Source organism: Myxine glutinosa, chromosome 4, assembly GCF_964187855.1.
Source record: "Myxine glutinosa chromosome 4, kmMyxGlut1.1, whole genome shotgun sequence".
NCBI lineage: Eukaryota > Metazoa > Chordata > Myxini > Myxiniformes > Myxinidae > Myxine > Myxine glutinosa.
In genome coordinates, this window is record NC_136264.1 from 31,517,176 (window position 1) to 31,661,354 (window position 144,179).

Genomic DNA, 144,179 nt, shown 5'->3' on the forward strand with positions numbered 1-144,179 from the left:
GGCTGACACACAAGGGAATTCTTTTAACAATTAGTGTGGCACGTAGATGTAGTTACCCTCTACTGTTAACCTCACCCTGAGTGCGACAGTTTTAACACTAAATATGTCCCACCTGCTGCGTTGCATTCTACCTAACAGACTCATTCCCACAGACTAACCGAAATTGCGGAATGGTCTTGAAACTAAACATTTAACCGGTGGGGACAATGTTATTTACAAAGACACTACTATTTTGATTATTTACAACTACACCCAGGACCTGTCTTTGGTGGGAACAAAAGCAGAAACTTTTGAAAAGAGGACAAAATACCACACTGCACTGAACTGATACACCATACCACATGCACCAATGTGCACCAATAATAAAAATGCACCAAAAAGCACCCTAAATGAAAATACCCAGCAAAGCACCATCAAGAAAAGCACAAAACACATTTCAAAGAAAAACTAGTAAATGGCGTCTTGTGATGTCTTCTCCGCTGGGCCGCTGGTTCTGGTCGTCTTGCTCTTCTCACTTGCTGCCTATTTAATAAAACGGATTGCACCGATCGTGTCCGCTCTTTATTTATGGCCAGCAGGCCCAACTTCAGTGGTCCACCTGCATGGCATAGGTGCCACTTAAAACTGTGGTCCTCAACCAATATGCTGCTGGCAGCAATGACCGGTCCCCAGCAGAGGTCCCAGGCCCCAGAACGTGGGGTCCATAAGGTGGTGCTAGGCCACAGAACATGTGGTCCATAAGTGGTGTACCAGTGCAGGCCGGAGGCAGCGGAGGTGCGGGCACACAACTGCAGTCACCTGCGCACTCCCCCTGGGCCCAAAAGAAACAAGTCCATGAGTGGGGGAAGGAGGACAAGCAAAGCAGCGGGGCAAGGTCGCAAGAGTACACGTTAAAAACAAGGCAATGCAAGGGGAAGGGCGCTGGAGAGCGAGCGGAGAAACCCCGTCCCTAGCGTACGTCCCCCCCCCCCCCCCTCCCATCACCTAACCTACCCCTGCCCCTACCCCGTATTTACACAGTCTACACATTTACAAATTCCGTCTCTACCCGTCTTGTCCTTCCCATTCCCTCTAATCCAAATTCGTCATCAATCCCCCCTAAGGAGGAAGAGATGGAATAACAAACAATGTCACCCTCACGTCGAGATGCGTCTTTCATTCCCAAATGTCTACCAAAATATGGTGTGGTGTTTTATCACCTTGGTGAGTGGACGTAGATGGTGCGAAGAGACTTTCTCCTATCTATACTCTAAATGACATGCACACACTTTAAACTACCCTGGGTCTTGCACTGCCATACCATTGGCCACTTTACTCTATGCGGTTCTAAAAACCAATTACATACTGTGGCGCTCTCCAATTTGGGGTCTAACTCCCCCAATTCTGCTCCCTGTGCCCTCACACAATTTCGGGGCTGGGTCGTGTGGCTCACCAGCAGGTCCGCTCACCTGCACACCTCCGCCGCTGTACATCGCCACCCGAGCTTACCTGCTCCTCACCCTAACCTGGGGAAGGCCCTCTGGCTCTCTCACCCCACTACCGCCCTCACTGGCGTCGGGCTACCCGGGTCCTCTCCATAGGATCCTCGGGCCCCATTGAACACTAACTGGCTCCCAGAGCCTACCTGCGGCCTCACCTGGCCGACAGACTAACAGTGGCGGAGTGCCCAACCAACCATTCTCACTAACAGGCCACACGCCCAGCCATTCCATTTCACTTACGCACCAACCAAGCAGTACTCTGCTACTTTCAGCACCAGATGTCAATTCCAAACCACAATTTACCTACTCCCTCTACCTACTTTTAAACTACCCTCCCCGGGTACTCGTGAAGGGTCCATCCTTCCCCCATCCACTCCTTCGCACCATACACTCCACTGCACATATTCCACAATACTCACTCCACACCATTCATTCCACACTCCATTTACTCCAGACCATCTATTCCATCCAACCATTCTCCATACACCTGTATTTCACTTGCACACCTTGCAAGTCAATCACTCAATGCACAATCACACACATCCTCGATACTCTGCTCAATACACTTTCACTTCTCCAAACCATTGCCTCATTTCATCACTAGCACTACCGGGAACTTACATTCGCAATTCCTCATTTCATCACCCTCACTACAAACACACTGCATCATCGAATCTAACTATTGCCCTTCTAAGGTTAGTGCTTCCCTGTCACCCCATTAAACTTTGCACATCCCACGTCATTAACATCCATCTAACCTATTCTACGTCCCCACTACTTGTACAATGTCACGACTTAAATCTTGGTCACCTGTTGTCATCTCTTGGTCCCTAATGATTATCCAAGCCCTCCCTGGCTTGGTTTTCACCGCCATACCCCATAAAACTATAGATCATGTGCCCAAAGTAATGATGTGAGGGATGGTAGGGTTACCATCCCTCTGCATCACTATCGCCATCACAGTCCACTACACTCGAGCCTCTCGGTGCGTCATTACATCATCAAAGCTCGGCTTCGCAAAGCCGAGCAACGAATTCGGGTGGTTTGTCTCCTACAGGTTGGGTCCGTCCGGCATTCGGATTCAGGGGAGGAGGTTTTGTCAGGCCAAGACTCCAGGCACCATCTCGGCGCAATGCCTTGCGCTCCCAAGCGCGACTGCCCAGCTTTGCCCGGCCGGAGCGCCGCCACCACAAGGGGGCGCTGCTCCGACCCCTCCTACCTCCCCTCGAACCGGGCCGGTCGCCTTGCCTGGCAAAGCGCGGAATCGACTGTGCAGGGCGGAGCCCGGCCCGAATCGTGCACGGCGCCCCGTGCAGGAGCGACGCGGCCACGACCCCGGCCGGCCCCCGCAGCACACAAAGCCCGTCACGGACTGAGAGCTCGTGTCGGCTAAACGTCGGCCTAACCGCTGTCCCGGTCAACATCGATGCTCCACTTGCATGCCCATATCCACTCGCGTTCCTTCCCATCCTCGCAAATTCTCGCGCGCCGCCTTTCGTACATCCCACGCATTCCTCTCGCGCATCCATTCTCCTCGCACGCTCTGTTATCACACACTCCTCTGTTACACACCTCGTAACACTCCCGGGTGTGCACTTCTGCATCCACCCACTCAGCGCACACCTACCCACGGGTGTGTAATCCCTCGTCGCACACCCAATCCCGCGCTCCGGTGTGCTCTCACGCACACGCTCCTCAACCAACCCAGGTGTGCATTCCGGCACACTCGCCACAACCAACTCAGGTGTGCATTCTCGCACACTCGCCACAACCAACTCACACTCCGTGTCACTCTCACCCTCACTATCACGCTCCGATGTGCATTCACGCTCGCATTCGGACTCTGCCGTGCACTCTTCCTCGCACTCGGTAACACACTCGCGCTCTGGCGCCATTCGCACATGCGCGCCATTTCCATTCACACAGCGCACCACGGACCTTCCACAACCGCCTGGGTTACGCTGGGCTCCCAAGCGCGCCAAAAACCCTCTCGCGGCAAACACTCTCCCGCAAAACCTTATTACCTAAGTACTACCACCGGCTGCACTCTCACCCTCACTATCACGCTCCGATGTGCATTCACGCTCGCATTCGGACTCTGCCGTGCACTCTTCCTCGCACTCGGTAACACACTCGCGCTCTGGCGCCATTCGCACACGCGCGCCATTTCCATTCACACAGCGCACCACGGACCTTCCACAACCGCCTGGGTTACGCTGGGCTCCCAAGCGCGCCAAAAACCCTCTCGCGGCAAACACTCTCCCGCAAAACCTTTTTGCACCATATACAGCCCGGCTCACCTTTGGGATCCTCCTCTCCACCCGCACCTGCAAATCTTTATAAGGATTAGCAAGCACGGCATCAGGATGCGAATACAGACTTTGAGCATATTCCATCTCTCCCTCCCAATTCATTTACTGCCTCTGTCATCCTTTCAGCCCCAATTTCGACTCTAATTAATTCATTTTCTTTTTCCGCCGGTGCATATGAATTTGCCTTGTTCAATTCGGCGGCCGTCGGGTTTTTCACACCCTGAGTCGCGATTTCTATCCCGGTCCACCCGGCTGTGCTTTGCTCCAACTCACTCAACCTGCGCTCCTCTAGCCGCGTTACCTCGTCGCGTACCCCCGCGACCTCTTCGCTCAATCTGCGGTCCACCTCTTTCTCAAATTCCTTTATTTCGTACCTGGCTTGCCCCCTCGCCAGCCCCTCGTTAATATCTTTCATTTGGTCATCTACGTCCTCCAATTGGCCCCCCAATTTGTGCTCTAATCCCCCCAATTTGCTGTTTAACCCCTCAAATTTGCTGTCTAACCCCCCAAATTTGCTGTCTAACCCCCCAATTTGGCTTCCCATTTGCTCTCCCATTCTGCTATCCATATTATTTATTTCCCGGGTGGTTTTATCAATGTTACGCCTTGCTTCGTCCCTTAATTCTCTCATTTCCTCCCTCCTTTTATCATTGTCGCACTTTGACTCTGCCATGTATTCGCTGAATCGTGCCATAAACTGCTGCAGGTCAAAGGCCGTGGGTACAGCGGGTTCAGCTCTCGCCGCCATGTGCGAGGCGCCGCCATTTTGTGTGCCTGCAACCCCCTCTACCGCACCTTCATTATTTTCCTCCTCCATTACTCCCACTTCCTCTCTGGGGTCCTGGGTTAACTCTACCTCCTCATTTCCCCCCACCGGCATCCGATCGCCTTCATCATCCATGGCACGACTCAATTTGGAAGTTAAATAAAAATTTTGGCCACTCAAAATTTTGACGAAATTTTTTTAAGATGGAATAAAAATTTGGTTCGGGTCCAATCCCACTCCCAGACACCAATTGTTGCGGATTCGTGGGTCGGCTCTCCCCTTATCAAGGGTGGGGGGGGGGGGTCGTCCCCTTGTCTTTTAAGCTGGCTGTCCCCCAATCCTGGAAATTATGACGTCACTTCCGGTCGGTGGTAAGTAGGGTTGTAAGCCCAATTAGTCTTATTACCTAAGTACTACCACCGGCTGCAAGCGAGGAGACAACTCCCACCCGAGCCACAGCGGTAATGGATACGCCGAGCGAAGCGAGCCGCGATTCAGGCCGTTAACCATAGACTAAACCCGATTAAAGCGGTTCCTATCGTGCCACAGGTACTAAATTGAAAGAAAGGACGCAAGCGATCGAATAAGAGCAAACGCAGAAAATAAGAAGAACAAAGAGTGGGTTTATTAATTATATACAAAAACCCAAAGAGGACACGAAAGGGAAGAATGTACAGGGAGAAGAAGAAGAAGCAGGACACAGGGCAGGCTTAACTACACAGTCTAAACTTAACAAACCCCGGACAAACAGACAGACTCACACGGGATGGTAGTGGTAGGAGGAGAAGGTCCAAGCAGATGGTTCCAGGCTCCGGGTCCACGGCGAAGAATGGCAGGCAGCTAGTGCGTATCGTTGGCGCGCGACCGGACCTTACATATGGCGGGGGGGGGGGGGCGGGGGGGAAGTCCTTCGCAAGTCCGTATGCGCAGTTCCTATGAATTCATATGAAATAGGAGTTCCCCAGCGCAGCTCGTTCCAATGCAGCTCTGTCCGTGCCCTCTCTGTTAGCGCGGCTCTCCCACTCACTCTGCTCGTGAACTCCTTACTCAGCTTCTCTCCCTCCTCTCTCTCCTCTCCTCTCTCTAGCAAGTCCTCCTCTCTGTGAAAAGGCATCGCGCTTGCGCTTATATAGTCCGCTTAGAAATCAATGCGCGCTTCATTGAGCCACGCCTATCAGTGAGCTTACCTCAGCCCCAATTGGTCAGCGAGGGCTCACCGGCCCCGCCCTCGACGGAATGTTGACAGGGCCACGCCTCGTTCTTAGCGCTCCGCCCCCTTCTTCTCCAGTTTGACCGCGTGCGTAATGGCGGCCGGGATGAGCGCTTAAGGCAGCGATGACGGCTCAATGCAGCGAACGCTGCTGGCAAGCGAAGGCATGTTATAGAATTGGGAGGGACAAGCCCCGACTGTAGGTGGGCATGATGGAGTAGCTTGGAGAGAGAGAGAGGTTCGAATGTGATGAATGGGGCCTACCTTATTTGATTAATGCAACGCAGATTCGACTATTGGGAACATGGCCTTATTTAAACACATACTAAAGAGATAACTAAAGTCCTATGGTGACCTACGTGTTGCATATGGCCTAACTATGGGTGCGACCTTTGACCTTTTAACAAATAGAATATTTACAAGAATTATTTACAAGTGAGGGTTCTAAAACTACAACACTGCACCCTCCATTTTTCCACCCCCGTCCCGGGCTGACACACAAGGGAATTCTTTTAACAATTAGTGTGGCACGTAGATGTAGTTACCCTCTACTGTTAACCTCACCCTGAGTGCGACAGTTTTAACACTAAATATGTCCCACCTGCTGCGTTGCATTCTACCTAACAGACTCATTCCCACAGACTAACCGAATTGCGGAATGGTCTTGAAACTAAACATTTAACCGGTGGGGACAATGTTATTTACAAAGACACTACTATTTTGATTATTTACAACTACACCCAGGACCTGTCTTTGGTGGGACCAAAAGCAGAAACTTTTGAAAAGAGGAAAAATACCACACTGCACTGCACTGATACACCATACCACATGCACCAATATGCACCAATAATAAAAATGCACCAAAAAGCACCCTAAATGAAAATACCCAGCAAAGCACCATCAAGAAAAGCACAAAACACATTTCAAAGAAAAACTAATAAATGGTGTCTTGTGATGTCTTCTCCGCTGGGCCTCTGGTTCTGGTCATCTTGCTCTTCTCACTTTCTGCCTATTTAATAAAACGGATTGCACCGATCGTGTCGGCTCTTTATTTATGGCCAGCAGGCCCAACTCCGGTGGTCCACCTGCATGGCATAGGTGCCACTTAAAACCATGGTCCTCAACCAAAATACTGCTGGCAGCAATGACCGGTCCCCAGCAGAGGTCCCAGGCCACAGAACGTGGGGTCCATAAGGTGGTGCTAGGCCACAGAACATGTAGTCCATAAGTGGTGTGCCAGTGCAGGCCGGAGGCAGCGGAGGTGCGGGCACACAACTGCAGTCACCTGCGCACTCCCCCCGGGCCCAAAAGAAACAAGTCCATGAGTGGGGGAAGGAGGACAAGCAAAGCAGCGGGGCAAGGCCGCAAGAGTACACATGAAAAACAAGGCAATGCAAGGTGAAGGGCGCTGGAGAGCGAGCGGAGAAAGCCCGTCCCTAGCGTACGTTCCCCCCCCCCCCCCCCCCCTCCTTGTCACCTAACCTACCCTTGCCCTTACCTCGTATTTACACAGTCTACACATTTACAAACTCCGTCTCTACCCGTCTTGTCCTTCCCATTCCCTCTAATCCAAATTCGTCATCAATCCCCCCTAAGGAGGAAAAGATGGAATAACAAACAATGTCACCCCCACGTCGAGATGCGTCTTTCATTCCCAAATGTCTGCCAAAATATGGTGTGGAGTTTTATCACCTTGGTGAGTGGACGTAGATGGTGCGAAGAGACTTTCTCCTATCTATATTCTAAATGACATTAACACACTTTAAACTACCCGGAGTCTTGCACTGCCAAACCATTGGCCACTTTACTCTATGCGGTTCTAAAAACCAATTCCCATTGAACATACTGTGGCGCTCTCCAATTTGGGGTCTCACTCCCCCGATTCTGCTCCCTGTGCCCTCGCACAATTTCGGGGCTGGGTCGTGTGGCTCACCAGCAGGTCCGCTCACCTGCACACCTCCGCCACTGTACATCGCCACCCGAGCTTACCTGCTCCTCACCCTAACCTGGGGAAGGCCCTCTGGCTCTCTCACCCCACTACCGCCCTCTCTGGCGTCGGGCTACCCGGGTCCTCTCCATAGGATCCTCAAGCCCCATTGAACACTAACTGGCTCCCAGAGCCTACCTGCGGCCTCACCTGGCCAACAGACTAACAGTGGCGGAGTGCCCAACCAACCATTCTCACTAACAGGCCACACGCCCAGCCATTCCATTTCACTTACGCACCAACCAAGCAGTACTCTGCTACTTTCAGCACCAGAGGTCAATATCCAACCACAATTTACCTACTCCCTCTACCTACTTTTAAACTACCCTCCCCGGGTACTCGTGAAGGGGTCCATCCTTCCCCCATCCACTCCTTCGCACCATACACTCCACTCCACATATTCCACAATACTCACTCCACACCATTCATTCCACACTCCATTTACTCCAGACCATCTATTCCATCCAACCATTCTCCATACACCTGTATTTCACTTGCACACCTTGCAAGTCAATCACTCAATGCACAATCACACACATCCTCGATACTCTGCTCAATACACTTTCACTTCTCCAAACCATTGCCTCATTTCATCACCAGCACAACCAGGAACTTACATTCGCAATTCCTCATTTCATCACCCTCAATACAAACACACTGCATCATCTAATCTAACTATTGCCCTTCTAAGGTTTGTGCTTCCCTGTCACCCCATTAAACTATGCACATCCCACGTCATTAACATCCATCTAACCTATTCTACGTCCCCACTACTTGTACAATGTCACTACTTAAATCTTGGTCACCTATTGTCATCTCTAGGTCCCTAATGATTATCCAAGCCCTCCCTGGCTAGGTTTTCACCGCCATACCCCATAAAACTATAGCTCATGTGCCCAAAGTAATGATGTGAGGGATGGTAGGGCTACCATCTCTCTGCATCACTATCACCATCACAGTCCACTACAATCGAGCCTCTCGGTGCGTCATTACATCATCAAAGCTCGGCTTCGCAAAGCCGAGCAATGAATTCGGGTGGTTTGTCTCCTACAGGTTGGGTCCGTCCGGCATTCGGATTCAGGGGAGGAGGTTTTGTCGGGCCAAGACTCCAGGCACCATCTCGGTGCAAGGCCTTGCGCTCCCAAGCGCGATTGCCCAGCCTTGCACGGCCGGAGCGCCGCCACCACAAGGGGGCGCTGCTCCGACCCCTCCTACCTCCCCTCGAACCGGGCCAGTCGCCTTGCCTGGCAAAGCGTGGAATCGACCGTGCAGGGCGGAGCCCGGCCAGAATCGTGCACGGCGCCCCGTGCAGGAGTGACGCGGCCACGACCCCGGCCGGCCCCCGCAGCACACAAAGCCCGTCACGGACTGAGAGCTCGCGTCGGCTAAACGTCGGCCTAACCGCTGTCCTGGTCAACGTCGATGCTCCACTTGCATGCTCATATCCACTCGCGTTCCTTGCCATACTCGCAAATTCTCGCGCGCCAACTCCTTTCGTACATCCCACGCATTCATTTCGCGCATCCATTCTCCTCGCACACTCTGTTATCACACACTCCTCTGTTACACACCATGTAACACTCCCGGGTGTGCACGTCTGCATCCACCCACTCAGCACACACCTACCCACAGGTGTGCAATCCCTCGTCGCACACCCAATCACACGATCCGGTGTGCTCTCATGCACACGCTCCTCAACCAACCCAGGTGTGCATTCCCGCACACTCGCCACAACCAACTCAGGTGTGCATTCTCGCACACTCGCCACAACCAACTCACACTCCGTGTCACTCTCACCCTCACTATCACGCTCTGATGTGCATTCACGCTCGCACTCGGACTCTGTCGTGCACTCTTCCTCGCACTCGGTAACACACTCGCGCTCGGGCGCCATTCGCACACGCACGCCATTTCCATTCACACAGCGCACCACGGACCTTCCACAACCGCCCGGGTTACGCTGGGCGCCCAAGCGCGCGAAAAACCCTCTCGCGCCAAACACTCTCCCGCAAAACCTTTTTGCACCATATACAGCCCGGCTCACCTTTGGGATCCTCCTCTCAACCCGCACCTGCAAATCTTTATAAGGATTAGCAAGCACGGCATCAGGATGCGAATACAGACTTTGAGCATATTCCATCTCTCCCTCCAATTCATTTACTGCCTCTGTCGTCCTGTCAGCCACAATTTCGACTATAATTAATTCATTTTCTTTTTCCGCCAGTGCATATGAATTTTCCCTGTTCAATTCGACGGCCGTCGGGTTTTTCACACCCTGAGTCGCGATTTCTATCCCGGTCCACCCGGCTGTGCTTTGCTCCAACTCACTCAACCTGCGCTCCTCTAGCCGCGTTACCTCGTCGCGTACCCCCGCGACCTCTTCGCTCAATATATATATACATACAGTGCGTATCAAAAAAAAGGTAATCCGAATTCAAGGGGTTAATATGCAAAGGTTATTTAGTTTGACAATTTACATGTGGTTTACCAATTATGAGGAGATCCTCAGCTTTCCATTGATGCCTTTCATGCATCATTGCTGTCACACATCACCGAGTACATGTTCATTGAAAATGACAAGTTCAAATCGCATTTTTACAAGTTTGGCTTATCGGTCCAAGACAGTTTAAAATGGACGCATTACTTGTCGACTGCCAAGTTGATTATGTAAAATTGTTAAGCTGGTCTGGTAATCGTCGGTTGCGTCATCCTTTGTTTAAGATGGGTATTTAAGATGGGCCTACAGTGTATGGGTTTAGAGACAGTCTGAGTCATTGAAAAGATGGTTCAACTTACGACTGAACAGCGGACCTTCATGGTTACAACCTTTCACCAAACTGGAAGTTTGCAGTGAACTCGTGATGCGTTCAGGGAATGTTTCCCAGAACGGGAGCCTCCAGTAGCCAAAACCATCTGGGCGAATGTTAGAAAATACCAAGAGCATGGCACTAGCCTCAACCGCAACAAGGAGAATTCTGGTAGGAGGCGCACTGGGCGATCGGAAATGAACGTTGCAGCAGTAAGGCAGCAAGTTTTGGAGCATTCTTGGGATACCAGCGCAAGACGAAATGGGACGGGATTGCCTTCGGCAACAATCAACCGAATCACAAGACTGGACCTCCACCAACATCCACATCGGATTCACATCCGGCATCAACTTATGCCAGGGGATTTTGCCAGGAGGCTGGTGCTTGCCAGATGGTTGATAGCACGTTGTGAAGCAGATGTCAATTTCCTGCGGTATCTCGTTATCGGTGACGAAGCTGCTTTCGCCATGGACGGCAAGGTCAATACCCATAATGTTCTTGAATATGCACCGATAGGGTAACCCCCGGAATTTAATTTTGACACCAACATGAATCGACAAAAGTGGACTGTTTGGTTGGGACATTGTGGAAGTGGTCAGGTGATCAGACCATTTTTCTTTCAAAGGAATGTCAATGGTATCAGGTATCTGCAGATGATCAATGATGAAGTTTTACCGCAGCTGGAGAAGAACTTTGAGCAACAGGTTCGTGGTGTCCAGATATCTTTGGTGGGCCCAAGACGGCGCCCCAGCACATCGTCTTATCGCTGTCTGAGATCGACTGAGGGAACTCTTTGGAGACCGAGTCATCACCCTCAACCATGCAGTGGAATGGCCGCCAAGATCACCTGACCTCACACCATGTGATTATTTCCTTTGGGGACATTTAAAGAACAAGGTGTTCGTAGCTCCTCCCGGTGATCTTGACGAATTGCAGGGCCGTATTCGACATGAAGTCGATGCTTTGCGCAATGACCCGGCTTTGGTGAGATGAGCAGTTCAGGGCATGCTCCGCTGCTGTGAGCTTTGTGTTGACAGGGGAGGTGGACATGTTGAAGGTGTGGGTGCATAAAGGCCAATCATTCCTGAGAAAAGTTCACATCTGACGTTCATTTTGCACCAATTACCCTGACTTGCATCGATTAGTCAAACTTGTAAAAATGTGATTTGAACTTGTCATTTTCAATGAACATGTACTCGGTCATGTGTGACAGAAATGATGCATGGAAGATATCAATGGAAAGCTGAGGATCTCCTCTCAATTCGTAAACCACATGTAAATTGTCAAAATAAATAACCATTGCATATTAACCCCTTGAATTCGGATTACCTTTTTTTTGATACGCACTGTATATATATATACACATATTGTATTTACAGCAGCCCTCACAGCTCCACTCCCTATTGCCACCTCCTTCCTCCTCCTCCCAATTTACTACATGATTTGTAGTAAATATCATCATTGTAAACTTACCTGTGCATGCACCAGCCCCAGATATGTCCTTCCCATCGGTGTTTAGAAGAACCTTGTCCAGATACACAGTCCATTCACCGGTAGTGATCCGTGGGAGGTTGGTGTAACACACATCTGCACTCGGGCCTTGCACCATGCCACCTGGTCAGAAGTTCGCAGTATGAGCAGGTGCCCTTTCGTCGAGCTGAGAAAATTATCCAAGTCTTTCGTTGTGCGGAACCCTTTCTTTCAGGTACGTTTCCAAGTAATTTCCGGCTTCTTTCAGAAGCTTGGTGAGCCATTCCAAGTCACGATCCTTATCCTGGACACACAATACATTCTGTTTCGCCCCAAGCACACTAGTTTCCTGGAATTTCTGCGCACCGAGAGCATTTTGGGGCGGGTTACATCATTTTGAACGTGCCAAATGACATTGGGGAAGCGCCGTCACTTCCCGGAGCACTTTGGGTACCAGCAAAAAGCCTTTATGACTGCACTAAGCGGAGCACTTCAACCTGAGGAGGAATCGCTTCCCCTTAGATACAAACTCCATCCTTTTAAATGTTGAACCTCAAGCAAGGAAGCAGCACGTACCATTTTTAAAGTCTTTGGTATGACTCGGCCTGGGTTTGAACCACCCAACTCCCAGGCTTGGAGCGAACGCTCTAACTGTTACACCCGAGCTTTGAACACCAACTTGTGCTGTGGGAGTGGAAGCTTTTGTACGCCTTCAGTGTATAATTATTTAGATTTTAGGACATTTACGTAGCCAGTGCAGGACACCATTCTTACTCTCCTCGATTGTCCTTTATTAAAGTCCTCGCCCCCAAGATGCCCTTTGATAAAGAATTATTTGACAGGCAATCATCCAATGACCTTAAAATTTCAACAAAGCCTACGGTGCATCCATTGACCTTCAATGTCCAATATGATTGTGGCTTCGGTATTGCTTACAATATTAGAAAAGACATTCTTTCCGACATTTATCGGTGTAAATCTATAATTTATCCATTTACTGTACCTTTTAGAAACATAAGTCATGGTCAAATTTGAACCTACCTTCATAAATATTAATGTCCTTCCTTCTTATTTCCCTACTTCCCCCAGCTTTTCAGTTCATGCACAATTAAACACGAGGATTTTGAGCATCACACTGTTGTCGGACGTATTATATCAACTTTCCCAACTCATTTTATCTTATTCATCTTCAAACACAAGTAAACCTGATTTTTTTTTTTTTGTATACAAGATCGAGGCTCGTGTAAGAGCTAACATTAATCACAAAAAGACAAACTGACACATAAAACATAAGATAAAGGGAGCGGGAGACAAGATGGGGAGAGGGAAGCACACAAGTACAACATTTGAGAGCAGGGACATCGGGAGATCTGTGGGAGGGGGAGGGCTTGGGGGGAGGAGGCTTGGGAATGTGGGAGGTGGGCGGGAGAGGTATAAAACACATGGACACTGCTAGGACTTCCAGGAAAGAAGTTGGAATTTCAAAAAAGTGGATCTGGGGTGAATTAACAGGGGACTCTGATGTAAAACTTCAGACGAATCAAAACTATCACTTCACTCAATGTTTGTCATCGTTTGTCCTTTACCAAGCGCAGGCTTCCTCGAGGATCCCATATATAGATCCTATCAATCTGTGAAACACCGGCCAAGCTCAACGATAACCTCGAGAGAGAAGGGAAGGAGAAAAAGGCTTAACGCGATATAGTAAAACAGAAGAGTGCAGGCAGCAAAGTCGGCCTCGGCTCGCTGCTTTTTATGGTCGGGGGAGAGTGAGAGCTGATACTTTGGCGTTAACCTTCACCCGACTGAATCTTATTACACCTGCCTCGGCTCTTTGCTTCGAAGGTCGCAAGATCTCTTGTACTTCGAAACACCCGGAGCAATTCCCTTCTTGCCTCCGCTACTTGTCAGCAGATTTGGATGCATTTGCCTTGATTGGGATCAAAAGGAATCCATTAATTTTTTTCCAAGGAAACCTCCACATTCAACACCGCAGATGCAACCTGGGCAAAATATCCTGTGAGGGTGATTTCTCGGGAGCATCGAGTTTTTTCCTTGCAAAAACAATAAATAAACATCAATTAATGATACTGCAGTGTGAAGTCGGGTTTCCCTTGAACAAGTGTTCAATAGGTTGTCCACCGCTGCAGAACACTTCTTCCTTGGTTCCAAAAAGAGTTGTCATCACTCTTGGAATCGTTTGAAAGTTGGTGCTATCTTTGGCTCGTGTTGATCTGCCTTCTTGTCAAGGTCAGCCATGCTGGTCTCCTACAGACTGGGCATTGTCGTTCTGATCATCGTTGATCAATATTGGCGTTCATGGTGAGTCTGCACCACTGCACATTTTTATGAACTATTCCCATAATGTTCGCCCACCGACATGTCCATTAGACCTTTTCGAGCATTAGGCCATCTGCTCATCTGAACTTTGGTCTGCATCTACTTCTGCACCATTGCACTTTCCTCTGACCTCTGCATCGTCATCTTTTAGAGGTTTTCACTTTCACAACTTGTCTCCAAAATGTGGTAATTTCCTGGGGCTCTTATGGGACACAGCTTAGGTCGTTCCTTAATTTCCTCCATTATGCACTTTCATTGGTTATTCTGGCTCTCGAGGGATATCCAGCAGCTTGTGTTGGCATCACAATCCGAATGCCTGGATTTTCCTTCAATCCTTTGCATTTATTGTCCATGTTTCACATGTGCATGTTGGAATCGGAAAAATTAGGATTTTTACTCATCAAATCTTCGTGGGTTCACTGATGCTTAGATATTTCCATAACATTGTCATCACACTCGTGGATTGTTTTCCCCATTACTTTTCTTTTTCATATCTACGTCGAATCGTTACCCTCGTTTGCTACAGTGGCTCCTAAATAATTGAACTGGTTTATAATCCCGACTTATTCTCCATCTGCTCGAATAATTGGATTTTTCTCCAATTGGTTCACGATCATTACCTTTGTCTTCGTGACATTCAGAAATACACCAAATCTTTCCCTTGCAATTCACGTACTATCTCTGACAGAATTTCTAATTCATTGGCACAACAAGCTGGCAAAGTGCCTACAGGAAGCATCAAATTTAAATTTCACAACCGTACAGTCACACAATGGCCTACTCTTTTTGAAACATACCTAAGGATTTTAACATCATTAAGTAAGCGTACGTGCTTCCAGATAGGACAGCCAACTTATTGTCGTGTGCCTGCCCTCTGGTGAACACCGCAGGGCGACACAGATGACCAAACGAGCTTTAACTCCGAGGCGTTCAATTCAATGGCTGACCTTCGTTATACGCGCGGGGAGAGAGGCCGAAGAACTTACCTTCACGAGTCCACCCGACGTCCTCGACCCTGCAATAAATGAACTCAAACCGACACGGAATTAAAATGTACAAAAATACCGGTTTTATTAAAGAAAATGCCGGTCACAAAATAATGCATGATAAAACTATATTCCTAATTGTCGTGCCCCCCCCCCCCCCACCCACCCCTCCACCCCTCACAGACTCAAATACAAACAATGGGGGAAATAACTGAAAATAAATATGTGTAGTTTGTGGCACTTAGCTCAAATCAGCTCTGGAATCTCGTCAGGAATCGTCAAAACCCCCTCAGATCCTTGGCGGGAAACTGCGCACGTTGGCGCGACCTAGGCCTCGCTGCGCATCCGCTCACTGCTGGCATCGTCGAGAGTGCAGCGAACAGGCTGCGCCCATCCACTTGTCATTCTTGCTTGGGAAACCGCAGTTCTCGGTCTGCAGTTCTTCCTCCTCACGATCACTATAAAGATGTCGGAACACGACCGTTCGTGATGAATCTTCCTTGCGCAAGAGCAATAGCGACCATTCGCTATGGGATCCAGAACGAGAAGGCCGAGAAGAGAAAATGTCCGCCGTTCCAATTCTTTTGTACTTGAGGCTCTGACGTCATCCCATGACGTCTCCATGTCCGCTCCTATCAGTGAGTCCCATCTTACCAGTCCTTGTGCCAATCAAATCCCAGACCAATCACTGCTCTTTGAGGTGCGGCCTTACAAACCGGCCTGTGACTGTGCTCACCAAGTCGGTGTTATCAGAGAAAGTGCTCAATGTCGTGTTTCCGGTTGGTTTTTATTTAGCGTTATTAATTATGGTATCGATTGCTTGGCTTGTCTATGGTGTGTAGTGCGGGGTCATAAGGAACACAGGAAAACATTACAGAGGCAATTACATACAGGGGATTAATTTACCCATAATCCCTCGCTATTTAACATACCCCACCCCTCTCATGGGGACGAAGATACAAGCTTACCCGACATACGGTCTTCACAAATTTCCTACTTATGATACATCGAGGTTTCTTCTTCTTCATGTGTCAGAAGGAGCATTGTAATCTATACACTCCACCTGGCGCTAAGGTAATCATTGTCTACCCCCTACAAACGTAACATTATCTACTACTACTACTACTACTACTACTACGACTAATCCGCATGCCCAGCTAAGGGGCGTAGCGATCCTCTTGGAGGTTGACCCTTTTTCACTTTGTTTCCTTAGGACAGGGGGAACACAAGGTTAGGGTAGGAATTTTGGAATTTTTTTTTGCAAGGGTGCCGCTGATAGTTTGCCTACTCTTCGCGAAGGACGCCATGGGATCTTTAACGTCTACCCAGTAATGGCAGCATGCGTGACAAATCCCCTGCATGTGAAACACCAGGAAGACAGTTCATAGCTGCTTTCTAGCCTGGGGTGGAATACCTACCCAGGTAGAGAGCTGAGAGGCGAATGTGCATATCTCTAGTTGAGGCCATCCTGCCAGCCTGTAGTGAACTTAAAGTCCCCAACAAAGAAACAGCACGCTTTTTATTGCAACTCGCATTCACATTCAGAATCATTGGAATCTCCTGCGATGAAGCTGATTCTGAGGGCCTTTCACTTGCTCACTGCTGGTGGTCTTTCTGTCTTCTACCGACTCCTCTCCGGCCAAGCTCCCCCGGCTCTATCTGTGCTCCGTCCCCCAAATATTCCTGCAGGTCGTACAAGATCTGCCAGCATCCCTCTCCTGGTGAAACTGACAAAATCACGACTCGCTGCTCACCTTCACTCTTTCATTCCTCTTTTCTCCCGCCTCTGGAACAAACTCCCTCACTCTCCTGAATCCCTCTCCCCCCTCCAGGTCTTTAAAACAGCTGTTCACCACCATCTCTTGTCTTCCCCCATCCAAAACCTTGATCTTTTCTACCCTCGTTAATACACCCCAAATCCACCTCTTTCAATCCCCACCATGTTTCCTGAAATTCCTAGTAGTGTTCATTTGCTTTATACCGTGTACCCCTCCCTCCTCCCAGCCCTCCCCCTTCCACAGATCTTCCGACGTCCCTGTTCTCTACTGTTGTTGTGCTTGTGTGCTTCCCTCTCCCTCCCCCTCTGGTCTCCCGCTCCCTTCATTGCATGTTTTATGTGTCTGTGCATGTTTTCATGTTCAATGTGTTCGCTCTTACACGAGCCTCGATTCTGCATACAAAAAAAAAAAAAAAAAAAAAAAAAAACACATTCATCAGGACAGGTATACACAGATATAAGGTATGTGTGCGCAACTATCAATTGGCCATTTGAAAACAACTGCGATGTCACCTGCCCACCGAAGATCAGGCTGAAATCCAGAAGGCCAGAAGTCTACTGGAAAGAGATGTTGATTAAGTACCAACATGCCACCAAAATTTCTGATTACCTGATTACACCTCGGGAGTGTTTAGTGGCAATCCGATGTTCGAGTACTGCAGCACACTCACTCAAGGCATACGACACATCCTAGGAGCAATCCCCCAAAAAATCCGTCGAGGGAGATTTGAAGAGCATTCACCACGCTGTGCCTGAGGCTGTGGAATGGTTATTATCTAAACTCGATATGAAGCTTTAGTTTGTTGTGGCCCACCGACACACACGAAACAATAAAAATAACGTATTAAATCAGATTCTATCAGGAATCGAATCAATCAGGTCAGACAATCGAAATATTCTGTTTGTCTCAATTGGAAGTGCATTCGGTGGCATACTCCAAGCAGGAGGCTCCATGCTGTTTATACCTTCGAATTCAAGTATCGAGAGTATTTAATTTCCTTCATCAGTCGGAGTGAATAATCTCATGTTGGTGGGCTCCATTTTATGCGAGCTCACATCTGGCAGTGTTCCTGACCTCTCCGAGCACTGCACTCCTCACATCGCACGAGTTCGTCTAGAAACCCTCACGTGCTCACACACCATGAGTGCAGTACAGACTGGGTGCCCACCTGCATCATTTGTGTTGGTGGTTAACACCCATTACTATGGTGAATCGTTCACATTGTAATACTAGCTTGAGACCTGGAAGTTAGGCTCTTATAATTGATACTCTTCAAATCCAGTTGATAACCCACCTCGAAAATTCAACATGGCGTCCATTTTTTTTCAAAAATTGCTAAAACATGCCATCATTTTTTAAATATTGAATTTAGGATGTAAGAGTATCAAAATCACAGAACTACATATTATCTATAAGACGTCGTTAAAATTTCCAATTTACCTAAAATAAGATAAATTTAAAATACTAGGGCATGCCCGTACTATATATATATCTAAAATTATATCCCCCCCCCTCTATTTACATGAAATGGTTTGGTCCAAAGCGAACGGCTTGCGAGTACGGTGACAACCCCCCCCCCCCCTCTATTTACATGAAATGGTTTGGTCCAAAGCGAACGGCTTGCGAGTACGGTGACAATCCCCCCCCTCTATTTACATGAAATGGTTTGGTCCAAAGCGAACGGCTTGTGGAGTTTGGTAAAGAAATCGCCATAGCGTGCACGTAATTAGTTTTAAAACATAGTTTAACGCCAACATAGTTTGCCAACGTGAAATAAATGAATACGCTCTCAAATGTGCCGTCCGAGGCAGAGTCTGTTCGGCACGTTCGGCACACGTGATAGCTCGCTGCTCTCTGATTGGTTGAATCGTTTTTTGGACATAGCTCGGTAACTACTTGTCCGATTAATATGAAACCTTGAAAAGGCACATCCTCGGGTCCCCAGCAATATACCTGGCAAGTTTAAAGTATATCGGACCCGTGGTTGTCGAGAAACAGCGGTCACAGACATACATACATACATACATACATACATACATACATACATACACACAGAGATTACTGGAATTATAGATAGATTATCAACCTCTTATAGATAATATGTAGTTCTGTGATTTGTATTGATATGCATACGTCCTAAATTCAATATTAAAATGTTTGTGGCAATTTTGGTAGCCATTATGAAAACAACTTTTTTTTTAAATGGCCGCAATGTTGAATTTTGGAGTTGGGAACCGACTTGATTGAAAGAGTATTGTTATGTTTGTGGGGGTAGAGATGAATCTCAGAGGAAAGGTAGGATGAGTTTAGCATGGACCGCGTGACGTGAAGAGGAAGCCCACCTCGATGTAAATAAGCAGGGTAAACGTCGAGCTTAAGAGTTGTTTACGTGTCATCACACAGAGGGTGGTTTTGTGTTAATTAGTTATAGGGTGTAAGATTAAAAATTCCCAGAATGTATTGCCTCCTGTGATTTTCCCTACGTTTTTATTTCAACTAAAAAGGGCCGCCATTACGAACGACAACAACATTCGGGGGATGATTTGTCAGGGAGATGGGATGAGTCAATGGGATGTCAGGGTTGTTCGTATGACGTCACAGAGCTGGAAGGTTTGAGAAGAGCAAGAATCCGTTATCTCTCTCTCTGTCCTGAGTTTGTAGCGAGCTGTCGCATTTTTGTCTCTCTCTGGCGGTCACATTTTGGTTCCCTCTCGCTTCGTTTGTTCTGGATTGGAAAAAGATGGTTGTGCTCCGTGTCGTGTGTGCCTGAGAGATTAATCGGAGCCTTGTGGTGCGTGGAACGACAGGAAGAGTACGGTGTTCCTGAGCGGTGGTGCTCTATGGACACGTTTTGCCGCCACTTCGCGGCTAAGGTGCCATTTGGAGATTCGCGCCATCTTGTGCGTTTCCCGCGCAGTGGTTCGAGGCGTCCCCACCAAGTGCTCGTCGAGACCAGAGTTGAGTGGAGGGTCCCTCACCTTAGCCTTATAGTTTCCTCAACTTTCATTTTTATTGCTTCACGTATATTTTCATTAAATCATTATTTGTTGCATTTTACTTTTGTGTCGTGTTAGTTTACTCGTTTGTGGGTTGGAGGGAAAACCCCGTGGCGGCCGTCCGATCAGGTAAGGCTTCGGGCCTTTCCTGCGCACGCGAAAAGATAATCCCGCCAAGTTCGGGTATACGCCTCGGAGTTAAAGCAACGTTCGGCTATCTGTCCAAGGCTGGTCTTCATGGCCATGGACTGGACAGTGCAGTATTCTATATTCGAACATCACTGCCAAGTTTCATACTTGTGTCGGGAAGTGAATAAAATGGACAATGACAACACCGCTCTTTTTGTCGTACTGGACTAAATGAAGGATGATGATATAAAAAAAAAACATTCAACGATGAAGAAGATGATGTAATAAAATGGAAATTTTGGAAACTGAATACTAAAAATAGAAAACCTTTTGTTAGAGACAAGATACACCCGTTCTCTACAGGAGGGGCAGGAAGGGTCATGTCATTACTTCCTTGTGGGATATATATATATTACAGTAGATCTTTACTCATTCCGTAAGTAAAAGTTGCCTTACTGATGTCAGAATTTCTCCAAATGTCTTTCAGTTTAGTGTGCAACAGCATTTAAAGTTTGTGAGGGATGTTGCAGTAGCTCGTGGATAGTGGGAGGTGACGTAACTGCCGGCGGCAAAAGTTGAAGAGGAAGAAGCGGCAGCGGTAGAGGGAGTGCATGGGCGAGCAGTCGGACGAAGTACTGCCTGTTGAGAGTGCGTGGAGGGTGCTCTGCTGAATCACCAGCCACTCTCGATGGTTGCCTTTGGAGACGGGACCAATGTGGACGTGGGAGGAAGTCGATGGGTGATGACTGCATGAGTAAGTAGCAGACGCGAGTCGCAGGGTGAAGTTGCGTTGGGCTGAACAAGGCCGACCATTGCTTCCCGCGATTACTGGAACATCGCGTGGATAACGGTGTGAAAGTAATACTTTCAGATATTGACCTCAGGGTTCTCTTTTTCCACTCATTTTCTTGGTCTATAATGGCTGAAATAAATCCATTCAACTAATACCGAGCACAAGGACTACTTAATGGTTGTTCACCCGAGCATCGCCACGACATTGTATCGCAATGTGAAGGTTTTTTTTTTGTGTTAGCCGCCTATAGCTATTACAGTACTATTGTGCACTCACCTGGATGCACATCCATGATCTCTTGAAATCCGCATGTGCTCATTCTGTTCTTTTCCAGGCCATTGTTACTTGTTTTTGTGTTAGGCTTCCTTACATATATAAGTAGCTCCAGCACCTCCTCATACCCTTTGGTAGTGTGTGGATCTATTTCCCTAGGTCATCAAACTCTTGAATCCAGGAGTGTGTTCAGTTACCAAGTTTCTTGTAGAGCACTCGCCAATTGGTGTGTAATGTAATGCAGTTAACTGCTCCGTGTGTGTGTGTGTGTGTGTGTGTGTGTGTGTGTGTGTGTGTGTGTGTGTGTGTGTGTGTGTGTGTGTGTGTGTGTGTGTGTGTGTGTGTGTGTGTGTGTGTGCGCGCGTGCGTGTTGGTTCCATGTTTTGTGAAATACGATATGCGCTTGTGACTTGAGCGTGGTCGTGTGAGATCTCGCGAGAACACACCAGACAGCCATTGCCTGATAATAAAGCAGTTATCTTATGTGGTGTCAGAAGTGGGATCGCTCTTATATCGTAGTTGTGTCACATGGTGTCAGAAGTGGGATCTCTCTTATATCGTAGTTGTGTTACATGGTGTCAGAAGTGGGATCTCTCTTATATCGTAGTTGTGTTACATGGTGTCAGAAGTGGGATCGCTCTTATATCGTAGTTGTGTTACATGGTGTCACAAGTGGGATCTCTCTTATATCATAGTTGTGTTACATGGTGTCAGCAGTGGGATCTCCCTTATATCGTAATTGTGTTACATGGTATCAGAAGTGGGATCTCTCTTATATCGTAATTGTGTTACATGGTATCAGAAGTGGGATCTCTCTTATGTCGTAGTTGTGTTCAATGGTGTCAGAAGTGGGATCTCTCTTATATCGTAGTTGTGTTACATGGTGTCAGAAGTGGGATCTCTCTTATATCGTAGTTGTGTTCAATGTTGTCAGAAGTGGGATCTCTCTTACATCATAGTTGTGTTACATGATGTCAGAAGTGGGATCTCTCTTATGTCGTAGTTGTGTTCAATGGTGTCAGAAGTGGGATCTCTCTTCTATCGTAGTTGTGTTACATGGTGTCAGAAGTGGGATCTCTCTTATATCGTAGTTGTGTTACATGGTTTCAGAAGTGGGATCTCTCTTATATCGTAGTTGTGTTCAATGTTGTCAGAAGTGGGATCTCTCTTACATCGTAGTTGTGTTACATGGCGTCAGAAGTGGGATCTCTCTTACATCGTAGTTGTGTTACATGGTGTCAGAAGTGGGATCTCTCTTACATCATAGTTGTGTTACATGATGTCAGAAGTGGGATCTCTCTTACATCGTAGTTGTATTACATGGTGTCAGAAGTGGGATCTCTCTTACATCGTAGTTGTGTTACATTGTGTCAGAAGTGGGATCTCTATTATATTGTTACTGTTTTCCGCCGCCCTTCCTACCCTTAGCAAGGGGAGATTAAGCCCCTTGTTCATTCTGGGCCGGCATAACCGAGACTTGAACGCCCCTCCCGGGCAAACGCAAGGTAGGGTTTCGGGACAAGTCTCGCACGTACCTAAATACCTGCACCGCCGCGGAAGCGGGGAATCAAGCCTCGCACGAGCCACGTGTAATTTGGGTACACCGAGCGGATTGCATACCACGTGGTCCGTGCAGTTACCGTTAGTATTGGAACCCGATTCGAGCGGTTCTATTCGTACCACGCTTAGTCAATGATGGAAAACACGAGACGGTCGAATAAAGGAAGAACACAATTTAATTATTATTTACACTTATATGTACAAGTCGGTAGAAAGCAGAGAGACACAGAGCAGCCTTAATCAGTCTTATATTACCCCCAGACACGGGCCCAATCACACTCACAAACGGGAAATGCAGGTAGGATGGTGTTTAGGCGCTGCCTTGGTCGTCGAGGAACGGCTTCACCCGGCGTGGCTCTCCACGGTCACAGCACGTCCCGCGATGAAGGCAAGCAGGTGGTGGAAGGGACCCTTGTAGCGCGTCTCTCGAACAAAGGGCAGCAGGCAGGCGGTTTTCCACGGCGTGTTGAGTTACCGGCACGCGATCACTCACGTAACCCAATGGAGGCTTGGCCTCAAGCTCAACCGAGCGTCCACTTTGGTAAGAGCTTATAACTTAGTTCATGCGCATCCTTTCTCAGAACTCGTAACTCTCATCAACATGCGCCTCTCCAATAACTCAATGCACAAGCTCACCTCTCCCGGAACTTCGGGTGGGGGCTTCGCGCAACGGGTTTTATTGCCACGCCCTGAGCCCTCTCGAATGTTCCAACCACACCCTGTGACGCAGTGCCGCAGCCACTCCCTTCGAGCCCTGATTGGCGGCTCGCGCTTACCGTCAGCTTCTCCGCCGCCCTCATTCGGTCTTGCCTTGATTTGCCAGGCCTGCCTCGTGTTAATTCGCGCCAAAAAGCCAAAGGCGGCATAAGGAGGTGTAAGGCGGCATAAGGCAATGGAGGCGGCATAAGGCAATGCAGGACCTACTCTCATTATTCTACTCAATGCAAAACTAACACAGGAAAAGGACTATGCTCACACATACTAAGAAATAACTGGACTATCGCGAGGCTACGTGTTGTTGTGTGACTAAACTATGAGGGGGAAATTTAACCTTTATTGTACAAACTCAAAACCGCAAAAATATCGTAGCTGTGTTACATGGTGTCAGCAGTGGGATCTCTCATATCACAGTTGTCTTACATGGTGTCAGAAGTGGGATCTCTCTTATATCGTAGTTTTCCTACATGGCCTAAGCGACCGAGAAAGCAACCCATTTGAAAGCGTTGTTAAGGAGCGGCTGGCTTGGCAAGCGCTGCTAGCTCACTGCTTGGTAACTGAACACAGCTCTGGTACCTGGAAATTTGCTCACATTTATTAAGTTATACCAAAAATATCAGCTTTTATTGGCTGCAGGGCATTGAAAACTTTTTGGAATTTACCATCAGGATTGAAAAGGCCATTTCAAAGTTATACAGGCTAAAAATAAGTAAATAAATAATAGAATAAATAATAAAAGGGTTTGCACTCTGGAGTCCACACCAATCTTGTTACTTTTTACATTGCCACATCACTTCGTCACTTAATTTGTTCCAATGATGATTTGGGGGAGAATCAAATCAAAAAGAATCACCAAGTTGTGTGTAACCAAAGCTTGTCTGTTAAATAACGTGAGTACTCTGCCAGTAAATTCCTTGGTTGACAGCTTGAGTGTGGATGGCTGATTGCGTGCATCTGTGCGGAGTGTTGTGCGTTTAGGGGGTCTCGTGCATCTGAGGTTGTGTGTTCAGGGGTCTCGTGCATCTGTGCGGAGTGTTGTGTTTAGGGGGTCTCGTGCATCTGAGGTTGTGTGTTCAGGGGTCTCGTGCATCTGTGCGGAGTGTTGTGTGTTTAGGGGGTCTCGTGCATCTGAGGTTGTGTGTTCAGGGGTCTCGTGCATCTGTGCGGAGGGTTGTGTGTTTAGGGGCGTCTCGTGCATCTGAGGTTGTGTGTTCAGGGGTCTCGTGCATCTGTGCAGAGGGTTGTGTTTAGGGGTCTCGTGCATCTGTGCGGAATGTTGTGTTTAGGGGTCTCGTGCATCTGTGCGGAGGGTTGTGTGTTTAGGGGTCTCGTGCATCTGTGTGGAGGGTTGTGTTTAGGGGTCTCGTGCATCTGTGCGGAGTGTTGTGTGTTTAGGGGTCTCGTGCATCTGTGCGGAGTGTTGTGTGTTTAGGGGTCTCGTGCATCTGAGGTTGTGTGTTTAGGGGTCTCGTGCATCTGTGCGGAGTGTTGTGTGTTTAGGGGTCTCATGCATCTGAGGTTGTGTGTTTAGGGGTCTCGTGCATCTGTGCGGAGGGTTGTGTGTTTAGGGGTCTCGTGCATCTGTGCGGAGTGTTGTGTGTTTAGGGGTCTCGTGCATCTGTGCCGAGTGTTGTGTGTTTAGGGGTCTCGTGCATCTGAGGTTGTGTGTTTAGGGGTCTCGTGCATCTGTGCGAAGGGTTGTGTGTTTAGGGGTCTCGTGCATCTGTGCAGAGTGTTGTGTGTTTTGGGGTCTCGTGCATCTGTGGTTGTGTGTTTAGGGGTCTCGTGCATCTGTGCGGAGTGTTGTGTGTTTAGGGGTCTCGTGCATCTGTGCGGAGGGTTGTGTGTTTAGGGGTCTTGTGCATCTGTGCGGAGTGTTGTGTGTTTAGGGGTCTCGTGCATTTAGGAGTCTCGTGCATCTGTGCGGAGGGTTGTGTGTTTAGGGGTCTCGTGCATCTGTGCGGAGGGTTGTGTGTTTAGGGGTCTCGTGCATCTGTGCGGAGGGTTGTATGTTTATTGGTCTCGTCTGTTGTGTTTTTTCTCGTGTGTTGTTTCCCACCAAAAAACAGGTTTACCCACTCCTCCACCTGGAAGATTTTTTTTTTTTTTTGCCTTTTTCTTGTTTTATTTTAATATTGGAAATAAATATTTCCCCATTTTCATTTCAGCACCATTGGGATATCCCTGAGTGTTCCACATTGTCTCATCCCCACTCATCCCCTAATTCCCCCCAATGACATTGCGTCGTTTTAACGAATAAAATTGGTCTGGTGCGGTGCAGGCATGATGGGTCAAATGGCAACCTCCTGGTGTTGATGTGGTGCAGGCATGATGGGCCGAATAGCCTCCTCTTGGTGTTCACGTGGTACAGGTATGATGGGCCAAATGGCAGCCTCTTGGTGATGACGTGGTGCAGGTATGATGGGCCAAATGGAATCCTCCAGGTGTTGATGTGGTGCAGGTATGATGGGCCGAATGGCTGATTCATGGTGTTGATGTGGTGCAGGTATGATGGGCCGAATGGCCTCTTGGGGTTGACGTGGTGCAGGCATGATAGGCCGAATGGCAGCCTCACGGTGTTGACGTGGTACAGGCATGATGGGCCGAATAGCAGCCTCATGGTGTTGACGTGGTGCAGGCATGATGAGCCCAATGGCAGCCTCATGGTGTTGATGTGGTACAGGCATGATGGGCCGAATATCATCCTCTTGGTGTTGATGTGGTACAGGCATGATGGGCCGGATATCCTCCTCTTGGTGTTGTGGTGCAGGCATGATGGGCCGAATATCATCCTCTTGGTGTTGATGTGGTACAGGCATGATGGGCCGAATGGCAGCCTCATGGTATTGATGTGGTACAGGCATGATGGGCCGAATATCATGCTCTTGGTGTTGATGTGGTGCAGGCATGATGGGCCGAATAGCAGCCTCATGGTGTTGATGTGGTACAGGCATGATCGGCCAAATATCATCCTCTTGGTGTTGATGTGGTACAGGCATGATGGGCCGAATGGCAGCCTCATGGTGTTGATGTGGTACAGGCATGATGGGCCGAATGGCCCCCTCTTGGTGTTGACGTAGTGCAGGCATGATGGGCCGAATGGCAGCCTCTTGGTGATGACGTGGTGCCGGCATGATGGGCCGAATGGCAGCCTCTTGGTGTTGATGTGGTACAGGCATGATGGGCCAAATGGCCTCCTCTTGGTGTTGACGTAGTGCAGGCATGATAGGCCGAATGGCAGCCTCTTGGTGATGACGTGGTGCCGGCACGATAGCCGAATGGCAGCCTCTTGGTGTTGATGTGGTACAGGCATGATGGGCCGAATGGCCTCCTCTTGGTGTCGACGTAGTGCAGGCATGATGGGCCGAATGGCAGCCTCTTGTTGATGACGTGGTGCCGGCATGATGGGCCGAATAGCCTCCTCTTGGTGTTCACGTGGTACAGGTATGATGGGCCAAATGGCAGCCTCTTGGTGATGACGTGGTGCAGGTATGATGGGCCAAATGGAATCCTCCAGGTGTTGATGTGGTGCAGGTATGATGGGCCGAATGGCTGATTCATGGTGTTGATGTGGTGCAGGTATGATGGGCCGAATGGCCTCTTGGTGTTGACGTGGTGCAGGCATGATAGGCCGAATGGCAGCCTCACGGTGTTGACGTGGTACAGGCATGATGGGCCGAATAGCAGCCTCATGGTGTTGACGTGGTGCAGGCATGATGAGCCGAATGGCAGCCTCATGGTGTTGATGTGGTACAGGCATGATGGGCCGAATATCATCCTCTTGGTGTTGATGTGGTACAGGCATGATGGGCCGGATATCCTCCTCTTGGTGTTGTGGTGCAGGCATGATGGGCCGAATATCATCCTCTTGGTGTTGATGTGGTACAGGCATGATGGGCCGAATGGCAGCCTCATGGTATTGATGTGGTACAGGCATGATGGGCCGAATATCATGCTCTTGGTGTTGATGTGGTACAGGCATGATGGGCCGAATAGCAGCCTCATGGTGTTGATGTGGTATAGGCATGATCGGCCAAATATCCTCCTCTTGGTGTTGACGTAGTGCAGGCATGATGGGCCAAATGGCAGCCTCTTGGTGATGACGTGGTGCCGGCATGATTGGCCGAATGGCAGCCTCTTGGTGTTGACGTGGTGCAGGCATGATGGGCCGAATGGCCTCTTGGTGTTGACGTGGTTCAGGCATGATGGGCCGAATGGCCTCTTGATGACGTGGTGCAGGCATGATGGGCCGAATGGCCTCTTGATGATGACGTGGTGCAGGCATGATGGGCCGAATGGCCTCTTGGTGATGACGTGGTGCAGGCCTGATGGGCCGAATGGCCTCTTGATGATGACGTGGGGCCAGCATGATGGGCCGAATGGCCTCTTGATGATGACGTGGGGCCAGCATGATGGGCCGAATGGCAGCCTCTTGGTGTTGACGTGGTGCCGGCATGATGGGCCGAATGGCCTCTTGGTGTTGACGTGGTGCAGGCATGATGGGCCGAATGGCCTCTTGGTGATGACGTGGTGCAGGCATGATGGGCCGAATGGCCTCTTGGTGATGACGTGGTGCAGGCCTGATGGGCCGAATGGCCTCTTGGTGTTGACGTGGTGCAAGCATGATGGGCCGAATGGCCTCTTGGTGTTGACGTGGTGCAGGCATGATGGGCCGAATGGCCTCTTGGTGTTGACGTGGTGCAGGCATGATGGGCCGAATGGCCTCTTGATGACGTGGTGCAGGCATGATGGGCCGAATGGCCTCTTGATGACGTGGTGCAGGCATGATGGGCCGAATGGCCTCTTGGTGTTGATGTGGTGCAGGCATGATGGGCCGAATGGCCTCTTGGTGTTGACGTGGTGCAGGCATGATGGGCCGAATGGCCTCTTGGTGTTGACATGGTGCAGGCATGATGGGCCGAATGGCCTCTTGGTGTTGACGTGGTGCCGGCATGATGGGCCGAATGGCCTCTTGGTGTTGACGTGGTGCCGGCATGATGGGCCGAATGGCCTCTTGGTGTTGACGTGGTGGCGGCATGATGGGCCGAATGGCCTCTTGGTGTTGACGTGGTGGCGGCATGATGGGCCGAATGGCCTCTTGGTGTTGACGTGGTGGCGGTGAGGAGCTGCGCTCCTACGCGAGTCGAAAGGATTGACGCGACAAAAGACGGGAATTCGTCCGAGCTCCTTTATTGGTAAAACGAAAACTCGGGTACTCTGAAAAGCCCGTTTATCGGGTAGCAATATATATAAGCACAATCAAACACGTCATGCCGGAAGCCACGCCTCCCAAGCCGGGCGCGGCATGCCGATCGGAGTGTTTGCCCGGGAAAGGCGAGTCTGGGCATGCCCGGGCGGCCTGGGCGAGCCCGGGAAAGGCGCGTCTGGGCATGCCCGGGCGGCCTGGGCGAGCCCTGTACAGTGATCGCTCCCTGGTTGCGTCATCGGCAGGTGTAAGGCGATTGTGTATGCTCAGCGGCAACCGTGGCAGTTGGTCGATGTCCACGTGCGCCGGCTTGAGGCGGTCCACCGAAATCCGGTCCGACCTGCCGCCGACGTCGACGACGACGGACTTGTCGTCCCGTCGCAGGACCCGGAGGGGCCTGTCGTACGGCGGCCGGAGTGGCCCCCAGTGTGCGTCATGACGCATAAAAACGTACTCCGCTGTGCGAAGCGCTGGGGGGCTGTAGGACTGGGGGCCACCTTGGCGGGACGTTGGCACGGGGGCAAACCGTCGGGCGGCCTCCTGGAGGTCCGAGCGCTGGCGAGCCGTGAACCAGGGACTGGTAGCGTCGGGCACGAACTCGCCCAGGACGCGTAGCGGCTGGCCGTAGACGAGCTCGGCAGTGGATGCCTGGAGGTCCTCCTTGGGGGCCGTGCGGAGGCCCAAAAGGACCCACGGCAGCCGGTCGGCCCAACCGCCGTCCTGAAGGCCGGCCATGAGCGCGGCCTTCATAGAGCGGTGAAAACGCTCGCACAACCCGTTGGCTTGGGGGTGGTAGGCCGTGGTACGGTGGAGCTTGACCCCCAGGTTGCGGGCGACCGCGCCCCAAAGCTCGGAGGTGAACTGCGGACCGCGGTCCGAAGAGATGTCTGCCGGTGCGCCGAAACGGGCAACCCAGGTGGCGATGAAAGCCTGCGCCACGTCGGCGGTTGTGGTGGAAGCGAGGGGAACGGCCTCCGGCCACCTGGTGGTCCTGTCCACCATGGTGAGCAGGTGTGTGAAACCTCGTGATGGGGGAAGGGGGCCCACCAGGTCCACGTTGACGTGGTCGAAACGCCGTTCGGGCACGGTGAAAGGTGCCAGCGGGGCCTGGGTGTGGCGGTGGACCTTGGCCCGCTGGCAGGCCGTGCAGGCGTTGGCCCAGTCGCGGACGTCCCGTTGAAGTCCGTGCCAGATGAAACGCGCCGACACCAGCTTCTGGGAAGCTTTCCGGCCCGGGTGAGAAAGGCCGTGGAGGGAGGCGAAAATGCGGCGCTGCCAGGTAACGGGCACGACGGGGCGAGGCTGGCCTTGGGAGACGTCGCAGAGCAGGACAGTGTCCGCGAAGGGGACATCGGCCAGGCGGAGGCCCGTGTCCGCCGCCCGGAGGGCTTGCACCGTGGTGTCGGCGGTCTGGTCGGCCGCCATAAGCGCGAAGTCCACGCCGAGGTGGACCGCGTTCGCGCTGGCCCGAGAAAGACAGTCGGCCACGGCGTTGTCTTTTCCGGCGACGTGCCCGATGTCCGTGGTAAACTCCGACACGGCGGAGAGGTGGCGCTGCTGGCGGGCCGACCACGGCTCCATGACTTTGGCCATCGCGTAAACCAACGGCTTGTGGTCGACGAAAGCCGTGAACGGGCGGCCCTCCAGGAAGTGGCGGAAGTGGCGAACGGCCAGGTATAGACCGAAGAGCTCGCAGTCAAATGTGCTATATTTTAGCTCGTTCGGCCGGAGTTGCCGGCTAAAAAAAGCGAGTGGCTGCCAAACCCCATTCACCCATTGTTCATGTACGGTGCCCACCGCGTAGTCGGAGGCGTCTGTAGTGAGGGCGATGGGAGCGTCGAGCACCGGGTGAGCAAGCAGCGTTGCATCGGCGAGGGCCAGCTTTGCGCCTGTGAATGCCGCGTCCATGTCTGCGGACCAGACGACGTCATGCTTGGCCGGCATGCCCCGGAGGGCTTCGTAAAGGGGCCGCAAGACCTGAGCAGCGCGGGGCACGAAACGGTGATAAAAATTCACCATGCCGAGGAACTCCTGCAGGGCCTTGATGGAGCGGGGACGCGGGAACTTGGTGATGGCCTCGACCTTGGTCGGCAGCGGCACGGCCCCGTTCTTGGTGATGTGGTGGCCCAAAAGGTCAACGGCCGTCGTGCCGAAGTGGCATTTGGCCGGGTTGACGATTAAGCCGTGCTCGCTGAGGCGTCCGAACAGTGTTCGGAGGTGGAGGAGGTGCTCAGCCCGGGACGTGCTGGCGACGAGGATGTCTTCCAGGTAGACGAAGAGGAATGGCAGGTCGCGCAGCACACCGTCCATCAAGCGCTGGAACGCCTGGGCCGCGTTCTTGAGGCCAAACAACATCCTCAGGAATTCGAACAGGCCGAAAGGTGTGATGACGGCCGTTTTTGGGACGTCGGCCGGCCTGACAGGTACCTGGTGGTATCCCCGTATCAAGGCAATTTTCGAGAAAATGACCCGCCCCGCCAAACGGGCGGAAAAGTCCTGGATATGCGGGACAGGATACCTGTCGGGGGTGGTAACGTCATTGAGGCGGCAGTAGTCGCCACATGGGCACCAGCCGCCCCCCCAGCTTCGGCACGATGTGCAGAGGTGAGGCCCACGCACTATCGGAGTGCCGCACGATGCCGAGGTGCTCCAACGCGTCGAACTCGGCCTTTGCCACGGCGAGCTTGGCCGAGTCGAGGCGCCGGGCTCTGGCGTAGACCGGCGGGCCCGTAGTTCGTATGTGGTGCTCGATACCATGTCTCACTGTGACGGCCGAAAACGTCGGCCGCGTGAGGGCCGGGACCTCTGCGAGCAGGCGAGCGAACTTGTTCGCCGCCGGGAGGGTGAATGATAGTTCGGTCGGCGCAGAGCTGCTCATTGTGCATGCCAGGGAGCTGAAAGTCTTGGCGTTGACGAGGTGACGCCGTTTTACGTCGACTAGCAGCCCGTGCGCGCAGAGGAAGTCGGCGCCCAGCAAAGCAATGGGGATGCAGGCGGTCACAAAGGTCCACTGAAAGCGCTGGCTGCCGAAGCAGAGGGTGACGTTGCGTGGGCCGAAGGTGCGGATGGCCGATCCGTTGGCAGCGACCAAGGAGGGGCCGCAAACGGCGGTCTGCCTGTCCTGCTCGGAGGCGGGTATGACGCTCAGTTGGGCGCCGGTGTCACAAAGAAAACGCCGCCCGGACACTTTGTCCTTGATGAAAAGCAAGTTGCCCGAGTGGCCAGCGCTCATGGCTGGTAATGAACGCCGGCCCTGCCGTTTCCCGACTCGCCGAAAGTGCATGGGGGTCGGCATGTCCGAGCCTTTTGTCCGAACCTACCGTGGTAATAACACCATGCCTGGTCAGGTGGAGGCCCCGGCCGTCGTGTTGGAATCGGTCGGCGCGGCGTGGCGGCCGCCAGTCGCACTGGCAGTTCGGCCTCCAACGGCACCGGGCGCTCGGGCGCTATGGGCGTCGCCTCGGACGGCGGCGGGCTCCAGGTAGCTGCCCCTATGTGCTGGCCTGCCGAGGAGATCTTGTCGGCTTCCCTGGCGAGGGCGCGGGGATCCGTGATCTGCGTGCCTGCCAGGGCGAAGCGTACCTGGCTTGGTAGCTGGCGGAGGAACAGCTCCCGGAAAAGAAAATCCAAGGAGTGCTCACCTAGCAGCGAGAGCATGTAGTCCATCCGCTCGGACGGGCGCGTGTCCCCGAGCCCGGGCAGGTCGAGCAGGCGTCGTGCGCATTCTGCCGGTGAGAGGGCGAATGCGTCGAGGAGGAGCGTCTTGATCGCGCCATATTTGTCAGCGGCTGGCGGGTGCTGGAGGAGGCTCAGGGCGCGGGCCGCGGTGGCGGAGCCGAGAGCCGCTACCACATGGTGGAAGCGGGTGTCGTCTGCGGTAATGACTCGCAGGGCAAACTGGGAGTCTGCCTGGGCGAACCAAACCACCGCATGAGCCTCCCAGAAGGTAGGCAGTTTAAGGGTAACTGCCGTGTCCATGTCGTGGGTCACCAGTGAGGAGCTGTGCTCCTACGCGAGTCGAAAGGATTGACGCGACAAAAGACGGGAATTCGTCCGAGCTCCTTTATTGGTAAAACGAAAACTCGGGTACTCTGAAAAGCCCGTTTATCGGGTAGCAATATATTGTTACGGACCGCGGATAAGATGTTAGTTTGCCGAGCGGATGGCGCCGCAGCCTGAACCGTTTTTACAATGACTAGACCCGATTCCTTAAACGTGGGCCAAATCGTGCCACAGATATTCAATGGGGAAAAGACAAAGGCGACGCGGATGTGAAGAAGAGGAAGGAGACAAAAAGGTTTGAAATACGATTACTATTTATTACTATTTACAGGATTGAAAGAAAGCAAGGAAGAATGAAAGATAATAAAATAAAGACAGACAGAGGGACGGACCAGAAAGACACAGTGAAAATTCTAGCTTATCTATGCAGTCTTAATTAACCCAGGACAGAATAAACAAAACGGACTCACACGAATGGGGAATGGAGGCAGGAACGATTGGCTGGACCGGGAGGAAGGTTCAGCTCGGACCAGAGGACGGCCGGGCCGGGAGGGAGCAGCCGCCACCCTTCCTCAACAGCAACCTGCCGTCAACGCTCAAGTTGCGGCGGTCAAAGCTGCGATGGTTCAAAGCTGCTGTGGTTCAAGCTCCGGTGGTTCAAGCTGCTGTGGTTCAAACTCCTGTGGTTCAAACTCCTGTGGTTCAAACTCCTGTGGTTCAAACTCCGGTGGTTCAAGCTCCGGTGGGTCAAACTGCTGCCGTGGGGACGTCGTGTGCTTTCTCAGGACTCCTTTTCGTCACTCCCGCGCACTTCTCTTAGAGGCTTCCTTCGCGCTTCTGTCACTTCTGCGCACTTGTGTCAAAGGCTTCTCCCACGCTTCTCATCACTTCTGCGCACTTGTGTCAAAGGCTTCCCCCGCACTTCTCTCAACGGCTTCCACGCGCGCTTCTTTCTTGGCCTCCTTCTCATCACTCTTGCGCACTTGTGTCAAAGGCTTCCCCCGCGCTTCTCTCAACGGCTTCCGCGCGCGCTTCTTTCTTGGCCTCCTTCTCATCACTCTTGCGCACTTGTGTCAAAGGCTTCCCCCGCGCTTCTCTCAACGGCTTCCGCGCGCGCTTCTTATAACGCCGCGGGCAAATCAAGCCGCCGGCCTCTAGAACACACCCATCGGTGAGCTCGCCTCGGCCCTGATTGGTCGGCACGGCCCTCTGGCTCCACCCTTGATGACGATGGGCGGGCACGCCCAGGATTCGGCAGCTCCTCCCCCTTCTTCTCCGAGCCTACCTCGTGGCTAATGGAGTCTCGGTGAATGCAGTTGGCAATTGCGGCTTTATTAATTGGAAATGAAAGGGGATCTATCTATTTGAATTCGGTGCAATGGAGTGTCAATTAATGGAAAACAAATCCTTAGCCTACTACACAGATTTAGGGAATAACTGTCAACAAGGAGGAAATCTATTATTGGCTACGTGGGTGCTTATGAAATAACTACGGAACGACCTTTGACCTTTATACACAGACTGGAGGCAGGAGGGTCCAGAATAAAACAATCAAAAAAAACACAATCCTCATATCCACAACACTGCACCCTCCTCCTCTTAGACACGTCCCGGGCCTCTTACCTTTACTTTTAGTGTGGCACGTAGGTGTCGTTCCCTCTACATTTAACCTGACCCTGAGTGTGACCGTTTTAAAACATAAATAAATATGTCCCGCTGCTCCATTGCACCCTACCTAACAGACTTACGCCCACAGCTAACCGAATTGCGGATTGGTCTTCAAACTATACATTTACGGTGGGGGCGCATTATTTACAATGACTCTGCTTTTATTTACAATACTAACCCAGGACCTGTGATCGTTCTTTTAGGGGGGGGGGGGGAAGACAGTCTGCCCTGCATCGATGCACCATGAAAGCACCCAAAAATGCACCAAAGCACCCTCAAGCACCAATCGGTGCACAGTCACCACAGTTCAATAAAAAATAAACCGACAAACCCTGCTGGTGGTCTCTTGCTCTTCGGCTCCCTCTGCTGGCTAATGCTATCTTCCAGGTGTTGTCATATTCTTTGCTGGCGGCCTATTTGCAATAATAAAATGAAACTTGCACAGAACGTGTCCATTTTTATTTTCTTTATTTATGGCCCACAGGGCCGACTACATGTGGTTCACCTGTGGGGCATCGGTGCCCTGTGACCAAGGTCCGCCAGCAAGATCTTGGGCCTTCATGGCCGGTTCCAGCAGAGGGGCCATGCCCCAACCCATGGGGTCCATAAGTGGTGCTCAGCCACAGACATGTGGTCCATAAGGTGGTGCATCAATGCAGACAGCTGGTTCTGGGAGTTTCGGGCGCACAATGGCGGACTCACGCACGCTCCCCTCGGCGCCCAGTGGCGCACAGTCCTCATGTGGGAGACAAAGGGGGGGAAAAGACAGATGAGCGAGGGGTAAGGTTACAAGGGTACACATCAATACAGGCAATGCTAGGCGAGGTGCGTATGGAGACAGAGCGGAGAAAAGCTCGTCCCTACCATACGTCACCCCCCCTGTCACCTACTCTACCCTTGCCCTTACCCCATATTTACAACAATCTACACATTTACAAATTCATCACTACTGTCACGTCTCCCCCATATTTCCCCTATACCAAATTCGTCTCCACAATCCCTCTAACCAAAATTTGCCATCACCCAATTCATCATCAATCCTCATAAGGAGGAAGAGATGGAACAACAAAGCACAATGTCACACCCACGTCATGATGCGTCTCACATTCTAAACATCTGCATCAAAATAAAATAATAAAAACAACCATGGCATGGTGTGGATTACCATCGTTACCCCAGGTGAGTGGATGCAGATGGTGCGAGGAGATTCTTAATCGTAACTATCTTCTAAATGACATTAACACACTTTACACTACCCGGGGTCTTTCCCTGCCAATCCATTGGCCAACTTACACTATGGGTTCTAAAAACCAATTCCCATTGACCAAACTGTGGTGCTTCTCAATTTGGGGTCTCACTCCCCCGATTCATCTCCCGGTGCCCTTGCACAATTTCCGGGCTGAGTCGTGTAGCTCTTCCAGCAGGTCTACCCACCTGCACACCTCCACCACTGTAGTTGCCACCCGAGCTTACCTAGCTCCTCACCCTAACCTATCTAACTGGGGCAGGCCCCTCCTGGCTCTGTCACCCCACTCGGTGCCCTCTGGCACTGGGCTACCCGGGTCCGTCCTCCGGATCCTCGGGCCCCATCCACAACAACTACTACCGGCTCCCAGAGCCCACCTGGCCGACATCCTCACAGTGGTGGAGTGTCAACCAACTACACACACTAACAGGCTACACGCCCAGCCATTTCCACAACACTAATGCACCCATTCAATCACCATTCTTCCACCACGCACCACAGATGCCAATATCCAACCACAATTTACCTGTACCCTCTACCTAACTCTTACACTACCCTCCCTGGGTATTCGTGATGGGGTCCATCCTCCTTTCCCCCATCCACACCTTCGCACCATCCACTCCACTCCACAGTTTCCACCATACTCACTCCACGACCATCCATTCCAATACTCCATATACTCCAGACCATTTATTACATACACCTGTAGTTGCACACCTGTGCAATCTCACCTGGTGCCACCTGCACCCTCCTTCCTTCCTGGACCATTTGGTCAGCACAACTCACATCACTATCACTCACTGCTCCATACACCTGTCCAGTTGCACACCTGTGCAATCACACCTTTTAACCATACACACGGCATCATCTGAACTACCTGTTGCCCTGCTAACTTAGTGCTCCCCGTCTTCTCTTTAAACTAAGCACATACCACGTCATTATCATCCACACTAATCTACCTGCGTCCCCACTACAGGTATCATTGTCACTACCTAATCTTACCGTTACCTAAGGTCATCTTCTCTAGATCCCTATTATTATCCTAACCCTCCCAGGCTAGTTTTCACTGCCAACCCCATAAATCTAGTGCTCCTTTGCCCCCGTTGTGAGAGATGGCAGAGTTGCCATCCCATCACATCGGGTATCTTCTACTATCAATTTGGCTCATCCAATTGCAACCAATCAAAAATTTTCTAATTACTGCCAATTCTATTCACTTTTCTAAATTTCGGATCAAAAACACTATCATCATCACACGTCTACTCACTTGAGTCTCTCGGTGCGCCAATTCATTTCTAAAGCTCGGCTTCGGAAAGCCGAGCAATGAATGCGGGTTGCTTGGTGCCGGCGGCTGGATCCGTCCGGCACCCGGTGAAGGGAAGGAGGTTTACCCAGACCGAGATCCCACGCACCATCTCGGCACAGAGCCGTCCAATGGCCCGATCTCGCCCTACCGGAACGCCCCAACAAAAAGGGGTCGCCATGACGACCCTTCCTACCAGGCCGCCCGCTCCGCATAGTGGAGCACGGACGTGGCCATTCAAAGCGCGGCCCGGCGTGGATCCCGCACGGCGGTTCTTTCGAAACCGCCGCGGTCACAATCCCCGCGGATCCCCGCGGCACGCAAAGCTGCCCGGCACGCCCCGAGGGCCCGATTCGGCTATACGTCACTTTAACCGCTAACCCGGTTATCGTCGATGCTCCATTCGCATGCTCACACCCCGCAGCCCGTTCCTTGCTCATACGTCCAGCCGTTCCCATGCTCCTAGTCATTGCACCTTCTCTTACACACCCAGGTACACTCATTCCGCTCACAGACTTTGTCACACACCTGACCACCGCACACCTTTGCACACACTTGTCGTTCGCACACCACACCAACACACCTCTTCGCGCTCCCTCCTCGGTCACCTCCTCTGTGACTACCACAGGTGTGCTCTCACTTGCACACCCAACCACGTGCCTCACTCCCAACTCCAGCGTGCATTCCCATATGTGCTCTACCATTCCAGGTGTGCATCCTTCCATTCCAGGTGTACATCCTCTCGCACCTGCCACAACCAACTCACGCTCCACGTCACTCTCACTACTCTCACCTCCACACTCGTTCGCTTATTCACCCTTACTCTTGACAGCGCACTCTGTACCCATACACTCCTCTGTTACATACCTTTCTCACGCACACTCTTCCGTTACACCCTCCGTAACACTCACCACAGGTGTGCATGCTTCCGTCACATCTCTTGCAACACTCCCCATCCCGCGCTTCCATGTGCCCCCCCGCACACGCGCTACGACCAACTCACTCTCGACTGCACACTCACTCCTCGGCGCGCACTTTTTCCTCACACACCCCAGAGTCGGACATTCTCGCACACCTCCTCTTTCGCACTCCGTACCTGTCGCACACTTCACCAACGGCCTCTCACGAACATTCGGATCCAAACCAACCCCCAAGCCGACTGAAGCTTCCCTCACACCATATACATTTCCGCGTATATCGCCACTCACCTCGGCACCTCGTCTCCGCACCTCCTCCGCCACCTGCAAACTCTTTATTTGGTTAGCGAGCACACCATCACGATTTGAGCACCGATCTTGCACATATTCCATCACCTCCTCCTGTATTTCTCTCTTAGTTTCCCTCCGTCTCTTCTTAATTTCACTCACCCCCTCTTCCACTTCCTCTAACTTTTGCTTCACCTCTTTTATTTCCCGGTGCGTCTCCTCAATTTCGTCCTCTAAGGCCACCTTGACCGTCTCTATGTGCGTCCTCACCTCCCGGTCCTTTGTCTCCATTGCCTCTGTCACCTCGTCCAACCTCGTTGTCAGTCCCTCACGTACCATCTGACATTCCCTCTTCGTCGCTATCAAGTCATTTTTGATGTATTTTTGTGTCGCCTTTAACCCTCCTAGTACCGCAGTGTTCTTTTCTACTTGATCCACTAGTTCTTTTTGTCCCACCGTCAGCTGCTCTACTTCCCGTGTCAGGTCCTCTATGCCCCCTTGTAACCTAACCGTATTATTCCTCACCTCTTTCTCCATACGCTTCTCACCTCGCTTTACCTCCTCGCGTACCCCCGAGACCTCCTCGCTTACACCTCGTCGTATTTCCTCCTTCATTTCTCCCATCTCTTTGGTAGATGCCACCCTCATCTGTTCCAATTCATTCCTCTGAGCATCCAATTTATCTTCTAACCCGACTTTCACCTCCTCTATCTGGTTCCCCGTCTGTTTGATTTCCCGGGTGGATTGCTCCCCTATTTCCCGCAATTTGCCTTCCATCTTATCTTCTAGCCCCGTTAACCCATTTTTCACCCCTTTTATCCCGTTGTCCAACCCCTCAAATTTATTGTCTAACCGTTCACCGGTACCCCTCGCTTCATCCCTTATTGCTCCCATTTGGCCCTCCAATCGCTCACTATTAGCCCTCGCTTCGTCCCTCATTCGCTCACCCATTTTGTCCATAAGGGCCCCCATTTGTAGCAAAAAAAGGTTCGAATCCACCGGTGCTGCTACGGTCACGGGCGCCGCTAAATTTGGTGCCGCTGCATTCACGTGCGCGAGGGCGCCATTTTGTGAACCTGACACCTCCTCAACCACATTATCATTTCTCTCCATTTCTTCCCTCTGGTCCTGGGTTACCCCTAACCCCTCTTCTAGTTCCCCCACCAGCATCCCGCCGCCTTGACTTTCCATGGCACGACTTCCAAATTTAAGATTTTAAATAAAACAAAATTTTTCTGGGCCACCCGTAATTTTGAGCGCGCTATTTGCGCTTCAGGTCCGAATCTCACTCCCAGGCACCAATTGTTACGGACCGCGGATAAGATGTTAGTTTGCCGAGCGGATGGCGCCGCGGCCCGAATCGTTTTTACAATGACTAGACCCGATTCCTTAAACGTGGGCCAAATCGTGCTACAGATATTCAATGGGGAAAAGACAAAGGCGACGCGGATGTGAAGAAGAGGAAGGAGACAAAAAGGTTTGAAATACGATTATTATTTATTACTATTTACAGGATTGAAAGAAACCAAGGAAGAATGAAAGATAATAAAATAAAGACAGACAGAGGGACGGACCAGAAGGACACAGTGAAAATTCAAGCTTATCTATACAGTCTTAATTAACCCAGGACAGAACAAACAAAACGGACTCACACGAATGGGGAATGGAGGCAGGAACGATTGGCTGACCGGGAGGAAGGTTCAGCTCGGACCAGAGGATGGCCGGGCCGGGAGGGAGCAGCCGCCACCCTTCCTCAACAGCAACCTGCCGTCAACGCTCAAGCTGCGGCGGTCAAAGCTGCGATGGTTCAAAGCTGCTGTGGTTCAAGCTCCGGTGGTTCAAGCTGCTGTGGTTCAAACTCCTGTGGTTCAAGCTCCGGTGGTTCAAGCTCCGGTGGGTCAAACTGCTGCCGTGGGGACGTCGTGTGCTTTCTCAGGACTCCTTTTCGTCACTCCCGCGCACTTCTCTCAGAGGCTTCCTTCGCGCTTCTGTCACTTCTGCGCACTTGTGTCAAAGGCTTCCCCCGCGCTTCTCATCACTTCTGCGCACTTTTGTCAAAGGCTTCCCCCGCGCTTCTCTCAACGGCTACCGCACGCGCTTCTTTCTTGGCCTCCTTCTCATCACTCTTGCGCACTTGTGTCAAAGGCTTCCCCCGCGCTTCTCTCAACGGCTTCCGCGCGCGCTTCTTATAACGCCGCGGGCAAATCAAGCCGCCGGCCTCTAGAACACGCCCATCGGTGAGCTCGCCTCGGCCCTGATTAGTCGGCACGGCCCTCTGGCTCCACCCTTGATGACGATGGGCGGGCACGCCCAGGATTCGGCAGCTCCTCCCCCTTCTTCTCCGAGCCTACCTCGTGGCTAATGGAGTCTCGGTGAATGCAGTTGGCAATTGCGGCTTTATTAATTGGAAATGAAAGGGGATCTATCTATTTGAATTCGGTGCAATGGAGTGTCAATTAATGGAAAACAAATCCTTAGCCTACTACACAGAATAAGGGAATAACTGTCAACAAGGAGGAAATCTATTATTGGCTACGTGGGTGCTTATGAAATAACTACGGAACGACCTTTGACCTTTATACACAGACTGGAGGCAGGAGGGTCCAGAATAAAACAATTTAAAAAAACACAATCCTCATATCCACAACAATATATAAGCACAATCAAACACGTCATGCCGGAAGCCACGCCTCCCAAGCCGGGCGTGGCATGCCGATCGGAGCGTTTGCCCGGGAAAGGCGAGTCTGGGCATGCCCGGGCGAGCCCGGGAAAGGCGAGTCTGGGCATGCCCGGGCGGCCTGGGCGAGCCCGGTACAGTGATCGCTCCCTGGTTGCGTCATCGGCAGGTGTAAGGCGATTGTGTATGCTCAGCGGCAACCGCTACAGCGGCATGATGGGCCGAATGTCCTCTTGATGATGACGTGGTGCCTGCATGATGGGCCGAATGGCCTCCTGTGTCTCCTTTGCTTGCGTATCCTTGTCCTTAAAGTACCAGTACCAGTACTTGTGCATGACAAACATATCCAACCTCACCCGCCAATCAACCAACGTACGCTCGGATGGAAAGAGAAGAAATTGTTTCACAAACACCAGGTCAGGGGAATAATTAAACCTCAATCATCAGGAAGAAAAACATATTCCGTGCATAATATTTCCTCTGTACTTACCACTCAGGTAACCTCGCCACACCTTCCCCCGGGCCACGCAGCATGTTTTCCACCCTGCGGGACTCTGTTTTCTCTCACATTTTATTTTAATTCGAGTTAATTACCTTGCTTCCTCGCCTCAACCATTCCTCAAAAAAAAAAAAACGCTCCTTTCGCCACAGACCCCGGAGCCCGGAAGCGCCAAAAAAAACATGGATTTTTTATACCAGAAATTCCGCTAAAACTAGTGATGCGCATCACGCGGTCCGTCTGTCTCCTCCAGAACTCCAAAACCATGAAACCTAACGGCCCCAAACTTTGCATGCATACACCTGGACCTCCAACAGATTGGAAGGATGAAAACTGGGTATTTGGGTGTGTTATAAACTTATAACACCCTTTTTGAAGATGATTAACGAGGTGCTCATAAGAACAAAACCCGATGTGGTGGTGTACCAATATGGCGGCCCACCATCTTTGTCAGCCCACTGCACCTCGCTGGGTTCTAAAAGCCGCCATTTTGTTTCGGCCTACTCAAACGTGCCTTGCCTTGGAAACACGATCGATTATCATTACATAATTAAAGCAATAATCAAAATCTGGATTAGGATATGAGGATTGGATGCTGTAGACTAAACTCCAAAACTGTAGAACGCTCCAAATCTGACAAAAGTGTACCATATCTTGCGGTTGGGGAACGCTATTCAGGCTGCTTTTGCAAGCCATGGCGTTACAGTAGACAGAGCTCACATTAATGTATGATTGGAATGATGCTGTTTGGATTGAAAATGGAGATATTGAGGTTAAATATGAATGAGGAAATGACGTAACGGTTTCTACTTTCTAACCGTGACATTCGCGGATTCGTAGTGTGCAGATTCGCTATTGAATGGGGATAGAACCATTCAGACCGGGTACGTTTTTTGCCGAAGTCCTTCACCAACGTCCGTGTCTGACGTTCGACTGAAGGTGGCACAGGAATGTGAAACTTATTGGTTGCATGCTTTAGCATTCGCCGTTTCGGCAAAGTTTTTGTTTTTGCCTTCCCACCAGTTTTACGTCTGTCCGGAGGGACGCACACACATTGGGGAGTCACCCTGCCTGTGAAACACCGAACTGTGAGTTTATAGCTTGCTGGGTCGGGATTCAAACCCAGGCTCGACAGCTTAGAGGCGAGTGTGCATACTTCTAGGCCATCCTGTCTGCCATACCTTAAATAAAATAATAATAATAAATAATATAATAATAATAAAATAACTCCTTCATTAATAAAAAATAAATATCACAAAAACAATACCCAAACATGTTAATTAAGGGAAGAATTTGGACAAATTTTAAATATGAAGTCCCTAACCCTATTTTCCCCCATTACTCCCTAAGTTTGCGGATTTGCGGTTCACGGGGATTTTCAAGAACGTAACCCCTGCGGTACAGCAAAGCCGACCTGTATATACCTGCACACTGTGTGGGGTATCGTGTTCTATGACCTCTCTCGTTAAATATGTATATACAGTATTGCGGAAATTTTGACCCCTCCAGCACCACCAATCATTGCACAAACCATCTCTGAACTGGTCTCAACTCACCGTGAATACTGTCGCGTGATCCCTTCCGGTTAATACCAGGGCTCGCGAATGACCAAACGGCTTTAATGGAGGCGACGATCAAACACGGATTCGGCTATAAGAGCACGGGAGGCAGAAGTGAAGAAGAAGAAGAAGAAGCGGAGGCGCTTACCGATAGCGAACCGACGGCAGCTCCGATCCTGCAGGGGAAAGTAACTCAACGAACACGGAAGGTAAAATGTACAAAGAGAATGATTTATTTCAAACCCAAGACAATGAAACGCGACGAAAGATAAATAATTTTCCTAAATCGGGATCCCACACACCAACTTCCAAATACAAGACAAAGTAATGAATTACATAAAATAACTGTCCCATCGTGTAATGTTCTGTGGGGTGCAGCCTTATCTGTCAGTAGTCTGCAGTGTGTCGTCCGGAATCGTCTAGGCTCCAGTGGCATGGACACCTTTGTCCGCCTTGCTCGCGTACTCCGCTAGGCCCCAAGCGCACACCGCCAAGTAGGCCCCGGCCTTGTCTGCTCAGCGGCATGCCTCACTCCCAGCCCGTTGCCGCACGCGAGGTCCCGCTCGCTCCGAGCACCAAGAGCACCGAGCACTGAACACCGCTCCAAGCACCACGACGATGACGAACCCATGACCACCAGTCAAGAACGCAGGGAAGAGGGCGAATCAACCCAGGAAAGAGTCCAGCGCAGAGCAGAGAGCGAGCTTCAAGCACGAGGGGACAGAGAAAATGTCGTCCAGCGAGTCCCTTTGTCACCTGGCGTGTGACATCAATCTCGCGCGTCTCCAATCAGAGCTTCTCTCTCGACCTCTCGAATGTTCTGACTGCACTGGTGCCCTCCCATTGGCCAAGTGCTTCCCGCCCTGTGGTGTTGATCGCCCATCCCCCTGGCCAATCAACAGTCCTCCTGGGCGTGGCTCACAGCCCTGCTCGTTGCCTGGTCGCCCATGGTGGTGTACTGCGCAGCTGCTGTCTGCTTGTCTTCCAAAATCTTATTGGAAGGGAGGGGAATTATTTAATGTGTGCTCTGAGGGATCTATCTAGTGTCCATGTGAAAGCTTTGCCATAAGGGACACAGGTTTGGCGACAGAGGAAACGACAAACAAAGGAGTATTACCCATAATCCCTGTACTAATTAGCATGCCCCGCCCCCCTCGCGGCGGGGACACAAATACCACTTATACAGACAAACCGAGCTAAACATAGAACTTATTACAGGTAGATTTGAATACCTACCTAAATAGATCTATCTGACTCTATATATCACTCTACCCAAATTCATAATACGTTGAAGTGCGGTGCTATGCGCACGACTTGTTTGCCAAGAAGATAGGCAACAACGCGGGTAACCAAAAAGAGTCTTTATTCCAAAGCTCAACTATAGCACTGAGGTGCTCGGGGCTGCGCGCCCCGTGTATATCCCGAGGCCATGCCTACCCCTCGGGCATGGCCGACACCCTCTTGGTGCGCGGAATGATGTCACCGCGCCAGCAAGCCATCGTGTCCGCCACACGCGCCCCCCCAGAATTCCCGCGCACCTGAAGGGTCAGTTTGCGGGGCAAACGGATGACCTGGCCAAAGCGCCCTCTGGCGGCTGGCGGCGCCTGGGATGCCGGGATGTCATCTGGGATGCCTCCGGCGGCACCTGGGATGGGTGCAGGACCAGGGGGGGGGGGGGGCGTGCCGGCGGGGCTGGGCGGTGCCGGAGGTCCGCCCGCCGGGGGGCGGCCCCGCTGCGGGGGCCGAGCCACTGGCGGGGGGTGGTCCACGTCGAGGTGGGCCGGCTTGAGGCGGTCCACGGAAACGCGGTCAGGAGTACTACCGATGTCGAGGGTGAAGTGTTTCGCCCCGGTCTCCAGCATGCTGAAGGGCCCGTCGTACGGGGGCCGCAGCGGTGTCCGGTGGGCGTCGTGGCGGACGAACACGTACTCCGCCGTGCGAAGCTCCGGGGCGACGTGCGTTGGCGGGCACCCGTGGTGCGCCGTCGGCACCGGGGCGAACCTTCGGGCGGTCTCCTGCAGTGCGGACCGCTGCTGCGCCGCGTACCATGGTGCCGTGGAGTCGGGGAGGAACTCGCCCGGCACCCGCAGCGGTTGTCCGAAGACCAACTCCACCGCGGATGCACGCAGGTCGTCCTTGGGCGCCGTCCGGAGGCCCAGCAGGACCCAGGGGTGCCTGTCGACCCAGCCGCCATCGCGGAGGGTGGCCCGGAGTGCGGCCTTCAAGGAGCGGTGGAAGCGCTCGCACAGGCCGTTGGCCTGGGGGTGGTAGGCCATGGTGCGGTGCAGCTGGACGCCGAGCCCCCGCGCGACCGCCCCCCAGAGCTCCGAGGTGAACTGGGGGCCGCGGTCGGTCGAGATGTCCGAGGGGGTGCCGAACAGGGCAACCCAGGTGGCGATGAACGCCTGCGCGACGTCCGCCGCCGCCGTCGTCGCCGCCAAAGGCACGACCTCCGGCCACCGGGTGGTGCGGTCCACCATGGTGAGGACGTGGGTGAAACCCCGCGAGGGGGGCAGAGGTCCCACCAAGTCCAGGTGAACGTGGGTGAACCGACATTCGGGCACCGTGAACGGGGCCAACGGGGCCTGGGTGTGGCGGTGCACCTTCGCGCGCTGGCACGCGAGGCATGTCCTGGTCCAATCGCGGACGGCCTTCCGGAGGCCATGTCAGACGAACTTGTCGGTGCCCGGGTGGGACAGGCCGTGGATGGCGTCAAAAACCCGGCGCTGCCAGCCCGCGGGCACGATGGGGCGAGGCCGCCCGAGGGAGACGTCGCACAAGAGGGCCGTGCCCGCGCCGTCGAACGGCACCTCGGTGACGCGGAGGCCCGTGACGGCGGTCCGCTAGGCCTGGACGTCGGGGTCGGCGGTCTGGTCCGCCGCCATCCGGGCATAGTCGATCCTGAGGTGGACTGCGTGGGCGACGGACCGGGAAAGGCAATCCGCCACCGGGTTGTCCTTTCCCGCGACGTGCCGGATGGCCGTTGTGTACTCGGACACGGCCGAGAGGTGACGCTGCTGCCGGGCCGACCATGGCTCGGCGACCTTGGCCATCGCGAAGACCAGGGGCTTGTGGTCGACGAAGGCCGTGAACGAACGGCCCTCGAGCAGATGGCGGAAGTGCCGGACCGCCAGGTGGAGCCCGAGCAACTCGCGGTCGAAGGTGCTGTACCGGCGTTCGTGCGGGCGAAGCTGCCGGCTGAAAAACGCCAGCGGTTGCCAAGCACCACGCACCCATTGCTCGTGCACCGTGCCCACCGCGTAGTCCGACGCGTCGGTGGTGAGGGCGATCGGTGCATCGAGCGCCGGGTGCGTGAGCATGGTGGCGTTAGCCAAGGCGAACTTCGTGCCCGCGAACGCCGCGTCCATCTGCTCGGTCCAAACAACGTCACCTTTGCCCGGCTTCCCCCGGAGGGCCTCGTGCAGGGGGCGCAGGAGCTGCGAGACGCGGGGCAGGAAACGGTGGTAAAAGTTCACCATGCCCAGGAACTCCTGGAGCCCCCTGATCGTGCGGGGGCGCGGAAACCCCTTGACCGCCTCCACCTTTGCCGGTAAGGGGGTGGCCCCGTGCCTGGTGACGCGGTGCCCCAAAAAGTCGATTTCGGCGACGCTGAACCGGCACTTGGCGGGGTTTACGATCAGGCCATGCTGGCCCAGGCATTCTAAGAGCGTGCGGAGGTGGCGGAGGTGCTCTTCGCGGGACGCGCTTGCGACGAGGATGTCGTCCAGGTAGACGTAAACGCAATCCAAGTCGCGCAAGACGCTGTCCATCAACCGATGGAACGCCTGAGCCGCATTCTTCAACCCGAAGTGCATCCGAAGAAACTCGAAGAGGCCGAATGGTGTAATGACGGCCGTCTTCGGTATGACCTCCGGCCTGACGGGGACCTGGTGGTATCCGCGGATGAGGTCCACCTTAGAAAAGGACATTTTCGCCAACCGGGCGGAAAAGTCTTGAATGTGAGGGACCGGGTAGCGATCGGGGGTGGTGGCATCGTTGAGGCGGCGGTAGTCTCCGCACGGCCGCCATCCCCCGCCGGGCTTCGGCACGATGTGCAGTGGCGACGCCCAAGCGCTCTTGGAGCGCCGTATGATGCCCAGCCACTCCAGCGTAGCGAACTCCGCCTTCGCCACCGCGAGCTTTGTCAGCTCGAGGCGGCGTGCCCGGGCGTAGACCGGTGGCCCGACGGTGGGGATGTGATGTTCCACCCCGTGCTTGACGGCCATCGCCGAGAAGGTGGGCCGCGTGAGGGCAGGGAAGCTGGCGAGGAGGCGGGTGAACTCGTCCGCTGCCGGAAGCGTACAGACCAACCTCGCCGGGACCGAACCGCTCAGCAAGCCGCTTGGCGAGCCGCTCAGGGAGCTGCCCAACGAACTGCTCAGCGCGCAAGCAAGCGAGCTGAACGTTTCGGCCTGGACGAGGCGTCTGTGCTCCACGTCCACCAACAACCCATTTGCACATAGGAAGTCTGCACCGAGCAATGCCATGGGCACGCTGGCGGTTATGAACGTCCATTGAAAGCGTTTCCCTCCGAACCGCAGGGAGAGGCAGCGCTTCCCGAATGTGCGTATGGGTGTACTGTTGGCTGCAAGCAACGCGGGGCCCCGGCCCATGGTTCGCTTGTCGGACGTGGAGGCGGGGATAACGCTCACCTGTGCGCCTGTGTCGCAGAGGAAGCGACGCCCGGACAAGGTGTCCGTGACAAGAAGTAGGCTGCCGGAAAGGCCGACGCTCAAAGCCGCTACCGAGCGCCGGCCCGGGCGTTTCCCGACTTGCCAAACGAGCACGGCGGGCAACAATTCCTAGCCTTGTGGCCAAACCTGGCGTGGAAACGGCACCAGGTTTGCGGCGGAGGCGAAGGCCGCGGTTTTCGCGGTGGTGGTGGGCGGGGCATGGCGGTGGCCACGAGGTGTGCATCGGGATCCACGAGGTGTGCAGGAGCATCAGCCTCGGGATCCGCGACGGCCGCACCGACTCTCGCCCGCGTGTCACAAGCCGCGAAAAACTTGTCGGCCTCGATGGCCAGAGCGCGGGGTTCCTTTATTTTGGAACCGGCCAACGCGATGCGTACCTGTGCCGGTAGCTGGCGTAGAAAGAGCGCCCGGAATAAAAAATCCGGGGCTTTGTCACCCAGCAGCGACAACATGTAGTCCATCCGGACCGATGGTCATGTGTCGCCGAGTTCGGGAAGGTCCAGGAGGCGGTCGGCCCGTTCGCACTCCGTGAGGCCGAACGTGGCGATGAGGAGACGCTTGAGCGCCTCGTACCTGTGGCCGGCCGGTGGGTTCCGCAGGACGGACACGACTCGGGCGGCTGTGCCGGGCCCGAGGGCGGCGATGACGTGGTAATAACGCGTCTCATCCGCCGTTACGCCTCGAAGTTGGAACTGTGCCTCGGCCTGCACGAATCATACCTCGGCCTGAGCTTCCCAAAACGCAGGGAGCTTCACCGCACCGCGTTGTTTGACATTGGCGCGTTCTGTTGGTCAGCGGCGGCTGAACCAGCGCCGAGGTCACCAGTGAAGTGCGGTGCTATGCGCACGACTTGTTTGCCAAGAAGATAAGCAACAACGCTGGTAACCAAAAAGAGTCTTTATTCCAAAGCTCAACTATAGCACTGAGGTGCTCAGGGCTGCGCACCCCGTGTATATCCCGAGGCCACGCCTACCCCTCGGGCGTGGCCGACACCCTCTTGGTGCGCGGAATGATGTCACCGCGCCAGCAAGCCATCGTGTCCGCCACAACGTAATAGATCGATTTACCCCAGGTATATATTCAGCAACCATTGAGATCGAAGGGCGATCCACCGCATGTGAAATTGTGCCATTATGCTCTTCGTGCCCAATGAATTCGATCCCATTGGACAAATAGCACTAAAAGCTGGCTTGGCTTTAATGAGACAAGCAAGCTCTCGTCGATAGCCGGTTCACCTTTACCGACATTATAGTCACAGTGATAAGTTTTGCTTGGTTGACTCAAATATAAGGAAGGCCCTAGGGCGACTCCTAAACTGTCTCCAGACCATGGAGCAATTACAGACTCGTTTCAGTAAAGAAACGATTCCATGTGCAGCCTTGCAGAAGAGGGTGAACATGATTACTATTTGTAATTTATCATGAATAAACTTACTGAGTGTACCAAAAAAGCAGGATATTGGATAGTTCATGTTTTCCGATTCAAGCTGCCTGATTGCCCGGTTTGATTCCCGCCGGAATCAGAGGCCATTGTTACTGGTGTCCAGTGCACACCTGCAGGATGGCAAAACACCTTCAATAACCAAAACCCTGCATTCTCCCTGCATAGTGTATATTCTGCATCATACGAGCAAAACACTATCCCTAATCCTAATAGGGCTGGCAGGATGGCCGAGAGTCCCTTGGACCTCATAATGGGCGTACTTATTCGCAAGCATTGGATAATGGCAAACCGCCCAGCAGACCAATAAAATGCTTTGCGGAGCCAACACTTTGTACCACGGAGCATGGTACATCAGTCAGTCAATCCTAACAGGTGTAATCTTAACCTTAATGGAGCTCTAATCCTAACACTAGCAAGCCATATAGTAACCATATAGCCATATAGTAACTGTAACCCCAATCCGAACTAACACAAATAGCCCTTACCCCAACTCTATAAATTTCCTGAAGGCCTAACCTCACCCCATCTCTAATCCAAACTTTAACAACTGTAATCCAAACCTAATTCTAATCCGAATTCGAATTGCTCTAACCCTAACCCTGTTTAGTCGCAGGTCTACAAGAGCTCCACATGGTTGTTGTTGTTTAGCCCCAGACAGTTCTCTTGAACAAGCCTGTGGCAGAGACAGCCGATTGATCTCCCAGGAGCGAACCAGAGCTCCCACACATCTAGGATGGTGTAACCCCTCCTTCACGAAGTCGGGGCCATGACAGAGATAAAGAGAGAGAGAAAAGAGGGAAAGACCGGTCCACTCTGACCATGACTGCGCTGAAGATTTGACCCCCGACTTGCATTGGAGGGTAGGGGAGTGGGGTACAACCACCCCGAGGACGTGGCTCCCTATAGTTTCTGGTGTGGTTCTTGATAGGCGTCGATTTTTGAAATGTGCACCCATTGGTTGGCCAGCTGCCAGACCACACCCACATCTGTCGATTGACTCCACCCACCATGGCACCCAGACGAAATAATATGGCCGCCATCTTGGTTTTCTGGTAGACCCAAGCCTTTTGGTCTGTAGGCCTCTGCAGATTATACTATCTATCTATAATTCCATTAATCTCTGTGTGTATGTGTGTATGTGTGTATGTGTGTTTGTATGTTTGTCTGTGACCGCTGTTTCTCGACAACTACCGGTCCGATATACTTGAAACTTGCCAGGTATATTGCTGGGGACCCGAGGATGTGCCTTTTCAAGGTTTGAAATTAATCGGACAAGTAGTTACCGAGCTATGGCGATTTCTTTACCAAACACCGCAAGCCGTTCGCTTTGGACCAAACCATTTCATGTAAATAGAGGGGGGGTTCTGTGGTCGTTGCGAATGGACCAAACCATTCATGTAAATAGAGGGGGGGGTTCTGTGGTCGTTACTGCCACGTGGTTTCAAAGTTTTTTTTTGTTGTTGTTGTTTGCACCCATGTTTTTTTGCACCCACGTACGGGCACGCCCTAGGATGTTTACACACACACACCCCTACACAAATTTTTTTTTTTTTTTTTTTTTGGCAAGGAACGGGCACCCACGTACGGGCACGTCCTAGTCTATTCAATGTCGAATACAAAATATTAGTAAGGTTCACTCAAGACTCAGCACGCATGGTACGCAGCTCCCTAAAAAAATAGCGTTACGTAATTTTTGAACGGCCCTATATTGGGGTTAAACAATCCATAACCATGTGACGTATCAGCTCGGTCTGATACAACCATAGGGAGGGTGACATGGATAAGAGATGTTGCGTTATTCTTTTAATAACGCATTAAGTGTGTGTTTCCGTTTCCCAATTGTGGTGTTCATGTTTTAAGAGTGCTTTAAATGCGTGTTTCCTAATCGGCCCGTTACCGGATTTTGTCGCAGGTTTTGACCACCACAGTGCGGTCATTCTTGTTTTTCTACAAGTGTGAAGCTAATGCAAAAGCAAGCTTCAATTTGACAATGGTGGAGTGGGCCAACAATTGGGCACAACCAGCAAGGGAATGAATGCACAAGAAAAGGAGAGAGAAGAGGAAGAAACATTGAAAGCAGCAAGTCATACAGTTGGGTTAGGAGGGGTTAATAAAGATCATGGGTTAGAATGGGGGGGGGGGGGGTGACAATGGGCGACGGTGCATGGTGCACTCTTCCTGGGAGGGAATAGTGGTGGAAAAACAGCCTCTTGAAGGCCATCCCATAGACAACAACAAAGGAATCGAGTTGTGTAGTCAGCCTGCAGAATGGAGTTACTGGAAGAACGCGGGCATCATGGAGGTGCTGCTTCGGGTTGAAAGATCAGAGGAAGAAAGACAATTTTCAAAAATACTTTTCAAAAAAGAGATGAAAAGAAAAATCGGAAGGTTCCTTCAAATAACATGACCAAGGTTAAGGCAGAAAAGAGTTTCTGGGAGAGCAAGTAAAGCATTCGATACCATGAACTTGCGGTTAGATTGGTGGTGCGAGAAGAAATGGTTTTGATTCATAGACTTGTGGGACAAGTTCAACGGAAAGGCAAAGAACTTTCCAATTGATGGTTGGTTCTTAAATAGAAATGTTGCTGGTAGATTAACAGCAGGGATTGAAACACCATTTGATTTTGTCCCGCTGTAGAAGTTAGTGGGGTAGAGAGTGCTGTCGGGGACTGGTAATGATGTGAATTCGTGAAATATTCTTGCACTGCCCCCAAACCATCCATCCTCATAAGTTCAGAGCATTTTCGTGAACCTCCATTTTAGATGTTGATTCGTGGTGGTGCTCTGGATTGATGGTTCGCTTTGGTTGAGGTTTTCTCCCATATGAATTCCACTGTGGGTGGTGAAGCCATCATTATGCTAATAGCATGCAGGACTGAAAAACATTCATCTTTGCCTCTGCCACCGAATGTTTGGTTTGTACCCTCTGGTGCATCTGTTCGTGAACAGGATATCTCAAGAAGTTGCGGACGGATTCGGATGAAATTGGGTGGATTGGTTGGGTGTGGGACAAGGACGAGATGATTAAGACTTTGGTGAAGATTCAGATCTGGATCCGAGAATTTTTTAAGTGATTCTTCACCATTGAGAGAGAGGGCCAGAAACTATATTTCAAAAGGTTGTGGATGGATTTGGACGAAATTTGGTGGAGAGGTTGGGTATATGACAAGGACTAAATAATCAGATTTTGGTGAAGAACCGAATATGGATCCCGATACGAGAACATCATTACACCACCGAGTCTGGTCAGGTTTCCCACAGACTTGTCTATACTGTCGCGTTCCTAAGGATTAAAATCCTCCAAGGAAACGGATTGCCGATCGAGATTTAACTCCTGGGTGTTCAATCAAAATATAGCGGAGAATACGTGTGGGGGGGGGGGGGGGCTGAGCCGAAGAGCTTACCTTCACGGGTCCACCGGCAGTCTTCACACCTGTGATGATTAACTCTAACCGAGACGGAATTAAAATGTACAAAAATTAACAGGTTTAATTAAAGAAATGCTGGTAACAGGGAAAGCACGATAAAACGATATTCCTAATTGGAGCGCCCCCACAAGGACCCGAATACAGACACAGGATAAAATAACTGGAAAATAAATGTGTGATTTGTGGCACTTTTCTCCAATCGGCTGGTGTATCTCGTCAGGAATCGTCAAAAATCACCTGGGGCCTTGGCGGGAAAATGTGTTCGTTGGAGCGAACTAGGCCTCACACACCCGCATTTGCCCAGCCGTGCTCGTCTTCGTCGTCTGGGTGCAGGAAACCGCAGTTCGCGGTCCGCAGCTCTTCCTCCTCATGACCACTAGCAAGATGTCGGAACACGACGGTTTGCGATGAAGCTTCCTTGCGCAAGAGCAATCGCGACCATTCACCACCAGATCCCAAAACGAGTAGAACCGAAAGGACGTCGATGCTGAGAGAGATAAAATGTCGATGCCAAGAGAGAGCTTTTCAGCAACCGTTCACCAACAAAGTCTGGACCCAAGAGAAGATAATGAAATGCGCGGATGCGTCCGCCTTCCCCAAACACCAGGCCCGAGCAAGGACTGCACGCTATAAAATCTATCACCAAGAGCAGGAACCAAGAGGACGTCGACGCTTCAAGAGCCAACATGCGACCATTCGCTATGGGATCCAGAATCAGAAGAACCAAGAGGACGTCGATGCTGAGAAAGAGCATTTCTGTGACCCGTTCCTCAACGTCAGGACCCAAGAGAGAAAATGTCCGCCGTCCTAACCATTCTGTACTTGAGGCTGTGACGTCATCCCACGGCGACGTCTCCGTTCCTATCAGCGAGCCTCATCTTACCAGTCTGTGCCAATCAAATCCCTGCCCATTCACGCTCTTCGAGGCATGGCCTCACGAACCCTTTGTGCTCACCAAATCGATGTTGTTCACGGTAGTGCTTGATGCCTGGTTTCCAGTTGGTTTTTAATTAGTCATTAATTATGGTGTCGATTGCTGGGCTTGACTATGGTGTGTTGGGCGGTGTCATCGGGAACACAGGAAAAGTTACAGAGGCAATTACATACAGGGGATTAATTTACCCATAATCCCTTGCCAATTAACAAACCGCACCCCTCTCATGGGGACGAAGATACAAGCTCTTCCACGACATACGGTCTACACAAATTTCCTACTTATTATACATCGAGGTTTCTTCTTCTTCCTCACTGCAGTCGGAGCACTAATCTATACACTCTACCTGGCTCTAAGTTAATCATAATCTACCTCTCCTCTGGCAAGGGTTAAAATTAATGAAAGGATTTTGAAAGTGCCAAAAAGGTGATTTGGGTTCTACAGTGTTCATGCATACAATTCGAATGAAATAAAGGTTTTGAAATTATTATTATTATTTTTTTTTTGTATACTGAATCGAGGCTCGTGAAAGAGCTAACATTAACTTCACAAACAAATCGACCAGACAAACAAAATACACAAAAAGAGGGAGCGGAAGACAAGATGGGGAGAAATGGGGAAGCACACACACACACAACATCCGAGAGCAGGGAGATGTGTGGAAGGGAGAGGGCCCGGGGGGAGGAGGCGTGGGAAGGGGGGGGGGGGGGGGGAGGGAGAAGTATAAAGCACAAGGATACCAAGGACTTCCAGGACAAAAGTTGGTATTTCAAAAAGTGGAATTGGGGTGAAATTAGCGGGGGTAGAAAAGATCAAGGTTTTGGATGGGGGAAGATAAGAGATGGTGGTGAACAGCTGTTTTAAAGACTTGGAGGGTGGAGTGGGATTGAAGAGAGTGAGGGAGTTTGTTCCAGAGGCGGGAGAAAAGAGGTATGAAGGAGTGAAGGTGAGGAGAGTCTTGATTTTGGCAGTTTAACCAAAAGAGGGTTGCAGGCAGATGTTGTGCGACCTGTAGGAATATTTGCGGGACAGAGCCCAGAGAGAGCTGGGGGGGCAAGGCCAGAGAGGAGTTGGTAGAAGACGGAAAGACCACCAACCTGCCTGCGGTGAGTGAGTGAGAGGCCCTTGGAGTTAGCTTCATCGCGGGAGATTCCAATGATTCTGAATGCTTTGGTTTCAACAGCGTGAAGGCGAGCTAGGTGTGAGGCAGGAGCACCAGCCCAGAAGGGAGAGCAGTATTCCATTGAGCTGCGGATGAAAGCCTTGTATGTGGCGAGGAGCTCAGGTGTGCCAAGGAAGGACTTCGCACGACGGAGGATGCCCAATCGGCGACTGGCTTTGGAGGCCAGATTTGAAATGTGGTTTTTCCAGGAAAGATCATGGCAGATAGTGAGACCCAAAAGCTTGAGTGACAGAACTTCTTGGAGAGGATTATTCAGAAAGTGGATGGGAGGGTTGTCCAGTCGGTCTTTTCGGAGAGACATCGTAAGAGTGTGAGATTTGTCAGGATTGAAAGACATGTTCCACTTGTTTGCCCAGTCTGTGATTTTGTCAAGGTCTGCAGAGAGTGAGGAGGCTGCAGACTGCTGATCTGAGGGATGACGAATGGAGCGACAGAGAGTAGAGTCGTCAGCAAAGAGATAGAGAGGATTTTCAAGAGAGTCAGAGAGATCATTGATGAAGATCAGAAAAAGCACAGGGCCCAGAACACTGCCTTGGGGAACTCCAGCCTGAACAGGAAGAGGAGATGAGAGAAACCCATTCAGGGCCACACATTGACTACGACTAGAGAGGAAGTCCGCCAGCCATGCGTGGAGATTTCCATGGATACCAAAAGAGGAGAGTTTGGTGAGCAGAGCGGGGTGCCAGACCGTATCGAAGGCACGTGATATGTCAAGGGAGACTGCTCTAATTCAGGTCGTATATTAAAAAAAAAATTCAGAAGCTTACCGCCATTGATGCATCTTTTACACCACCTAATTTAACGCGTTACATTAGTTCATTGTAGCCGTTTGTTTGTGTCCTTTATGACGTCCTTAAAAAAGTGAGTTTCCTGTTTGGAATGACTTTCAATGTTGTTTGACGGCAAGACAGGCAGAGCAAAAAAAAATGATCTCACTCCTCTCTGCGCATGTGCGACCGGGTCAAATTCAGAGCCAAAGTACTGCTAAACTGCCGGTTCGTTTTCCGATTCATGTTCAAAACACAACATTCAATTGCAATCAACTTCTGAAAATAAAATTCAAATTAAAGATAACTGCTACATGGCAGAGATCTGGCAAACCTGATTCTGGCCACCAAATGGTCTCGTTTCATTTGCCTTTCAGCTAATCATTTGTGAACGACCCAGCAATTGCTTCAATCAATAATTCACGAATTAATTATTTCAAAGAAGGCCAACATTTGAAACACCCAGACCGACAGCCACAGCTTGGTTCAGGAAACGTAAATTGGTCTATCTGCCAGCTCACTACATGAGCCAAAAGCACCAAGGAATCCATTTGCAAAGAAACGAATGATTTGAAATCATGTCCCATTGGCATGATTATGCCACGTGAACATTTGGTGAAGAAAGCTCTCTCTCTTGCCAGAGGATCGGGTGCTCACAATAGGTGGTGAACGTTTGCGTGCTCAAAAAACCCAACCTGGACATCAGGTCACCCCTCCGTCGCTTCACATCAATATACATACTTGTACTAAGTTTGGTCAAACTGCCATCGCTGGTTCACAAGTTATCGCAGAAACAGGAATTTTCAGCTAACATGACCTTTTGACCCCAAAAAGCGAATCATTTCGTCTTTCATCATTAGTACACACTTGATAAAATTTTGATTTAAATACCTTCTCAAGTTATCGTGGTAACGAAAAACCATGAGACGACGGACAGACAACCCGAAAACATAATGCCTCCATCAGACAATGATTACTACTACTATGGGCACAATAACCTTACTGGTCAAGTCAAAAGTTGACACCATGTGGTCAAGGCAGGGGCAGGAGCCTGGTGCCCATGAAAGTTGACACTATGTGGTCAAGGCAGGGCAGGCGCCTGGTGCCCATGAATGTTACCGCAAGTGTTTGTAACCCCAATTAGCAACGGCAACGATCAGACCTCTGGGCACCACACCATGATGTCCTCACCCTAATGTCTGTCTCTTTCTCCATTTTCTGTGCGTTTAACTCTCAAATAATCCCAGTTGTCGTTTCACACCATACGCCACTTCACCATGGTGCGTCCAGGTGAGCTAATGAGATCCCTCCCGCATGTTTTGCAGGAATGGCGCTTCCACATGTAGGGAGAGACTTCTCCGCAGGGGAGAGTCCTGGCTATAAAAGGAGGCAGCACTTGCACAGACAGACGCCACAGTGGAGGCCCAGAGAAACGCTTTGCACGCCAGACGAGACACAGCCAGCTGGTGGAGAAGGGTCTGCAAGTAAAAAGAGATCTCAAGTAGGAACCTGCTGCAAAGTGCCGTTGGGGTTTCTGCCCAATGAGTCTCCAACTTGGCACGACATAGTAACCCTAAATTAGCCATATATTAGCCAATCTGTGAAAAAATTTAAAAGAAGCTAGTTTCAACTGATTTTGGTGGGTATGGGTATGGACAACTTCCAAAAAAAAGTAAGGAGGGATAGGGGTTGGGGAAACCTTTTTATTAGAGGTCAAAGGTCATTGACCTCTGCCTAAATCATATAAAATTGTATTTCAGCAACAAAATATGGTATATAGATGATCTTGGTGTCAAAATGCACAGGATTACGAAAGAAGATGACATAAGATAATTATTGACCCTTGGGACCAAATCCTGACCTCTGAAAATGAGGTCAAAGGTCAAAAAGCTGTTTTATCACTAAAATGTCATATTTATAACAGGAAAATTACCATATTATATAAAAATGAGCAAAAAAAACCGAAGAGGTTAATTTCAACTTACGTGGTGGATATGGGGGTTATTATTTATTCCAAGAGCAGAGGGGGAGGGGGAAATTACCTTTCTTGGGATCAAATGTCATTGACCCTAGACTAAAACACTATATATTGCATGAATGAAGTCTTTGTTTTGTCTTTGTTTCAGGAGTGATTACTGAGAAAACCTAGCTAGCCTACATGTACCTTGACTACCCCAGTGCAGTGAGATGTCCCAAAAGTTCCCTGAGGCTTTTGGAACAATACTGTAAAATAACAAAATTACCAGGATGGATATATGTGAAATATTAGTGAGGACTTTTCAGAAGCAGGAAAGCTAGAGGTTGTACAGAAAGGGATATGAGAATCTAATAGAGCAGTGTAGACTTATCAACAACTCTTCATTATTGGAGCGATTGGAACAAAAATGGAGTAGCAACACTCCTATGACAGTCCATCGTAGATGCCGAACCCTTTTCATGCAAAAGGAGCCAGATGTTGAGGAGCAAGAGCATGCGCCAAGACCAAAGCGACAAAAGGTGTCTCAAGCAGTAAATGATGACAAAGTTGATGGTAAGATAAAGTAATTCTTTACTTGATTCATGTAAATTTCATTAAGATTCCAAGCCCATACCTGTTTTATGTTATTTTGTTTGAATTTTGAATGTTTGAAGTTAGTATGGTGATTTACATGGGATGGCAACTAACTTTGTCCATGTTTTCATGTAATGTTTTCAGGCCAGGGTTCTACTCGATTTCCGTACAGTGAAAGATGTTTCATATGCAATGAGGACATCCATTTTGATGAAAGACATCCTGATAGACAGCAGACCATACATCGAGCATCAACTATGACGCTAAAGAAATCACTTCTGAGAATCGCAAGTGAAAGAAAAGATAGTCTTGGAATGGCTGTGAAAGGACGCTTGGAAGGAATGGCAGATCTTGTAGCGGAAGAGGCTGTCTATCATAATAAATGCTACAAGGGGAATCACACAACACGCTACAGCGATGAGCAATTTTCTGGACAATTTTCTGACCAGACAATCGAAGAGACACTCATGCGGAAAGCCAAGTCAAATGGAGGCTTAACAAGAGGAAGAATGCGCAACGAGAGCTCTGTGAAAGTATGGGCTGGTACGTTTTCACATCTCAAGCTTCTGGGGGACCTGATGGAAGAAATGATTGGTGGAAAGCGGAGTAAGAGGACCCACACAGACCTTGGGGCAAAGCGTCTAGAGAAAGACAGCCAGCACGTCAAGTTGATTTCTGCATGGTTTTCAACTCATAACCCCTTCATAGAGGTTAGTATAGATGTTTCATTTACTGATAGTAGCACAGAAATCATTCCACATTTCAGTTACTATTTGTGGAACATTTACTTATCATCTTAGCTATGTAAAATAATATTTCATTTTTCATTTCAGGTAAAAGACCCCAACACCATTACTTCGCTGTCTAGTGGAGTAATAACTACCAACAAGTCAATTGTCAACTGTGATGATGCAGTGAGGATAGGTCATGAAATGCAAAAGGATCTTGATAATGAGTCACCGGTTAAGAGCATGAAGACAGCAAAGAAATGCAAAAATCTGGCTGAACTTCAGAAGAAAGTAAAGGTAGGCGACAAGAGGATCTACATCGAAAAGACCCTTCTTTTCAATAGACTGATTTTCATGGCAGAGAGAGATGAAGGGATCGAACACATGTTCAAATTTGAGCTGACCCCGGTCCCAACATCTCTCTTCACAATGGATCGCATGATGAGAAAACCCAAAAAGCATGAATTTGGCAAGATGCTCAAGGAAACAGCTACAATACTTGACGTGGACATAAACAGCAAGATGCATGTTGTTGATGGAGGGTGGCTACTTCATCAGGTAAAGTGGTCCAGCGGTGCAACCATCAAGACTATAGTTGATACATATGTCAGATATGTTGACAACAAATTCAAGGATGCTACTGTAGTGTTTGATGGCTACGGGGAGGAATCATCAACGAAAGACCATGAACATATGCGGCGGATGGCTGGGAAGAAGGTTTCTCCGGACATGAGGGTCACACCGCAATTGACTATATCATGTGACAGAGAGGTTTTCCTGGCAAATGAGAAGAACAAAGGAGCCTTAATCATGATGATATCTGCAGAGATGGCAAGCCACAATATCACTGTACGCCAAGCAAAAGATGATGGTGACACGCTGATTGTTAGGTCTGCAATGGACTTGGTCGCAAGTGTTAAATCCCCAGTTGTTGTTGTCGCCCAGGACACTGATATTTTGATATTGCTCTGCTATCATAGGCCTATCCACTGTACTAATTTCTATTTACAAGCAGATTTTGGTGGTCTTTACGACATCTCTAGCATACACATCGGAGACAAAGAGGAGTTCCTCTTCAAGTATGGCTGGTCTGGAAACGACACTGTTTCATGCATTCATGGACATACCAAATGTGCTCTCTACAAATGCAGATTTCCTGCCAGTGTCATTACTGCATTCACAAGTCCCACTTCAACCGACTCCATAATTCGAACAGCTGGATTAAAAGCCATGCAGATCACATATGGCTGTGGGGATACTCCCCTAGAAAAGTCTCGCTACATGAAGTTCAAGAAGCAAGCAGCCAAGGGCAAAATCGATCCTGACCGCCTACCACCAACGGAAGATGCAACAGCTCAACATTCCCTTCGTGTCCATCTTCAAATTGTGGTATGGAAGCATCTTGACACCTCTATTCTTGATCCCAAAGGAAGAGGATGGGAGTTAGATTCCAACAGAAAACTCAGACCAAAAATGCTATCTGTTGGTATCGCGCCAGACAACCTTCTGAAAGTAATTTGTTGCAACTGCAAGGAAGGGGAGAGGCAATGTCAAACAATGAGATGCAGCTGCATGAAAGCTCGCATGTCGTGTGTATCTGCATGTGGAGTGTGCTGTGGGCATTGCGACAATGGAACAGATAGCATAGATGCAGAAGAAGAAATTGGTAGCGATGAAGAGGAAACAGACCGAGTATTATTAATTTGTTGTTGCCGATAGATACTGTAAGTTCTACGTTGTGAGTAGTATTCTGCAAATTGTTGATTATAAATTCACATATACTTTACAGACACAAACTATTTGACACTAATGAACTTTACCCCCCCCCTCCCCCCCCTGCTTATTTTGACCATTAACCTCGTATTTTGGTGGTGAAGAATCCATTTCATATTTAGTTTGTATCTTGGTATAATTCTGTTACTGTTACCAATATGATATTTGATATGATATTTTGGTGATAAGACGTCTATTTTTGACCTTTGACCTCATTTTCGGAGGTCAGTAATTGGTTCCATGGGTCAGTCATTATTCTATGTCATCTTCTTTCGTAATCCTGTGCATTTTGACACCAAGATCATCTATATACCATATTTTGTTGCTGAAATACAATTTTATATGATTTAGGCAGAGGTCAATGACCTTTGACCTCTAATAAAAAGGTTTCCCCAACCCCTATCCCTCCTTACTTTTTTTTGGTAGTTGTCCATACCCATACCTACCCAAATCAGTTGAAATTAGCTTCTTTTAAATTTTTTCACAGATGAACCTTAAGTTAGGGATACTAACAGGGAAGACCGCGCACACCGTTTGCCCGACCTAAGCTCCATCAGTGCATGATTCTTGTGTAGACAATGAAACAAAACAAGTGTTATGCCTAGGTCCCCCGTCGGTGAAGTGATGTGAGTTGACAAAGTGGAAGACGCAAGGCGGCCATCTTGGATTTTGACGTGGCGACCCAATTTTCAATAGCGTTCTCCCTTATGCCTAGATACACCCACACACCAGATTAGAAGTTGGTACTTCGCTTATTTTTCAGGATATTCCACTCACAAGGTTCACATACATGGCGGCGGCCATCTTGGATTTTGACATGGGTTGCACCCACACACCAAATTAGAATTCGGTCCTTCGCTTACGCACGCGCACATGCACGCACAAACCATAGTCCCCCTTTCGCTCCGCGGTGCGACGGGGGACAAAAAACATCTTCACAAGGACGAGAATCCATCTCCATCTGCAGGAAAATGAATCTTCCCAAAGTAAAGGCAAAGCGACGTTTTGGAAGTGTGCTCTTCTTATTCTTTCCTGCCAACGGTGGTAACTCACAATTGAATGCAAATTCTAACGGAGAAAGCCAGACCAGACTATGTGATGCTTACATTATCTGTTGCTCTATTTGCTTTACTTCAAACTTTACATTTTTGAGGGTGTCCCCTGCCAGTCAAGGCAGGAATTTGTAATTTATTCATGTTGCCGGCGATAGCTCGCCTCATCTTCATGATAGACACCGTGGGATCTTTAACGGCCACCAACGAACGTCTGCAGACGGGACGCCCAGTTCAAGGTCGATTCAAGGGACGGCACACCCAAATAACAGGATAACAAATTATAGCTGTGTCGGGATTCGAACCCAGGCTATAACACTTGGAGATGAGGAGTAGGCGTATTAATGACGCATTACTGCTCGTTACATAAACTCAATTGAAAAGCCATGATTTTTCCAGCTGTCAATTAAATCCATGAACAAATGAGGCAGTTGTAGGAATCATTTACCTCAAATTTGCAGAGAAATATAACAAAGCAATGCCGAGAGAAAATGATGGTGGCAAACGCTAAGGATTCTCGAACCACCCTTTCCACCTGCTTGAAAATTTCAGGAGCGAAAAATAACTGGAACAGCACTCTTCGACGTCACGACGTCGATCGATATGCCTCCGCCCACATTATTACGTCATTATAATACTTGTACCAAGTTTGATTTTAATCCATTGAGCTGTTCTCACGTTATCACATTTTTACCAGATATGACCCCTGACCTTTGACACCGGAACCCCAAAATCTAATCAGTTAATCTTTACATCATTATACATATCTGTACCAAGTTTGAATTAGATACCTTTAGCCGTTCTATAGTTATAGACATATTAGACTTTGACCCCAAAATGTAATTGGTTCACCTTTACATCATGCTACATAACTGTACCAAATTTGGTCAGAATCCCATCTCTGGTTGACAAGTTATCGCGGTGACAGGATTTTTACCAAACGACCTCTGAGCTTTGACCTAATGACCCCAAAATCTAATCAGTTAATCTTTACATCATTATACATATCTGTACCAAGTTTGAATTGGATACCTTTAGCCATTCTTTAGTTATAGACGTATTAGACTTTGACCCCAAAATGTAATTGGTTCATCTTTACATCATTCTACATAACTGTACCAAATTTGGTCAGAATCCCATCTCTGGTTGACAAGTTATCGCGGTGACAGGATTTTTACCAAACGACCTCTGAGCTTTGACCTAATGACCCCAAAATCTAATCAGTTAATCTATACCTCATTATACATACTAGTACCAGGTTTGACTAAGATCCTTTCAGCCGTTCAAGTTATTGCGGGAACAAAAAACTATCATGGACGGACGGACGGACAACCTGAAAACATAATGCCTCCATAGACTTCGTCAACGGAGGCATACAAACTACAATGGTGGAGTTTTGTGATTTCACTCGAGCATAGACTTTGGCATTATGTTGAAGCTAAAACAGAGATATATTGAAACATTCAAAAAGGAAAGTTATGGCATTAAAGGTCACGAGTTGGAAAATACTAATCTGCGGTGGAGATATTTATTGGGGGAATTAGCAACATGTACAAAAATCAAAAGCCTACATAAATGAAAGGGGAATAGGAGATCGGGGTAGCAATTAAAACAGCTATTGAAGAGCCATGCAACAAACTCCCATGGCTGGAGACACCCATTGTAGCAAGGACAGTTCAGGCCCAGCACACAAACCGCGTCGCTTCCCGTAGCTCGCGCCAAAAACTTACCGACGTGACCGTGGTGACCTGCACGCCAAAAAGGACAAGCCCTACATCAATTGTTTTTTTTTTTTTTAGATCTGCAATCAATGACGTTTAAAGAGGGAAAGAATGGGATAAAAAAAAAAAGCAAAGCACTATATTGTCTGCTGTAGCTTTAAATGTGCACAACATCAATGATCACTGCATGTTGAGACTGTATGCCCATCAATAAGGGAGCATAGTTGAACTCTAAGACAGATATTAAACTAAGTAAGCGGTATGGTTGGCACAAACAAAGGGAGGGAGCAAAGGAGGCGGGGAGAGGCAAATGTTAACCAAATTGTCAGACACACGCCAGCACCCAGCACCCCCCACCCCCGACACAAACAATCCAGCTGTCTCAAAGAGCGTTCCTCAAGATAACGTTCCACAAAGAACTCCTCACGGTAACGTTCCACAGAGCGCTCCTCAAGAGAAAAGCAGATCATACGTCTGATGACTAGCAGGCAACAAAACGTCGCTGATCCAACATTTCAAGCAGGTCAGGCCACACCATTAGAAGCACTCGGAGAGAAGACCATCATGCTCCGAGTCCCACACTTGACAACTGACGCTTCTCGGAACAGATGGTTTTCCAAGCCTTGCGGGCGACTCCACTCCCAACCACTCCCAGCCACAAACCATCTACCCCTTTGCCCAAACTTATAAACCCCATGCGCACAACGCATTGCTGGCACACTTGTAGTACCGACCGCACCAGAATCTTTACCCGTTGTTGATCTCCATCGCCAAGAGGGCAGGGGGGGAGAGAGAGAGTTGCCCGTGCTGCAGCCTGTTGGTCCGGTCGACGTGCGGACAAGAGATGGAATGAGACGTTGTTTGTACCTCCAGGCATTCGTTCTTGAGCGACCTCTGCAGCGTGCCGCACACAACACAGGTGTGGCCCAACACATTCGTAGGTACACTCTAGCAGACCCAGAATTCCACCGAATTAACCATTCCCATAAGGTTACAAAATAAAACTGTCAATGACAATTTATGCATACAACACAACACTCTGACAATAGGGAATGGGAGCAAAAAACATGGGGTTTAGCTTAAAGATATTTTGGGAATCAAGCTTTGTTCCAAAGCAAAAAAAATAAAAATATTATTCGGCTGGTGCAAAGAGGCAAGCGCAAAGCATTTTCAAATGTTTACAAGGACGAATAAACAGTTATCGTGTATTAATTGCACTAAAAGCAAAATCAAACAAGTGGGGCCTGTTGGCTCGACAAAAAGCCAATGAGATACAGTCGGCAAAGATCACTTGATAAAAAATAAAACTTTACAAAATGCGATTTGCTCTACATACAAGCAAACCCTTTGCACCTTTTGATAGTTTTTCCATTCCCAAATTTCTCCCTTCAAACTGAACCCGTTAAACTTCGGATCAACTCCTTAAAGCCAACCAAAAACTTTATAACGACTAACTGTTCGGACCATTTTCTCCACATCTATGCAAAGGGGGGAAAATTGATATATATAACAAAAGGGCGGTGAATCAACATTCCCATTCGGCAACCAAACTCACACCGAGACAAAGATGCTCAGGAGGTAACGCTCTATGCCAAATCGGTGTCACGGTCTACCTCCAATTTCCAGGCGGGCGTCCATAAGCATTGGGTGGTGATGCTTCTGGGCCTTGCCTCTGCCCTCCACCCATCCCAACATTGCCCCAGTTTCCTGTCTGCAGTGCCTGCGTCATGGCTGCCACCATAGCCGGTGTAAAATTGAATCCACCAGCTGATGTGGGTGTGGCGGCCGCATTCATCCCTATGCCGAGCGCAGCGCCCAGGCCTGCGAGCGTGTTCTGCGTGGTCGCTAGTCTCGACTGTCGACGCATGGCCGCATTCTTAGGCTCCGCTGTGGCCAAGTGTACACTCGAGCCTTTGATGATGACGTCCTGGCCACAAAGTGACTGTGCAACCTGTTAAAGAAAGGTAAAAAGCACACAAAATTAAAACAAGATGTTGTGCAAAGCATGATACTTGCAAAATCCATGCCTTCCCCAAAAGAAAAGTTGCGATGGATACAAATTGTCCATTTTAAGATTAAAATTGATGATTTTTCAGATGAAAATTAATATTAGAAGTTTGACCTTGAGTTGACGTTTTGACCTCAAAAAGTTGGTTTCCCAATTTAGTGACTAAATATGCAAATGCTGTTCAATTTTCAAGTCAATCGGATGAAAAATGACAATTTTAGAAATGTGACCTCAAGATGACCTTTGACCTCAAACTCGGTACTCTTCTTCCTTATGATCACCTTTACCATCTGGTGAAGTTTCGTGAAGATCGGTTTAAAATTGTGACCTGTAGGTTTTAAATTGTGACCCCTCCACGGGGCACAAACCGGGTGTCAAATCAAGAAAATCGTTCAATATGTCATGCGTCCCCCAAAGTTGATTGCATACACAAAGTTTCATTTGATCATCCGGTTGCTGCTGGTTGCATAAATTGATGGTAGTGCGGCTGTGCTGCTGATGCAGTGCCCTTGTTTCCAGTAAGCTGGTACTCATTTTCAACGACCCCAAGACTTTTTATTTACTCTTTCGCCATATTGACACTTTCAACAATTCAAAATGGGTATTCAAAGCGTTATGAGGGCATGTGAAAAGTTCAGCTGCGACTAGGTAACTGCAGAAGTACAACAAACGGAGTTCCATTTCTACACGATTGTCGTGACCCCTTTAGATGTGGCGAATGCCATTAATGCTACAGACGATCCATTTCCTTCACCGGCCGTAGATTTAATGGCATTTCACAAACCTAAAGGGGTTTTATGATAAGTGTATGGTAGTAAGCAGTATTTCACTCCTGGGAGCAATCACCGAATTCTGCCTGTGCTTCTGGAGGCCATACGTTTTGACATGGCATGTTGATAGAATTGAATGACGATGAATCAGTGTAAACCTTCAACAGATGGCTCTGCTCCAGCGCAGTTCATCACCCCGTTATAAAAGCAGTGGTGGCTTTGCTGTTGTGTTTGCCTTTTATAGCCATATTAAAATTTCACCGTTAATGGAATCCCTTTCAATAGGCTGACAGGATGGCCTAGACTCTAGACCTAGAGGAATGCACACTCACCTCGAAGCGGTCTAGCCTGGGTTCGAATCGTGCGTTTCCACAAAGCAAAGGTTTTCCCTAAATTAAGTTTGACTGCGAAAATGGCAGGAATTTGGGATTTGGCAAAAGTGCTAGCGATAATAAAAACCACCTTGGCATCTTTAGCGTCCACAAACAACGCTGCAGATGGGACACTCGCCTCAACGTCCATCCGAAGGATGGCAAGCTTTGTGATGCAACACTCTGCCCGTAAAGCATCGGTCAGACAGTTTGTAGTCGGGTTGGGAATCAAATCCAGACAAGAGAGCCCAAAGCTTTGCACCATCCTGAGGATGGTCTGAGAGTGACTTGAGAAAAGATAAGAATTCCAATTCCTTGAAGTTACTGCCTTAAGGCAGATATGAACCCGTAACCTCCTGATATGTATGGCTCAAACACCAAATAAATAAATATATATTCTCACCATGTCATCGAACCATCATGCTAACAAAACATTTCCAATATTGAATGGAATGATAAAAATGTCAAATAATACTAATAATAATAATTAAGATGATCAAACAAAAGTCTACAAAGTCATCCATTCTATTTAACACGACCACATTTGCAGCATATAATCAATGCAAGTGTTAGTTTTGATATGCAAATTCAAATTCTGCCCAACTTGAGGATATGCAAGCACACATGATATGCCACCAATAGTTAGCGATACCGCAATCGCTGTGCGCCACCCAGCGGAAGCTGCGTGTACTTCAGGCACTACTGCTATTTTCCAAGGCCCCAATTATTTCCACATTATAATGGGGTCGGCTAGGAGAGTATGACCTGAGTCTTTCATGAACTGGCTAAACAGGCCTGACATTCGACTGAAGGAAGCAGGAATTGGAAACTCGTTTGGGATGCTGGAGATAACTCGCCTGCTCTTTGCCAAAGACATCCACCAAATGATGCTCGAAGACAACAGCTGGCCTAACGCCCATCCTTTGATGACAAAACATTAGATTCCTGACCATGCATACGAAGGACCGGCCCAACAGTTTAGGGTTGGGTCGGGAATGAATGAATGGAATGAATGAAAAATGAATGATCGTTTTAAGGCCATTTTCCCCGCTAGAGCGGGGGTTAGCCTTGCGGGCCCCATGACAATCATGGTTCCCTGTTTGAGGCAATGTTTTTATGGCCGGATGCCCTTCCTGACGCCAACCCTTGGTCACGCTCTGACGATGCGCAGGGATACGGTGTACCTATTCTAAATCGGGGTACACACTGTGATCATTCATCCCAGCAAGCTGATACTCAATTTGCCGACCTCGGAAGGATGACAGGCTGAGTCAACCTCCCTGGCGTTAATTCAGCGATCGACCGGGATTCGAACCCAGGATCCTAGGATCCCAAGCCAACACCCTAACCGCTAAGCCAACACCAGGTCGGGAATCAAACCCAAACTAGACAGGTCAAAGGTAAGTGTTCTACCTCTGCCTCAATCGTGTCGTTGATTCTTCGGGCAATCTTCGGGCAATACGACTTCACCACTTAGCTAGCCAAGACAAAGATGCATTGAAGCGAAGTTCTTTCATCAGACACTTTCATCAACATCATTCATTCATTCATATTCCAATGACTCAAAACAGAAAAGTTATATGAGAAAAAGAACATGGGATACGATTTATCCTCGAGATGTATGACCACCAAAAACGGTCTCTTCTACATTGTTTCAGATGGGTTGGCCGATGAAGCCTGTGTTTGACACGGCTCTCTACATTGGCCTTGCGTATGCTCCAACAACGTACTGTTTCCACCAGCGATCGTGATGCCCCACCCCCCTCCCCCACCCTCATCTTATGGCCTCCTTTAGTTACTTTGGTCCACGATATTTGTGGTACAGATGAAGAAAAGATGGGAGGTTAAGAGCAGAGGTCAGAAGATTATTAGGTGGTAGAAGTTTAGGGGCAACGTCATCAGAGTACAACGAAAGGATGAGGGCCAGTTATGAACAACTTGGTGAATAAGCGGAAGGTTTGGAGTGGAAGAAGTACGAAAAAGGGTTTAGGGGAATTGCTAATGTGGTGTGGAAGCACGTCAGGAAAGGGTGAATCGTCGAGGGATAGAAACCAGGTATGGTGGATGGAGGAAATTGGTGAAAAGAAGGGGCCTTGGAAGAGGATAGAGGGAAGGAACCATATGCGTGGTTGCTGCACATGTATGGGAAAAAGAAGAAAGCAACAAGGAGAGCTGTGGATAAGGTGAGGAATGATATGGAAGAGGAGGTGTACAACATGGTAGGAAGAAAATGATCCGTAAATTGTGCCGTGACAGGGATGAGCATAGTCAGGACATGAAGGGGGGAGGGGGGAGGGGGACAGACAGTGATCAAGGATGGTCAACTTGGATTCCTCATGCTCTGAATATTCCAAAAATGTATAGTTTTGCTAATCTCCAAAAAATTTGAACGAAATTATATTTGTTAACATAGTGAACCTGACTAACATGCCAGATAGATAAACCAAGGTTTTCCATTGCCATAAATGTTTACCAATTTCTTCGCTAAACAAACATCCTCACAAAATTTCAGTGCGACAAGTCATTTCACTGGCTTTTGATGCTTCAATCGCTGATGGTATGTGGGCATTGAGTAGATCATTTTATGATCTGATTCACCTAGAGGGGCTTAACGAAGTGAACGATTTGCATCCAAGAGATATCGGTGGATGGAGGCTCCGAGATGGAACATAGTGCTATATATCGATTTTAGTCCTATCTCTCAATGGTGAAGAATCACTTTTAAAAAAATATTGGATCCAGATCCGTATTTTCGCCAAAATGTAATCAATTCGTTCTTGTCACCTACCCAACCTCTCCACCAAATTTCGTCCAAATCTGTCCACAACTTCTAGAGATATCCTGTTCAAAGACAGACAAATATACAGACTGGGGTGAAAGCATAACCTCCATCCACCTCAGGTGGTGGAGGTAAACAAGGGAAAAAAAAAAAAATCAAATCAGAAGTGCTCACTCACTAAAGTACTCCCAATTCTTCCAAAAATTGCATTTCCCCAAGAGACATCACGTATTGTCTCAATATATAAGAATAAGCATCACCACGAGCTATTGTAGTTTCATGCGAAATGTGAGCATTGTATCGGTGGTTGCATGGAATTCCTGCTTCTGTTGCCAAAAAAAATAAATACAGAATCATTTCATTGGGAGAAACGTAAAGTAGGAGAAAGGGCAAGTCATGTTGTACAGCTGGACTCGGTACACAAAACTTGCAAATAGAGTGCTTTGGCAAACAGCAGGCGAAACGTTGTACATTTTGAGAACAGAGCTGGAAATTAACTTGTTTGCAGATCTTTACCATCATAAGATAGACAGTGCTACCATTTAGGAAAGGGTTAAGTTAGAACAGCAATGCGTTATTGTACATAATGTGCTCTCCTTCCATGTTGAGGCCTCCTTCCAAGGAATAGCAGCTTTGTTGGCAAGAGCATTTGATTAAGCTTTTTTCTCTCTCACTCAATTTCACAAGAGGAAGGACAACCTCAACAAAAACTTCAAACTCAAAATCGGATTTGGCTGGAAGGGGTCTCTGGTGAAGGTGAGGGAGGTCTGTCAATACCAGGTGTGTACTGCAGCCCACTTACTGACTCATTTGCAAAGGTGATGAAGCCGAAGGAGCGGAAAGGCTTGGGAATGTACACGTCAGTGACCTCTCCAAACTGGCAGAAGTATTCCCGCAGGTCTTCGGCGGTGAAGTCCTCTGGACAGCGGCCCACAAAGACACGGTTCTGCTCAGGATCCTGAGGGTACATCTGGGAAAGAGCGTGGCGTGCAGGTACGTGAGACTCCGAGATGGAAGCATGACTGCGATGCTGTGGCTAGCCAACTTGGTGGATAAAGACAACCAGCCAACTATAAGAGAGACTTGCAGCTTCGACTCCATGCCAACGTGCTTTGTGAATGGTTGTAAGCTTTCTATAACTGCTCATATGGAAATTGTAGGTGTTCTCAAAGGATTGATAAAAAAGAAATCCTAACCAAATCTGGTGAGGTTGATGAATGATGATCAAAGCAAATTTTAAAAAAAAGACTATCTGCAAAAAGGACAGGGTGGCCAATAAATAACTGACATTTTAAATTTAAGTTTAATACTAAGCAATGTTAATTTATTTATTTATTTATCTTGGAGATTATAAAGGATCGTCAGATTTACCAATATGGAGAAGTGGGCATATATCGAAAGAGCAAGAATGCTGGAACTCTACTTCAACTCCGGTTCAATAATTCGGGCTCAAAGAGACTTCAAAAAGAATTTACAATGTTCGAAAATGTCCTTTCAAAAATACAATACAGTACTCTCACATGCCAAAAGGTTTTGTGAAACTGCCAGTCCACAAGCCTAGCCTCCTCCTCGACAACCCAGAAGGTGTCTGTGTGCGTGTATTTAACCATTTGAGCTATTGTCATCAAATTTTCACCAAAGCATTATTATGATAATACGGAGAAGGCAAATTATTAATTTTGTCAAAAGGTCAAAGGTCTTATCTTCTCTTATCATTTCTCTTATCTTCTCCCCCATCCAAAACCTTGATCTTTTCTACCCCCGCTAATTTCACCCCAAATCCACTTTTTTGAAATACCAACTTCTGTCCTGGAAGTCATTGGTGTCCTTGTGTTTTATACTTCTCCCACCCCTCCCCCCCCCCCCCCTTCCCCACGCCTCCTCCCCCAAAGCCCTCTCCCTCCCACACATCTCCCTGCTCTCAAATGTTGTGTTTGTGTGCTTCCCCTTCTCTCCCCACCTTGTCTTCCGCTCCCTCTTTTTATATATTTTGTTTGTCTGGTTGATTTGTTTGTGAAATAAATGTTGGCTCTTTCACGAGCCTCGATTCAGCATACAAAAAAAAAAAGAAGTCAACCTCACCTAAAATCATCACTTTTCATCCAATTGACCTGAAATTTAAGAATTTGCATATTGGGTCACAGAATTGGTTCACCAATCAAAAGCGAGAAGCCGATTTTTTTTTTTTTAGATCTATTCCATGCAGTTCACAGCCAGTGTCACACATTTCCCTCAGCGGTTGGGAGAGTCCCTCCCTACCCCCATCCCCAAAGGATTCCCGCAACTTAAACTTAATGGAATAGAGCACGAGTTTTTAAGCTCAGTTTTGGCTTTTTGAAAATGGCAAAACGATTTTGAGTGCCTTCATAAGTTGTATATCATATCAATATGTATATTCTACCGACAAATGCAAAATATATATACTGTATATATAAATAAGGACAAAGCAGCAAACGTTGCTCCCAGAAACGAGATGCCTCGAGTCTGACTGGGAAAGCATTAAAATAGATATGGGGAGACTGTTCATTTTTACCTTAGATTGGGGCAACTTGACATCACACCAGCGTCCACCAATCATGTGCCGCATCGACAAGGCCTTAAGTTGAGATTCATAATCTGCAAATCGCACGAAGCCAAACCCCTTTGACTTCCCTGTCACAGGGTCATTCTTGACCTGAGAAAAATAGATTTAAATGATTTGTGGAACAGACATGTATTATCATTCAGGAATCATAAAAGAAGAGGGGGGGGGGGCGGAAGAGGTGGGGGAAAAACAAAACAAAAAAACAAACAAAAAAACCATTTTTAGGCCAAAGCATAAAATTGAAAGCAAACGTAAAAATGAAGTGAATATCAAACGATATACAGTAAACCAGTACAATAACTATCACACAACTCAATATTGATGGTTTTTTTCCATAATCACTGATCTTCATTTGAGCAGTTGTAGTTTCATTATTTTAATTGATCTTCAGAAATTGTAAATCGTTAGAATTTTGCTAATACATTCCTCGAAGATTACTCATGAAGATGATACGCAAGTTCCATGTTCATGTGCAAGTTCATGCGTATCCAACCATTCTTCAACATACATCTCCAAAAACTTACAAGAGCAGAGGCACGAGCAGCCAACTGACATGAAAAAAGTTAACAAAGTTACGGCGTGTTTTACTCTAGATACACATGGGAAGTATCAACATTATTTAAAAAAAAAAAAAAAAAAAACAACAACAATGGAAGGCGACGCTAACTTATGGACAGATTCGGACAAAACTTGGACAGATTGGGTGTGTGACAAAGGTGAATGGAATCAATTTTGGTGAAGATCCACATTATTTGAAGTGATTCTTCACCAATGAGAGATGGGGCCAAAAACGATATAGAGTGCAATATTATGGACGGGTTATGACAAAACTAGGTGGATGCGTTGGCGAGGTGACAAGAACCAGCAGATTCGATTTTGGTTAGGGTTGGGATGCAGATCCAGCCTATCAGTCAGATACAAAACGTAAACTATTCAGCCTGGCAGTGGTATGTGCTCTACTCTACCAAGTCTTCTTCTGGAGTATGCTTCCCCCTCCCCCCCCCCCCCCCCCCCCTCCATCCCTTCCCTCACTTGAAATTGCACCACAACAGACTCCGCTCGTTAAAAGACCAAATGCTACAATTCTGAGTTTGCTTGAAAATCTTGTGTCCCCACCCAACCCCTCGCTCTCTGTACCCACCCGAACCAAGGCACACGAAACTGCTTCTGGACTCTCTTTTGCACCTGATAGGGTTGAGAAGCTTCTGGCAACCCAAGACTGATTCTACAACTGAACTGGATGGCATCAGATCACATGTCCCAAAAACCTGCTCTGCCACTCATGTACATTAATTATGTTTCTGTTCTTTTCACTATCATTGGCCTTAAATAATCTTCTATCTGTGTGGAAATCAGCCAACATCACTGCATTGCTTAAACAAGGTGCAAAAGCCAATCACTTTTACGACAAACCTTTCAGTTTACTTCCAATCATCAGCATGGTCATCAAATCCATCATTGCAGTTGATATGAAATCCTTCCTTTTCTCCAACAACCTCATCCCAGATCACCTATTTCATTTCAGACCAGTTCACTCTACCTTGGACATGCTGCTTTTGCTCTCCCAACAATGGATGGAGGCCCTCAATGTGAGACATGACATCAGGACAGTCTCTCTTGAAACATCTCGAGCATTCGAAGCAGTCTGACATCCTGTCTAGCTCTAAAAACTCTATACCGCTATACTGTAGTATCCAAGCCGGGAAGTCCACACATGACTTACTGACTTCCTCCAACCCTCGTAACCAATGCGTGGCTCTCAACGAGACCCCTCATCCCGACTTCCTGTCAAGCATGGACTGCCCCAAGGCAGTATTCTGAGCCCTACCATATTCCTAATATCTGGAAAATCCTTTCTTTGCTGATGACAGCCTCTGCTATAATATCCCTCAATTCCCTCATCCTTCAGACAGGTAGACTGCAGCCTCTTCAGATTTTAACAAAAATCACAAGCTGGTCAAGCACTTAGAATACGTCTTTCAATCCTGACAAATCTCACACCAACTCTGTGAAAGGACCATCTGGAAAATCTTCCCATCTACCTTGTGCCCCATCTATTTAGGAGCTAGGCTGAGGAGTTTGTTTCTTTCATATTTCTTTCCACTTTTACACATTTGTTCTTTCTTTCTCTCTTTCTTTCTTCATCTATCTGTCCAAGGAAAAGTGAATTATTGCAGAGATTTTTCTGGAAGGTTCACTTGGCCACGCCTGGATGGGTTTGAGGGTTGTGGAGTAGCAGCTGAAACCCGAATCCTATCCAGGTTCCTACTCCGTCTTTGCTCTTTGCTTATTCTGATTCCTTCTGATTACTCCAATGTAGTATTTGGTTTTCCATTTCATTCTAAACAATCATCTTGAAGTTCAACCACTCAAAATTTTGTGCCTCACTATCAGCTATGATTTTTCTTGGGCAAACTACACTTCTAAGTTGGCCTCTAAAGCTAGTCAACACCTGTTCACCTCCACTCATGTTTTTTTTTTGTTTTGTTATATTCATGCTTCTTCTACAGTTTCCCCTTCCTCTTCTTTCAGCTTATTCTTGCTATGTTTGAGCTGGTATCCAGCTTGTTCACCGCATGTTTTCCTTTCCCTACACTTGCTCTTATTCCTCCTCAAAGTGCCCCTCCACTCTGTTGTTGGGGAGTTACCCTGCTTTCTCCAGTGTATTTCTGTTTTGTTCTGTGTTATGGCTCTTCCACAAGCCAAGACTTTGTATATACTGTATGTACAAAGACACAACTTCTCACTCGGTACACATGAAGCTTGAACAGTGCTGGTTTTATGATGGTCATTTAATTGAGAAACATCAACACTAAAAACAGTCCTTTTTTGCAAATACGAAGTTTGATGGGGGAATTATATATTATATATATATATATATATATATATATATATATATATACACACATACACACACATATACACACACACACACACACACACACACACACACACACACACACACACACACACACACACACACACACACACACACACACACACACACACACACACACACACACACACACACACACACACACACACACACACAGTTGTGGTTTTGTAAATAAAGGCAACCCCCCCCCCCTCCTCCCCCCCCCTGTAGTTAGTTGCACCACAACATGTAGCCTCGCTTAGTCAGTTATTTCTTATTAAATGTGAAGTATAGTCTCCTTCCCAGTGTTAGTATGCGTTGAGGCAGGTAAAGTAAGGGTATGCCTCATTGAAGCCTGGAATGCCATGTGGTGGGCCTAGGACAAGTCAAGCAGGCCCGAGGGAGGAGCTGGAGAGCGTGGCTGGTAAGCAGCAAACAGCCAACGGGAGCGAAAGGGGAGTGGCCAATAACGGCGGCCAATGAGAGCTAAAGGGGAGTGGCCAACAAAGGCGGCCAATGAGAACTAAGGGGAGTGACTGATATGGGGCTATCACGACATGTGACCCCCGGCGGCCAGTGGAGGCCCGTGGAACATTCTGGTGGAACTCCGAGACTATAAAACCCGGCCCGGACCCCTGAACGCTCTCTCTGGCAGGACGATCTCTTGATTCGAACGCTCTGGCAGGACGACCTCTCTCTGGATACGAACTCTCTCTGGCCCGACGATCTCCCTGCCTTGACTCCCTGCACGTGCGCTTTGCCTTGCTGGCTTTGGGACACGCTCCGTGGACTCTCGTTCGTGCACAACTGAGGTCGACGTCCCTGCCGCGAACATCCTCGGGGGGGAAACGCCCAACGAGCTGTCCAGGCGACCTGCGCCAAGCGGCCACGCTTTGTGCGCATCCCCCTCTTCCTCCCCTTTCCCGAACGAGTCTGAGGGCCCTTGTCTGGGAACGTAAGTAAGGTTGTTAAGGTTCTCCTCTGTGTCCCTTTTCTATCACCACTGTACATTTGTGAATAAATCATGTGGTTTGTTTCCAACTTGGCCATCTTCGTCCCTTCACCATTGGCCTCACATTGCACGAGTTAAAACCGCTCGATCGGGTTCGTAGTGATCAACGGCACGAGTCACGCGACGCAGAAACCGCTCGGGCGTACCATACCCGTGTGACTCGTGTGAGGTTCAGCCCGTGTTGAAGGTATTCGGGCTGTGACCGGAAACCCTTCCACGCATTAGCTGTGGGTTCGGCGGCTGGAATTACCCAGCAATCCGTCCTCCACGAGTATAGCGTGGGGGCGGCCTCGTGGACTCGAAGCTCAAGGGGGAGCAGGGCTTAACCCCCCCTCAGTACGTCAACGGGCTCAAGATCCGCAACAATATATATATATATATATATACGCACGCACACACACACACACACACACACACACACACACACACACACACACACACACACACACACACACACACACACACACACACACACACACACACACACACACACAACCGGTCAAACGTTTTAGAACGCCTCAATTTTTCCAGTTTTTATTAAAATTTACACAGTTTAATGTCTCAATGTACTCTGAAATTAAGCATAGAACAAATAAACAATCAGAGATAAAAAAAGAAATCATAGAATAATATTGTTTAACAAAATTTAATTTAAATTTTTGACTCAGCAAAGTAGCCACCTTTTGCAAACATAACCGACGAACACACTCACGGCATTCTTTCTGCAATGGAAATCAAATATTGTTCGGGAAGTTCTTCCCAACACTGTTGCAGAAGTTCCCACAAATGTGTTGCACTTGTAGGTTGCTTTGCTTTCACCCTTCTGGCCAGTTAATCCCAAACCAGCTCGATGGGGGTTAAGTCTGGAGACTGTGCTGCCATTCCATGATTTGAAGCCTACCGTCTTGTTCTTTTCCTCGAAGGTAGTTTTGACATAGCCTGGAGGTGTGTTTAGGGTCGTTATCTTGCTGTAGGATGTACCCCAATGACCAACTAGGCGTATACCAGAGGGTATTGCATGGCGCGGCAAAATGCTGTGGTAGCCCTTTTGGTTCAGGGTGCCAGTCACTCTGTGCAAGTCGCCGACTCTGGATCCAGCAAAAGAGCCCCAGACCATCACGCTTCCTCCTCCATGTTTGACAGTTGGAGTCACACACTGAGGAACCATCCTTTCGCCTACTCGACGGCGTTAGAAAACCCTGCATGATGAACCAAAGATTTCAAATTTTGATTCATCGGCCCATGAACCAAAGATTTCAAATTTTGATTCATCGGTCCATAAGACCTTCTTCCAGTCTTCAGTAGTCCACTGACGGCACTTCATGGCCCAGGCAAGCCTCTTTTTCATATTTTGCCACCTTAGCAATGGCTTTCTTACTGCCACTCAACCTGTCAAACCTGCAGCTCGAAGTCTTCTCTTCACAGTTGAAACTGAGGCTTGCTTACTTCGACCTCAGTTGAAACTGAGACTTGCTTACTTCGACCAGTGTTAAGCTGTGCTTGAAGCTGTTGTCCTGTGAGCCGCCTATCACGCAAGCTGTTGACTCCCAGAAACTTGTCTTCTGATTCTGTTGTGGCTTTGGGTCTGCCAGACCTCTTCCTGTCAGTATCCTCGTGCCTTTTGATGGTGTAGGAAACTGTACTCACTGACACCTTGGCTCTATTTTCCCGATTTTGCTAACCTAAACCTTTTTTTTTTTTTTTAACCTCGAGCAGTTTTCTGCTTACCTTTGTACCATTTCAGGTTATTCACTGGACTTGAATTGCTTAAATTTCAATAAAAACTGGAAAAAGAGGTGTTTTAATACTTTTGACCAGTGTTGTGTGTATATGTATGTGTGTGTGTGTATATATTATATAATTATATATATATATATAATTATATATATATATATATAATTATATATATATAATTATATATATATATTTATATATATATAATTATATATATATATATCTATCTATATATATCTATATCTATATCTATATCTATATCTATATATATACATATATATATCTATATATATACATATATATATATATATATATATATATATATATATATATATATATATATATATATATATATATATATATATATATGTGCATTCAGAAAGTATTCAGACCCCTTCACTTTTTTCACATTTTGTTATGCTGAAATCGTTTAAATTCATTTTTTCCCTCATCAATCTACACTCAATACCCCATAATGACAAAGAGAAAACAGGATTTTAGAAAGTTTTACAAATTTATTAAAAAGAAAAAACTGAAATATCACATTGACATAAGTATTCATACCCTTTGCTATGACACTTGAAATTTAGCTCAGGTGCCTCCCATTTCTCTACATCATCTTTGAGATGTTTCTGCACCTTGATTGGAGTCCACCTGTTAGTCAGGTTCACGATGTCAATAAATTATATTTCGTTCAAAATCATGGTAGATTAGCAAACCTATACATTTTTGGAAAGGTTATAGCATAAGGAAACTAAAAATCAATGTTTACATTTGGAGAGATACCTGTATGGCGGCCATTTTGGATTTTCAAAATGGCCACTGTAAAATACATATTTTGTTCTATTTCTGCCTCTAATTACCCTAAAAACTTTTAAAAATATACTAAACCTATATTTTCAGGGACAAGGAATCCAATGAAAGTATCAAATTAGTGCTATGGGGAATGGTAAGACACGAATCAAAGGTTTTGAATTGCAAAATAGTGTCTTTATATTCGCGATAAATTGCATAATCAAATACATGTTATCATTTTGTACAGGCAGTTAATAACATCAAAATGTGTCACAATAATTCATATCACCAAACATACACAGGCAGTCAGCAAAATCATATATACACATGCAGTCAGTATAACTTCACATCTACACAGGCAGTCAATGACAAAATATACACAGGCAGTCAATGGCATCAAACATACACGATTACAGAATATGCCATTTAGAGTTCGTCATCACTGTCCTGTGTGTGGTATCCGACAATATAGTCCGCATCGTTTTCACAGTCCGTTCCACAAGCAAAGGTCGGTCAAATTGATTGGCAAATCGAATTGGTCGAATGGTCGATCGAATCGAATTCGATGAATCGAATCGAATCGATCGAATGGTCGATCTAAGCGATTGGTCGAATTGGTCGAATGGAATTGGTCGATTGGTCGAATCGAATTGGTCGGAATTGGCAAATGTAAACATTGATTTTCAGATTTTCCATGTAATAACGTTTCCAAAAATGTATAGGTTTGCTAATCTGCCATGATTTTGAACGAAAAAACAGTGAACCTGACTATGTGGTAAATTCAATTGATTGGACATGATTTGGAAAGGAACACACCTGTCTATATAAGGTCTCATAGCTGACAATGCATATCAGAGCAAAAACCAAGCCATGAGGTCGAAGGAACTGCCTGCAGAGCTCAGAGACAGGATTGTGTCGAGGTACAGATCTGGGTAAGCCTACAAAAAAATTTCTGCTGCATTGAAGGTTCCCAAGAGCACAATGGCCTCCATAATTCTTAAATGGAAGAAGTTTGGAACAACCAGGACTCTTCCTTGAGCTGGCCCCTGGCCAAACTGAGCAATTGGGGGAGAAGGGCCTTGGTAAGAGAGGTGACCAAGAACCCGATGGTCACTCTGGCTGATCTCCAGAGATCCTGTGTGGAGATGGGAGAAACTTCCAGAAGGACAACCATCACTGCAACACTCCACCGATCTGGGCTTTATGGCAGAGTGGCCAGACGGAAGCCTCTCCTCAGTGAAAGACATGAAAGCCCGCTTGGAGTTTGCAAAAAAGCACCTAAAGGACTCAGACTGTTCCATGTGTCATGAAAGCAAGCTTAAATATAAATATAATATATAAAGATAAATATAAATATATATATAAATATATATATATAAATATAAATCTAAATAAATATATATATATATCTATCTATAATTCCACTAATCTCTGTGTGTATGTGTGTGTGTATGTATGCGACAACGATTTCTCGACAACTACCGGTCCGATATACTTGAAACTTGCCAGGTATATTGCTGGGGACCCGAGGATGTGCCTTTTCAAGGTTTGAAATTAATCGGACAAGTACTTACCGAGCTATGGCGATTTAGCCGTTCGCCGTTCGCTTTGGCGTTGCGAATGGACCAAACCATTCCATGTAAATAGAGGGGGGGGTTCTGTGGTCGTTGCGAATGGACGAAACCATTTCATGTAAATAGAGGGGGGGGGATTGTCACTGTACTCGCAAGCCGTTCGCCGTTCGCTTTGGCGTTGCGAATGGACCAAACCATTTCATGTAAATAGAGGGGGGGGATATAATTTTAGATAGATATATAGTACGGGCATATATATAGTACGGGCATGCCCTAGTATATATGATGGGTGTTATTTGCGAGTTTGAGAAAAGTCAAGAGAAAGTTAGTTGACAGTCGTCGATATAAAAAAGGGCTGAGGTGGAGGGAAAAAGTCACTTTTAAATTTAAAATGTGCATCTGACCAACACACTCCCACCAGGTGGCACCAACAATAAATGTGAATGAAACAAACCTGAGAAAGGACAACGGTACCAAAGGCACCAAAATAATCCTTAAGCTCTTCTTCGTTCGTACTAAAGGGGAGGCCGAGGACAACAAGGTCAGATATCCTCGGTTCTGTGCACAGGAGTTTGGTGGCCGTCACAACATCGGACTCTTCCAACTTGCGCTTCTCCTGGCTCCGCAAGTCTGCAATGAGAGGCCATCCTCAAAAGATATTAGTTTGGGTAAATCAGTCGAGTGACAAGCAAAATGACAATCAGAGCAGAATTTTTTGAAATTTAATCGAAAACTCAACACATCACGATTTTGAAAAGTATGTACAATTTGTCACAATCATTTTAAATCATAAAGACAATGAAAGGTTGAAAATTTTTGTGGTGAAAATAAATCTGTAATGATAATTATAAAAGGCAGTGTGTGTGTTTGTGTCTCCATAACTCCAAAACCATGAAGCTTAGCAGCCCCAAATTTTACACGCATACTTCTCGAACTCCAAGGGAGTGTATGAATGAAAACTCGGTTTGTGTGTGTTAAAACTCCCATTTCGAAGCTAATCAAGTCTTATTTAATTAATAAAAAAGAGGCTTTATCCTTGGTCAGTCTGCTATCCCTCACAGGGCTCTTGTGCTTTTTCTGCCTCATCAAAAACGCCTTTCCTTGGAACAGGCCACAGCGGATTCTGCACGATTAAGCGCTCAACATTTACGTTTTCTTTCTCAGATCATCGAACCTCTGATATTCATACCTATGAATCGCTGTATATAACGCTATTGTAGGTGCTATACTTTTCAAATTGAGAGCTTCCGATGGATTTTATGCATTATATGATGTGATTTTCCACAGTGGCCTCTCACGGACAAATTTAAATATATAATCAAAGTTCTGATATTTTAAAAAGAGAGCAGGAAATGTATATTGTATTACGGATTACACAAGATAAAGGCTCCTTCATTCACCGCTGTTATGTCTGGCCCCATTGCGTATATAGAGGCTCCCAAAATAATGCCATAAAAGTAAGCCGTTCCTTCTCAACCGATGTTTGTAAGCCATGGCGATATAGTCGCAAGTGTTGTAATTGACTTTTTAATCACAACGGACATGGTTTTTGAAATAAGGTGATTAAATGTGAAGACAATCTTAAGGTGATAACATAAACGTGTTATTCTTCAACTGTTTCATTGGAGTGCTTGAGTGCTTCAGCCACTTGGTTTCCATGGTGATACTGCAGCTGGGTACAGTACTTTGTGGGAGTAAGGAAGGAAAAATAAATTGGAGGCGTAAAAGCAATGGGCCAAGCATGATGTCTGAAAGGTATGCACGCTCACGCCAAGCCGGCCAGCCTGGGTTTGAATCCCGACCCAGCTATAAACTGTCATCCTGATGTTTCATAGGCAGGGAAACCTTACAACCCACCCCCCCCCCCCCCCCTTCACTCTCCCATCGACTCCTCACACCACCCTACCCTCCTGGAGTGTACAGTATTGCAACATGTGATGAGGCTTCACTCGCCCCTCCACCCACAGTCCATTCTCGCTCCCCCCCCCCCCCCGCCCCCACCTCCTTTCTAGTCTTGAACCCTCTGCTGTTTCCGTGCTTTGTTTCCCTCCCCCGCCCCCATCACATGGGCACATGGTCCACCATCGACCCCCTTTTTGGTAAAACTCACAAAATCAAACATCGTAACGGCCCACCTTTAAGTTCCCAATAGCCACACAATAATCATGAGACGTCGTGGCTTGTCGAGTATTCCGTTGTCTCGCTAATGGTGGAGGTACGCAAGCAGCAAGTTCTTGGGAGCAGAAACTTTAAGTACTGTAATATCTGTAGAAAAGAGAAAGCCAACTTTGCGGCGCAATTCGAACGGGTCGAGTTTTGAGGTCAGATAGGGAGAGTTGATTAGTCGGATTACTTTGGATTTAATTCTGTCCTGTAATGCAAGTTTGTGGAGTTAGAACCTCCCCAGATGTGAGTGCAGTACTCTACACAACGGAGGATCAATCTTTATATAGTTGAAGCATCTTTATGTAGTTACCCTGGAAAGGTGGTGGCAGCAGAAACGGTAGGAAAGTTTAAATTTGACTTGGATAGGTACCTAGAAGCATTGGCGATATAAGGGAACATTCGCATTGGTAAGTAGCTTCGGTGTGGATCAGTGATTGCGATGTCCGAGAAAGGGTCTCGTCAAAAGTTGAATATACTGCAGGAGATTGTTCATTCCTCAACCTACAACCCACATCATCTCCCAATAACCCTACCCCACTAACATTAAAAAATATATATATATATAAACATCCTGGTGACGTCCTTGTGCCTGCCAGCCATAGTCACATGATTCAAAATGTACATATATCCCATGCAAGGCAAAGCCAAACTCCACTACAAGCCTCAACATTGACATTTCGCAACAATAAAAACTGTCTCGTTAAATTTGGGAATCCAAATCCATGCGAATACAACCCTAAAAAATCCATCCATCCTAAAATCAATTAAGATCACCAATCCCTGATCAGACATCAAAAAAGGTACCGCATCGTAATAAAACAGCATTTTGGCCAGTTCTCCACCCTGGCATTCTCAAAGCTCATTTAATTTACCACATTCCAAAAATATTTTGGCGGAGGTGTAGCCCACCTGGATACCCGGGACATATTCCAGACTCCCAGGGAGCAGTTGGGATCCCGTCTATGGAGCCAGCCCACCTTCCTTTTCCGGATCTTGGTTGCTTCAGGGTGTTCCATGTGGTTGGAGAATCAGCTGGCGCATGCAGGTGGACTTCGCATGTTGAAACACGATCGTCATAGTCACTCGGTTTCTGGTACAAGCTCAACGGTGGTGGGTGATCCAGATGGCGAAAGCCACGGCTACGGATGGCCTTCCGCACAAAACAGATCTTTTGCACAGGGCCATCGTCATGAATGAGGGGCTCACCTTTGGTCGGCATTCTTGCATGTCTGTCCTTTGATAGACTGCCACAATTTCTGCACAAGGTTGTGTTTGTAGTTTTGTGAGGATTGCAGTCAATTAGCAGGATTATATTGACATTCCAGAAAATCAAGACCACGATCTTACCAGCCGGTGATTGGATGTGAAATGTCTTGGGAGGGGGGGGGGGGGGGGGTGGTGATCCCTCATGCTTCCATCAGAATTATTCCGATTTTGTTTCAGGATCCCATTGGTGAAACCACGTTTAATCAATAGTTACCGCAAAGAGACTCGTGACATTACAGCAGCCTCTGCTGTTTATTGCGAGTGCCGAACTTGGGGAAGAGGGGGTGGGCCGATATTGACCAACAACGACAACTCGTTCGAACCTTTCGATAACGCACGCTTTTTTTTATTGACCTGATGCTCAATTTTACGACCACCGCTGTAAGGAAAAGCAAAATTCTGCATTATGATCAATGAAGGCGAGAATAATGAGGATATAAAAATGAATTAAAAAACCAGCGGCTCTAGTGCATCAACGAATGTCCCTTTCCGAGAACTTTTTGAACGAGTCTCCCAATACATACATTGATAGCCTGGTGTTGGCTTAGCGGTTAGGGTGCCGGCTTGGGATCCCAGGATACTGGGTTCGAACCCCGGCCGATCACTGAATTAACGCCAGGTGGGTTGACTCGGCCTGTCATCCTTCCGAGGTCGGCAAATTGAGGACCAGTTCATTAGTAATTAATTCCCTGCGTGTTGAAAGAGGTGACTAACAGGGTTGGCGGCAGGAAGGGCATCCGGCCATAAAACATTGCCTCAAAAAAGGGACCATGGTGCCCGAAAAAGGCCAACCCCTGCTCTGTGGGGGGAAAATGACCTCACAAGGTGGTTCTTCTTCTTCCCAATAAATACATTCTGCCCAAGATGCAGAAGATAAACAAAATACGATCTGATCGTGGCGGTGAACCACGCCCCCACCTAGTGCCGATAAACCACGCCCCCATCTATTGTTTTGATGGCGATGACGCAATAGATAACCAATGATGAAAACACACAAGCAGCTGCCTTGAACAATAATATTAATAATGAAGGAGCTTCGAATGTGGAGGCCATCAGGCCTATCAAAGCCTGCGCTATTACCAACATATGGTCGTTTGTCCATCCATGCCACTAGTCACAAGCCATGCTTTACCCTTAAATCACAATCGTTAAGACATTTTCTAGACTAGACATGTTTCTGAATGGTTTAAGGTTTAGGTATTCAGTCGAGTTAGACATCCGTACCGCTGACTGATGACGTCATAACTACACCGATTACTTTGCTTTATTATCGTGTCGTCTCCATTACACGTGGAGGTGGAATAACCACAACTCCGAGTATCCAAATACGTTCATACGACGATAGGTTCGAGTGTGTTATCGGTTAAAATTAAATGGAGGTTTTACACAAATACACCAAGCCCAAGAACGATGAGGTAAACCGAGCACCGACACCAAAGGGGGTAATCCCTCCTACCTCTGGGGTAGTTGACGAAGAACACGCAGCTCTTCCAGCCATCCCCAGGCGGGTGCAGGACGCCATCCACGAGGCGAACTCCTCGGTACGACTGCGCGTCCAGAGGTCGGTACCGCAGGCCGCAAGCGCCGGGAAACTGCGCGGCCACGTTCGACACGAGCAGCGTGCCGTTCTTTTCCACGGGCACCTCGACCGCATCGTCTCTCTCGTTTTCCGCGATTTTCACAAAATCGCCCATCGATCGCTTTGTTCCTCGACAAACTGGCATACACCGACGACAAGCTCAAAATGGCGGCAAGAGCGCTCTGCGAACGACGCATGCGCATTCCCTCAAGTCAACGTCGAAGTACAATGGTGCGCGATTGGATTTTGTGCTTAAATCACAACGCTGTCCGAAAAAGTAGGTCGCTTCAGCTTTTAAAACGACTCGACTGTCAACACATGTTGTGGATGTAGAATTTATCAAGCAGATTATAAATGAAGTTTATTCAGTCAGGTTTGTACTTCAGTCTTCAGTCAAATTAAGAACGGGGGAAAAAAAATAAAATGTCTAAAGCAATAAAAACCCAGCAAATACTCGAGGACTCACGCAGGAATTAATAAAGCCAGTGTCAGATGTACCGTCAAAAACAGCCAACAAAAAACAACAACAACAACAGATGAACTCATAAGGCATAACCACTGAACTGAAAATACGTAAAGCGCTCATCGCCCGTGAAAAGTGTAGCCGCCGTGAGCTCGAGGTCGCGTGACTGGCGCCATCTTTGTTGGCCCAACTTGGCTGACACGGCATGGATCCCGTTCATTTTGAGAACATTCCAGATTTAAAAAGCCAAATGAATGTTAAAACACCATTTTGTGCAGCAATAATCTGCTCCAATCGGTTGAGGAAACGTTTCAAAGGTATTTTCATATGTTGATGAACAATAATGGTGTAAGTTTCCCGTCCCCTGTACAGCAGGAGACGTGTGTGTGTGTGTGTTTAGGCCGTAACTTTTTACCATTTGAGCTATTGTCATGAAAACTTTTCCATGCTAATGCGAAGGCAAATTAATACTTTTGTCAAAAGGTCAAAGGTCAGTCTCACCAAAAGTAAAATCATCACTTTTCATCCAATTGACGTGAAATTTAAATTTACCATTTGAGTTTTGTCATCAAATTTTCAACAAAGCTTTATTATGATAATACAGAGAAGGAAAATTAACAATTTGGTGAAAAGGTCAAAGGTGAGCATCACATAAATTGTCAATTTTCATCCGATTGACGTGAAATTTTAAGAATTTGCATATCGGATCACTGAATTGGCTCACCAATCAAAAGCTACAAGCCGATTGTTTTTTGTTTTTTTAGGTCAAAGGTTGTATAAAATAGTCAATTTTCACCTGGAATTGTAAGAATTTGCAGGTCACAGAATTGGTTTAACAATAAAAAGCAAGAAGTTGATTTTTTAAAATTTAGATCTAAAGGTCAAGGCTGCATAAAAATCATCAATTTTCATTCTGTATTTTTTTTTTAGACTTTTCGTTATTTTCCGAATGTAGAAGAAGAAGAAGAAGAAGAAGACGTCTGAATACAAACGGGTGTGGACGGGCTTTGCATTTTCAGATGCTTCCTAGTTTCACTCCGAAATATTACCGCAGTATCGCAATTTTCATTTGGCGTTCATCACATGAACCCCATCCGTTAGTCAATTTGTTTATAAGTTACGTGGGGAGGATTAATGGGAGAGGATCAACAAGTGCATTTCGTATGAGAGGATCAAGGAGAGTGCTGTATTTATGTTTACGACCTCCATTGATCCACCTTATCCTCGGGCCAGCCGAGCGAAATTTGACCCAAGTCTTCCACGAAGCGGCTTGTGCCGGTGATATAGATAGACAGCTTAGAGGCAAGTGTCTGCAGTCTGTCCAGTTTAACGTACATCCGGTGGATACATTGACACACCTGTGGAAGAAATCACCAAAGTTGGCCCAGATGACCTTCCATACGTCCTCTTGAAAGTCCCATCCAGGATAGACACTTTCAACGACTTCGTTGGCACCTCATAATTTGCATAAACCCAAGATGGCCACCACAAAACTAAGCCCCAACTGGATTTCGACATATCACAGCAGCTACTGCTTCGAATGAAACCTGTTTGGTGTGTAGATTGATAGTTCTGATGATTGATCAGGAGTCGAATGAACTATGTTCCATGACCATATGAGATCAAGGTCACATGGAAATGTTAAGGTCACTGGCATTTTTGACCGAAAATGACGATAAACTGTATATATCAGTAACCGCTGCACCAAGCTGTATATACTTGATATGTAGATTCATATTCCTGGGGGTAGGAGACCTATTTGACCTTTGCCACCAAAATCTAATCAGTTAATATTTACATCATTCTACATGTGTGCTAAATTTGGTTAGGATCCCATCACTGGTTCACAAGTTATCGCGGAAACAGGATTTTTACCTAACATGACCTCTGACCTTGTGACCCCAAAATCGAATCAGTTAATCTTTACCTCATTATACATACCTGCACAAAGTTTGTCGAAGATCCCTTCAGCGGTTCTCGTTACCACGGTAACGAAAACCTATCACGGATGGACAGCCGGACGGACAGACAGATTTTGTGGACAGACAGATTTCGTCAACGGAGGAATGAAAAAAATCTCAATGTAATCGATTAAATTCAGGCTTTAACACAACAAAATGTAAAAAAAAAGTCGAGGAGTTTGAAAACTTTCTGAAGGCACTGTAAGTGTAAGTGTACTTCAACTTTTATTCTCTTCGGCCTGGTCGAAAGTACCGGTACTTTTGCCAAAGCATTCGCCATGGTGGATGACGTCACTTGGTGCCCGTGCAGTCTTGAGAAACAAGGACATGGGCGGGGTCAAGCGGCAAATGTGATTGGTCGAGATGATGTAAAATGCCATAATAATTTCCCCAAAGTACTGCTAAACGAAAGGTTTTTGAAAATGCCAAAAAGGCGATTTGTGTTCTCGTGTTCAAGTATATAATTCAATTTGAATAAAATAAAGATTTTAAAGGTTGCAAAAAATTTTTTTGGGGAAGTTTACCACCGTTGATGCACCATGTTTTACATATTCCTTCAGTTCTTCATGCCTGTGTCCTTCAACAGTAAGCTACCTGTTTGCCTATCAGTCAAAATTGAAAATCATTCCAGAGTTTAAAAAAAATAAAAAATTTAAATTAAAAAATTCTCACTAGGCTCAGTGAATCATGCACAAGAGGGACGATGCCAGAGCCAAAGTACTGATAAACTACAAGTTCGTTTTCCAATTTGTGTTAAAAATACAACATTCGTTTGAAATGAAGTTCTTCGATCATAAACCGACGTTTATTGACTGACGGACATGAACAAATTGCTTAACAACGTAGAGAAAAAACGGAGCTGGATATCAAATGACACATCATTGGAATGGAAAATTTATTTATTAATGAAGCTTGCATGTGTATGTACAGGTTTGTATAATGGGGCAGACCCACCAGATTCTCCAGCACTTGCATCACAGTACGTTTACTTCAAAGATTGATCTTCAGGATAGAAACATCCATCGATAAGACATGCTTCTTAGAAGTACCTAGATGTACAAGACGGGTTAAATTCCATTTGTCATCTTCACTTAAAAATATCTCTTTCAAAGACTGAAAGAAATTGCAAACAAAGAATTATTCTCTTCTTTTGTTTTTTTTTAGTAATGAGAAAGTACAACAAAAAAAAGATTTAAAAGAATGAATGAAGTTGAGAGCCATAAGTGAAAGTTGCGGTTCCTAAGCTTATGATACACTCGGCCAAAGTCAGATCTCGTAAATAAATTACCGAATGATGATGTGGGCATACAGTCATGTGAAAAAGTAAGTACACCCCATATAAAGTTTTGACTTTTTCAACATATTTCAACATACAGCTATTTGATCTTCATTTCAACAACATTGATAGATAAAGGTGATATAATATAACAAATATCATGAAACATTTACATTTTGTCGTCCATTGTATAATTTAAATAAACATAAATGCAAATTTCGCATGTGGAAAAAGTAAGTACACCCCTACATTTATCACTACTTCAAATACCTAAAATTAGAATCAGGTGCACCAGCTCAGGGGCAAATGATTAGAGCATCGTTAGAGAGGATCTTGGAGGAACCTGTCTTATTTAAACCTCAGACATTTAGTTTGGTTTGCTCTTTGTTGTTGAAGTGTGTGGCGTCACCATGCCTAGATCAAAAGAGCTCTCTGGGGCGTTCAGAAAGAAGGTTTTAGATTCCTACAAGTCTGGGAAGGGATTTAAAAAGATCTCCAAACAATTTTGAAATCAATCATTCGACTGTCCGGAAGATCTACAAGTGGAGAAGATTCCAAACAACTGCCAACTTGATCAGGCCAGGCCGCCCCAGCAAGTTCAGCCCGAGAGCAGACCGCAAGATGCTGAAATAAGTCTCGAAGAACGCCAGAATGTCATCACGGGACCTACAGGTAGCTCTTGCCACTGTTGATGTCAAAGTGCACGAGTCTACCATTAGAAAGAGGCTGCACAAATTTGATCGACATGGGAGGTGTGCCAGGAGGAAACCTTTGCTGTCCAGAAAGAACATCAGGGCAAGACTAAAGTTTGCCAATGAACACCTCGGCAAAGACCAGCACTTCTGGAACAATGTGCTCTGGACAGATGAGTCAAAGGTAGAGCTATTTGGCCACAGTACCAGAAGACATGTTTGGCGAAAACCAAAGACAGCATTTCACCACAAGAACCTGATACCAACTATAAAGCATGTGGCTGGAAATATTATGGTTTGGGGCAGCTTTGCTGCATCAGGGCCTGGGCAGCTCACCATCATAGAATCCACGATGAATTCTTCATTGTACCAGAGGGTGCTTGAGGATAATGTGAGGCCATCTGTCAGAAAGTTGAAGCTCAACCGAAGGTGGACCTTGCAACATGACAATGACCCTAAACATACCAGTAAATCCACCAAGGAATGGCTGAAAATAAAGTAATGGAGGGTTCTGGAATGGCCAAGTCAAAGCCCTGATCTAAATCACATTGAGATGTTGTGGGGGGATTTGAAACGAGCTGTGCATGCAAGAAACCCCTCAAACATCGCACAGCTGAAATAATTCTGCATGAGGAGTGAGCAAAAATTTCTCCCAGTCGATGTCAGAGACATCTGTTGAATACAGAGAATGAATGGGATGGCAACATAGAGAGTAACCCAGTTTTAGGACCGGCAGAGAAGATAACTGAGAAGGAAGTTGAGGAAGCGATAAAAGCAATGAAGGGTAGAAAAGCGGGAGGGCCGACGGGAGTTGTGGGAGATATGTTGAAGGCAGCAGGAAGTTGGGGTGTGAAGAGAATGACAGAGATCTGTAATCTGGCAGTGAAAGAAGGCCGCATTCCAGTGGATTGGGAACTGAGTACCCTCGTCCCTCTATACAAGGGGAAAGGTGACCCTCTGGAGTGTGGCTCGTACCGAGCGATAAAGTTATTGGAGCATGGAATGAAGGTATTGGAAAGGGTGTTGGAGAGGAGGATAAGAAAGAAAGTGAAGATCGACGAAATGCAGTTTGGATTTATGCCAGGAAGAGGAACGACAGACGCGCTTTTCATTGTGAGGCAGTTGCAGGAGAAGTACATGGAGAAGAGGAAGAAGTTGTTTCTTGGGTTTGTTGATCTGGAGAAAGCATTCGATCGGGTTCCACGCAAAGTATTGACATGGGCATTGAGGAAGTTAGGAGTGGAGGAATGGTTGATCAGAGTAGTGATGGCAATGTACAAAAGAGCGCGCACAGCTGTAAGGACGAAGGACGGAAACAGTGGTGAGTTTGAGGTGAAGGTGGGAGTGCATCAGGGGTCGGTACCAAGTCCACTACTATTTGTAGCTGTGATGGAGGTGCTGGCTCAGAACGTAAAGGAGGGTTTGCCGTGGGAGTTGTTGTATGCAGATGATCTGGTGTTGATTGCGGAAAGTATGGATGGACTGAAGGAAAAGATGGACACGTGGAAGGAATGTATGGAGACAAAAGGTCTGAAGGTGAATATCGGAAAGACGAAGGTGATGGCAAGTGGTAAAGCATGTGGTGAGGTGGAAAGAACTGGGAAGTGGCCCTGTGCTGTGTGTAGGAAGGGTGTCGGAGTGAACTCCATTCAGTGTACAATGTGCGCTGAGTGGGTTCATCAAAAATGTAGTGGTCTGAGAGGGTCATTAACCAGTGTGGCAGCTACATTCAAATGTAAGGTGTGCACAGAGGGAGCTGCAGATGGAGGAAATGTTGAGTTGGATCTTGGAGACGGCGTGAAGATGGAAGGTGTGAAAACATTTTGCTACCTCGGAGACATGCTGAATGGAGAAGGTGGATCAGACTCGGCAACGGTTGCTCGAGTGAGATGTGCATGGAAGAAGTTTCGGGAATTGAGTGGCGTGCTGATGATGAGGGGAGTGTCGTTGAAGCTGAAGGGAAAGGTGTATGCTGCATGTGTGAGAAGTGTTATGATTTATGGGAGCGAGACATGGGTAATGAACGTAGAGCAGCAACAAAGGTTGGAAAGGGTGGAAATGCGAATGGTTCGACGGATGTGCGGAGTATCGTTGAGAGAGAGGAAGACAAATGATGAATTGCGAAAGATGATGGGAATAGAGCCTGTGATTGATGCTGTGAAGAGGAACAGGTTGAGATGGTTTGGTCATGTGTTGAGGAAGGATGAAAGTGACTGGTTGAGAAGAGTGATGGAAATGAATGTAGAAGGAAGTAGAAGACGGGGAAGACCGAGAAAGACTTGGCTAAAGATGGTTGAAGAAGAAATGCGGGCAAGGGGGTTAACAAGGAGAGATGCAGAAAATAGGGCAAAATGGAGAAGATTGTCATGGGGACCGCAAGGCTAACCCCCGCTCTAGCAGGGAAAATGGCCTTTAAAATGCATGTTGTTGTGTTGTTGATGTCAGAGACTGGTAGACAGTTATAAGAAACGCCTACTTGAGGTTGTTTCTGCCAAAGGGGGCAATGCCACCTATTCGAGCCAAGGGTGTACTTACTTTTTCCACATGTGAAATTTGCATTTATGTTTATTTAAATTATACAATTGACTACAAAATGTAAATGTTTCATGATATTTGTTATATTATATCACCTTTATCTATCAATATTGTTGAAATAAAGATCAAATAGCTGTATGTTGAAATATGTTGAAAAAGTCAAAACTTTACATGGGGTGTACTTACTTTTTCACGTGACTATGTTTGCAAACGCCAAATGAAACATGAATATTAAGAGATATAAAATGGATGCGTCAATCAGCAGGCATTCCAAATTGCAAAAATTGTAAACTTTAGATGCTAACGACTAAAGTTTCTGCGGGACTGCAGAAAATGATGGCTCACTAGATGAGAAATTACAAGAAAACTGAGATTTATTCGATGTTCACCAACAAGTATAAAATACATTGCCAAAAAACAAAATGAAAGTGAAGCTATTAAGGAAGCAAGCAACAAACTCCCATGGTTGGCCACCCATTGTAGCAAGGACAGTTCCCAGGCCCTGCACACAAACCGTGTCGCTTTCCAGAGCTTGCGCCAAAAACTTACCGACGTGACCTGCACACGCCAAAAAGGACAAGCCCTACATCAATTTAAAGACTACAATATACGATATATAGGGGGGGTGAAAAAAAAAAATGGAAAATGACAAATAGGTTGCATAAGTCAGTCCAGTGATTAAATGCATGCACAACAGGACTGAGCATTGATAAACCATGACTAAGGTAGCAGCGCTCTGCTGCGATACAGATGAAAAAGTAACAACACAATGGGTACACAAATGAGGAACAGGGACAGGGGTGGGGAACGTGCAAGCCATTCGAATTGCCGACATTCTTCAGACTCTCTCCTCAAATGATCCAGGTGTTTCAGAGCGTTCCTCACGATAACGTTCCAGAGCGTTCCTCACGAGAAAGGCAGATCACACGTCTGACGACTCGCAGGCGACTCTGTCGCTCTTCCGCATTCCAAACAGGCCAGGCCGCACCGTCAGAAGCACTCGGACAGAAGACCGTCACGCTCCGACAGTCCCACACTCTTCGCAACTGACTCTTCCCGGAAACAGACGATTCACTGAGCCTAGTGTGTGGCTCCACTCTCCCCATTCCACCTTTATACTCACTCTGTCAAACCCCATGCGCACACCGCAATTCGGGCACACTTGAGGGACAGACCGCACCAAAACCTTTACCCGTTGTTGATGTCCATCGCCAAGAGGACAGGGGGAGAAAGAGAAAGAGAGTTGCCCGTGCTGCAGCCTGTTGGCCCGGTCACCATGCAGGGAAGAGGGGTATGAGACGATGGTTTGTACCTCCAGTCTTTCATTCTTGAGCAACCTCTGCAGCGTGCCGCACACAACACAGGTATGGCCCAACAATTCCAATACACTCCAGCAGAACCACATTGAAATGCGACCAAATTGCATCTCAAAAATATAAACCACAAAATACAACCATCACAGCACTAATTATTCCAATAAACTTTAACATCCAACAAGACCATCACATTTTAACGATTTGAAAATTAGTGAAGGTTGTGTCAAAGCTAATTAAGAACAATGTTCAAATTACACTAATCAATCTCAAAACTAAGGTCAGGAAAAACATTTAATATCTTGTACAAAATATGCAAAACAAAATAAGAACATGACAATAGCATTCGTCTCAATTTGAGCTCGATATGGGGATACAATGGGCGGAAGATTTTGGCAAATCAAGACCAGGTCACAACAGGCAAGCATATTGGAATTGTTAGTCAAACTCGAAGCAAATTTGGGGGCATCCACAATGCTCTAAAGCAAGAAATGCAAATTGACAGAAACATCCCATCAAATGACCAAAACTCGTGCATATTTACACAGATCTCCCAAATGCATTCAGATTAGTTTTGGCTGGTGTGAATGGGCATTTAGATTTTCCAATACGCAAGCATGATGCACTTGAAATGAAAACTTGTGCTACCTCACCTTGAACTCCTCCAAAGCAAAAATAAAAAGTATAACCAATGCTTGCGTGCAAGCAAAGATTTTTTTTTTTTTAAAGAAAAAAAAAGGGGAAGAAAAACAAAACAATCAAAAGGGAGGAAGAAACAATGGGGTTGGGGGTGGGCAGGGGAGAAAAAGAAAGTGAAATAGAAGAGAAAAGGTAAAAAAAAAAATAAAGTAGGAGAGCAAAAAAACCGAATTCATTACCATTAAAGTTCAGCAACCAAATCTCACAGAACCAGAATTCTCTACACTCCAAATGCATTTAATGATCTACATCCAATTTCCAGATTGGCGTCCGTAAGCATTGGATGGTGATGCACCTGGGCCTTGCCTCGGTCCTCCACCTACGCCCCCCAACCCACCCACATTGCCCCAGTTTCCTGTCTGCAGTGCTTGTGTCATGGCTGCCACCATAGCTGGTGTCAGATTGAATCCGCCTGTTGATGCAGGAGTGGCGGCTGGATTCACTCCAACGCCGAGCGCAGCACCCAGGCCTGCGAGCGTGTTCTGCGTGGTCGCTAGTCTCGACTGCTGTCGCATGGCCGCGTTCTTGGGTTCTGCAGTGGCTAAGTGCACGCTGGAGCCTTTGATGATGACGTCCTGGCCACAAAGTGATTGTGCGACCTGTTAAAACGTACAAGAAAGGTGCGGATTTACAAACAAACAAGCGATACTGCTTAAAGATACCACAAATTGAAAAGAGTAGCCATTTACTGAATGAGATAAGCCACATGCTTGTATGAAAAAAAACATAGGGACAATTTCCCCCTGGCACTCACCTGGTAGAATAAACAGTATACTGCATTGACTAAAGGTATTTAAAACCGTGGATAAGTTATTAGGATAAGCACTTGCTTAAGCCCCCCTGGTACAAAACCTAAAGTTAACCATCTGTATCTGAAACCATCTGAAAGTCTCTTGCATTGAAAAGCCTTGCAACTTGTACACTTGCATTGGAAAAAAATAATTTGTGTGTGTACAATTGTCAGTAGACAATTCCCACAGTGTGACGAACAGAGGTAGTTAATTGTTTTTTTCCATATACAAGGGATACCATCTATACATGGAACGTGAGCAGAGCCAATGCTCCATTCACTCATCAATAGCGGCTGCTTCAGTTGACCGTCGCTGTGAATCTCGATCTTCATTGCTGGCACTATATACGGAATATAATGCAGTCTAACAATCTCCAGAGAACCCAGTCAAAGTGAAATTCGATTTGAACGTCGAAAATAAATTAAAATTTCCTCAAGTCTACACAAAAAGCCTCCATGGCACCCCTGGGCAGTTACTTTTGCTATCAAGGTGACACAGAAATGCAGTCACCAATAAAATGAAAATAAAGTTATAAACGACAAATGGGAAATATGTGGAACCTGGATCCATACGATGTGGAACTTTAAAACGAATTATACTTCATTACGATCTCCGTGAATGCTCACCAACAAAGGAAGTACGCAGACATGGCAGCATGTTCATTGACGAAAACACACCAGCCGTTGTTTTTATTAAATCCAGCAATCATCTGTATTTGGACGATTTTTCATCATAACATTTTTATTCAGTATGTAATGCGAGGAATCGAGAATGAGGTTCACAGTGATGCATGTGCAAGGCCGCAGCAATTGATGCGAGTGAAGCATTGGCTGTGTTCTCACTGCCAAAAGCGTCAGTTCGGCCAAAGCAGTTTTTTTATTGGGCAAGGGTTACAATCCTGGACGGGTTGCCACCCTGACGTAGGATACTTGACTGGTGGGGGCAAGATTGTGGAACTTGGTCGCAAGGACATCGCGGGATATTTAACATCCACCAACTGATGGTAGTGGATGGACACAGTTTAACGTACATCTGATCCGAGGACTGGCGCAAACATTGGTATCACCCTGCTTGCGTAGGTCCGGGGTGGCTTTGGGTCAAGATTTATACCATTAATTAGTTGATTTCCAAAAAGACTACAGAGGTTGCTAATAAGCAAGAGTTTGACTTTCCACTCAAGATGAAGGTTGCCATCAAAGTTTGACAGTTTATTATTTATTTATTTTACACTTTTTTGTTGTTGTTGTAATAGTTTTGTCCAATAAATCTTTCCCAAAATGAAAAATAAATGTACAGAAATACTTAATTGTGGAGATAGGTGTTTCTGAACCAATCATTTTCACAAATTCATGGCTTGGCAATGGCAATCACTCCCACCATGCGTGGAAAGGATGCCAACGCAACAGAAAGTCTACCCTCTTCTGGTGAAACTGCCAAAATCAAGACTCTCTACTCACCTTCACTCTTTCATTCCTCTTTTCTCCCGCCTCTGGAACAAACTCCCACACTCTCTTCAACCTCACTCCCCCCTTCAGGTCTTTAAAACAGCTGTTCACCACCATCTCTCATCTTCCACCATCCAAAACCTGTCTTTTCTACCCCCGTTAATACATCCCAAATCCACCTCTTTCAATCTCCGACTTCATTCCTGAAATTCCCAGTAGTGTCAATTTGTTGCTCTCTCTCATGTGTGCTTCTCTCTCTCCCCATCTTGTCTCCCCCTCCCTTTATTGTTTTATGTCCGACTTATGTTTTTTTGTGTTTTATGTGCTAATGTGTATTTAATGTGCTCGCTCTTACATGAGCCTTGATCTTGTATACAAAAAAAAACAAAAAAAAAACGCAAGCGTTCACTGTAGCTACTTTAAGTGACAAAAGAAGTTCCCAAAATAAAGTTTTTTTTTTTTTACTACAATTTGGACGGATGCACGTACAATAAATAGTACATTAGCAAGCCTTTGCACACAAAATACATGGTTTGTGTAGAGGACGGCAGGTTTGGGTGTGTAGTGTACTTCAAATGAATGGCATTTGAGTAGTTGTGCAACATGCAGGCAGGCCAAGTCTCATGTTAGAGGTCTCATAAAAGCAACTGAAATGCAGAATAGGAGATGGAAAGCATTTGGTGCAGAGTGGGTGGAAAAGGGAGGGGAGGGTGCTGTTTTATGAGAAAGGAGAAGTTGCGTGTTCTACCAAAAAACACTAAACACTATACTCGTTTGTTTCATTAAAGTCCAAACTCGACACTCACCTCCATTAATTCAGTGGGAATGTCTACACCTGTGTCTGTGGTCTCGAACTCTTGCCTCCTGGATTTCAAGTATGCTGTCAAACACCACCTCTAACTCACATTCCAACACTGAACTTTACAAGGCCCGCTGGGATCCTGTTCGCCCTTACACTTGCTACTTTTCCATTTTGCGATGGTGCATTGATATGCTCGTATCCACTCGCTTTCCCTTTGCCTTCGTTATTCTACTCTTCCACAAGCCTCAATTACCTCTATTTAAAAAAAGAAAAAAAATTAAAGCAGATTGCTATGGAGGACACATTCAAGTAAGCTGCAGCATTCGGTTGACGCTATATATTTTGGCCAGATGTATAGTGGAGCACGAGTAATTAGCACGCAGAACGATGCCCCACTTTTCTCCTCGCTACAGCACTCGTACTAATATACTGCAGCCCACTTACTGCCTCGTTGGCAAAAGTGACGAAGCCGAAGGAGCGGAAGGGCTTGGGAATGTACACATCGGTGACCTCTCCAAACTGGGAGAAGAACTGCCGCAGATCTTCAGTGGTGAGGTCCTCTGGACAGCGGCCCACAAAGATACGGCTCCGCTCAGGATTCTGAGGGTACATCTGGAAGGCAGGCGTAGCGGTGCAGGCACGTGAGATAGAAGTACGACTGGGATGCTCTGGCTAGCTTGGTGGTCAAAGATTTCCGAAAGGTATAAAAAGAAGATAGCAAAATACTGGCCAATCTGTTTGGCAAACTAAAGCAGCATACCTACCAGCATTTTAAAATGAGAAATCAGTAATGAAAACATTAAAATTCTGCATTTGAGACAAGCTTCAAGAATCAAAATTACAAACAGAAAAAGCAACTTTTTCAGTGAAGAAGGTCAGGGTGGTGATACTGTAATAATTGGCGAAGAGGCGCAAGTTCTAGCCTTTAAATTATTTATATTTTTAACGTTGGTTGCTTTCTAACCATTTTCACATTCCTGTCATTTCTGGGATCCTCAATATTGGGTAATGTGCTGGTATAAAACTATCCAACTTAATGCCCCGAATTGGAATTTAAAAAAAAAATTTTTTTTTTTTTTTGTATACTGAATCGAGGCTCGTGAAAGAGCTAACATTTACTTCACAAACAAATCAACCAAACAAAATATATAAAAAGAGGGAGCGGAAGACAAGATGGGGAGAGAAGGGGAAGCACACAAACACCACATTTGAGAGCAAGGAGGTGTGTGGGAGGGAGAGGGCTTGGGGGGAGGAGGCGTGGGAAGGGGGGGGGGGGTGTAGGAGAAGTATAAAACACAAGGACACCAAGGACTTCCAGGACAGAAGTTGGTATTTCAAAAAAGTGGAATTGGGGTGAAATTAGCAGGGGTAGAAAAGATCAAGGTTTTGGATGGGGGAAGATAAGAGATGGTGGTGAACAGCTGTTTTAAAGACCTGGAGGGTGGAGTGGGATTGAAGAGAGTGAGGGAGTTTGTTCCAGAGGCGGGAGAAAAGAGGAATGAAGGAGTGAAGGTGAGCAGAGAGTCTTGATTTTGGCAGTTTAACCATAAGAGGGTTGCAGGCAGATCTTGTGCGACCTGTAGGAATATTTGCGGGACAGAGCCCAGAGAGAGCTGGGGGGGGCAAGGCCAGAGAGGAGTCGGTAGAAGACGGAAAGACCACCAACCTGCCTGCGGTGAGCGAGTGAGAGGCCCTTAGAGTTAGCTTCATCGCGGGAGATTCCAATGATTCTGAATGCTTTGGTTTCAACAGCGTGAAGACGAGCTAGGTGTGAGGCAGGAGCACCAGCCCAGAGGGGAGAGCAGTATTCCATTGAGCTGCGGATGAAAGCCTTGTATGTGGTGAGGAGCTCAGGTGTGACAAGGAAGGACTTCGCACAACGGAGGATGCCCAGTCGGCGACTGGCTTTGGAGGCCAGATTTGAAATGTGGTTTTTCCCAGGAAAGATCATGGCAGATAGTGAGACCCAAAAGCTTGAGTGACAGAACTTCTTGGAGAGGATTATTCAGAAAGTGGATGGGAGGGTTGTCCAGTCGGTCTTTTCGGAGAGACATCGTAAGAGTGTGAGATTTGTCAGGATTGAAAGACATGTTCCACTTGTTTGCCCAGTCTGTGATTTTGTCCAGGGCTGCAGAGAGTGAGGAGGCTGCAGACTGCCGATCTGAGGGATGAAGAATGGAACGACAGAGAGTAGAGTCATCAGCAAAGAGATAGAGAGGATTTTCAAGAGTCAGAGAGATCATTGATACCAACCAACCAACCACCGTTTAGAGGCCATTTTTCCCCGCAAAGCGGGGGTTGGCCTTTTCGGGGACCGTGGTTGTTGTTGTTTTTTGGTCCCCTTTTTGAAGCAATGTTTTACGGCCGGATGCCCTTCCTGCCGCCAACCCTGTTTGTCGCCTTTTTACGATAAACAGGGAATTACCAGTGTACTGGTACTCAAAGAGATCATTGATGAAGACCAGAAAAAGCACAGGGCCCAGAACACTGCCTTGGGGAACTCCAGCCTGAACAGGAAGAGGAGATTAGAGAAACCCATTCAGGGCCACACGTTGACTACGACTAGAGAGGAAGTCCACCAGCCATGCGTGGAGATTTCCATGGATACCAAAAGAGGAGAGTTTGGTGAGCAGAGCGGGGTCACGGTGCCAGACCGTATCGAAGGCACGTGATATGTCAAGGGAGACAGCTCTAATTTCCTGTTTGGCATTGAGGACCTCCATCCATTGTTGAGAAAGCAGAAGCAGCATGTCCAGAGTAGAGTGACCAGGTCTGAAACCAAATTGATGATCAGAGATCAAGCCTTGCATGCAATAATGCAAGCAATAATTGCAATAAAACATGCAATAATCGACTTGCATGCAATAATTATGGCGGAAATGAAGACCAGAGACCAAACAGCGACAATATCTTCGATCTTTGGTTCATCCGACTGATCCTGAAGCTCCTCTTATTTTAGTGCAAATACAACGAGTTCGTTAGCAACGAGTTAAAGTTTTGCTTTGGCAGACAATAAAAAAAGGCTAGAAAGAAGACTTATAAGTTTGCCATGTTTATTTTGCAGCAGCAGTCCAAAGATGGAAAGGCTTTATTTGCTCAAGTATTGAAAAACAAAAAAACAAAAAAACAAGCCAATCCGTAACCTGCTCGACATACATTTTTGTTGCCCCATTAGGCCATTATCATATGAAACTTCACCAATTTTGCCTTCCAACTTTTGCCACTTGCATGTACTGTATAATAGATTCATGAACTTTCACACGCACTTCAGTTGCGAGCTTTTCCTCTTTATTCATGCTGACTAAGTGCTGATTCGTGCTGAATACTCGTGCTCACTACTCTTTTCCTCGAGAAAATTACTTGAAATGAGACTAAAATTAAGTGAACAAATTTTCCATATCAAAAAAAAAAATTGAAACAAAGGCAAACTAGCGGTGAGTCGATGGCACGCCATCAAAAATCATCCAGCTTCCCACCTAAGGCAAAGCGAAAAGACGGCAAAAAGTTCCACCAGAGATGATGCAATGTCAAATTTATCATCATATATTAAAATAATGTTACATATTCCATGTGTCCTGAAATGTTAATTGCATGTACAAAGTTTCATTTAAAAAGTTTTAAAATGTGCCTATAATTGCATCGTTTGGTATTTGACCCTTTGACCTGCCCCAAGGGGTGGGGCTAAAAATGATATCTTTGTGCACACACCTTCGTGCCATGTGGTGATCATAACTACCAAGTTTGGCGAATTTCTGCCCCAACCGTTTCGGAGATGGACGGTACCCCACTACTTGCATCCGTCCAGCCAGAAGACATCCTCCCACCAGCATCAGTAATCCAGCTTTCAATCCAGTTCACTACCTGACAAGCCACTCCACAAGCCTTCACCATAGCCAACAGCTATATATGTAGTGCATCATCAAAATCATTCGGAAAGTCGAGATGAACTACATCCAGTACACTTCCCTTGTCTACCCAATCAACAAATACTACATAACAATCAAATAAAGTTGACGACTTAATAAACCCATGCTGACTCCTCTTAATTTGTTTAAATTAGGCAGTAAATCCATGCTTTCTGCTCATCGACACTCATTCCTTCCTATTTTTTCTCCACCTATGGAATAAACTTCCACAACAACAATTGGGGACGCCTCTTCATGGTGGTTGTACCCCCTAACTTCCCTTGCAACGCAAGTCAGGGACCAAATCTTCCCCATTCTTCCCTGCTGCCCAGATTTGTCAGGGCAGCGTGGTCACAGTCAGTGCTAATCGGTCTCCATGGACTAGCCCTTTCGTGTGTGTGTGTGTGTGTGTGTGTGTGTGTGTGTGTGTGTGTGTGTGTGTGTGTGTGTCTGCCTGCCTGTGTGTGTGTCTGCCTGCCTGTGTGTGTGTCTGCCTGCCTGTGTGTGTGTCTGCCTGCCTGTGTGTGTGTCTGCCTGCCTGTGTGTGTGTCTGCCTGCGTGTGTGTCTGCCTGCCTGCGTGTGTGTCTGCCTGCCTGTGTGTCTGCCTGCCTGTGTGTGTGTGTGTGTGTCGGCCTGCCTGTGTGTGTGTCTGCCTGCCTGTGTGTCTGTCTGCCTGCCTGTGTGTCTGTCTGCCTGCCTGTGTGTGTCTGTCTGCCTGCCTGTGTGTGTCTGTCTGCCTGCCTGTGTGTCTGTCTGCCTGCCTGTGTGTCTGTCTGCCTGCCTGTGTGTCTGTCTGCCTGCCTGTGTGTCTGTCTGCCTGCCTGCCTGTGTGTGTGTCTGTCTATTTGCATGTCTGTCTGCGTGTCTCGTTAACTCTAACTCTAACTCTCCAATTCTGTCATGGCCCTGACTTTGTGAAGGTGGGGGTACACAATCCTGGATGTGGGGGATCTGGTCACTCCTGGGAGATTGATCGGCTGTCTCCGTGGGCTTATTCAAAAGAACTGTCCGGGCCGATACAACAACAACATTCTCTTCCATCTAATTATTTCCTTTAAGGCTTCAATACTGTTGTTCATCACCATCCCAGATCACCACCCATCCAAAAACCATGATCTTGTCGACCCCTGTTAACACACTACCCATTTTTTTCTACCCCCTATTCTACCCCAAGCACACCACCTTTTCCCAAATTTCCAGTTTTTTCTTCCTGAGAGTTTGCTTCTGTATCGATATTGTACACCCCGTGTGTCCTCCCCCTAGCACTAATTTCTCTACGCCCCTCTACTTTGTCCCCAAACCCTACTGTTGGTACGTCCCCAATAGTGCAGCGGCATAGCAAAAATTTAAGAAGAATTGTGCATTTTGTGATGGAAGCACCAAATTTGGCACAATGATAGAATGTTATATTTAGAACATTTTCAGATATGGAACCACTTTGAAATTCACCCAAGGTCGCCGCCATATTGGATTTCAAAATGGCGGCTTTAAAAATCTGTAACCCTTAGGGGGGGTGGCGGAAACAAATCCTACAGGCACAATTATTGCCCCATTCACCCTATATCTTTTCTAACATCAGTAGACACATTACAGCGGCGATTCTGAGCTCAAGGGAACATCTAGGGGTCTGGGGAGTGAAAAATTTGAAAATTTCGGCCAAAAATACCCCTAAAAGAGGTCATTTGGTGTCAAATTTCAGGGGGGGTCGTGTATTGTCCTGTAGATAAAACATGCTGGTCCGTTGATTAACCCCTAATTAAACGACTTTTTTGTTTGTTTGCTCCATCCAGGTTTCAATCATGTCGAAGCAGTTCAAGTTAGTTCATGTTACCAAGCATGTAACTTCAACGCCAAAGACGCCACTGGACTGGGAACTCTGTGTTCTGTGTCAAGTTGATATAGGAGAGTCCCTACAGTGTCCTGCTGTCACGAAAAGAACTGATGCAGGTGCTGGATACAAGACACTTGAAGACAATCTATCAGCATTCAATAAACTAGGCAAGCTGCCACAAGACGTGGACTTGCAACGACTGGATGAAGGCCAAGGGATAGCTGCCACTCTAGCTGCCCACCAAGCCAAGTGGCACAAGTCATGCAGGGTGAAATATAACACTACCAAGCAACAGCGGGTACAGAAGAGAAGTCATTCAGAGGGAAGCCCTATCCCCAGTACAATCACAGATAAGTACAAGCTTACTAGGTCTCAGGCAGCTTGTGTTGATAGCATATGCGACAATTTGTGCTTCTTCTGCCAGCAAGAGCTTGGTTTGGAGTTTCATCAAGCAGCGACATTGGAACTAGATAAACACGTTCGCAAGGCTGCAGAGTTTCTTCAGGATACCACTTTGTTAGCCCAACTGAGTGCTGGGGACATGGTCGCAAGAGAGGCCAAGTACCATAAGAAATGTTTGACATCCCTATACAACCGCGTGAGGGCAGCAAAAAAGCTTGCTGAGCAAAGCCAGAGCACGGTAGATGTCATTTCAGCAATAGTCCTTGCTGAACTGGTAACGTACATAGAGGAAACTGCTAAAGAAGAAGACACTGCTCCTGTATTCAAAATGGCAGACCTCACCAAGCTCTACACAATGAGAATGGAACAGTTCGGAGTTGTGCTGGAAACACGAGTCCATACAACCAGACTCAAGGAGCGTATCCTGGCACACTTCCCTGATCTGCAGGAGCACAGGCAGGGAAGAGATGTCCTGCTGGTGTTTCAGGAAGATATTGGCAGTGCATTAGCCAAGGCATGTCAACATGATATTGACAGTGATGTTGTGCACCTGGCACGAGCTGCAGGGATTATAAGGAAGGATATGTTCCAGTCATCTCAGCCTTTCAATGGGTCCTTCTCAAACAAATGTCAAGAAGAGTCTGTGCCACAACTGCTGCTGACAATGGTCTCCATGATTTTAGAGGGCGCAGGCATCAAAGATCAGGCATGTCAGTCATCGGCATCGGCGTCTGTGACAATAGCTCAACTTCTCAAATACAACAGTGTGAAGCATGAGAGGAGAGGTGCAGGCACAGACGTACGACACAGCATTAGTCAAGAGACTCCTTTGCCAATATATCTTGGCTTGATGCTTCATGCCCATACGAGAAAGAGGGAACTGGTTGACACATTATCTGGACTAGGGATCAGCATTGCCTATGATAGAGTGCTACGGATCTCTGCAGAGCTGGGGAACGGGGTCTGTCAGCGCTTTCGGGCGGAGAAGGTGGTCTGTCCCCCAAAGCTCCGCGGTGGAGTGTTCACCACATCAGCTGTGGATAATATAGACCACAATCCCAGTTCCACGACAGCACACGACTCCTTCCACGGAACTGGTATTTCATTGATACAACATCCAGACTATGACAATCAAGGCACAGACCGAGGTATTGTCATCATCGGGGGTGTCTCAAATGTCAAGACTGTGGAGGACCTTCCACGGTATTACACAGATGTACAACCAGTTAGTTCACTTGCCAAAAGCCACCCTGTACCAGCTGGAACCCAGGCGTAGCTGCAGAGGAATCCTGCACAAGCTGAACTGGATAAAGAGAAGAGGTGGCTCCAGACTGTGAAGGATGCATGTGACAGTGGTGACACACAGAATCCAGGAAACATTTCTTGGGCTGCACATCACGCAGAGAACCAATCGGCCAAGGATACTAGTATCACAGTCACACCCACTGCCTTGCTTCCCCTCTTCCATGACCAAGCCCACTCAGTGGCAATGATCCGCCATGCCATGGATGTCGTGAAAGCAGCGATCAATGAGCTAAACCCTGGACAGATACCCGTCGTCACACTGGACCAACCACTTTATGCGATCGCCAAGCAGGTGCAATGGAACTGGCCAGACACACATGGTGAAGATCTCTTTGTGGTCATGCTGGGTGGTCTACACACAGAGATGGCAGCTTTGAAGACAGCAGGAGACTGGCTGCAAGACAGCGGTTGGACACAGGCATTGGTTCAGGCAGAGATAGCAACAGCTGGCACAGCAGACTCCTTCTTGCGTGCAGCTCACGTCAGCCGTACAAGACGCGCCCACCAAGTAACTGTTGCTGCCCTACACATACTGCAGCATCGTGCATATGACATATACAACGAAAGAGCAACTGCAAGAGATGAGGAACCATTGGAGTTCGAGGCATGGTGTGACCAGAGAGCAGCGGCATGTCCACAGTTTCAGTACTGGGCCACTGTACTTAACCTGGAGCTCTATATACTCCTCTACATACGTTCACTGAGAGAGTCCAACTTCACGCTGTACATGGACACCCTACCAGAGCTAGCTGCATGGTTCGCTGCATTGGGCCATATCCACTATGCTCGCTGGTTACCAGTCCACATCAGGGACATGGTTGGCATTGCAGAGAAACACCCAGATGTTGCTGCCAAGTCCCATGCGGGGCACTTCACATCCAAGAAGACTAGGCATGCTTTCTCCGCCATCTCCCTAGACCAGGCTCATGAACAAAACAATGCCACGGTCAAAGGCGATGGCGGGGCAGTGGGCCTAACTGAAAATCCAAGTGCCCTTCGACGGTGGATGGTGGCTGGCCCCGAAGTTGATCGGGTCATCACAGAATTTGAGACCTCACAGCAACTGCGCCAAAGGGGAGAGCACACCCACCACCATGAGCAAACCGACAGTGTGCAGAAGAAGTTCGTCCAAGATGTCCGTGCACTGACAACAGTCATCGAAGAGATGGGCAGCCCCTTTGAAGAAGAAAGCACAGATTTGCTGGTCCTGGGCACACTGGAGATCTTGGGCCCAGCTGTTGTAGATACTGTGCGTACAGCTTTATAGATTGGGAGAGATCAGTTCCATTCATTTGAGAAGGAACGTCTGGCAGACAGATCCAAGCCACTCAATGATGTCATCAAACGCAACAAACTCCCGTTGTTTTCATCCATCAAGGTCAAAGCTGCCCAGAAGAGCAAACAACAAGTAGCCTCTGCAAAGAGTGATTCAGAGCTCTTCTCCAGACTATACATCGCATGCCAAACCAGAGATGGGGGTCTCGAGCAGTTCTTCAAACATGAGAACAGCGCACATCCGCCAGCACTCTCGCAAAATGGACAGCTCCGCTTTGGTTCCAAAGCTGACTTGTTGCAGCCCTTAGAACAGCTTGTCGAAACAAAGTCGGACCCACCACAAGTATCTTCTGTGATCCTCGATGGAGCTGTAATAGTTAAAATGCTGAGCCCAGGCCAGACCAAAACATTTCTTGACTATGCCACAAAAGTATTCGTTCCATACATTATGTCACAGCTTCAACATCGATCTCGTCTCGATCTAGTGTGGGACCGCTATGCAAAGTCAGGCAGCCTGAAGGCAACTGCAAGGACCAACAGAGGCAAGGGAATACGCAGACGTGTCACTGGCTCTGCCCTCCTACCAGGCAACTGGCACAGTTTCCTCCGTGTCGACGAGAACAAGGAGGAACTCTTCAGCTTTCTGTCTAAGCAGGTCACGGAGTCCATCGATGTGCCAGACAAACAGCTGATTGCTACTGACGGTGAACAGGTAATGTGCATGATGTATGTTAGTGTGTGTTAGTGAAAGTGTGTGTATGTGTCTGGGTGGTGAGAGTGGGTGCGTGCCTGCTTGTGTGTTTGAGAGTGTGTGTACAATCTTCTGTGGTTTCAGTACATATTATACAATGTATTATTGATTTATGCTGTTGTAGAGTAAATTCTTACCCACATATGTGTATTCTTTTCATATAATTTAATTTTGATTATATAACCCCGATTTGTATTATCTATTCGGAAGAATATTTTGTATTGTATATATAATCTTTAGCTGTCCACGGTACACTCCCTCAAATTGTTAAGAAAGGCCTATTGGCCATAGTGTTCTTGAATTGCTTTTTTCTTTCCTGGCATCTTGGGGGAGTGTACACGAACAGGCTACTGCTGTTATATGTGCAATGTCATATTGTATGATTTCATGTGTTTGATGCCAAGTAAATAACAATAATAATAATAATAATAATAATTGCCCTGTATTTATGTACTTGAAATAATGTACTGAAATAAATTAATAAATGTTATGCAGATTCATGTCAGGTTTTATTCGTGACCACCTACACCAAAGGAATTCACATTTAATTTACATCACGGTATTGTTCATGCTTACACCAACAGGTCATTGCTGTACCACCATGTGCAGACACAGCCGCTTTGGCCCCGTGCAATCACGAGGAAGCAGACACGCGCATGATGCTCCACGCAGCAGCTGCTATGAAATCTGGACACCGCAGAGTACTCATCCGCACCGTGGACACAGATGTGGTGGTTCTCGCTGTGTGGATGGCCCAGGAGCTTAATGAGGTAGTGGACGAACTCTGGTTAGCGTTTGGAACCGGAAAGAACTTCTGCTACATAGCAGCACACGAGCTGTCTGCTACCCTGGGACCAGACAAAGCCAAGGCACTGCCAATCTTCCATGCAATCACAGGGTGTGATACCGTCTCGAGCTTTGCAGGTCGTGGCAAGAAAACAGCATGGGCAGTATGGGAAACTTTTCCAGAAGTGACCAATGCATTCCTGGACCTGGCATCTGCACCAAGTGAGATCTCTGAGGATACACTGGCAACCCTGGAGAGATACGTAGTGCTTCTGTACGACCGCACATGCACATGTTCTGAGGTGAATCTGGCAAGAAAGAAACTCTTTGCAAAGAAATCTCGATCCATTGAAGCAATACCTCCAACACAGGCCGCCCTAGTACAACACGTGAAGAGAGCAACTTACCAGGGTGGACATTGTTGGGGACAGTCTCTTGTCCCACACTGCTATCTCCCATCACCATGCGACTGGGGGTGGGTGGACAATGACGGACAGTTCGATCCTCTGTGGACAACACTACCAGAAGCTGCCAAATCCTGCTATGAACTCATCTGTTGTGGGTGCGAAAAAGGTTGCAGTGGGAGATGCAAGTGCAAGAAAGCGGCTCTGAAATGCACAGCACTGTGTGCCTGTGATGGTGACTGCTCACATTGAGTTGGAACTGTGACACTTGGCATGACTTGATGCAATACGCTCGCTAGTTCTCTTGCTGAACGTGTGTATACAATGTACGTAATATGGGATTATCAGTTGCTTATGTGCATTAAAACATATTTCAATACAACCATTCAATTCATTGACCTCAGAAATGTACATCTAGACACCAGAATCAAGTATCTAGCTGGCATAGAACCAGAGATATCGGTCAGCAGATTTTCGGAAGCCGCCATCTTGGAATCCAATATGGCGTCAGTAAATCAATTTCCGCCATCTTGAAATCCAATATGGCGTCAGTAAATCAACTTCTAAGTAGAACCATTCAATTCCTTGACCTCAAGTTTGTACATCCAGACACTAAAATCAAGGCTGTAGCTGGTATAGAACCAGAAATATTTGTAATTAAAGATTTTTAAGCCGCCATTTTGAAATCCAATATGGCGGCCACATTGGGGTGAATTCCAAAGTGGTTCCATATCTTAAAATGTTCTCCATATAATATTCTATCATTCTGCCAAATTTGGTGCTTCCATCACAAAATGCACAATTGGTTTGCTATGCCGCTGCACTACAAACCCTACGACCACTCTTTCTAGTGGTCCTTTTGTTCCGATACGTCTGGATTTGTTCTTCATTCTAGCTCTTCCACAAGCCTCGACCTTGCATTGTTTTTTGTTTTTTTTAAAGGGAAGAAAAGACTTTCTTTTTTTACATTAATCAATTAAAAAAAATAAAAAGCATGTTCATGCAGATTTCACCTCCACCTTGCATTTGTGGATATTTTCTACATCGAGACAATTCAATTTAAGACCTTCCAAGATTTTGTTGTGCAAACCCAAAAGCCTAAACTAACAAATATACCACAACCACAACAGCCTTATATACAAACAAGCATTACGCCTAGGTCCCCCGTCGGTGAAGTGATGCGAGTTGACAAAGTGGAAGACGCAATGCGGCCATCTTGGATTTTGACGGGGCGACCCAATTTTCAATAGCGTTCTTCTTTATGCGTAGATACACCCACACACCAGATTAGAAGTTGGTACTTCGCTTATTTTTCAAGATATTCCGCTCACAAGGTTCAGACATACATGGCGGTGGCCATCTTGGATTTTAATGTGGCGAACCAATTTTCAATAGCGTTCTTCCTTGTGCCTAGATACACCCACACACCAGATTAGAAGTTGGTATTTCGCTTATTTTTCAAGATATTCCGCTCACAAGGTTCAGACATACATGGCGTCAGACATACATGGCGGTGGCCATCTTGGATTTTGACGTGGGTTGCACCCGCACACCAAATTAGAATTCGGTCCTTCGCTTACGCACGCACGCACGCACGGATTGGAAAACCATAGTCCCCTTTTCGCTCCGCGGTGCGACGGGGGACAATAACCTCGACAATTCCCTACCAAATCAGAGGTTTCAGCATACCCAGAGGAACAAAACACCGAAGCATTATCTCAACAGCTGTGATACGCTTTGAATTAAAAACCATTATGCAATGAAAAAATGTGCAGATATATTTTAGAGGGCTATGGTCATGCTTATGATGAGGATGGAAAAGGAGGAGGCTTGTATAATCACACGTCATCGATTTATACAATACAATCAAGATTGATACTTCTCCTCATATTCCCTTTATAAGGGGTGAGGTCCAATGGTACCAAGCTCCTGCCCTGCCTTGACCACGATACTCCTCCACTCCCCTCTGTCCTCAACCAACTCTCTACACTCTACAACCATGTCCACCATACTGGTATCTCACTTCGCACAATCCTCCCATCTCAACCACGGTCTACCTCTTTCCCTCCTACAGTCGTGACCAAAAATATTGGCACCCTTGCACTTTTTTCAAACAACTCACAATTTTCTCTAAAAATAAGTTGAAATTGACAAAAGTATTTTGTCTCCGCAATTCTTCATTTCACTGTTAATATTACAGAACCTTTGTTTTTGATTCAGAACTTAATATATCCTTTTAAATCAGAAAATAAAAAGTAATGGTATTGACAAAATTGTTGACACCCTCGACTTAATATTTGGTAGCACGGCCTTTGGACAAAATAACTGCAGTCAAGCGCTTCCTATAGCCATGAATGAGCTTCCTCCACCTCTCTACTGGCAGTGTGGCCCACCCATCTTGTGCAAACTGCTCCAGTTCTCCCAGATGTGAAGGGTGCCTTCTCCCAACTGCTGTTTTCAGATCTTCCCATAGGTGTTCAATGGGATTTAGATCTGAACTCATTACTGACCACCTTCAGAACAGTCCAGCCTTTTGTCTTGAAGCCCTGTCCAACATAATTACTTTTGGATGATCAGAGCCTCGATGCTGGTCATTTTAGCTTCTTCCAGGATGCTGATGTTTGTACACGTCTTCCCAGCTTATTCTAAGGATCTTCCAGAGACAACGTTGATGATATCTCTCCAGAATTTTCTGGTGTCGTCTGTATGTGGTCCAAGTTTCGCTTGCATACAACAATGTGGATCGGACAACACCTCTGTATACCAGAAGCTTTGTCTCTGAGCAAATGTTTTTGTCCTCAAAGACTCTGCTCCTGAGGCGAGTAAAAGCAGCGCTGGCGCAGCCGAGTCTGTGTTGTATCTCTGTCGATATCAGCCTTGTTAGATAGATGGCTACCAAGGTAGAGAAAGTGCTCGATGTTTTCCAGAGCCACTCCATTGATTTTGATGCATGGCGCTTGTACAGTCTCTGTTGGGGAAGGTTGGTGGAGCACTTTCGTCTTCATGATGTTCACGGTAAGGCCAAGGCTTTCATATGCTTCAGTGAAGACATCGAGGATGGATTGAAGATCTTCTTTGGTATGGGCAGACACAACATTGTCATCAGCATACTGAAGCTCAATGACAGGTGGCTGATATCATCTTACTTTCTGCCTTGAGTCTGCTTAATCGGAATAGCTTTCCCTCTGTTCTGTAGATGATTTAAATACTCGTTTTCGTTTTTGCCTGCATGATGGTGACCCCACTGAACGCGGTTATCCAATCAGGGATGTTGAGGCAGACTATTTTTAGGGCACCTTTTCTAGCCCCTTCCCCATGCGGGGTGAGCGGAGCGGATCCTAAAGAGGGCTGCTCAGTTGTGAATGTAGCTGCCGAAATGCCCTTCCTGCCTCAGGTGATGATGATTGATCAAATCTCCCTAAGGCGAGGGTTGGTTGACAACTTGAAAGTTTTACAAGGACACCGGGCTCAGTACGGGTTACTTACTAATTCTGCTTGGAAGGGGGGGGGGGGAGGAGAGGGTTATTACTACCCAAGGGCACAAAATACATTTGCCCCACTACCCTCTCTCCCAGAAGAAGGTGTCTCGTGGTTCACAGTGCTACGTCCATCCCATGGACACCATTTCCACATTTTTCGCACCTATGGATTCCAATTTAATTTCCATTTTATTATTCCCTGCATTTGTGTCACCCTGATGGCAAACCCACCACCCAGGTGTGCCATGGAGGATTTTAGGGATGAAACTTAAAATTGTATTTTTTTTTTCCAATACAAGTGCACAAATAAATGTTTCTTTTTCCATGAACATGAAATGGAATTTAGATTTTTTGGGAAATGGAAAATCGTTGGCCATATAACAAAATTTCCAAAATTCCCTACCTACCTACCCCATTCATTGAGCAGCATGTTACTGGAAACGCAGCATAATTATGTAGATATAGCTATTTGCTGGGTATCAAGACCTTACGTAATGGTCCATCTGTGTGGGATAAAGTCATATTTTAACTGCTTATCCAATTACTTCTGACAGCCCTTAAATTGAGAGAAGACTGATTGTATACATCTCTAAGAGAGAAGACTATAAGAGTGCAATTCCGTACGAGAAAACAGTTATCGGGGAACTGTGGGAGAAGAGAGAAGGAAGAACAAAAAAAAAAAAAAAGGAGAGAAAAATAACTACCTGAGAACGCAATTCGGTCACTTCCTGTTTGGGGATTCATTTTTTCCGGTGTTGGTCAAATCTGCAGCTGTCACTTGTACCTCATTAAAGTTAAGCTTTCCAAACCGGATTTGGAGTGTTTTTCTGTTTCATCCTTGTCCTCATGTTGCAGTTTGATTTCGTTAAATTTTGTGTTAAATCGCATCTTATCGTATTTGTCAAATTTGTTTTCATGTTGATCAAGAACTACTTTAGCTACTCCTCAGAGAGCAACTGTGAAAATTGTGTCCCTTTTCTGTACCCTATGCATTATTCTTCTTTACTATAATATATTCCTCTTCTTCACAAAGGTTATTTTCCAAAACTGTCAGCCTAGCACTTGGTCCCCCAACCCTCTTCCTGCACTTGCAGCATCACCTTTCTTCGTGAATTTCAACAAAACTACTGGTATTACCTTCCATCCAACGATCTTCATCCAACTTTGGAAATTTGTAATCAGCATTATTTGTAATCAGCCACTTCAGGCCTCCTTTTTCTGCTCCTCCCTCACCCCAACTTCCTCAAAGATTCATGTCCCCCTTTATACATCCCTCCTCATCCCACCCCGTCAATGCTTCCCCGTTAACCCATCCAAACCTTCGCCTACACCCCATTCAATCAAACATTCACTCTCACCCCACTCATTCAAACTTTCCTCTCAAAGCCTCCACTCCTCCTGCAACCCCCCCCCCCCTCCCCCTGCCTTCTCCCCTGTGCCTAACCACGTAGACCTCAAACATCCGAGGTCTCCACTCCAACCTGAAAGATATCTCAATCCAGGTCACTGCCGATAAACCGGCCATCATCTGTTTAACGGAAATCCTTCCTCCCACAGGACATCCCTGACTCCTTAGTATTTCTCCCAGGCTATTGTCTCCTTCAATTTGATAGGTCAAAACCCACCCTAGCGGCAGAGTTGTACTTTAGAACAAGACTGAATTTCTCACTGCCCTTTTACTGATCTTGCACTCCTCCAACCCTCAGGACTACCTTTGGCTATGACTTCCCCTCTGCTCCCACCTCTTGTTTGTCTGTGTGTTGTACCATCCTCCAAACAGTGACGACTCGGTCTTCTGGTGAAACTACCCAACTCCAGGACCACTGCTCACCTCCACTTGTTCCACTTTTCCCCACCCATGTAATAAACTTCCACATCCTCTTCAATCCTATTCTTCCTTCCGAGTTGTTAGACAGCTGTTCACCACCCTCTCCCTCTCTCCCTCATTACTCCCCTCACCGCCATTTATCCGTCTCCCTGTATTTTTCCTTCAACCCTGCCGTTAGTGTCCCCTCCCCCCTCCCCTCCCCCTCCCCTGTCTCTACCGTTCCTTCGTCCTGTTGTGTCCTGATCCGTTCAGCGTTTGAGCTCTTTAATGAGCCTCGACCTTGTATACAAAAAAATAGAAAGAGAAAAAAAGAATAAAAGGAGAAGTAGATGCAGATTTAAAAGCCTGTTTTTTGTACCTTTGATTGCGGCAACTTGACTTCACACCAGCGTCCACCAATCATGTGTCGTATCGACATGGCCTTAAGTTGAGACTCGTAATCTGCAAATCGCACGAAGCCAAATCCCTTTGACTTCCCTGTCACAGGGTCATTCTTGACCTGAAAAAACATAAATATAAAATAAAAATAGGATGAAAGGGTGACTAATTATAAACAGTTTGCCTCTCTCTAATAAAATCTGCAGATTTTATGGTTCTGCACATCTCTCCTCTCGTCTCCTCTCAGTCTCGTCACAGCAGCTTTAGCAATGCCCCCCCCCCCCCCCCCCACTTACCCTAGTTTAATCACATGAGTTTTAGCAACAATGCGCTCCTTTCAAGCCTCAATTGGATAAACAAACACCTCATTCAAATCCAACCCACTCCTCCCAATGCAGACTGACAGCTGACCTCAATCCTTGGAGTCTCCCTTTCCCACATGTGTGGATCAGTCTTCCAGCATCTGTCCAATCCAGATCCTCCCTTCGGTCATTTATAAGGGCATTTCATTCTTACCTTCTGACACATCAAGTCTACTTTGAATTTTTCTACTCTTAACCACGTTCTTGCTCTTCCTATGTCAGTCTTATCTGCTTGCCCAGTACGTCAGACTGTCAGTATGTGAAGCTCTGGGCATTCTATTCAACCCTGCCATGGGCCGAGATCAATACATTCAAATAAAAACTAGAACGGCACTCAGTAGAGAGCATACCTCCGCCAGGTGAACAGTTTACGTTATATATCCCAGAGTAGACCAGAAAATCACAATACAGAATCACATTTAATCAAAATCATCCGTCCACAACTTTTTGAGATATCCTGCTGTGTATAGGTTTTTGCCCCATCTCCCAATGGTGAAGAATCACTTAAGAAAATTATACTAGCCGGATCTGGATCTTCACCAAAATTGAATCGATTCTTCAGTCACACACCCAACCTGTCCAAGTTTCGTCCAAATCCGTCCATACATTTTTGAGATATCCTGCTATATGTTGGTTTTAGCCCTTATCTCTCAATGTGAAGAATCACTTAAAAATTCAATAATTATCATATCTGAATCCATATAGAGATCTTCACCAAAATCGAATCGAATCGAATCGTCCTTGTCAGACACCCAACCGGTCCACCAGGGTTCGTCCAAATCCGTCCACAACCTTTTGAGACATCCTTCGAGGTATCGTTTTTGGTCCGATCTCCCAATGGCGAAGAATCACTCAAAAAATTCTAGTAACCGGATCCGAATCCAGATCTTTACCAAAATCTAATCATTTCGTCCTTGTCACATACGCTACCTCTCTGCCAAAATTAGTCCGAATCCCTCCACAACTTTTTGAGTTATCTTGCTCACAGAGACAGACAGGGGTGAAAACATAACCTCCATCCACCTTCGGTGGCGGACGTAATAAAAGAACGAGTTTTAATTCACATTTCTCAACACACGACTCAAAATTAAAGCAATTCCTTTGCAATGGAAAAAAAAACAGAAAACAACTTTGGTAAAGAAGCAAACCTGAGAAAGGACAACGGATCCAAAAGCACCGAAATAGTCTTTGAGCTCTTCTTCATTCGTACTGAAGGGCAAGCCGAGCACGACGAGGTCAGATATCCTCGGCTCAGATCGCAGCAGCTTGGCGGCTGTCACGGCATCGGACTCCTCCAGCTTGCGCTTCTCCTGGCTCCGCACATCTGCAATGACAGGGCCTACTCAAAAGGTGTCAGTATGAAGGGGGAATTAAAAGAAAAATTGACTTGAGACGCAAACGTTTATCAAAAAGGGCAATGCAAAATTTTTTAATTAATTAAACCCAATAGTGATCTGAAGGGATCGTAAAGTGAGCATCATCACAGCGGCTTAGAAATAAAGGATCAAATTTAAATGGATAAACCTGATTTGGAGCCAGGTGTGAAAGGGCCTTTTAAATATGTAATTGCCCAAAGAGTCTCGGGTGCAACAATGGGCAAGTTTTACTGTGCAGTTCACAAAGAATTGAGGATTCATGGCTTCTTCTTCCTCCGCATCTCCTTCTTCTTCTTCTTGTGTATTTTGACAAATATGTCATGCTTTAACATTTACTTTTTAAGTTTTACTGTACAGTAAACTTTTACTGTACAGTAAAACTTTAATATGTTTTACTCCACAGTTCACAAATAATTGAGGATTCATGGCTTCTTCTTCCTCCGCATCTCCTTCTTCTTCTTCTTGTGTATTTTGACAAATATGTCATGCTTTAACATTTACTTTTTAAGTTTTACTGTACAGTAAACTTTTACTGTACAGTAAAACTTTAATATGTTTTACTCCACAGTTCACAAATAATTGAGGATACAAGGCTTCTTCTTCCTCTGCATCTTCTCCTTCTTCTTCTGTATTTTGACAAATATGTCATGCTTTAACATTTACTTTTTCGTTTTACTGTACAGTAAACTTTTACTGCACAGGAAAACTTTAATACGTTTTACTGCACAGTTCACAAAGAATTGAGGATTCATGGCTTCTTCCTCTGCATCTTCTTCTTCTTCTTTATTATTTTGACAAATATATCATGCTCCTCCCCCCCAAGCCCTCTCCCACCCACAGATCTCCCAATGTCCCTGCTCTCCTGCTCCCTTTGTCATAAGTTTTATGTTTGATGTGTAAGTTTGTCTTTTTTGTGATCAATGTTAGCACTTACACGAGCCTCGACCTTGTATACAAAAAACCCCCCCAAAAAAGGCTGTAACGTTTAGTTAAAAAAAAAAAAATTCTCAATCGGTGTTCATTTGATGCTCGACAGCCAATTAGGCATGGATTTGTGCGATAAGTGTTCCGAAATCAACTTACCTGGTATGTACCTGTACTGCACGCATCCATCGCTCTCGGCTTATACCGAGTGACGTCACATATGCGATATATCATGCCGTTATTCTCACATGGTGAAACTTTTTTTTAATGTGGAAAAACCTTCATTCAAAAATCCGCCCGTACACAGCGTAATGCAACGATAGGTTCGAGTACGGATTTGTACGATGTACCACGTTTAGATTACCACGTTTGTACCACGTTTAGATGGAGGGTCACACAAAGGCACCAAGGACGATGAGGTAAACCTGGCACCGCCATCAAAGGGAGTCAATCCCTCATACCTTTGGGGTAGTTGACGAAGAACACGCAGCTCTTCCAGCCATCTGCAGGAGGGTGCAGGACGCCGTCCACGAGGCGAACTCCTCGGTACGACTGCGCGTCCAGAGGCCGGTACCGCAGGCCGCAAGCGCCGGGAAACTGCGCGGCCACGTTCGACACGAGCAGCGTGCCGTTCTTTTCCACGGGCACCTCGACCGCATCGTCGCTCTCGTTTTCCGCGATTTTCACAAAATCGCTCATTTCTGCGTCCGATAAACTCGCGATATCGAGAGGAAGCAAACGCTGACCGAAGGAGCACGAAATAGGAAAATGGCGGAAAGAGCACGCTGCCGCCTGCCACGCTACGTACAGCGCATGCGCACAAACGACGACAGCCGCTGCCGTACCAATGGCTCCGGCTCTGCCGACCTGAAATAAAGCCGAGTCGCTCGGAACGTTCATTTTATTTTTGTTTGGAGCCTTAAAGAGAAAATCATGACTGGAAGTATCAACAACGTTAGATTGTGTTATCGCCTCGATTTCCATAGGTTACATTTCTTCAGGCGAGGATCTTGGACACTGAGGAGACGGCAATTTATACGTGAGGACGGAGCGGCTGTTACGAGGGAATATGATGGAGATGTTGGAGATGATGAAAGGTATCGACAAAATACGTACGGAACTATTCAGCACAGTCGATAAAATGATACAACCAGGGGAAATAGCCTGAGAGTGAAGAAGAGGAGAGTGTGCATCTGTGGGGTCTCGTCAAAAGGTGGTGTGTGGTTGATGTTGGGTGTATCTCACCCCCAAGAACCTCGTTTTTCTCATCAACCACATGTCCGATTGAGACGAAACTCTCAGGGTAGGACAGACACCCGTGCAGAATGTTTTTATGTTAACGGTGACGTCATAGGTCACGTGGTCTGGCAGCCATCTTGGATTAAACGCAAATAATTAAAATATATATTTATTGGAAACCGCTGAATGGAAAAATTTGAAACTTGGTACATTGTCAAGTACTCTCAATGGGGAACAAAAGCATGATAATGATGACGACATAGGTGAAGTGGTATACCAGCCAAAAATGTTTTAATCGAATTCCCTATCCTAAAAATCTGAAATTGCATGCGCGTCATCTATGACGGAAGGCGCGTGCGATTTGGTCTCTTTCGAAGACAGAAGCCTCTTCCGGAAGATTGCTTTGCACCGAACAGGCAGAAGAGAAGCAAGATGGTGGCCAAACATGTATTACTCGCGCTCATGATGGAAGAATTAGACAAAGATGACACTACATCACAAGTTGATGCAAATATCCAGATTGTGTTTTCACTTGCAAGTTTTGCTGCGTAAGTATAACCAGCAGCGTTGCTCCGTGACTGAAATTAGGCGAGGCCATTTTGTTTTCGAAGAGCCCGTGCCTCTTCTGCTGGAATTTTGGAAGAGGCAGAAGAGCTTCCGAGAAGAGAAGAGTCCAAATCGAACGACCGGAAGAGTCTTCCGGAAGTCTCTTCCTCTTCCAGAAATGCAAATCGCACGCGCCTCGAGTTGTATTGAAATATTAAATTTATGACATCATAGGTCACATGGTTTGGCAGTCAAATTGGATTTAACCTAAAACCCTAAAAAAGCATCTTCTCCCAAACCACCAAATCGATTGACTCGAAACTTTACGTGTGTCATTGACGAGGCCTGGTGATTAAACGATGATCATAAAAACGTCATTGGTCACATGGTTCGGGATCTTCTTCTCCACCAAAGCACAATACAATTCTGAACTACTTACCCAGGTAAGCCACACTTTCAGTAGTCCTGGCCCTGCCATAGAGACCCGTATACATCTCTTTAGGCCAAGAGTTTGACAGTGGATTTGAGTATAGGATACCCCGAGCTTCAAGAATCTACTAGGTGGAAGTCTGAAATTTGTAGCATAAGCCGGAAAACGGCCATTTTCCAACATGGCCTCCATGGGGCCATTGCCAAACAAGAACCACATATAAGTTTTGATATAAATGTAGTAGAGGGATGATTTTAGCGTCTATTTTCAGGTTTTCAGGTATGTCCAACTCAGTGGTGCCATCAAAAAATATTTTAGATGTTGCCTAGTTACCAAAATCCAAGATGGCTGCCACCCAAAGTTCATAAATCATGAAAACTAATATAACTTTTGATAGACACATAGTAGATGGATCATTTTTGTGTCTGTTTCTAGGTTTTCAGGTATGCCCAACTCAGTGGTGCCATTAAAAAATATTTTAGATGTTGCCTCATCACCAAAACCCAACATGTTCACCACCTAAATTCATCAATCATGAAATTTTTTATAGAAATGACCAAAATCAAAGATCAGTCAAATAAGTAAGGAACACACAATGTTTTATTGAGGAATAGTAAAAAATTATTAAGGTCTAAAATATTCCCATCAAAATCTTGACCATAACTTTAATTTTAAAATGAGGAGGAAATATGGCAAATTAATATGACATAGCACAACAATTAATTAATGCTCCCCAGTGGTGTAACAATGTTCTGCAGTCAATGAATGAATAAGAAGAAAATGATGGTCCAATTACTTAACATTTTTACTGAAAATAAATAAAATATAAATGTCACATCCCAATAGTGGATCAACGGCAAGGTGTAATGTACTACACTACATGTATCTACATTACTATCTAGTAAATGACTATATTACTAACTACATTAGAATCACTGGCTGCTGCCTACTTAGTTTGGCACACAGAACCTTGTTGTCTGTGGCAAAAATTCACACAAATTAGACCAGCCTTGTTACATTGGCATCGCTTTGTATCACACTTTCCCATGCATTTGCAGATGATGAGCTTCCCATGTGGTAACGGATTCAAACATTTGGAAGGCAAGAGAATGTCATTATCAAATGACCAGCAATAGTTTGTTGGATCTAGAGTCAAGTGGTTGTCATCAAGAAGGCACATGACTTTACGCACAACAAAGAAAGCTCTGTGAATATGGCCATGGATGCCACTTGAGGTAGGGGGTAGCAACTGTAGGGGCTTTGGTGTTGTAGCACGAATGTGGCACTCCACTCGAAGCTGATTGAAGGTCTGACATGCTGTCTTGGACTTTGCACCTGCCCACACATGAACGAGATACTCCTCCGCTTTCTTCATAACCTCTTCAGTTAACTGATTGGACTCCGCAAAATTGGCCAGGTACTTCTGTGGTTCACATAAGAGAGATGCATGTTTGGTTCCAATCTTGCTGAGTGCACCATCACCTGTTAGGATATAAGCCTTCATTATAACTCTGCACAGTACTACTCCCAATTTATCTGCAAGAATATGTAGTGGTAGATGACGCCTGCGCTCCCCAGAGCCAAACTCTACCCACAACTCTTGAAGACCCCTCTCTCGCATTTGAGGGATAAAGTGTAGTAAACGCACTACTGTGTCTGTGTCATTTGAGATCACAAGCAGCCGACTCGTCCCCTGATCCACTTCCCATGCACAGTGAAGAACTAGCCGATCATCAGCTTCCTCCACATTACATGTTAATGCTTTAATAGGTTTGAAGTTTTCAGCAGATGGTGGTGATGATGACCTCCCTGAATGGAGCAATTGTGCTGGCACAACTTCTTCATCCATGATGCATCCACTGAGCACAACAGTCAGCTTGATGAGCTTGGGTGTTGATGCCAGCTGGCAAGCAAGCTGCTGCAGCTTGGTTTTGTTGGTTGGTGATGTCCAGAACTTGTCAAGTTGCTGTGGTACTGGGACATCTGCAGTGAGTTCAGTGATGTCAACAGACCTAACTCCTCCAGCACGACGGAGTCTTTCTCCAGCTTTAATTGATGACTCAAGGTAACTGTCAAATACAACATGGAGGCTGGTCCTGGAGCAAATTGAGTGGCCTGCAGATAGGATACAGCTAATTGCATTTCTGAATGTTCCGAAGGATCCTAAGTTAGGAAATGACCGAATTTTAGACATGAAGTCTATGATAACGGAAAAGTCTCCCCCAGGAAAATGCATGTCATCATCCATTAGATATTTTTCAAGATCAGCAATCAGTGCACTCTTGTTTGGTTTGGAGGGGAGGTCACCTTCAAATATTGCTGAAATGGGGAGGATATCATGGCCATAGATACAGTTGAGTGCCATGCCCCGCTCTTTCACAATCTCAATGTCACGCTGAGCTGCTGCCATCATTGTGGGGGAAACTGTAACAGAAGAAGTAGTTGTTTCTGAGGGAGCTTTGTAGTCCATTTGTGGCACGTTTCCTTTTGATATGGTGAAGGAGAGCTTTTTCGTCTTCTGCAGAAACCGCTCCTTCCGGAATTCCCTGACCAAACGATCTCCATTTGTTTGTATCTGAAGCAGCCGCACTGCTACTTCATCATCTGCCAGCTGCTTTGTTATGAGGTTGTGGAGCTTGACAACTGGAACCTCAATGATGTAAAGATTGCCTCTATCTCTTACATACTCAAGAAGTCTTGCTACATTTCTGTTGAGCTGATCAGCTTTGCGACCAGTGAGTTCATGATGAACTCTTGATTCGCTGTGATTCATTGACACATGATTCATCATCTCCCTGAAATTGTTTGAGATAAGAAGAATTTCATGGAATATAAGTTGCCACTCAACCATGATTGCCAGATTTCTTGTCTGACCAACAATGCCACCATCACTCTTTGATGATCTCTGTATTGATTGTTCCAGCTTCATATCTGGAGCAACAGCATTGAAATAGCCAGCAGCTTGATCCTTCACGACAAACTGACTACTCATGAACCGCCGAAAAACCTCAGGATGAGTTGCTTCTAGGAGTTTTGTTGATTCCAGATAGAATGTGCCATAGCGGAGGTAATTGAGACAATCACACTCCCGGAAGATCGGAAGGGATGCTTACACAGTAGCCATGTGAAGAGGAAAGTTTCCCTCTCGATCGGCTGCAACGGCATGCTTTATGACATTAGCTATGTGTTGAAACAATTGCAAGTACTGTATTTGCACACCTCAGATTTCGCACAACACTCATTGAGAAAGTTCTGAAATTGTTCCAGAAGCTCTGAAGATTTCTCAAAAAGCTCTGCAAACTTCTTTTCTGACCTTTTCTTCTCACACAGAGCCCTCTGCATCTCATGTGCACATGTCATTGTATCATCATTGACCTTGTGACCATGTTGCATCAGCCATTGCCAGAATGCCTCCCATGCCAGTGAGCTGATCAGATCCGAAACCATCATGATTCCTAAAAAGGAGCGAACATAATGACTACCTTCCAAGACTGAGTTCAAGGTCCGATTACCAAACACTTCTGTCTCAATGAGAGCATCCTCAATTCCCGACCCTCTCGGGTACCGCCCAGCACACTTCAGCAGGATCTTGACCCAATGGAACATACCCATCATGCCATGAACATCAGAGAATGCATTTGGTTCAGCCATCATGATGTCAGCCACAGTATGAAATACACCTTCATCACAGAATACAGGCATCAGAGACTGAGATGGAGTAAGGTGCTGGTGGACACTCTGGAAATTCTGAAGTCCCTTACGCACTGTAGAATAGTCAGTTACTGGGGAGGGAATTACAGGCAAATGTTTTTTTGATAGCACTACGGTGTTGGGCATACATGAAAACCTAGAAATAGACACATACATGATCCATGCACTACATTTCTATGAAAAGTTATACAAGTTTTCGTCCTTTATGGACTTTGGGTGGTGGCCATCTTGGATTTTGGTAACTAGGCAACATCTAAAATATTTTTTAATGGCACCACTGAGTTGGGCATACCTGAAAACCTAGAAACAGGCACAAAAATGATCCATCTACTATATTTCTATCAAAAGATATACTAGTTTTCATGATTTATGAACTTTGGGTGGCAGCCATCTTGGATTTTGGTAACTAGGCAACATCTAAAATATTTTTTTATGGCACCACTGAGTTGGACATACCTGAAAACCTGAAAATAGACGCTAAAATCATACCTCTACTACATTTATATCAAAACTTATATGTGGTTCTTGTTTGGCAATGGAGGCCATCTTGGAAAATGGCCGTTTTCCGGCTTATGCTACAAATTTCAGACTTCCACCGAGCAGATTCTTGAAGCTAGGGGTATCCTATACTCAAATCCACTGTCAAACTCTAGGCCTAAAGAGATGTATATGGGTCTCTATGGCAGGGCCTGGACGACAGTGGCTACATTGTCCTACGACGATCTGATGAACCAAAATGGCGAGTTTTCGTTTAGTGCTCGGGTTCTTTTCATCACATTTTGTTCATGTTCGTTCAATGTACGTTTTTCCTCGACTCGTTTGCAATTCCTATTGTTTGTTGCACTTGCACTGGCGTCACTAGGGGGGTGCGGAGGGTGCGGACCGCACCAGAGCTGTAGATAGAGAGAGTTTGGCCATCTAAACAATAGGCGCCATGTTGTTACCCAAGGTCAAGTGCACGCGCACGTGCGTTCAAGCGTGCATGCAACTTACTGCTATTAGGGACGGGTTTCTTTTTATGTTCCTGAGTTTCATACATTGTTTAGTCAGTTGCGAATGAGTGAAAGTTGGGATGGATGAATGGAAGGAGGGATGGATGAGTGGAAAGAAGGCTGGATGAGTGGAAGGAGGGATGGATGAGTGGAAGGAGGGATGGATGAGTGGAAGGAGGGATGGATGAGTGGAAGGAGGGATGGATGAGTGGAAGGAGGGATGGGTGAGTGGAAGGACGGATGGATGATGAGTGGAAGTTGGGATGGATGAGGGGAAGGAGGGATGGATGAGGGGAAGGAGGGATGGATAAGTGGAAGGAAGGAAGGATGGATGAGTGGAAGAAGGGATGGAGGAGTGGAAGGAGGGATGGATGAGTGGAAGGAAGGATGGATGAGTGCAAGGAAGGATGGATGAGTGGAAGGAGGGATGGAGGAGTGGAAGGAGGGATGGATGAGTGCAAGGAAGGATGGATGATTGGAAGGAAGGATGGATGATTGGAAGGAAGGATGGATGATTGGAAGAAAGGATGGATGAGGGGAAGGAGGGATGGATGGGTGGAAGGAAGGATGGATGAGTGGAAGGAGCTCTTACATGCTCTTAGCTCTTGCACGAGCCTCGATCTTGTACACAAAAAAAAATAAAAAATGGAGGGATGGAGGAGTGGAAGGAGGGATGGATGAGTGGAAGGAGGGATGGATGAGTGGAAGGGGGGATGGATGAGTGGAAGGAAGGATGGATGAGTGGAAGGGGGGATGGATGAGTGGAAGGGGGGATGGATGAGTGGAAAGATGGATGAGTGGAAGGGGGGATGGATGAGTGGAAGGGGGGATGGATGAGTGGAAGGAAGGATGGATGAGTGGAAGGGGGGATGGTTTAGTGGAAGGGGGGATGGATGAGTGGAAGGAAGGATGGATGAGTGAAAGGAGGGATGGATGAGTGGAAGGATGGATGAGTGGAAGGATGGATGGATTAGTGGAAGGAAGGAGGGATGGATGATGAGTGGAAGGATGGATGAGTGGAAGGAAGGATGGATGAGTGGAAGTTGGGATGGATGAGTGGAAGGAAGGAGGGATGGATGATGAGTGGAAGGATGGATGAGTGCAAGGAAGGATGGATGAGTGGAAGGAGGGATGGAGGAGTGGAAGGAGGGATGGATGAGTGCAAGGAAGGATGGATGATTGGAAGGAAGGATGGATGATTGGAAGGAAGGATGGATGTGGGGAAGGAGGGATGGATGGGTGGAAGGAAGGATGGATGAGTAGAAGGAGCTCTTACACGCTCTTAGCTCTTGCACGAGCCTCGATCTTGTACACAAAAAAAAAAAAAAAGGAGGGATGGAGGAGTGGAAGGAGGGATGGATGAGTGGAAGGGGGGGATTGATGAGTGGAAGGGGGGATGGATGAGTGGAAGGGGGGATGGATGAGTGGAAAGAAGGATGGATGAGTGGAAGGGGGGATGGATGAGTGGAAAGATGGATGAGTGGAAGGGGGGATGGATGAGTGGAAGGGGGGATGGATGAGTGGAAGGAAGGATGGATGAGTGGAAGGAGGGTTGGATGAGTGGAAGGGGGGATGGATGAGTGGAATGAAGGATGGATGAGTGGAAGGAGGGATGGATGCGTGGAAGGAAGGATGGATGAGTGAAAGGAGGGATGGATGAGTGGAAGGATGGATGAGTGGAAGGATGGATGGATTAGTGGAAGGAAGGAGGGATGGATGATGAGTGGAAGGATGGATGAGTGGAAGGAAGGATGGATGAGTGGAAGTTGGGATGGATGAGTGGAACTTTGGATGGATGAGTGGAAGTAAGGATGGATGAGTGGAAGATCAATCACTCATCCATCCTTCCTTCCACTCATCCATCCGTCCTTCCACTCAACCATCTCCACTTCCACTCATCCATCCCAAATTCCACTCATCCATCCCTCCTTCCCCTCATCCATCCCAATTTCCACTAAGCGAATGCATGCAATGCGATGCGCGTTCTGCTAGTTACGGAGGTTGGGTAACAAAATGGCGCCTGTGAATCACATGACAGCGCTTAACCAATCATAGGGCAGACCAGTTGAAACCGGGTTGACCGAACTCTCTCTCTCTACGGCTCTGGACCGCACCGGGTGACACTATCAGAGGGGGTGACACTGTGGCGGACACAAAAGCCCACTGGCGTGGTGACATCATTCCGCGCACCAAGTGGGCGGTGGCCACGCCCGAGGGGTAGGCGTGGCCTCATGATATACACAGGGCGCGCAGCCCGGAGCGCGCCAGTGTTACAGTGAGCTCCTGAAATAAAGACGCTTATAAGTTACCGCTTGTCCGCTTCCTCCTTGCTCGCAAGCAGCGCGCGTAACGCTGCGCTTTACTGGTGACCCCCTTGACGTTGGATCTGCCGGAGCGATCCTTCCACACGCGACGCCATTGCCATGGCCAACTTCATCAAACTTCCCGAATTTTGGGAGGCTCAGGCCGAAGTCTAGTTCGTCCAGGCCGAAGCCCAATTTCAGCTTCGGCGCCTCACCGGCGATGACACGCGCTATTGCCACGTCGTCGCCTCCCTCGGGCCCGGCACGGCCGCTCGAGTTGTGTCCGTCCTTCGCCACCCACCGGACGGCCACAAGTACGAGGCACTCAAGCGGCTACTCCTAGCCACGTTCGGCCTCACGGACGACGCACGGGCCGACCGCCTCCTGGATCTCCCCGAGCTCGGTGACACGCGCCCGTCGGTCCGAATGGACCATATGCTGTCACTGTTGGGCGACGAAGCCCCCGGTTCTCTATTCTGGGTGCTTTTCCGTCGCCAACTTCCAGCGCAGGTTCACCTCGCGTTGGCCGGGACCGGGCTAACGGAACCCCGAGCATTGGCAGCCGAGGCGGACAAGTACTTCGCCGTTTCGGACACGCGGGCGAGAGTCGGCGTGGCCGTCACGGCCCTCGTGGCTGATGCTGCTGATGCCGCTGCTGATGCTGCTGATCCACAGCATCAGCTTATACAGCATACGCAGCATGCTGATACGCACCTCATGACCGCCGCCACGCCCCGCCCACCGCCGCGGCGAAAACCGCCACCGCGGGGAAACCCGCCAACTCCACCGGCCTGGCGGAGCCAGCCGCGCTCCTCCAGCTCCACCACCTGGTGCTTGTTCCACGCCAAGTTCGGCCACGAAGCTCGACCGTGTTAGCCGCCATGCTCCTTCAACAGGTCGGGAAACGCCTGGGCCGGCGCTCAATAGTGGCGATGAGCGCCGGCCGTTCGAGCAGCCTGCTGTTCATAACGGACACCTTCTCCGGGTGCCGTTACCTGTGCGACACGGGAGCGCAGGTGAGTGTCGTTCCCGCCGGCACGTCAGACAAGCACGCCGTGGGTGGGGGCCCCGCGCTGCTTGCCGCGAACAGGACGCCCATCCGTACGTATGGAAAACGCTGCCTCTCTCTGCGGTTCGGAGGGCAGGTTTTCCGATGGACGTTCGTCACCGCCGACGTGCCCATGGCACTGCTTGGCGCGGACTTCCTGGGCGCTAATGGGCTCCTGGTCGACGTCAAGCGCAGACGTCTTGTCCAGGCCGAGACGTTCAGCTCGCTCGCTTGTGCATTGCCCAGCTCAACGAGCGGCTTTCCAAGCGGCTTGCCGAACGGTTCGGTTCCGGCCACGTTGGTCTGTACGCTTCCGGCAGCGGACGCATTCACCCGCCTCCTCGCCGGCTTCCCGGCCCTCACGTGGCCCACCTTCTCGGCGGGGGCCGTCAAGCACGGGGTGGCCCATCACATCCCCACCGTCGGGCCACCGGTCTACGTCCGGGCACGCCGCCTCGAGCCGACGAAGCTGGCGGTGGCAAAAGCAGAGTTCGCTACCCTGGAGCGACTCGGCATCGTTCGGCGCTCAGAGAGCGCTTGGGCGTCGCCGCTGAACATCATGCCGAAGCCCGGCGGGGCATGGCGACCGTGCGGGGACTATCGCCGTCTCAATGACGCCACGACTCCCGACCGCTACCCCGTCCCCCACATTCAGGACTTTTCCGCCCGTTTGGCGGGCATGTCCTTCTTCTCGAAGGTGGACCTCATACGCGGCTACCATCAGGTCCCCGTCAGGCCGGAGGACGTCCCGAAGACGGCGGTCATCACGCCATTCGGACTCTTCGAGTTCCTGCGCATGCCCTTCGGTCTGAAGAATGCGGCTCAGGCGTTCCAGCGACTGATGGACAGCGTCCTGCGTGACTTGGATTTTGTCTACGTCTACCTGGACGATATCCTCGTCACCAGCGCGTCCCGCGAAGAGCACCTACGCCACCTCCGCACGCTCTTCGAACGCTTGGGCCAGCATGGCCTGATTGTGAACCCCGCAAAGTGCCGGTTCGGCGCCACCATAATCGATTTTCTGGGGCACCGTGTCACCAGGCACGGAGCCGTCCCCCTGCCGGCCAAGGTGGAGGCGGTGAAGGGGTTTCCGCGCCCCCGCACGATCAGAGGGCTGCAGGAGTTCCTGGGCATGGTGAACTTTTACCATCGGTTCCTGCCCCGTATCGCCCAGCTCCTGCGCCCCCTGCACGAAGCTCTCTGAGGTAAGCCGGGCAAAGGCGACGTTACCTGGACCGAGCAGATGGACACGGCGTTCACAGGCGCGAAGCTCGCCTTGGTTAACGCCACCATGCTCGCGCACCCGGCGCCCGATGCACCGATCGCCCTCACCACCGATGCCTCGGACTACGCGGTGGGCGCGGTGCACGAGCAATGGGTGCGTGGAGCTTGGCAACCGCTGGCGTTCTTTAGCCGGCAGCTTCGCCCGCCCGAACGCCGTTACAGTACCTTCGACCGCGAGTTGCTCGGGCTTCACTTGGCGGTCAGGCACTTCCGCCATCTGCTCGAGGGCCGTGCGTTCACTGCCTTCGTCGACCACAAGCCGCTGATCTTCGCGATGGGCAAGGTCACCGAGCCGTGGTCGGCCCGGCAGCAGCGTCACCTCTCGGCCGTGTCCGAGTACACGACGGACATCCAGCACGTCGCGGGGAAGGACAACCCGTTGGCGGATTGCCTTTCCCGGGCCGTCGCCCACGCAGTCCACCTCGGCATCGACTATGCCCGGATGGCAGCGGACCAGGCCGCTGACCCTGACGTCCAGGCCTTGCGGACCGCCGTCACGGGCCTCCGCGTCACCGAGATGGCGTTCGACGGCGCGGGCGCGGCCCTCTTGTGCGACGTCTCCCTCGGGCGTCCTCGCCCCATCGTGCCCGCGGGCTGGCAGCGCCAGGTGTTTGACGCCATCCACGGCCTGTCCCACCCGGGCGCGAGGGCCTCCCAAAGGCTGATCGCCGACAAGTTCGTCTGGCATGGCCTCCGGAAGGCCGTCCGCGGCTGGGCCAGGACGTGCCCCGCGTGCCAGCGCGCCAAGGTGCACCGGCATACCCAGGCCCCGTTGGCCCCGTTCACGGTGCCGGAATGCCGGTTTGACAACATCCACGTGGACCTGGTGGGACCTCTGCCCCCCTCGCGGGGTTTCACCTACGTCCTCACCATGGTGGACCGCACTACCCGGTGGCCGGAGGCCGTGCCCTTGTCGTCGACAATGGCGGCCGATGTCGCGCAGGCTTTCATCGCCACCTGGGTCGCCCGGTTCGGTGCCCCCTCAGACATCTCGTCCGACCGCGGCCCCCAGTTCACCTCGGAGCTCTGGGGGGTGGTCGCGCAGGGGCTCGGGGTCCGGCTGCACCGAACCACGGCCTACCACCCCCAGGCTAACGGCCTGTGTGAGCGATTTCACCGCTCATTGAAGGCCGCGCTCCGGGCCACCCTCCGCGACGGCGGCTGGGTCGACAGGCTCCCCTGGGTCCTGCTGGGCCTCCGGACGGCGCCCAAGGAGGACCTGCGCGCATCCGCGGCGGAGTTGGTCTTCGGGCAACCGCTGCGGGTGCCGGGCGAGTTCCTCCCCGACTCCACGGCACCATGGTCCGCGGCACAGCAGCGCTCCGCTCTGCAAGAGACCGCCCAGAGGTTCGCCCCGGTGCCAACGGCATGCCACGGGCACCCACCGACGCACGTCGCCCCGGAGCTTCGCACGGCGGAGTACGTCTTCGTCCGCCACGATGCCCACCGGACACCACTGCGGCCCCCGTACGACGGGCCTTTCCGCGTGCTGGAGACCGGGGCGAAGCACTTCACCCTGGACATCGGCGGTACTCCTGACCGCGTTTCGGTAGACCGCCTCAAGCCGGCCCACCTCGACGTGGACCATCCACCGCCAGTGGCCCGACCCCCACGTCGGGGCCGCCCCCCTGCGGGCGGACCCCCGGCACCGCCCAGCCCCGCCGCCACGCCGCCCCCCGGTCCTGCACCCATCCCAGGGGCAGCCAGGGGCATCCCACCTGGCATCTCTGCACCCCGGACGCCGCCCTTCGCCAGGGGGCGCTTCGGCCGGGTCATTCGTCTGCCCCGCAAACTGGCCCTCCAGGTGCGCGGGAATTCTGGGGGGGCGCGTGTGGCGGACACAAAAGCCCACTGGCGTGGTGACATCATTCCGCGCACCAAGTGGGCGGTGGCCACGCCCGAGGTGTAGGCGTGGCCTCATGATATACACCGGGCGCGCAGCCCGGAGCGCGCCAGTGTTACATTGAGCTTCTGAAATAAAGACGCTTATAAGTTACCGCTTGTCCGCTTCCTCCTTGCTCGCAAGCAGCGCGCGTAACGCCGCGCTTTAACACCAAATTTTTGCAGTTTCAGCAGAAATTTTTAATTTTTATAAAAATGTCCCTGTAGTTAGTTATAACAACAAAAACATTTTCCGTAAGCCCAGCTTACATGTATCAATATACCTACAAGGCTAAAACTCCATGCTAATTTACTTTTTGAACCTTCTAATGCGCTCAGGTCAGAGCGATCATTATTATCCAATTACAATGATGCTTCGAATCACGTGGTTTCGTATGCACGCGCTACAAGCACGCGCTGTTTTTGTTGCCGCTGGCGTTTTTATAGTCGCTGCTTTTGTCACATTTTCTGGTGTTCTAGCTACAATATTGTGGTAATTAGTATTTGTGAATCTATATCAATAACTTTTTTGAGAATGAAGTAGTAATTAAAGGAAAAGAAGGAGAAAATAAAAAAGGCTACCGCTCAGTTACTTATAATGTTGTAACTAATAATGTAATTCAATGTAGAAAGATTTTACAAAAAATTTTATTGTTAGTATTCATATAATCTAATAAATATTACTGAAATGACTGCCAACCAGATGAGTTTTCATAACCAAGCAAACCTTTCATTTCGGTTTTGCCATGCTAAAGGTTATGGCGGTGTAGCAGCTGTGGGAATGAGGTTTTAACGGTGATTCACACCTTGTTTTTCTTAACAGCACGTTACATATTGATTTTTGTGACGTACACCGGCAACATTAGGCCCCTTAGCTATTTCCATGTTTTAATTAGTGAAGTCTTTATAAGTTTCACGATCTGGAGCGCGATCATGTGGTGACGCGATTTGTAGCGGCCATGTTTGATCTACGAACCGGAGAACATCGTGCTGAGAGTGAACACTGAAGTCTTGCGAGAGATTAATTAAGGAACCATAGTTGGTATGTAATCAGTAATCTCATTCGTTTCCTTGATACATAAAACGTTTATCGCATTGGTCGTTTATACTTATAGGACATTTGTTTCTTTAGCTGTAAGAATTCGATTTGATGTGTACCGTATTCATTGTTAACGGTCCGTATTCGCCATTGCTGTTTTCTCGTACAGAACGACAAGAAGTGTAATTGTTTGTATCGAAGCCGAAATTGTGAATTGCAATTTTTGTAGATTGTAATGAGATCTGTCGGTAATTTCAAGCTCGTTTCTCATGTTGTAGTTTCACGGAGCCAACGAATAAACGGGTTCATCAAAGGCCAGGGTTCATCAAAAGAAACTGCTCGTCAGTCTCCAATTGATGAAGCTGAATCTTCTGATGCCAGCATGCATTCTGCAGAAGAGCAAGGAGTGGAAATGGCAGAATTTGAAGCAGAAGAGAGTGCTGAAAGTGAGTTTAGCCATGATGCTCTAAATGAGATGAGTGACGTTAAGGAGAAAGATTTGCAAATTTTATGTGATGTTTCTTTCTGGGAGATACCAGTCCCAGATCATTTTCGGGTTGAAATCATCAAAAGGGGAAGTGCTTCTTTCCAGAACAAAGATGGGCATTTCAGTGTTGCGGCAAGGCAAGATGCAAAAGCAAAGGGAGATGTGTGCCAGCTTTCAAAAGAGTGGTTTTACAAGGTGATGCCAAATGGTGAGAAAATTCTGTGGTCATGGATGGTTTACTCACTCGTCAGCGAGAATTTGTACTGTTTTTGCTGCCGACTGTTTGCCGTTAGTGCTACAGATACGACATCCAAATTTGTGACGGTTTCAGAAGTGGTGGAAACTGAGCCTGAAAGTACACAACCATGAGACATCCGAAGAGCACCGACGTTGCCTTGAAAAGTGGAAAACATTTGGAGCAGGACTGTGGCTGTACAAAACCATTGACGCCGAAACTATTGCTTTGATGGAAATGGAGAAGAAAAAGTGGAGGGACATCTTGCACAGATTACTTGACATCACATTGTTTCTTGCCAAGCAGAATCTGGCATTCCGTGGCCACAAGGAAGATGAATCTTCATTGAATAAAGGGAACTTTCTTGAGATGGTTGAGATGGTTGAGATGCTTTCAAAATATGATCCAGTGCTGAAAGAGCACCAACAACGACAACAACATGCATTTTAAGGCCATTTTCCCTGCTGGAGCGGGGGTTAGCCTTGCGGTCCCCATGACAATCTTCTCCATCTTGCCCTATTTTCTGCATCTCTCCTTGTTAACCCCCTTGCCCGCATTTCTTCTTCCACCATCTTTAGCCAAGTATTTCTCGGTCTCCCCCGTCCTCTACTTCCTTCTACATTCATTTCCATCACTCTTCTCAACCAGTCACTTTCATCCTTCCTCAACACATGACCAAACCATCTCAACCTGTTCCTCTTCACAGCATCAATCACAGGCTCTATTCCCATCATTTTTCGCAATTCATCATTTGTCTTCCTCTCTCTCAACGATACTCCGCACATCCATCAAACCATTCGCATTTCCACCCTTTCCAACCTTCGTTGCTGCTCTACGTTCATTACCCATGTCTCGCTCCCATAGATCATAACACTTCTCACACATGCAGCATACACCTTTCCCTTCAGCTTCAACGACACACCCCTCCACATCAGCACACCACTCAGTTCCTGAAACTTCTTCCATGCACATCTCACTCTAGCATCCGTTGCCCAGTCTGATCCACCTTCTCCATTCAGCATGTCTCCGAGGTAGCAAAATGTTTTCACACCTTCCAGCTTCACGCCGTCTCCAAGATCCAACTCAACATTTCCTCCATCTGCAGCTCCCTCTGTGCACACCTTACATTTGAATGTAGCTGCCACACTGGTTAATGACCCTCTCAGACCACTACATTTTTGATGAACCCACTCAGCGCACATTGTACATTGAATGGAGTTCACTCTGACACCCTTCCTGCAACACAGCACAGGGCCACTTCCCAGTTCTTTCCACCTCACCACATGCTTTACCATTTGCCATCACCTTCGTCTTTCCGATATTCACCTTCAGACCTTTTGTCTCCATACATTCCTTCCACTTGTTCATCTTTTCCTTCAGTCCATCCATACTTTCCGCAATCAACACCGGATCATCTGCATACAACTCCCACGGTAAACCCTCCTTTATGTTCTGAGCCAGCACCTCCATCACAGCTACAAATAGTAGTGGACTTAGTACCGACCCCTGATGCACTCCCACTTTCACCTCAAACTCACCACTGTTCCCGTCCTTCGTCCTGACAGCTGTGCGCGCTCTTTTGTACATTGCCATCACTACTCTGATCAACCATTCCTCCACTCCTAACTTCCTCATTGCCCATGTCAATACTTTGCGTGGAACCCTATCGAATGCTTTCTCCAGATCAACAAACCCAAGAAACAACTTCTTCATCTTCTCCATGTACTTCTCCTGCAACTGCCTCACAATAAAAAGCGCGTCTGTCATTCCTCTTCTTGGCATAAATCCAAACTGCATTTCGTCGATCTTCACTTTCTTCCTTATCCTCCTCTCCAACTCCCTTTCCAATACCTTCATTCCATGCTCCAAAAACTTTATCGCTCTGTACGAGCCACACTCTAGAGGGTCACCTTTCCCCTTGTATAGAGGGACGAGGGTACTCAGTTCCCAATACAATGGAATGCGGCCTTCTTTCACCGCCAGATTACAGATCTCTGTCATTCTCTTCACACCCCAACTTCCTGCTGCCTTCAACATATCTCCCACAACTCCCGTCGGCCCTCCCGCTTTTCTACTCTTCATTGCTTTTATGGCTTCCTCAACTTCCTTCTCAGTTATCTTCTCTGCCGGTCCTAAATCTGGGTTACTCTCTATGTTGCCATCCCAGTCATTCGCTGTATTCAACAGCATTTCCATATATCTTTTCCATCTTCCTTTAATTCCATCTGGGTCCACAACGATTTGTCCCACTTCATCCTTCAAGCAACTCACCCCCATCACATCACACCTCTCTTTCGCTATCTGCTTTGCAAATCCTGAATACTGCTCTCTGACCCTCTTCCGAATCCAAGCGTTCTCCGAACATTTTCCTACATGTCTCCTGCGCTTTTGCTACCTCTTTCTTTGCAGCCTTCCTGGCTGCCTTATAACTTTCATGCTCTGCTGTTTCTGCTCCCGTACCCTTCGCCTTCTGCCACTCCTTGAACTTCTTCCTCTTCTCGTCAATCCTCTTTCCAACTTCATCATCCCACCACCACGTTTCTGAGTGCCTCGGTGGTCCTTTTGTCCATCCACATACCTCACCAACGGCTCCCAACAGACTAGCTTTCATTGACATCCAACCACTTTCAAGCTCAACCACATCATCCTCTACCCTACTCAGCCTCTCTTTTAATGCCTCCCTTACTGTCACCTCTTTCAACCTCCACACCTTCATTCTCGGTTGGTACTTCACCTGCCGAGCTCTCCTCGCACCTTTCACCCTTATTTCGCAGACAACCAAGTGGTGCTGTGAAACAGCCTCCTCCCCCGGGATCACCTTTGTGTCCCAGAGGTGCCCCCTATCTCGTCTATGCACAAGCAGGTAGTCAACGGTTGTCGTTGACCCACCTGACGTGTATGTCACAAGCTTATTATCCTCTTTCTGGAATTGAGTATTACAAATCAACAAATCAGCTCCATCAGCAAACTCCAAAATCCTTTCACCTTCTCCATTCCTCACACCATATCCGTAACCCCCATGAACTTCCTCAAAACCGTCCATACTCCTTCCCACATGCCCATTTCGGTCTCCTCCTACCACAACAACTTCCTCATCTTTCACGTTTTCCATCAGCTTCTCTATCGCACACCAGAACTTGTCCTTCTCTTCATCGCTCCGACCAACCTGCGGAGCATATCCCGAGATGACGTTCACCAAGAGCTTTCCAATCATCATTTTCACCATCATCAACCTATCACTCACTCTCGTCACACTCACCACACTGTCTACAAACTCCTCAGAAAACAGGACACCAACACCATTCATGCCCTCCAGGCACCCTTGCCACACAAACTTGTATTTCTGTCCCTGCCTACCCTTCACCATTCTCACACCACTTTCCTTCCATCTCGTCTCTTGCACACAACATATGTCCACTCTTCTTCTGATCAATACTTCCACCACTTCTCCAGATCTCCCTGTCATCGTCCCTACATTCCATGTCCCAAACCTCAGAAACCGATCTCTACTTCGGGCTGTACCCTGCCCATATGTACTTGTAATTGTCATGGTTCTCTTTTTGAGGCAATGTTTTTATGGCCGGATGCCCTTCCTGACGCCAGTGTTTATTAATTATGCACAAAGAAAGGAGGAAACGAAAGAAGGGAATGTACAAGGAAGAAGAAGCAGATACACAGTGCAGCCTCAAACAGTCTTATCTTATTCCCTGGACAAACGGGCCTGTCTCACATAGACACTCACACGGGGATTGTAGATGGTAGGGTGGAACAGGTTGATTGTCACCAGCGCGTCCAGGCTCCAGTCCGGCTCCGGTCCAGGTTCCGGTCCAGCGGACGAAACCTGGCAGGCAGCTCTGCGTGTAGCGTGACGCAAACGGACAGTTATTATGATGGGGGGGGGGGGGGGAAGGCTGGTACTCGCGTACGTAATAGGCGCACGGCCTGCGCCAAACGCCCCCTCTCCAAGGTCCTGCTTTGAATTCCCAATGCCAACGAGCCCTCTTTGATCAAGCGCATATACACTCGAGTTCTTCGTAATCACGACAGTCCTTGGCAGTCCTCTCACAAGCGCATATATTCTCGAGCTCTTCGTAATCAGCACCAGCGAGTAAGTCCCCTTAAATGTGCACTCTCCCAATAAGTCCTCTCAAAAGCCAACCTTCCAACGAGTCCTTTCAATACCACTCTTTCACTCGAGTCCTGTTAACACCAATCTTTCACTCGAGTCCTTTCAATACCACTCTTTCACTCGAGTCCTGTTAACACCAATCTTTCACTCGAGTCCTGTTAACACCAATCTTTCACTCGAGTCCTGTTAACACCAATCTTTCACTCGAGTCCTGTTAACACCAATCTTTCACTGGAGTCCTGTTAACACCAATCTTTCACTCGAGTCCTTTCAATGCGAGCTCTTCTCATCAGTCCTGTCAAAGGGCTTTGCGCTCATGCTTTTATAAGTGAACCAGCGATCGCTCCGCCAGCCCAAAAGCCACGCCTATCAGGCGATGTTACTTCAGCCCTGGTTGGCTGGTTAAGGCTTACCGGCCCCGCCCTGATGGTTGGGTGACGTGGCCACACCTTCTTCCTGGCGCTCCGCCCCCTGTTTCCGAGCCTCACCTCGTGGCTTATGGCGGCGTTTGGGCGGAAGCCCAGCGAGGTTGCGAACGCTGCTGGCAAGGCGCGTAACAATTGGGAGGGCTGTGGGGTACAGACTGTAGGGCGCGCTTAATGGCGTCGCTCGGAGAGGGAGGCTGTCAAAATGGACGAATGTGGCCTACTCCTTATTTGATTGACACTGCAGATTCAACTATTGGAAACATGGCCTTATCTATACACATACTAATGAAATAACTGATGTCCTATGGTGACCTACGTGTTGCTTGTGGCCTATCTATGGGGTGCTACCTTTAACCTTTAATGATGTGATATTTACAGCAAGTGTGGGTTCTCAAAACCGCAACAATATATATACAGTCACGTGAAAAAGTAAGTACACCCCATGTAAAGTTTTGACTTTTTCAACATATTTCAACATACAGCTATTTGATCTTCATTTCAACAATATTGACAGATAAAGGTGATATAATATAACAAATATCATGAAACATTTGCATTTTGTAGTCCATTGTATAATTAAAATAAACATGAATGCAAATTTTGCATGTGGAAAAAGTAAGTGCACCCTTGGCTCTAATAGGTGGTATTGCCCCCTTTGGCAGAAACAACCTCAAGGAGGAGTTTCTTATAACTGTCTACCAGTCTCTGACATCGACTGGGAGAAATTTTTGTCTACTCCTCCATGCAGAATTCTTTCAGCTGTGCGATGTTTGAGGAGTTTCTTGCATGCACAGCTCGTTTCAAATCCCCCCCACAACATCTCGATGGGATTGAGATCCGGGCTTTGACTTGGCCATTCCAGAACCCTCCATTTCTTTCTTTTCAGCCATTCCTTGGTGGATTTACTGGTATGTTTAGGGTCATTGTCATGTTGCAAGGTCCACCTTCGGTTGAGCTTCAACTTTCTGACAGATGGCCACACATTATCCTCAAGCACCCTCTGGTACAATGAAGAATTCATAGTGAATTCTATGATGGTGAGCTGCCCAGGCCCTGATGCAGCAAAGCTGCCCCAAACCATAATATTTCCACTACCATGCTTTACAGTTGGTGTCAGGTTCTTGTGGTCAAATGCTGTCTTTGGTTTTTGCCAAACATGCCTTCTGGTACTGTGGCCAAATAGCTCTACCTTTGACTCATCTGTCCAGAGCACATTGTTCCAGAAGTGCTGGTCTTTGCCTCGGTGTTCATTGGCAAACTTTAGTCTTGCCCTGATGTTCTTTCTTGACTGGAAAGGTTTCCTCCTGGCACACCTCCCGTGTAGATCAAATTTGTGCAGCCTCTTTCTCATGGTAAACTCGTGCACTTTGACATCAACAGTGGCAAGAGCTACCTGTAGGTCCCATGATGACATTCTGGGGTTCTTTGAGACTTCTTTCAGCATCTTGCGGTCTGCTCTCGGGCTGAACTTGCTGGGGTGGCCTGGCCTGAACAAGTTGGCAGTTGTTTGGAATCTTCTCCACTTGTAGATGATCTTCCGGACAGACGAATGATTTATTTCAAATTGTTTGGAGATCTTTTTAAATCCCTTCCCAGACTCATAGGCATCTACAACCTTCTTTCTGAAGGCCTCAGATAGCTATTTTGATCTAGGCATGGTAACGTCGCACACTTCAACAACAAAGAGCAAACCAAATTAAATGTCTGAGGTTTAAATAAGACAGGTTCCTCCAAGATCCTCTCCAACGATGTTCTAATCATTTGCACCTGAGCTGGTGCACCTGATTCTAATTTTAGGTATTTGAAGTAGTGATAAATGTAGGGGTGTACTTACTTTTTCCACATGTGAAATTTGCATTTATGTTTATTTAAATTATACAATGGACTACAAAATGTAAATGTTTCATGATATTTGTTATATTATATCACCTTTTTTTTTTTCTTTTTTTTTTTGTATACTGAATCGAGGCTCGTGAAAGAGCTAACATTTATTTCACAAACAAATCAACCAGACAAACAAAATATACAAAAAGAGGGAGCGGAAGACAAGATGGGGAGAGAAGGGGAAGCACACAACCACAAGATTTGAGAGCAGGGAGAAGTGTGGGAGGGAGAGGGCTTGGGGGCAGGAGGCGTGGGAAGGGGGGGGGGGGGGGGGGAGGTATAAAACACAAGGGGACCGAAATTAGCGGGGGTAGAAAAGATCAAGATTTTGGATGGGGGAGGATAAGAGATGGTGGTGAACAGCTGTTTTAAAGACCTGGAGGGTGGAGTGGGATTGAAGAGAGTGAGGGAGTTTGTTGCAGAGGTGGGAGAAAAGAGGAATGAAGGAATGAAGGAGTGAAGGTGAGCAGAAAGTCTTGATTTTGGCAGTTTAACCATAAGAGGGTTGCAGGCAGATCTTGTGCGACCTGTAGGAATATTTGGGGGACAGAGCCCAGAGAGGGCTTGGGGGGCAAGGCCAGAGAGGAGTCGGTAGAAGACGGAAAGACCACCAACCTGCCTGCGGTGAGTGAGTGAAAGGCCCTTGGAGATAGCGTCATCGCGGGAGATTCCAATGAATCTGAACGCTTTGGTTTCAACAGCGTGAAGACGGGCTAGGTGTGAGGCAGGAGCACCAGACCAGAGGGCAGAGCAGTATTCCATAGAGCTGCGGATGAAAGCCTTGTATGTGGTGAGGAGCTCAGGTGTGCCAAGGAAGGATTTCACACGACGGAGGATGCCCAGTCGGCGACTGGCTTTGGAGGCCAGATTTGAAATGTGGTTTTCCCAGGAAAGATCATGGCAAATAGTGAGACCCAAAAGCTTGAGTGACAGAACTTCTTGGAGAGGATTATTCAGAAAGTGGCTGGGAGGGTTGTCCAGTCGGTCTTTTCGGAGAGACATCGTAAGAGTGTGAGATTTATCAGGATTGAAAGACATGTTCCATTTGTTTGCCCAGTCTGTGATTTTGTCCAGGTCTGCAGAGAGTGAGGAGCCTGCAGACTGCCGATCTGAGGGATGAGGATTGATTTATCTATCAATATTGTTGAAATGAAGATCAAATAGCTGTATGTTGAAATATGTTGAAAAAGTCAAAACTTTACATGGGGTGTACTTACTTTTTCACGTGACTGTATATATATTGTTGTGGTTTTGAGAATCCACACAGATAACATCATGAAAGGTTAAGGGTTGCACCCCATAGATAGGCCACAAGCAACACGTAGGTCACCTTAGGACGGTAGTTATTTCATAATGTGTTTAGATAAGGCCATGTCCAGTAGTTGCATCTGCGTTTTTTTTTTTTTTTGGTTGTATACAAGATCGAGGCTCGTGAAGGAGCGAACATTTATCACACAGAAAGACAAACCGACAAACCGACACATAACCGACAAACCGACACATAAAACAAAAAGCATCGGGAGCGGTAGACAAGATGGGGAGAGGGGGAAGGACACAAACACAACATTTGAGAGCAGGAACCCAGAGACATGGAGACATCGAGAGATCTGTGGGAGGGAGAGGGCTTTGGGGGGGAGGCATGGGAAAGGGGGTGGGAGAGGCATAAAACATATGGACACTGCCAGGACTACCAGGAAAGAAGTTGGAATTACAAACAAGGTGGATCTGGGGTGAATTAGTGGGGGTAGAAAAGATCAAGGTTTTGGATGGGGGAAGATAAGAGTTTGTGTCAAACAAATAAGAGTAGGCCCTTTTCATTCATTTTGGCAGCCTCCCTTCATCAACGCCATAAAGCGCTCTCCAGTCTGCACCCCATGGCCCCTCCCAATTTGTTACGCTCCTTGGCCAGCAGCCTTCGCTGCCCTTGGGCTCACTCAACCCAGCCTAATTGCCACAAGGTAAAGCCCGAAAAAGGGGGCAGAGCGCAAGGGAGGAGGTGCGGCCACGTCATGCAGCCATCAAGGCGGAGCCGGTAAGCCGTCACCAGCCAACCAGGGCTGAGGGGAGATCGCCTGACCGGGCGTGGTTAGGGCTTCAAGAGCGTTCGCTGGCTTGTGTTATAAAAGCGTGCACGCAAAGCCCTTAAAGAGGACTTATGAGAAGGACTGTGCGAAAAGGACTCGAGAACTTATCGTGGTTGAGAGGACTTAAGGGGGTGAGCGCGTTGTTGGGAGTACTCGTGCCAGGAGAGAGTGGAGAGGAGATGGTAAAAGGACTCGTTGGAGAGTGCGCTAAAGAACGGCGTTACGACTTATTGCAAGAACTCGCGTTATGAGCCTTGATTGAGGCGGGTGCTTTGGAAGGACGTGTGTGAAAAGCGCTTCGTATAACCGCCAGTTTTCCGACCTTCCCCTGTATAATTGTCCGCTCGCGCCTACGCTACACGGAGAGCTGTCTGCCGTCCACCTTCATCGCCTGGTACGGGTCCAGGACCGGAGCCTGAACGCCATCGACGGACCTTCCACCCTACCTTCGTCATCCCCGTGTGAGTGAATCTGAGTGATCGGGTCCGTGTCCAGGGAATAGAATAAGACTTATTAAGGCTGCCCTGTGTACTTTTTCTTCCTCTTCTTTCTTGTACATTCTTTCGTTTCCTCTTCTAATTGTGCAGAGTGTAAATAAATTACCTTGTTCTTCCTGGTTTCTTCTCAATCCGATCGTCCTAGTCATTTCTCAATTGGGTAAATGTGGCATGATTAGGAACCGCTATAATCGGGTCTAGTCCTTAACGGCCCGAATTGCGGCTCGCTTCACTCGGCGTGTCCACTAACGCCGTGGTTCGGGCGGGAGTTATTTCCTTGCTTCACGGTCGGTGTTGGTAATTAGGTAATAGGACTAATTCGACCAACAACCCTATTTAATACTGACCAGAAGGAACGTGATAACTTCAGGATCGCGTCGGTCAGCAAACGGACAAGGGGATTAATCCCCTCTTGCCGACGTTTCTGAGATCCGCAACTATGTATATATATTGTTACGGATCGCGGTTTAGATGTTATGATGGGCCGAGCGGATGGTCCAACCGCGACCGTTACAGGATCCCCAATTGGCCCGATTCCACCCGACGTTGACCAGATCGCACCACAGATATTCAATCGGGAAACCTCTAAAGCGACCGAAAGAGAAGGAAAAAAGAGAAGAAGACAGAGTACGGAGGAAGAACAGATTTATTATACACACACAAGCAAAAAGGAGCAATCAAGTTTATTTACAACACATAAGACGCAGGTGACACAGTGCAAATACTAGCTTATACAGACTTAATTAAAGACCCAGGGACAAGACACACAGAACAAACTCACGTACACAAGAAGGGTGGAGGAAAGGAATGAATGCTGGAAGGAGGAATGGGAAGGTTCAGCTGGGGCAGATGGTTCGGGCTTGATCCCGCACGGGACGTCGGCTGGACCTCGACGGCCACCGATGCCACCGCTATCTGGTCCCCGCGGGGTAACGGGTTGAAGCTGCCTGGTGGAGTCAACGCTGCTTGTGGAGCCAAAGCTGCTTCCCTGGCTCACCTCAGGGCGCGTCTGCCGTCTCTGGCGCAACTGCTGGTAATTAACCTTGAACCTTCTCTCTCTTGGCCCTGGTGTCTCCTCACCACCGACAACTCAATGCAACCAACGCAACCACTGACCCTCCACTGACGACCAACTCACGACTCACTCTCTTGCTTCTTGCGTGCGCGCCTTTTATAGCGCCTCCAGCGATCAAGCCGCCGGCCTTCAGGACACGCCCCTCGGTGTGCTCACCTCGGCCCTGGTTGGTCACGCGACCCTCTGGCTCCGCCCTTGATGACGACGGGCGGGCACGCCTTTCTTCTCCGACCCGAGCGCTTGTTCAATGGTGGTTTTGGAGGGGAGGTAATTGGCAATCGAGGCCCGGCAATGACGGAAGGGGATGTAAAAGGAAATGGAGATTTTGGGGATGGGAATGAAAGGGGATCTATTCTTTTTCACTGGTGCAATGGAGTACTTTAATTAATGGGAGACACAGCCTTACCCTAAAACACAGAATAAGAGATAACTATCAAACAGGGGTATTCTATTATTTGGCTGACGTGTATGCTTGTGGACTAATTATGGGATGCCCTTTCACCTTTACACAGCTCCGGAGGTAGGGGGGCGCAGAATAAACAATAATAATAATACAGCACACAATCCAAAAAATACAGTCCTCATCTCCGCAACAATATATATATATATATATATATATATATATATATATATATATATATATATATATATATATATATTGTTGCGAATATGGAATTTGGCCTCCATATCCGCTTGTAAATATTCCCCTATTTCCCCAATACTCCCCAACTATCCCCAATCCCCCATTCCCTAGTCCCATTGTCTGTAAACAACAATCAGTAGAGCCGACCTTCCCATTATTCCCCCATTAAATGTCGTGCCCAGGTCCACCGCACCACACGTAGACAACTTTCGGACATCTTGCTAGTTATTCTTGGTCTATGTCAGTTAAGGCCTCGTTTCCATTAATTATGACTCTTCGTTGCACCAGAATGTGATTATATGGCACCAGTAGTGAGTTTAGGACCTTTCCCATACCTCCTCCCATCTTCTTCCCCGTCTACAACAACAGAGGGGCACGGCGCTGCGCGGGGGGGAGTGTGCGTCCTCCCACCGGCTCGGTTAGCCGCCATCGACAATGCGCTCCAGACAACGCGCTCCAGACCATGCGCTCCACGGGGTTACCACAAAGGGGCTCCTTGTCAGCTCCTCGTCAAGGGCGGAGCCGGTAACCCCCCCGCACGCACCCAATGAGAAGCAACGTGCCGATTCCACGAGGCGGAGCTAACGAGCCGAGGGCGTGTCACTCCCCGCCGGATATACGCGGCCCCGCGCCGGATGTGACGTGAGATGCGCCCCCAGCTTGAGACGAAAAGACGCCACCTCGAGCGCTGTGCAACCTTCCGCATCTCTGGACCGGACCGGGTCGATCCTGCCCTGAGCCCAGGTGCACCTGGAGCGATCGACAACCGCTTTCCTGCCATCAACCCCCGTGTGAGTCAGCCTTGTCCCGTTTACCTGTCGTCTGTTGGGGTTAATATAAGGTTGTGTCTAAGTGCCTATCTTCCTTTGCTGTCCCTCTCGTCCCTGTAATCTGACCTTCCGCACGAATATAATCTCCTCCGGAGGTCTTGAGAACCGTATCCCTGGTGTCGTCATTTTAATCCCAGCCGTGTGTCTGTTCCTTCATTGACCTAGCATCGCGCGACTAGTCAACGTTCGGGTATAATATCGAGTATAATCTTGTGCAGACGTGGTCATCCCAAAACCGCTCGGTGAATAACATCCAAGCCACGTCTGTAACAATATATATATATATCTATATATATATATAGTTACGGACGCGGTTTAGATGTTACTTTGGGCCGAGCGGATGGTCCACCGCGACCGTTACAGGATCCCCGATTGGCCCGACTCCCCCAACGTTGACCAGATCGCACCACAGATATTCAATTTGGAAACCTCTAAAGCGACCGAAAGAGAAGGAAGAGAGAAGAAGACAGAGTACGGAGGAATAACAGGATTTATTATACACACAAGCAAAAAGAAGGAGCGATCAAAATTATTTACAAGCAATGGATGGAAGAAGCAGTCACACAGTGCATCGTTAGCTTATACTAGTCAATTTACTTAACCCCAGGACAACGATTAGGACAGACGACGTTCACACTTACACGGGGGATATTGCAGGCAGGTATGGCTTGAGGATGGATGGTTGTTTTTGGGAGGCAATGGAGGGTCCAGCGTGGATTGCTGCCTGGCGCGTCCTTTTCGTGGCCTGCGGCCCCTTAGCTGCCCCCTTAGCTGCAGCGCAGCTGGTCGCACGATGGCTCGCACACACCTGCTCGTTCAGGCGTCTTCCTTCTCCCCAGCAACAACGAGGGACAGCAAGCAAGATGACGGTGTCAGAGCAAGAGCACGGGCAAGAGGAGCAAGAGCAAGCCAGTGGAGTGCGTCCCGCGGCAACTTATATTGGTTTTCTCACCGAACCTTCGCTCACTTTCTCGGGGGTTCCCGCCCCGCCCTCTCTTAGCCAAACCCCTTGTTCTGGGTTGGATGAGCGGGGCCGACTTACTCCTCCCCCCTATGACGAGGGGGGCGACCCGTCTTCTTTAGCCACTCCCCTTGTTCGTAATGGCCGCAAATGGCGAAAACCGGTCAGCAGCTGCAGGTACTGCGCCGTCACGTTGCACAGCAGTTCAGTACTGCAATAAACGTTTGCTGTGAAAGCTCAAGTGGGGAATCCCTGGCACTTGAGCTGCCATGGATCATCGGAGGGGCCTACGCTTTATTTCGTTTGATGCAATGCAGAGTTAATCTAGTGGGAAACACATATTTAGCCTACATAGAATAAGGAAATAAACTATTTAAAAAGATATATCGTGGCCTGTGTGTAAGTTTCATGGAATTAACTAGGAGGACGGCTGCGACCATTATTTACATTACGAGGGTGTTACACACAACAAAACCATACTTTTCACATTCGTTACACTTTCTCCAAAATTGTTACACTTCTCAAAACCGTTACACTTCTCAAATTCGTTACTATATATATATATATATATATATATATATATATATATATATATATATATATATATATATATATATATATATATATATATATATATATATATATATATATATATATATATATATATATATGTATATATATATATATATATATATATATAATATATATATAT

The 144,179-nt window shown here is 47.8% G+C and overlaps 2 protein-coding genes across 18 annotated transcripts; both read right to left on the bottom strand.

Moving 5' to 3' along the window:
• Positions 1-62,999: 62,999 nt before the first annotated feature.
• Positions 63,000-85,070, bottom strand: LOC137424560 (TAR DNA-binding protein 43). 10 transcript variants are annotated; one of them, XM_068112140.2, is made up of 7 exons: positions 84,635-84,979; positions 80,201-80,376; positions 71,706-71,846; positions 69,975-70,142; positions 64,858-65,195; positions 63,996-64,138; positions 63,000-63,271 (listed from the first exon to the last, which is right to left on the bottom strand). In XM_068112140.2, exons 1-7 carry the CDS (start codon positions 84,900-84,902, stop codon positions 63,015-63,017), a joined length of 1,491 nt encoding a protein of 496 aa, XP_067968241.1. In that variant the 5' UTR covers positions 84,903-84,979; the 3' UTR covers positions 63,000-63,014. The 10 variants fall into 10 exon arrangements, with proteins under 10 accessions (XP_067968241.1, XP_067968240.1, XP_067968243.1 ...); XM_068112139.2 differs by having other exon boundaries at positions 80,201-80,394; positions 84,635-84,976; XM_068112142.2 differs by lacking the exon at positions 69,975-70,142 and having other exon boundaries at positions 80,201-80,394; positions 84,635-84,977.
• A 2,992-nt stretch (positions 85,071-88,062) lies between these two features.
• On the bottom strand, positions 88,063-116,596 carry LOC137424562 (TAR DNA-binding protein 43). Of its 8 annotated transcripts, none has more exons than XR_013623034.1 (6): positions 116,203-116,596; positions 114,590-114,780; positions 113,060-113,200; positions 97,179-97,346; positions 92,865-94,295; positions 88,063-88,230 (listed from the first exon to the last, which is right to left on the bottom strand). XR_013623034.1 is itself a non-coding variant. In XM_078775619.1 (5 exons), the coding sequence occupies exons 1-5, from the start codon at positions 116,438-116,440 to the stop codon at positions 93,942-93,944; spliced, it is 1,092 nt and encodes a 363-aa protein (XP_078631745.1). In that variant the 5' UTR covers positions 116,441-116,596; the 3' UTR covers positions 92,038-93,941. The 8 variants fall into 8 exon arrangements, 4 of the variants coding, with proteins under 4 accessions (XP_078631745.1, XP_078631746.1, XP_078631748.1 ...); XR_013623035.1 differs by having other exon boundaries at positions 114,590-114,765; positions 116,203-116,537; XR_013623037.1 differs by lacking the exon at positions 97,179-97,346 and having other exon boundaries at positions 114,590-114,765; positions 116,203-116,554.
• Positions 116,597-144,179: the final 27,583 nt, after the last annotated feature.

Excerpts from the sequence above, each read along its gene's own strand:
- LOC137424560 (XM_068112139.2), bottom strand. The coding sequence starts at position 84,902 with ATGCCAGTTTGTCGAGGAACAAAGCGATCGATGGGCGATTTTGTGAAA. Across the intron at positions 80,395-84,634 it reads CTTCGTCAACTACCCCAGAG|GATGGCCTCTCATTGCAGAC; the intron begins GTAGGAGGGATT and ends ATATCTTTTGAG. Across the intron at positions 65,196-69,974 it reads TCACCTTTGCAAATGAGTCA|GTTGCACAGTCACTTTGTGG; the intron begins GTAAGTGGGCTG and ends TTTCTTTAACAG.
- LOC137424562 (XM_078775619.1), bottom strand. The coding sequence starts at position 116,440 with ATGAGCGATTTTGTGAAAATCGCGGAAAACGAGAGCGACGATGCGGTC. Across the intron at positions 114,781-116,202 it reads CTTCGTCAACTACCCCAAAG|GCCCTGTCATTGCAGATGTG; the intron begins GTATGAGGGATT and ends CCTTTTGAGTAG. Across the intron at positions 94,296-97,178 it reads TCACTTTTGCCAACGAGGCA|GTCGCACAATCACTTTGTGG; the intron begins GTAAGTGGGCTG and ends ACGTTTTAACAG.